Genomic DNA, 144,179 nt, shown 5'->3' with positions numbered 1-144,179 from the left:
AACGTATCTTGGTGCTATTCAAAATTTGCAACTGCAAATACTTTTCGTCAGAAAAATAATACGGGGTACAGTTTAGACACCTGAACTTATAATTTTGATAGGAAGTATAAGGTTAACAAACACACCACCATTTCCCTCCATTACCACCCTGAACAAAACGCATGGGGAGCACGTGCACAACGCAGCAGCCCCGTACACGTGCATGGGATGTGGTTCTTGATTTTGACTGTTTTCAAGAAGGTCGATAAATCACTGCAAACCATTACATATGACGATCATCTTACATCACACAGTTGTTAGTGTTTGTTTCTAGTCGGTTTTGTGTTTGAGTATAAAAATCCTATACGTGCAAATTACAAGTCAAACACCATCATCTGCCAAGAGCGATTACTGTGCAAACGTCTAAGATTGTAAGGAAATGCAAGTGGTGATGCACTCTTAAAACATTCATTGTCACGATATCAACATTCGTTGACTCATTTATATCTTCCCATTGTTTCAGTCGGAAGTTAAAAACGAAGTTTTCGTACTTTTTTAAAGAGTATTTACTGATAGTATGGCAAAATATAAAAACAGACACTTTAGATAATGACAATTCTATATGAAGAAAAGAATACGTACTACAAATACGTGGTGCACTGTAGACAAGTGACCTGAGTTTTTGTGTCCACCAAACATGATGTTTTCCTACATGGGACAGTGAGGTTGTCAAGTGTCTAGAGCGTTCGCCCGTCACGCCGAAGACCCGGGTTCGAATCCCCACATTGGTACAATGTGTGAAGCCCATTTATGGGATCTCCCGACGTGCTGAAAGCAGTATAAAACCAAACTCACTGACTTACACAAGTGGACGGCGTTATTGCGTCGTTAATGAGCCAATCAAGGCCAGTAGTCACACGGTCAAGAGTGGACAATTGATTAAATGTCACCCTTTGTGCAACGCCGTCCTTGTGTTTGTGTCACCCAAGTAGTGTACGTCAAATACCTCGTTATGTACCTGAAATATTTGTCCGCGAGATAAGCCCTATACCATTTTAATTAGCATTAATAAAAATCATTGTTTAATGTTAAATTATCGTTCATGAATCCAGTATTCATTTCTCGTGTAATTGATGTGCTATTCATGTAATAATTTCGGACATGAAGATCGCCATTTTGATTATCAACAAAGACGCCAGTGGAGATATTTTAATAATGAATGCAGGCGGTATTTTAAATCACTGGTCTTCGATAACCTTGACAGTTTATCTGTCTTAACAGTTCCCCAGATACTCTTTTACGCCGGTATGTATTTTAACTTGTTTCGTCCATAAAACAAGGAGTGGTTTCGTAGTCTAGTAATTAAAGCGCTCGCTCGTCACGGTGAAGACCCGGGTTCGATTCCCAACATGGGTACAGTGTGGGAAGCCTATTTCTGCTGTTCAACGCCGTGATATTGCTAAAAGTTGCGGGTAAACCTCACTGACTCACTCACTCACTCAGTGCATCTCCTGAATCTACGCCATTGTAGCTCTCAGACTGCGGTTCAGCGACGTATCGTACGTCAATTCTCTGTAAGGTGTTATGGCCCTTTACCGTACCAGGAGACAGTGGTTCAGGATATCTTCTCCCATCGCCATTTCCGTATTCATATGTACATATCATCGAACTGTGTCAGAATAGGATTTCAATCCGCATTAAGCAGATAAAATATTGTTAACAACGAGGAACCTTCACGCCACTCTCTTTCTTTGTTACTGACTCACTCAGATATCCGGATTCTGATAAACCGAAATGCGTCCAACTTATGAATAATCGTTTCTAAACACATTCACTTGATTTAAATCATTTGAATTCCTTTTCAATAACCTTTCGAAGTTTTGATGCGTATTTTCTAAACATTTATTTCAATGATAGCTAAACCTATTCACATGTTAACATCAGAGTATCGTTGTCATGGTAACCACAACAAATCGTGCCACAGGGCTTTAAACGTCCTAATGGGTATAGTATGTGTTGTTTTGAAACCGAATTTTAAAGTATAATTTCACCAAGCCTCCATGCATTATATGTATAGAAACTAATTACATTGCCTGTCAGATACGGCGTGCTCGGCGGCATGAAACGTGGCCATTGCATAGGATGACACTCCGTCGCCTCTCGGACAATGAGAGCTCAGCCTAAACAAACACCGCGCTTGAAAAAGCCATGAATAATGTAGCATACAAAGACAATTAACAGTAATAGAGAGTGCTGTATAATTAATAAGTATGTCTTAATTGATGCGGCCAAAATGGTGATAATTTCCCTTGGCACATGTAAAGAATCACGAACAGCACAGATAGATGAACCATGCATACGGAATTATATCGTTATTGCATTGTATTGGGATGGTCTAAGGTCTATTGTTGTTTTTGTTCAAATTACACCTAAGAAAAAAATAAATGGGATGTTTTATTGATTTTACATGAGAAAGGAAGGAGGCTGATGGTAATGTGCTATGGTCGAGCCTCATAAACGCCGCGTCATTTTACAAAGTTTATTTGGGCACTGAATTCTCAAAGGGCATAATGAAAATATCATTTTAAAACTGACTGATTTCAATAAAGTGTTTGTCGACTTTACAAACACACTGGTGCATGTTCTGATGTGATGAACATTTGACGTGATATCTACATAGTACTCTGACACCTGTCAATCATGTAATCATTAAGAACATCCTTAGAAATGATTTACATCGAAATAGGACCGTTTAATAAACGCCATCAGTTCATATTTAGCTTGATTAAATACTGCAACGTCTCACCTAATAGCTAGTGGAGGGGCATGTAGTGCTTGCTGGACATAATGAAAGAAAATATCTATGGATCCGAGTTTTTTATTAATTTTGGGGGATGCCATTAATTGCATCACGTGAGTCCTTTCTTCCTAATTAGAATTTAAAGGGAATACGTTCATACATTGAAAAATCGTTATTCTGGACCAGATTAAACCTTGTGAGAGATAATCATGTTCGCTGAATATTTTTGGTATTTTACAAAACATGTACGTGCCTTCAGTAGTAAATTGTCCTGTATCGGGGTGTCCTGACTGACGAGGTGAGGTGAATCGGGCTTTAACGTCTGGCTCAACATTAGTGCTTAACAGTCAACATTGGTATATTCCTAAGTCTGTTTCATTTAATTTCGTGCGTGTGTGCGTGCGTGCGTGCTCTGGTCTTTGTACTCGTCCGAAGTTATGCTGGTTTGTTTTGTTTTTAACATGTTTTATTCACGAGAAATTGATTAGGTACACGTTATACAACTTAGAACACCCTTTCCGTAGTATTTACATAATATTGCTTACGAGGGACAGAATAGAACAACTGTGGAAACAGTGGAACAATTGTAATATTCAAAAGAATCTTTTTGATTGACAAATATATGTTTCAACGCTTTTAGATGATTTATGCGAACAGATCTGTATTGCCATGTACATGACATTGCTTTCAATTAATTTTCAAGTTTTGCTTGTTTATTCCAGATAACCCGGCGTATTGCTGCCCGGCCGATTTCCGAATGAAACCGAAACGTCCGGATAAACGGGGCTCGACTGCAATATTAGCTCACACAGAACAGTTTATATATGACACTCAGATATGTAATGATAAAATGCTCACAAATATTTCCGCAAGAAGAGCTTGGGTTTGTCTGTCGTACAGACTCTGAAGTATAAATATCCCAGAAAGCTCACGCAAGTCTAGAAAACGTGGCGAGTCTAGATTTCCATAGCTTCAGAAAATTGAACAAAAATCTGGTTACCCTTTATATTTTGTGGTTTCTACGTGTTAGCTTTGGACAGGTTTATCACCTTCTCAAATCGAACAGTATGGTGGCACCGCGGTAACATATCACCAACGTTCAGCAATCTGAGGATCGTTCCATCCATTTGCTGTCTGTGTCCATATTATATGTAGAATAAAGTGAAACCACATTGTCTCGAACGTTTCAAAATTGACAGACTATTAAGTCGAAGTTCATAAGGTCTCACTAAGGTGGAACGCCTCTTATCTTAAACCTCCAGGAAGATGCTACATATAAAAAAACATATTCGTTCATTCTTACGCTCTTTGAAACGTGAGGGATTTAGTGGGTGTTGTTTCACGTGGTCTGTACCAATATACCAGCTGTATGTCAACTAGTGAGTACATGAGTGAGTATGGTTTTAGGTCGCTTTTGACAACATTCCAGCAATATCACAGCGGGCGACACCATGAATGGGCTTCACACATTGTACCCAAGTGGGGACTCGAATCCAGATATTGGTTGTGAAAAGCGGATGCCTTGACCAGTTGGCTAACCCACCGGCCTTCCACTAGCAGTGCACGAAATGCTACAAAAATGTATATCAGAATCGAACCGAGATATATGTAAGCAAACTTTTGCCACTGAGCTAGGTTTCATGGTGTATCTTATCTGACGTCAGCGAGTACAGTGCTAATCATCAGTTCATCTGGCTGTATGTGCCCTGTTGTATCCATGGATAAACATGATAATTTGCGAAAGCGCCCTTTATTCTTTTCTAGGGGACTTGCTTTGAGGTTTAATCTTGTGCAAGAATGGTTTAAGTATACTGTGAGAATTTGATTAACAAGCATTGTTCGCGTATTTTTAACCGCTATTGTGCCAAGAAGATTCACCAGCCTTATGTGACTTGTTCATCGACGGGTACATCCCATCCTTTAAACTACACCTCCACACCCTTCTACACCCATTCCCTGTACTACTCTCCATTACTTCAGAAACATCCCCACAACTATAAGCCACCTCCGACTACACCGCATCCCACAAACGCACCTCAGCTGCTTACACCCCACCTACGACGACACCCCATCCCTTAATCTACGCCCCAAAGATAACTACACCTCCATCTCCAACTACACCCCATCTCTCAAACTACAACCCGTCCCTTCATCTACACCCACAGCTAACTACAAGCCACCTCCACTTACACAACACCCCTTCAACAACACCCCGGCAACTTACTACACCCCATCTCTCAAACTACACCCTTTCCCTACAACTACACCCCATCCCTACAACTACACTCCACCCCTACAACTGCACCCCATCCCTACAACAGCATTCCATCCCTACAACTACACCCCATCCCTACAACAGCACCCCATCCCTACAACAGCACTCCATCCTATACAGACCTCATACATCATACATTTCATTCGGGACGGCGTGGCAGTTTAGTGGTTAAAGTGTTCGCTCGCCACGTCGAAAGCCGAGGTTCGATTCCCCACATGGGTACAATGTGTCAAGCCTATTTCTGGTGATACTACCGGGATATTGTTAAAAGCGGTCTAAAAGCAGCTTCCTATATCTCCACTATACACGCGCCTGCCCCACTCTCCTCGCCTTCTTACTAAAGGGAATGAGATCAAGTAACCCTACATTTCCACTTCATGTGATCCCAGTTTCACGCTGGTGTGTCTGCATGTCAAGCCTCCAAGGCATCAACTCAAGTTTGGGGGATTTAAGGCCAAATCCGCCTGCCCCCCTGTAATAACGTGTTATTTACAGCAATTACAAACTAATCCGCTCCACGAGTCTCGTGGGGTGTTAATCTATTCTCGTCAGTGACCATTGTCCTGCACGCGTGGTCAACAATGATTTTATCCACTTCCATTAAACTTGACCTTTCCACGACATCGTTGCATGCGAGCCATGCAGGGACACCCCATATGGTAGTCACCGAGGGCGGCAGGTGCACGCCCCTCTTTTATCCATGCACTGTCAAAACCCATCAGGGTATACCAGGGGGTGGGGAATTCCGGTGGGGGAGGGGCAGTTATGAGATGTCCAAGTTTGTTTCAGTAAAGCTAACACTGCATTTTAATCCACATCCATATGTTTCTCGAAATCATATTAATTGTAGATATCATACATAAAATCGGTGTTTCTAAAGGTTATTAAGATGTAAGTTATTATATGTCATTGGTATTTGTCTTCATAAACAATGTTCTTGTAAGGAAGGATAACAATATGGATGACAAACTTTTTTCCAGAGAGGGGGACTTTTCGGTGCATGTTGCTTGTCGTTCATCGATACATTGTATATTGTCATCTTTCCTTACTGCCCCCAATTCTGAATGCTTTTCTTTCTGCATTGCGGTGACATAACCATTGAGCTCTTCAATAAATAGTTTCGATTTTCATATTTCAGGAATATTTCATCAGTTTTTGTTGATCGTTTTTCAGCTCACAGAACATACAGTAAAATAGCTCTCCTGGTAAGATAATGGATGTCATTGGACTGGTGCAGAGAGAGCGGCACGCTACATCACGTACCATTGTCATGCCTAGAGCCCAACGGGAACAATTTCAATCTTCTTTGTGGCAGCCAGCTCATTCCAAGCCCCCTCCCTCGTCCTACCCAGCTCTGCCCCCGGGGCAAATGTTTCCGGGGCAGCAGCTTTTCACAATGTGGGGCTATTACATCAAGATACAGACACTAGCTAGCTGATTCGGATTGTTCAAACTATATCAGGTTTTGAAGACCCCTGCTGCTGCGGCAAACAATCGGAAGACACAGCATCTCTGAATTCAGGCTGCATGAAGCGCACACTGCGATGTCGATATACCCCGAAGCAAGTATTTTTCTGTGTCACCGCTTCGTTTATTTTTTTCGTTGGATGTTTATCCTGGTTTCCATGGGAACGAAAAAAAGCACCGCTATAAATATGCGTTAACGCCAGTGATTGTTTTGTGTCGTTTGGAAGTTTGTTTATCAAGAATATTTATTAATGCGTTTTTCGCTTGCCGATCTTTTCTAATCGCCAATATAAAACATGCATTATCGAAATTGAATGTAGTGTTAAGGAGCGTGTTTAAAGCCACACGGCATGAACTATCAATAAATAACGTCACTCTTACATTAAGACAAACAACATAAAGGTGGCCATTACGTTAAAAAAAGGATTTCCCACTTAAAACCATACAATCTTGGCGCTGTAATCAATGGTTAGCAAATATAGGTACGGTCCGGGGTAGAAGTCAGTGAGTAATGAACATTATTCACCCCACAGAGACACCGAGTACATATACTACAGCATCAATATGTAACAACATAGTGTTAACAAGAGCTCGGTACAAAGCTATTCTGTTGTTACAGCAACCAGGCACTTGGTACCAAACAGTCGTCATACCTAAATTTTGTCGATAAATTCGTACACAAATTCTGTACCTTACATATCTATTAGGACGTGGTGACAGGTGTTTCGCACTCAATATTATTTAATCTGTATGGGGACTAATATGCTTGTGTGTGCGTGTGCGTGTGCGCGTGCGTGCTTGCACATGTGTGTATGCATGCATGTATTATTTCAAACAAGGGGCTGAGGTAGCATAGTGGTTGAAACGTTACACCTATAACACCCGGGGACGATTCCCCACATGAATCAATGTGTGAGGTTCATTTCTGATGTCGCCCGCCATGATATTGCTAAAAGCGGCGTAAAACAGTATTCACTCAAAATTGTTCAAACAGCCGAGATACACTGGTGTATAGTTTTAACATGGGTACCAAACCCAGACTCAATCCACGAAGTCGGACCCCAGTCCACCTTAATGCTGGGTACCAGTGTACCAATCTTCCTTTCTCAGGACTGTACCCGTTGTAGGGTGTGATACGTACGATCGAGTGAGTGAGATAAGTTTACGCCGATTTTAGCAATATTCCAGCTATGTCACAGTAGGGGACACCAGAAATACGCTTCACACATTGTACCCAAACAGGGAATGGAATCCGGGTCTTCGGCGTGACGCTTTAACCACTAGGCTACCCCAACCCCTCGCTTGAACAACTGACTTTTGTCCGAAACACTGCAAGCAGATGCACGTATGCATGCGTTCACACATATACGCACAAGCACACGCACACGCACACGCACACGCACACGCACACGCACACGCACACGCACACGCACACACCAGCATACTCGGCATGACGATATAACGCCTTAACAACTAGGCTACCCCACAGACCCTACGTACGATCGAATTTACAAGCATGTAAAACACGTGCAATCAATATATTACATCTTTAACATGTTGCGTTTGTAGCTAGCACTAATGGTTGTCATTTTCACACCGTCAGATAACACATCCCGTGTGCGTCAACCGTGACGTCAGTCAATGCTTTCCTTCAGTCAAACATACCACGGGTGGTTGATTTAACGAAAACTAGTGTTTGATGATGCATAGTGTCTCAGGTTCTTGTTGCCAGATCACGAGATAATTTACATATTTGGATCTCATGTTTAATATTTTAGATTTACTCTTATGTTTTAAAAAAACATACCCATTACGTGATGAGATTAAATTTTTATAAGGTCCTTTGTCCAAAACAAAAGTAGCGTGAGTGAGTGAGTTTCGCAATGTTGATGCAGGTTCCTTGTATGTCTAGGGGGCGATAATCAACAAATCGAATCACTTTGCCAAGACGCCTTGGAAATATTCGTTGTATTCCCGTCCTGAAAGAAGAGTTTGTAACCATTAAAAACACGAACATATTAAAGCAAATATAACCCTACAGTATAGAAAGCAAAATAAATGAAGGAAATCGGAGTTGATAAGCCGGACTTTTGACGTGAAAAGGTGATGGAAATTAATTAATATCTTAAATCTAATGACCGACCAGTCCAAGTGCTAATCAGTTACTAATTGTATATAAGTCAGCCATTCGGCCCCCCTGCGGTGTCAGCAACGACAGCGCCTTCATCCATCATACGGGGACGACCCTCGGGAATACCGTGGGGAGACAGGCACGCGTATTGTCAGGGCATTTCTTCGGCGTTATTGCAAGTCAATCAGCTTATCAATCACCATGCCAATCATGTGTTGTTGATAACACATGCGAGGTAGTATTGTGAGAACGCAGCCCTCAAGGCGATATGTTTCAGCAGTGAGAGATAACGTCATTGCCAAACGCCTGTACTACCTAGGATTGTGTCGGATAATCTGGGGCGGGATGCTGGGATTTTCTGGGATAATCTGCTCCCTAAGACACTTGAAATCTTCGTTTGTCCCTTCATCTCACGAGTATCTAGCATCTAGAAGGATGTTTAGTCCTGTTGTGGTAATGTGTTGACAGTAATCGTATAGCTGGAACTTTGGATCAGTACGGCGTTAGCCTACATATGCGATTAGCAAGTAATATTATTTTTCTGCCATAATTATCCAAAGCTAAGGGTAGGTCAAGCTGAATGTCTCCTGGAATTTATAACGCTGACTGAAAGGTACGACATGCACTTCAACGGCCTTGTTGATGATAATTCAAAATGCCAACAAACACAACCACTTGCAGAATTGACAAACGTTGCTTTCAGTATTGAAATATAAATATGATTAATAAAATTGAGGACAAACTGATAATTATGAAATAGCTAAGTATGTTTATAATCTAAAACAAACGACATTTTACCAATATCATAGGCATAGGAACAGTTTATTAAACGTTTTGGGGGTGGGGGTAGGGGTGGGCAGTCATAGCGGAAGAACAATAATGCAGCCATTCTTAATTCATGCATGAATTTGGGTTTCAGATAAAACCAGCTCTCTTACAGTCTTTTTGATATTGTTTCACTTTTCTTTAAATAAATCAAACAGCACCTGTTATACTTAAACTAAACGTTACTGAATAGACTACACTGCAATGTCAATGTATGTTGTCAACTTACCGCTGATTCGAATCCATCGAGGCTATACTGACTGTAAATAACAGTGTCAGCCTGCAGCCTGACTGCCTCTATTTTCACTTTTGGGGCGACAAGAATTAAAAACATTGGATTCTATCATTATCGGAAAAAATGATCATGACGTTATTTTTTTCAACGTTACCAGAGGCTTGAATTTGTGTTTGTGCAATGACGTCAACAATATTCAGCCACGACGTCGAATTCGAATGACGTCCTTGGTATGATATCAGCTCTGTTATGTATAAGTGTTTAGGTAACAGAATTGTGTAAGTACTTCATGTCTGAAAGTAGCTTTGTTCATGCTGAAGAACGAATTGAGCTAGCTACAAGTTACTCTGGGTGCTGAATCCCTGGTGAGACAATGATTTTCCGGTTGATTTGATTTTCAGCAATCGATTCTTTGTCATAAAAGGCAACTACCGGGATCAGGTGGCCAGGCTCGCTGACGTGGCTGTAGATTAGATCGATGCTCATGATGTTAATCACTGGATTGTCTGAAAATCATTTACAAATGGCGATGATTTAGGTTGAATATTGAGTAAACAACCAATAAACAAAAGTAGTCCGCACGTTTCTGCAACAGATTTGTTTCTTCTTTTGAATGTGACAATATTGTTCCCCAATATACACCACATCAACAAACATGATGTTTACTGCTTTTTCGACACGTATGGCACCAGTGAGCGCGGGTTTGTCTGGGAAATCTATACATTGAAATTGTCCTGTTTACAGCCATACAGCAACATGAGCGATAATGTGTGATGTATTTAACTGTTATATGAAATAAGTAAACGCACTAAACTCCGTTACTACACACACTGAAACTCATGTACAAGAGTTTCCAATTTAGCATCAGCGTATTAGCTGTCAAACAAAAATCACATGAATCCTTAAACATTAACAAATCCTTCATTTAAGAGAAAAACAGAGTAAAGATATACACGCGCGCACACACACACACACACACACACACACAAATCAATATAAAAAAACAACAACACAAAACAAGCAAGAAAAAATACAAATAGAGCCCCCAAATGCAAAGGGAAACAACCGTAAAACAAACAAAGAAAACCGGACCACAAACCACCACTACACAAAGTTTGAGATGACAGTTATCTGTAATGTTGATATGTGTGTAGCCGCGGTGAATAAATGGGTTAAAAATATGTCTGCAGAATTCGAATTCAAGTTGTGGGGTTCATCTGACCTAAATTTAGTTGATCTAATGAACGAATGTCAGGCCTTGACGAAGAAGCCTGTTAACATACATTCGCGAGAGACAGTTAATCAGGTGTTCCGATTGCGATGCGTTATTCTATTTCCTAGATATTAAAGTTATTGATATAGATTTCGCGTAGAGAGACAGGCCCCGGCAACTTTAAATTGTACCTTTGTATTAACATCCCGCTCTGGATTGTAGATCTATTAATGTCCCGCTCTAGAAAGTAGCTAAACTCGATTCACTAGACCGCTGTGTAGAGCTGCCTCCCGTTGACATATCAGAAACCTATAATTGTGGGTTAGAAACCCGGTTCACCCCGATTATGTTCCTACGTTTATCAGATGCATTGCATGCTTCTGGGTTTCAGTTTGAAGTGATACATCAGATAACCATCTGATACATGACTTCGGGATTTGCTTCCACTTTAAACAGACACACTGTGATGTACACAAACGGTATTCTGCTCGAAGCGGCTTTATACACACTGAAGCGCATACTAAAACAATGTATTCAACAATGTTTTCAACTTTCTATGAAATGCATCACTTCGGGATTTACTCTCACTTTAAACAGAAACACAGTGATATATAATGTACATTCAGTATAAAGCTAGGTAGAACCCTAATCACTCACTTAAGAGCATGCTAAAACAACGTTTAACGTCATTTGGTGTCAACCTTCTATGAGGTGCATCACTTCGGGATTTACTCCCACTTTAAACAGACACACCGTGATATGCATAAAATGTCTTCCGTTCCAAGCGGCGTTGAACCCTAATGACTCACTCAAGTGCATACTAAAACACTGTATAACGTCAATTCTTTTTCAACCCTCTGTGAGTTTTTTGTCATTACAGGTCTAATTTGTCTTCAACCTCAGGTTGGTTGGTCATTGCTCTGATTTACAAAGCAGTGTTTCGCCTTCGGCGAGATATAACTTGTACTTGGGCGATGTTTAATGTCTGTGTCCGTGTAACAGTCAATCCCTGGACTTCTGAAGATACTTACAGTTGACATTAACGTTCATTTGTGGCTTCAGAGTGAAGTAATATAAAGATGCCATCGTCTTCGCATCATAAGGCATCGTCAAAGGGTCATAGTACCAGTCTCAAGTCGCATCGAGGTTGTTTCCAGAACGAGGCTGATGCTCCAAAAGAGCGTAGAACAGCGGCATTCTCGTCAGAAATCCATACCACTGTCTTCTGCACGTGAAATACGGAAAACGGGTGGGAACACAATTCGTGACAATCTCAGTAATCCAATAGAAAAGTGGGAATAAATTACAGCTAGTGCGACGCGGTGACGTTGAGTGTTGGCAAGCGGTAGATTTAGGGTTATTTCAAGATGGCGTTACTGAAAGCCCTAAGCTGACGAGCGTGGCAGTTTTTCCATGACGATGTCAGTTGCACAGCTGTCTGGGATGGTCGAAAAGGCCTCATCTCAATGGACAATAGCTCAATGGACAATTATACTGTCTATTATATCTCTTTTTGACAGGAGATGTACCCTCAAGATGATGGATAACACTGAAATAACACGTGTTATCAATCATACAACATTGGTATCATGTTGATGTCATAATTAATATCGGAATAAAATAACAATGTAGACCATCCACATCTCCCTTTGTGACACAAGCAAGCAAGTTTCAATATCCGAAGAAAAACTCATCCCGAAGACCCGGATTTGATTTGCCGCGTGACTACAATATATGAAGTCCAGTTCTGGTGTCCCCCGCTGTGAATATTGCTGGAATATTGCTAAAAGCAACGTAAAACCAAACTCACTCACTCACTTTATTACTGCAAGTCAATTCTATATCGTCACAATAGCAAATAAAGGAATCATTGAAACAGAATATTGACGGGCTGATACGGCCTAACGATGACGGTTATTTTGTCAAGGCGTATCGAAGGAGAATTACCTGCAGGTACTGACGCTGTGTACCGACGGAGAAGCCAAGTGGTCAGCTCCAAGGCCTGGGTTCGATTCCCTAGCTACATGACTGGAATGTGTCATAGCTCATCTCTGGTGATATTTTATGGATGTTGCACAAAGAAAAAGAACTCTCACTCACTCACTTTGAACTTCGTTTTGTCTCGGGGGTTTGTCCTTCAGCGCTAAGTACACTATATTTCCATTTTGAAGCAACAGAGATTTGTCCTATGTTTTATGACGCCATTACATTCCCTCTACATTTGATAACTGTGGCAATATTCGAGGTAGCGTGGAAAACATGTTGAAAGTCCTGTTAAAATATCAGTCGCTTGAGATTTATTTTAAACGCATTTCACCATGTAAATACACTAAGATATTACCGACTAAGTTTACAAAAAGAACAGTGACAAACAATTACTTATGAAATAATTAAACAAATTTGATATTATATTTCAAAAACGAGTTGAAGATCGTGTGATGTAAGGACGAAACAATCGACCCAGTGTACGAAAGCAATTGGAAAGATAAAGCTTTGTATTGAAAAAAAACCCACTCACGTTAATTCAATAATAATTTTGAAAGTAGTCCAAAATTACTTTTTTTCAAAATACTCGACATAAATTTTGCATAACTGAGAGCGTGATAATTTCCAAACTTTCTTTAATTCGTAAACAACGGTGAATTGTGCGAGATGAGGCGTCTTTCTCTATTACTACGTTTACACGTTCACAGACGATGGGAAGTGATTCTATTAGATTACAGGATCGGAAATGTCAGATCTAAAATCTCACAGTAAATTACGAACTTCAACAGCCAATGGTTGTAATTCGTGCTGTCGAGCTGATCTCAAGCTTGGGAGAGTGCAGTTTGAACGAAAAAGCACTTAGCCCTATATCAGAAAGACAGGGCTTTCAACACTATCACAATTCGAGCCACAAATATTAATATTTTTTTTAAATAAAACCCCCTGTTACAACATATACTGCTAATTACAAAATCGAAATTTCATACCTGAAATTTGTTTGGGGGTTTTCTGTCATGCTACATTTTAAAATCTTTGTTGTAGAGTGAAAATATTATCCAGTTTTTACGTGAAGAGAGACACTTTTCATTGATCGACAGTTTCCCTATTGCATCAGACACGATCTGAATACGTGAAAACTGACTTCTTCCAGTGACGTGTAGAAGCTGGTATGAAAAAGAGGAACACTTTTTATGGATAGACTCATAGCAACAGATGCGACGATTAGGCATAGATACCTTGCTTTGATAACGGTGTTAAGCATCTACACCAAAGGTCGCTTCTATTGCAATAAAGAAATTGTCCATCCATAAACATACTGCTCTTTCATCATACCAGCTTCTAAATGTCTCTTAAATCGTGTCTGTTTCGTTGGTACTGTCATGATGTAACGAACGTCGGTTTATCTATTCATGTTTGTTTGTTTGTTTGTTGCTCATGTTGCCGTGTTGCTTGGTTACGGTTTAGTCACAGGCTGCAAAAAGGGACTGTTTTAATGTATGGATTTCCCAGACAGTCCAGCGGGCATTGTTGCCATGCGTGTCGAAAAAACACTACATACGTCGTTTGTTGATGTGCTGTTTCCTGGGTGACACGTTAAAGGAACAAGCGTCACATTCCAAATAAAAATATAAACCGATGTAGTAGTTTCGGTGGAAGAGATGTTTGGTGATCCAACTCCAGGGATTCTCGGTCACGTAACTGCTGTGGAAAGCTCTTGAAGCCTTCAACAGTCTGGGAAATGCTGGTTTCGTTTTTCTGTTTTGTGTTTGGCGCCTCACTCAATAATATTCCTGCTATAGGATGGCGGTTTGTGTACAAGCGAGTGTGGATCAGGCTATCCAGATAATACCAGTGAAGATCCGGGCTAGAATTGATCTTCATTAACCCATTCTTGTCGTAAGAGGCGACTAAGGGGAACGGGTGGTCAGGCTCGCTGACGTGGTTGACACATGTCAACGTATCCCAGTTGCGTAGATCGATGCTCATGCTGTTGATCACTGGATACTATCTGGTCCAGACTTGATTATTTTACATGGAATATTGCTGAGCGCGGCGAAAACAGAAACAAATGTTTGTATTCACGAACCGAAACAGACACTTGCGTTATAAACGTAATAAATCCACGTAAACACCAGGAAATACTTCAGTATAAAAACTACATATTGCAAACGTATTTGTTTGTTTGTGAGAGCGGTAGGTGGGTTGTATAAGGCGCCAGGTTAGTAATACAGCGAGCTTAGAGGTGTCGGGATCGAACCGCCTGTGAAAAAAAACACTCTTTCAGTGTTGTCACAACTCCTAGTATGCAATACACAGCCCTATGCACTTAAAAGAACCCATGAATCCGTTTGTAGATGGTGGCCACATGAATACGCCCTAGTTGCGTGTACAGCAACATGTAAACATGGACAAAGCACTGTGACTATGTGTCTCAGTCCACCCAGATGTGAATGGGTACCTCGAAAGGATGGGAAAGCCACCTTAACTCAGTTAGTGGGCTGCAAGGGTTGTATAATCCCCAGGGAGCTGAGATAGAAAATACGATGTGCCACTGTGACGGACGTGCAATGACGGGGAAAAACAAGACGCCTTTGAACTGTTTAACTGTATATCGGCGAACTGGATATAGGCGGTATACAAATGTTTCGTATAATAATACATAATTTATTTTTATAATATATATTTTTGAATGCTGGAATCAAAACAAAGAAAGACAACGTCCCGGTTTGGAGCTGCATGTGTCAGTAGATATCTGTTTGCGGCGCTGTGTGGTGCAATATAGGATCGCAGCCCTACTGGTATCAGTCGGGATAAATTTGTTCATAATAGTAATATTCGTACGCTGCCTAAAACTACAATACCTGCGGGGTCAACTACCCTCATGATCCTATGCCTATGTTAAATACACACTGGAATTCTCTTTCTTACATTTTGAAATTTTCGATTTGTGTAATCAAAGAGAATTTCTTCAGATTCTGAAATAATATGTTAACTCTTAGAAATAAATTAAGCTATTGTTTCAGTACAACGGTACCTATAGCACAGCATGATGGTATAGTTTAGATATATCTGTATATGTATTTACAGATTTGTCAATAATATTCTTATATCTAACAACATGTTAATAATACCATGATGTACCACTGTTTTTCTATATGTTGGTAAGTAAACAATAGATGTGATCGCTTGCTCCAGTGATATTGTGAAACTACACTGACTTTGACACAATGACAGTTATTTAAGAGACGTACAGATATGATTCAATTTCTGCTATTATCGGGTGTGCCTTGAATATATAAAATTTATATCGAAATTTTATGTATCAACATTCTTTACAAATGAGCAAATGACTTCATAAATTCAGACATTTATGGTAATAAACCTGAATTACACGACATAGTATTATTACATATGTGCACCCACGTGAATTAATGGTATATATTTGCATATTTATGTAAATCACCTTTTCACGTTGAATCTTTACAATTCTCTTGTCATGAGGCAGACAAGGGAAGATATATTTGAAAATTTATAAAATTATTATCAATAAAACAATTTTGCCGTAATATATACGACGAGTGTTATTTTTTATATATTTTCATTTTATCTGACGGGAACTGTCACAATTTATGTGGATATATTCTTCTGTGTCGTACATTTGCATAATCATGTGTTTGTATGTGGGCTGCCATTTCTGTTACCACGCGTTTGGGTAATATATTTGTAACCGGGTGGAAACAGGTGCTATTAATCAATAGACTTGTATGCAACTGATGCTAGATTTAAAAAACCCGTATGCAAATCACCAATAACTATAAGATTCCATTGTGATATTGATACTCATACAACAATTAACATCAATTGTTCAAAAACATAGTGTAAATATCTGGAAGTAATAATGTAAGTGTATATGAAACGTATAAATGTATGGCAATTACCGCTTACGTTTACGCAAAACATGAGTAATATCAACAAGTGATGCCATTTTAAAAAAAAACGTCTGAAATGACTACTTACAACTATTAGCGTGTCATAATCGTAAGAAACATATGTTTAAATCAAAGTCAATTGCTTTCAAACAATGATGGTACAATCGTATCCTGTCCACCTACAGGTTCTGTCACAAACACATGTAAAGGCACGCCATCCACTCGCTTCAAAAGACAGGAGAAGTGCCTGGGTAACTGCACCACACTTTATCACTGATGCGATAACTTTGGAAAGTTCTCTGTATATCACAGTCTACTATAACACTTGTTGAAAGCAAAACTTTGCCTTGAAAGTGCTAACCCTGATCAAACAGTGTTTGAGCAGGAGTCAGGTGACTCTCTTTCAAACATTCGAAGAAAGGACATGTTGGATTATACTTATTATACTTGATAAGGTTTGATATGTAGATGAAAGGATGGAGATATCGGGGTGTCTCGCGATATAAAAGTAAAGCTGACAATTGAAAAGTTGAAGTCATCCAGGAGGTTAGCCTGGTGATAGCATTGACTCGTCACGGGATCGAGGGGTAGCCTAGTGGTTAAAGACCCGGGTTCCATTCCCTGTTTGGGTACAATGGGTGAAGCCCATTTCTGGTGTCCCCTGGTGCTGGAATATTGCTATACGCGGCGTAAAAACAAACTCAGTCAGTCAGTCAGCCTTCACACAAGGATGAAAGGTTGAATTAAATTGTTTGAAGCGCAATAAAATGTACCCTGCTTTGGTATGTTTTCATACACGGCGTGGAAAGATCCGTTGACCTTGTACGTCAACCCCCAAGCCACCTTTGGTTATAGCCGCTGTATTTTTGATATGCTGTAAATATATTCTATGTAAAATTATATATTTGAAGCAAGATAAAATGTGGATGTTAAATACTATGCAAATGCAAATAACACTAAAATAATTTCATATACGTGTAATTCAATCACAATGCACGTACCTGTGTAAGCATAATAATTTTATACCTGGTTAAGCATAAAAATAAATTATTATATATTCCTACACAAAGCTGGCCGTAAAACCCAAAGGCATCGTATACGCTTACGCTGTAAGCCTTAACGAGATACCAAAAACCCAGTCTCTGGAACCGCTGACCCCCATAAATGCACGACCCCATAAATTCAATATCTGCCTTTCCCAAAGAGCAAAGGTAAAGCAAATACTCCTACAATATTCGTGTCTATCCTTTAAAGCGGAAAATATTTGTCGGACTTCAGATATTGTCATTATTATATTATATTTGCTGTCCATTTTCTAACTCTTCTTTATTAATTTGTCTTAAAACATTACTACAGATAGAAAGGGGGCGGGTGAAGGGGGGAAGCGTGTCTAATTATGCAGGGGGTGGGTGTGTGACAACGTTGGGGTTAGGGTTACTCGCATTGTTGGTGGTCCACCGTCAGGACGGCCTTAGATTTGGTAGCTATAATCTGTGCTTAGTAGTGAGTCCTTCCCGTGTCATTCAGCACAAACAATAGAGACCCACTACACCACTGACGTTTAGAGACTGATGTATGTTTAAGGATTAAAACGGAATGTTCAACAATCTCACACAGATAATAAAAGGGTTATTCCGTATGACAAGAACATTTATATTGCTGTTGACAATGGTATAATAGCCTATAAATGGAAAGTATACAAAAAAGCAGTTCCCATTTTAAAATACTGATATTTACAGGATTAAACTGTTGGACAAAAGAAAGTTTACTCCAATGTTTGATGAACGCTAAATATGAAAGAAAAGATTTTATTGAAGGTTGTGTATTTGGCATTGGTATATTAGTCTCAACCGAGTTCGAGACAATAGGGTTCGACTGTACATGTACTTGTGTTTTGGTCCCTAGGTTTGATGGGTATTGGAGACGGTTTACCATGGTGGCGCTGGAATACGTTTTCGACCTTTGGGACAAATTTAACTTTTAAATGTACACTTTCTTTTGAAGACAGTGTGGTTTGAAAATATCAAATTAATATTAAGATTTTGAAATATGCGTTTCCAATTAAACGAAAATTATGTAGGTAACCTTTTAAGACAGTCATATCCGTCTTATGGTACCTGTGGATACCCTGACTGGGTGGCCTACAGCGATGACGTTTTTAATTTTTCCCATGTCTTTTTAGCACACACATGTAGTCAAGGTAATCTATGGACATAACACATAGAATTTATTGAATATATTTTATATTTCCAAAGGCTTATCCAATCATTCGACAAATGAATTTCATAAATCTGTGTTTGTACAACATTTTACAGATTTTTGCTGTTGATGAATATTTTGTTAAAGGGATAGATTTGCTAACTTGGAGCACAACAGTGTATATCGCTTTAGATTATGGTCTCATTTGGACTCAAATAGCATGTTTGCGCAATGGCTAATGTCTGAACTAAGGGTCATAAAAAAGAATACCGATGTAATTGAAAATTTATGAAATGTTAAGTGTAATACGTATATTAACCACCAGTCATTTCTCCAATACTGTGTAAAAAGTAATCCGTATCGCGGTAATTTTATTTGAAGGTATATTGCTTCAAAATAAAACTGACCTAAAAACAATGTGCATCCAGGTGATCACTGCAACGTTTGAAATAAAAAATTGGGCAGAAAGTAATGTTTTTCAAAGATGAGATGCTCATGAGTAGTTATGTGTACTGACAATGTTTTTAAATGTTTAAAGTTTTAAATTCAAATTATATCTAAAAAATAAAAACAGGCAGTGTTCTTTCACAAATGACGCAACACAAGTACACATTATTGTATTCTTAGATATTAACGCAAACTAAAGATATTCAGGATTGAAACTCGAACATATATATATAATCAGCTTAAAGGTATAGTTTCTTTCGCCCCGTAGTTACTAGTAATACTCAGTACATATATTTCAGTGATTTATTAAACCGTCATTGGTAAATTCACAGTGATAGCGCTTGATACTTTTACAGCGATGCATAAACAATATTCAAAACTGAACGCTAGTGCAAAGGAGCAGTCAGTCTTGACTGTTCTCAGAACTTTATTCCGTTCGGTGTAGAGAGAATAATATGTTTGGAAATTAAATCAATGGATCACCAAAAAATCAGTGATGACACCAGGTGTTCGCGAACACAATACACATGACCTCTGCTTATCAAAGACGTTTCTATGATTGTGGAGAGTTATTTTTGTTATATCATTTTTGACGCTGGTGTTGATATAGAAGTAAAATTCCTACTTCTGTCTCGTACAAAAAGTGTAACATAAGTGCAAATAAATACCCAGTCTTTACTATCCTCAGAAACATAATGTGTTCGATGTAAAATAAAAGAGAAATAGCTGTGAAATATATTTTTCAGCATAGTGCTTCTCTGTTGACAATTTTACCCGCATTATATAATACAATGCATTTATATTACACTTTTGTCGTATTTTGATAAATAGTCGTGGCAGTCTGATAAACATCTTTTCGCTGTGATCAATAGGTTTGAAACATACGGTGAATGCATGCAGCGCAATTTCAATTATGCATGATACGCTATTAGTTCTTTTGTAACCATGACTTATTTCAGTGCATTGCACGGTTCGTTTTATCTAATATTTTCTTTTCGGAGACCAGTGGTGTAGTCTATATACAACGGCTTGTGTGCAGTTGTAGTGGGTGCAGACAATGACGCAGTTTTGACGTGACGCTCGACTGATGATTATAAATAGCACACTTCAAGTTCATGGTCAGTTATTATCCGGACAATCGATCTTACATTGCAGCTGTGTTTCACAGATATCAGATAAGTCGTAAAAACAGTTATAAAATACCATTTTGCAGATATACAATCAATCTTACGTGTGAGCTTTATTCTACATTTACCGGAATACAGGCATATTTAATCACAAATTGTTGTTTCATAAATATCATTCAAAATTATATTTTGTAAGGCAAAGTCGTTTTACAATTACTTTATGAAGGACGTGTATACTAGTGCTAATGGCATTGCTAACAACAGACTAACAGCTAGTCTCTGAAATGAACATATTTTACTGAAAAAACGTTCATAGTAAAAACAAATAATATAACGAAATGAAGCCCTGAGACTTTCTTCATTTTCAGAAGCTATGGAAAAATCTACACTTGTCACATTTTCTAGACTTGCGTGGGTTTTCTTGGACATTTATACTTCAGGGTTTGCACGACAGACTATACTAGGATGTTACTATTTCCGAACATGCACACTTCCGTAGTTTGATAGACCTCGGATCAAACATATCAAATATTAAACTGTTTGTCAACCGTCAAATTCCAAAATGACAAACTTGGATATTTGTAGTCACTTCACGATTCGACTGTGATTTAAGATGCCGTCTACAAAAAAATATCGGTCTTATTTTAAACAGGCTGTAAGTATTCGTCTTATGTTCCGCCCCAAAAGAGATCAAATCAGATAAAAGGAAAAAAACCGGATGTTTTTTCCACGATATATATTTTATAACACACGTGAATTAATCAATCCGTCCTATGTCTTCTCCAACGATCGAGTGTAGAGAGTTACATAAATACATAATCTGTTCTTTATGGCGTCGGCGAATTGCTGTCTCGGTCAGTATGACGTTGTCGTGAGAGAAAAAAAGAATGGGTCTATATTTATCAAGAATATAAACACTCAATTCCAGCGAATGGAAACATTTAATGGGAAACTTTGTGTGAACGGGATCTGCTTCTTTGAGTTAACAAAGGTTGCTGAATAACAGATTCTACTTGCTGTGGTCTGGGGTCAAACGTTTTTTACAATGAACTAAATATGTCGAGTATATATATTTTGTAAAGATCAGTAATCGAAGAATGGATACTCAGAACAGAAGTATCGTATTTCGCGGAATGTATTTATATCACTGAACAAAATATTTTCGTGTATCTAAACAAAGTATGTTCAGAAATACCTAACAGAATATATCTGTTCCACCAACTTTATGCACTGACCAGAACATGATTTCAGTGGGAAGGTGTCTGGGAGGAAAGCGGAGGACCAGATCTTCCTTCTCCGGTCATGTCGTATTGAAGAACGTTTAACGATTGTACTTGTTGGTGCCTTGTCTGCTGCTTGGCATGAAGAGGACACACGCACGCGCACACACATATTCACCCTCCCTCTCTCATTTCATTACAATTGTGCCTTTTCATTCACTAAACACACACCTACTAAAAATAACATTGAATTGAATATTTAGTTCTAGCGAACACAACGCGATACGACTAATGCAACTAATAATAACAATAATGTAAATAATGAATAACATGTGCAGATTTGTAAGTATAGATAGCATCATCGGTTTGTTCGACTATATACGGTGAGTAACGGAGACTGGGTTTAACTAAGTTTAATTCCAACCACAGATATCAAATAGTCTACTCGTTCGAACAGGGAATAACATAGAATCATAACATATCATATGAGTTTGTCGCCAATTAATATATAATCAGCTAGTATACTAATTGTAAAGCTCTTACATATACCATTCAATATGACGACATGGTAACTCGACGATGCATTCAAATTACTCATTACTTCGATATCGGAAAGAGCATTATGCTAATAAGGAAAAGTAATTTATATTCTTTTGCAACGAGAAAATGTCAAACGAGATATAAGATTTCAAAATGAAGTTACAATCTGTGATGCTGCTTTCATCCCATGTTCATAAACTGGAGACTATAATCAATGACGTCTCGTATATCCTGATTGCAATATCCAGCGTTGTAAATCATTATACATTCGACTGGAATAGGCACTAACAGGAATACGGAGATGCATTCTGCACCCCTGTAGTTTTTCCTGTTCAAAGTGCTGTGGTTTAATGAAATATGTAAAATATGACAGCTTGGCATTGATTAGCTGATAGTTTTCGATTCACTTTACACAAAATTTATTTGGCAACAGTCATAAACGTTGAACCTGCAGTGATTTTATGATACGCACGTGCTATATGAATTTGCCCATAGCGAGTGTCATACCAGCTGATTTACAAAGTACCCGGATGCAAGGGCCCTCTAAATCACGATGATATATCATAAAGTTATTTCAACCGTCACAAGAACATCGCCTCTCAAAATTAAATGACGCAATTCCTGCAGAGGTGTAATGAATTTTACTGATTGCAACAGAATCACTGAAGCTACGAGAAAATAAACACATACAGAGCGAAGCAGAGATAATGTATAAAAGCCATTTTCAGCAATTTATAATTTGTAATAAATGTGCCAGGAAGCTGTGTGACGTCATCAAATTGATAAACAGCCCGTGTCAAGTTATCAGAGCAGGTGCCCGTATGTGGATGACCTTGACGCTACGAGGTCATGTTTGGGATTAATGGGGATAAACTCCCCTCAAGTTTGGCGCCTCACGTGTCATATTTTATCAATCATTCAGTAAGAGGTAATCAGTAGACAAACATTGAGGAATTAATTACACCGCTGAAAACTGACTTTAAATTACACAAGACGTCATTTTCCTGTCTAATATTAACGTAAACAAAAAAGAGTAATGCACCGGGTATGAATTATGTTATGGCTAATTTGTCATTCTAGCGTGGGAAATTGTTAACAAATGAAATGTCATGAATATCCCAAACGAAGAAAGATTTTTGTCAGTCGCTACTTCAAACTGGTTAGTTGTTTGAAATACATAGTGACGGTACTTAAAATTGGAAATACGGCTTCTTCTAACACGGTTCCTCGGGTGTTAAAATCAACAATTAAATCTACACATATTCTTCTGTAATTTGCACATCTAAAGATTTGATTCAAGGGCTGAACAGTCTGTCCCGAGATGCTTCATCCAACAGCACCCAACACATTGTTCATACACGCCAGCAATGTTTGCTCAAAGATCTGAAGTATTGCTTCTTTAAATATCCCAAGTTCAAGGCCGCCATATAAACACAACGTACATCCCTTCCTCACGTGAACTCAGTTCTCAGAATGAGCGACCTTGATGCTTGTAACAGGTAAATAAAAGCCGAGGGGTGCAAAATGCAAGCTGGATAATGCATTGCGGTGTTGCATACGCTGCAGTTGATACTCTGCATTCCGAGGGAGGCAGAGCGAACAGCGGAACAGCGAGGAATGTTGAAAGTGTCGAGTCCGTTCTGGTGAAGTAGTCAATTACAAGACTGTCAGTCATGTGGCCCCGCCCCCGAATGACGAAGTATGGAGGTCGATGGCGAATGTTTATTCTCGGTAACAGGATCACGTTTGCATTGATATGTAAAGAAGCTAGCACATGGCGGCAGATAGACAAGAGATAGAGTGGATCAAGATATTATTGTTGGTCCCAGGCCCCTGAGAGGGATCGCCTAACTCTACACCAATCCATTGATTTGGAGAGTGGTTTTCGCCAGATAAAATGGCGGCGCTCGCGGGTGTTTACGAAGAGGATATGGTGTTTCGCTGAACATATGAAACTAGCGACGACTGAAACTAGGTCAAGCGATGCAGGCCATTCTCACTAATGGCGCGGCGTCTATTCTTATGATAAATGGATTAGTGGATTTACTACGTGCATTCACAGGATTTTGAAGGTAATAAATGGTAAATGTTCAGCTACATTGCATCAAATTCCTTTGAGTTTTGTTGTTGGTTTCTTGTAAATTCTCGTGCATTTTGCACAAGTCGTGCATATTTAAGAAGGTCGGCAGCGAGAGAAAGAATGTCTGCGAATGTTTTTCATTATATCACCAGGATTAGTTGAACTTCCTTTGCCGAAACCCGACAGATGCAATCGTCGTGGTAACGGGCTTGGACCATTATGGCGCTCCTATTTACCAAACCTAACATGGCCATTGATCCACAGCAGCTATCGATCCCGTCTTCCCTGCAAGCTAGTGGGTTGACATTGAGAGTCTCGGGGTTAGAACGACATCGGAAACTTTGTGTTACAGGTCTAATATGGGTCACGACTCGGAGAAAATATTACTCCATGAAAAAATAGGACAAAGAAGAGGGATTTCGTGAAAGCTATATATTGATTTTACATTCTTTATATAGCCCAAAAATATTTAATTGTGGTTTATAAAGAAGAATATGTTTTTCACTAACTCTAGCACATTCTTTCCTTTGTTCGTTTCCTTGTTTTTAAGAACAAATATTTCGCAAGAAAGTTCAATTTTAGAATTTATAAAAAGTCTCTCGAAAATAATTCAGTACTGTCTATACAGTGTGTTAACACTATTGTTTGTGTGAACGCACTTTTGATTTGTAACGTTAATGCATAATCGTTTGTATGACATTAAATGGCACTCTTTTAAACAACAGAACGAACTGACATTCAACCAAATATTTATATACATTGCGGCATATTAACGAAGTCTACGTTTACCGTTTTGTGTCACTCAAACGTGACTGACTGTATTTCAAAAAATATTTTCCTTAGGATATTTTCTCTTTATAACACACAAATATATTTCAAGGAAGAATTTTGTAAAAAATATTTTCTCATTGAAGTACACAAATGTCAAGGTTGAAGGTGAAAATGCAAATATTTTTTTCTAGCCTTTTAGCCTATAGTACGAGTTAGTATGGAAAGGTAACCATTGCAGATCCAAACAAATTGTTTTTAACTGTTTTGTAACCGATTTAATTTTGACATGGTCGGACGTTTGTGTTTCGGTTAATATTTGGTATGAATGTTTTTTATTCTTCCTGTTGGTTTTAGAATGTGTTATTAACATCCAGAAATTCACTCTCACGCATATGTTGACAAATTAACTCCAACGATTTGAATGTTTGAATAATTCTATAATATGCTGTTTACTAAAAGGCATCTTACAGTACCAGTATCAGACAACGCTCGGAACAATCTAACTGTCGGAATTAAGGCTTTGTAGATTTTATTCTCTAATTAATTGTAGTATACAGAAAGTATTGCTTTAAGCGGTCATGACAAACTGGAATCTAATGTCTCATATCAGTAACCGATTGTCTTTGGCGTACTAATAATTTTGATGTCATTGTATATAGTGTTTTGATAGATGTCCATGGTGTCGACATGTTTATAGGGAAGCAGTTCAAATTCATGTTAAAACAGTAGGTTTGGTCTCTCTCAATAACGTCGGACCCTGCGACATCTAATATGTATCTGCGTCTGTTATATCTCAGTGTCTCACTATGTGTTAACAAGTTGTGTTCATTCGTCAGAAAAGTAACATTAATTGTGTCATTAACAATATGACACATCTGGTATATATTTTGTCAATTCCACCCCCCACCCCCCCACCACCACCACCCGTCATTAATACCAAGGCATATTACTATAATAGTTTCCTGTCTATAATTTACAAGTTTATTTCTATCTAAGTGAATTAAATATTTAAGAAATACTCTTTTCAGGATGATAATAATCTCATCTCAGCCCAGGAACAAATTTATTGCGTGTGTAATTTTATCGCCTCAATACTGGCCCATTTGAAACATACATTGTCATGGCAACGCATCATGAGCCCAGAGAGCAATTATTTCCCTCTAAATGCGTTTTGTCCTTATTTCTTACTGTCATAAAACTCACAACAAAGACGCTGGCAGTTTTTTTCATTCCTTCAATGAATGCCCCGGTGGTTCCTGGTAGATTTAGCTATTTTAGATTCAAACATATTTCATTCTTTCTTGTCGTGTTCTAAAATATCCCAGCTTCTGTTTTCAAGTATTTTCTAGCAAGTTAAAAGCGCAATTAAAGAGTGATATATCGCGCCGAGAGAAAACCGTAGAAGACAAACAAAGCTATAATTAGTCATCACCTGACCATGGTGCACAGGCTGGGGAAGCGTCTTGTCGCGGGCTAACGAGAACTTGGCGTGATCTTATGAGAGTACATTCAGTCATGTTTTCCCAAAAGGCGATATTCACGTTTCAGGGGAGACGTTTGCCCGTCGTGCTATTGGTGGTTGCATTACCTGGCTAGGTCGGGAGATGAAAGGGATACCTTTTGCCCTGAATAGACAGAACTGCTATGTGACAACCAAAGCAACAATGATGTTGCAGAAATGAAAACAAAACTATTTCCTAAATATGCACGACCAGTGCCACTCTTAATACCGTACATTCACCTAAGTTGATGTTAAAAATTACATTTTCAGACATTTCTGTGCCAGTTATGTGCGGTGACTCTTCAAAGCCAGGATTTGCGTGTCTTAAAACCTTTTCGACTGAAAATGTCGATGATTCATATTAATATATTTATATTTACTTAATAATTTATGATGTCGTATTTTGTATTTTTGACATTTCAATTCGATAGAATATAAAAAGCTTTTTCAAACGACTTCAGCTCCGACCAGGAAAATGTGTGTCATAAATCAAAGTGTTTGTAATCAATTCGCATAAGTCTTGTACAGAAGCATATATGCAACCACAAACAGCATTGTGTGCGAGAGATTGAGGAAGTATTCCCTGCTGAGTGCTTAGACTGTACTCATACTTTTGCAAGACATAGCGCTGTAAGAAACGTTCTCTTAAATGTAATATGTGAAAGTGTGCATCTAACAAACGTTATTTATGGTATTCGAACAGGAAATAATCATGTTGATTTTGTTGCTAGAATAAACAACAAAATAGTTCCTCACATGGATTTCAAAGCAATTCCTTTTCATTATGAACTGTCATCTCTGAATCTCTGACAAAGTGGGCAACATTCCTCGACTGCAGTTGACCGTCAGAGTTGGGTTGGACGTGATAACAGCAATCTATGTACAAGTATGTATATTGTAACTCTCCCTTCTCCCCTCTCCCCTTCAAATGTCTGCAAAACAGCTTTCCAGGGGTATTTAGTTATTTTCTCTAGCAAATTTATTATATGATACATCTCCCAGTGAATACAATGTTTGTGTTACAGCGAATAGATCCATATGTATCGTACCATTATCTGGTCCATGAGATTCAGTTTTTCCGAAACAACATTTTGTGAAATAGCCTCTTTGGGATGAATTTCTCTTAGTTCGTGAACCATGTCAACAAATGGTTTAAACGATCGGTAAAGGATTTTCCAATCTGGAAAAAATGTTTTTTGAAATGATCTTTACTCAAAGCAATGTGTCATCATCGATTCCTGAGAGGTAGGCTGTCCTACATGTATACGTTTGCAGTGTCCTTAAATGATGAGTTCTAACATGCACACACATATAAATATTCTTATTTTAATAATCCCAGTGTCGTCGTAAAATCTCAAAGGCAAGGTGGAAGATCTCAGCTTTTTAATACGGATGTCGAACTATGAATAAATCCTTTGGTGTCGCGCATTCTCTCCTGGCTCACCTCGTGAAGCGTCCCGGGTACAGTCTCGCATGTCATGTTGTAATACTTCGAAATGTAGCCCTGGAGAAACGTATTTTTTGCGTCAGACAACGAAACAGTTGTTTTTGGAAAACAATCGAAAGTAAACCGCGCATGTTAACACTATCGTGTTTAATTTGTCGTCAGTAGTGTAAAGATGTGCTGTGTGTATTAGAGATGTTGTAACTTTGTGCACACGAATCACAATTTCGATATTATTTGGGGTTTTCTGAAAACATGTCTGAATTCAGTATAAACTGAAATTGCGACAGAGTAGCGTTCATTTGAGCGAAAATATAACTGTACACAAATATGTGTTGAAAGATATGCCTTTGTTTTGTTGACGCGGGTTTGGGTTTGGGTTTAGAAATCATCTGGGGGCATTGCTTGTAGTAGACATTTTGTGTAGTGGGCCCTCATGGACTACTGTGGGGAGATATCCTTGAGACAAGCTAACTATACATGTCAATATGTTTTATTTATTTCATTATTGGAATCAGGCAATATTTAAATTTATTTAACATCCAAATATTTTATGAAATGCATATTTACAGCAAGCATTGTCCTGTCTCTTATTTTGCTTCGCTGAACACTCAGTGATAAAATAACTAAATTATCCCTCGACTTTTAAAATTAATTCATCAGAAGTTGGGACATGACGTGAATGAATGTATTGCGTCGATGTTAAGTTGTATTTTACACTGAGTTCGTTTTTATGAGACCAAAACAGAGCGCTTATGACATTTGCAAGTGTATGTAAATAGTGAAACATCTCATGTTCTTTTCTACAGCTGCGTTTTAGACACTTTTATATCACCCTTTTTAAGTTGATGTTAGTTTCTCTTTTTAGTTTATTTTTATGTCATTCATCGTCAAGGACGTGTTGGAATGTCAGATATAGTGAAAGTATGACAGCGGAAGTTTAGGTGGATAATAAATTGATTGTTGTCAGCTTGCTTACCGCAGAAACCGCATTATTTCTTGCATTCTTTACATTCCTCGAAATATAATGTAACAGTTACGGGTATCCACAGCATATAATTATTATCGTATGATAATGATAATGATAATGATAATATGTAACCAAGCGACAGCACCATCATCTTTACCAATCTCTTATAGTAGAGGAAATGTACACACCAAACTCAAGAGCTGTTGGTATATTGCTCGATCTGTAAGGAAAGTTTTAGTCGGCCTTCGTCATAGTTCACTGGAGATGGATGGTTGCAGGTGTGAAGTTGCATTTTTCCTGAAATTAAGTCACGTGACGTCTGTTAAAACGGGAAGCATCTTACAAAAAAACTTCCTATATTGCCAAAGCTTCAGATGAGAAAAAAAGGAAAGTTTCATCTGAATGTATAACAAAGCTGATACAACGCCATAAAATACCTACATCCCGCCATCACTTTTATTTTAGAACCGGACCAATTCCTGGATCATAAATGTTAATTACAGCTTTTTTGGAAAAGAGAATTTTTTTTCATGTATACCTGTCATATACTTCTGAACAAGTTATGGAACATCCGGTTCTTTCATATTGCTATTGGCATCACACACTGCATAAAGTATTAAATATATAGTGATATTAAAGAAACGATTGCCCTTAACATCTTTTGACTAGCATAAATTAATGGTGTTATGTTGTAAACATCAAACAGAAATGGTTTCGTGTGTACATGTCTCTACAGTGTTTTAAAATTTCGAAAAGTATCGACATATGAAATAATTTGATTTTTAAGAATTGTGATTCAGGCAAAGGTTGGAGACTTGGTTTCAACTGAAGTGCAAAGTTTGAATATGATGCTTTTAAAAAAAATGATTTTGCAGCCCGTGCTGCGTCAAGAGTGTCTGTTTCAGGAAAATATGTCATATATGTACATTCACAAAAGCACGAATAAGTCATAGTTTTATAACTAAATGATTTGATTTTGAATACTTGTTCAATTTGACATGGTCATGCTTCACCGTACGTAAGTTAAACGAAAAATATTTAATTACGATATTAAACGTAATCTGTTTTGCTTACCTGTTTCAGTATGTTGACACAAACGAAACATATTGTCTTTAACACACAGAGACATCCATGCACACATGCAGGCACACACACACCAGCTAATTAAAGTGAATTTGAACTTTCTTTCTGTCAACATAATGAAACTTGTTTGCCAAGTTAAAGTCAACAGCCCTGCAAACACCTTAGAGAGGGTTTATTGAAAAGAACATAACAGAAAAAAGTGTATTACTGCAAATAATTTTGAGAGAGATTACCCAAACCAAAACTGCACGATATCGTATTACGTTATGTACGCTTCAAATGCTTCAAATGCTTCAAAAAGTTATGTGTAAAATTGTTTGCGCGGAATGCAAACTTTGGGGCAAATAATTGTTATTACTGATACTTGAAAATTAACAATTTATTAGATGTTCGGTTGTGAAATTATCGATAATTTGTAAACACGAGCATGTAAGCGGCTCCGTCTCGTGTTTACGGACACACAATTAAGACTTTGTTATGATGAACGACGTACGAGGGACAGTGGCGCTTGGTCGTGATTTGAAACAGAGCCAAACAAGAACACGTCGGATTTCGTGATGCACGTAGATTAGAATTGTCACTACGAACATTATTTTGTCGGTAGAATTGTTTATATGATGTTAGGTTCTGTTTTACACACTAAAATGACATTATTGTGATAAGCGTTGCATGCATTTATCCATACGTCAATACATGAACCGTACTGTCAGCCATTCTTCACTACCTGACTCATCATGCTATAATTTGCCTGAGACTGTCTTTGATTCAGCTCATATTTCATATCACGTTCAATTTTATGGCTAACACTTATTCTATTCATTGTCATATGAGAAAAGAATCACATCCTATATAAAACAATCTTCTATTATATTTCTATTTCGAAAATTCAGAGTTTAATGTTTAAATAATCAAACACGGTTATGTATAATGCTGAATTGAATACAAATATAATAATATATATCTCCTGGATAGAAATCTACACTTACTTGGTACAAATTCTTTACTTTTCACACATTAACTTAGGTAAATGAAAAAATGTGAATTTTATGCTCTACACATAACTTTTATATAGTGAACATGATCGATTGTTCAAAGTTTAATCCAGTCAAATGTTGAGCTTAAGATACAAGTACTATGAGTTTTGTTTCGATTAATTCGAAACAAGGGCCCACGAGGGCATGTTTTGTTTTGGCAGTAGGGTTTGGTTTTTTTTCTATATATTTATTTTTTTATATTTATTTATTATTTTTTAGGGGGTGGGAGGGTGTTGTTCAGAAACAGAAATTGTAGAGATGAAAACGTGATATTGATAACATGGTCAAGGCTATTGGTAAACGTGTGCGTTGCGAACACGACAAGCGTGGGATATTTTCTGCAAATATCTTTCTCTTTACGTTTTGCGATTATTGTTGAGGAAAATGTTCTACAAAATAGTTCTGTACCTATTCGAAGGTATGTTTTGTGAAAGTACGTTCTGGTTGATGAAGTATGCCAAGTTTTGAGCAAATTGCCCATAGCATTCATTCGTTCCGAAAGCCATAAAAATACTCTCTTTTCTTTGGACCAAGTTCAAAAATGGAGAGCATTTACATGCACATCAAAACTGAATTGTGGCATCTTGAGATTATGACCGCTGTCTACAGTTGCCATGTACATCATACCACATACCGAAGTAACAAGCTTTTAAGGACAAAAGACACACACAAGCGTAGTTCTGAATGTTACATGTGAAAATCCACAGACGTGTATTACTGCTCTGGGTGGTATGGTTCTAAATTCAGACCATTCACCCGGAAAACATGGATATAATGTGTCCTTCCGCTCGAGAGACGGGTCACGGTCAGTCGAGTTTTGTCAATGATACTACGGACATGTTTGACCACGCTGACCTCTGCGTTTTGTTGACTGGCCAGGCCAAACAGAACCCTTTGTGTATATATATTATGGACAGGTAACTTAACAGAGCGGTAGGGAACAAGTCGCTTGGGATTTTGTAAAGCTATTCAAGAAGGCGCGATGAACCGTTGTTACTGTTATCAGTTGGAAACAATATTTATTGTTGTTATCTCAGGTTAATATAATTGTTTTTGAAGGTGTAGCTTTACCATGTACTTTAAGACTAGTTGAAATAATAGTGTATACATGGCATGACCTACAGGGCATGACCTGTTTGTGATTCATCATGGCATTACATATTATTGATAGAAAATGTACATACGCATTGTCTTTACTCCGAAAATGGCTAAGGGCAGTAATTTAGTATATGATTGTAATCATACGATATATGAAAAGGATAATGTTTCATATTTATGACTAGGACTAAATTTGAATAATAATTGGTTTATGATATTATACACGACGCGCCCTGTTATTATAACACAGACGATAATGATAATAAATTACATTTCAACTTTTACATATGTAACAGAGAAAAAAGGATGATTGAATTTTCCACGTGAGTGTTTTCATTTAGATGAAATTTTAATATTTTCAGACCTTAATGTTTGATGAATAATGGAAATATTTTAAGTGGTCCAGATGTTTGATAACGATATGGAGGCTAGTGCGTGTGAAGGGAGGTATTGCTTCAGATGGCTGTTACAGACAGGGCATGATGGCTGCAGGCTATATAAACACGGGGACAATGCATAGAACATAGAACGCAAACACAACCCATCAACACACCTCCGCAGACAACACCCGCTTCCTGGCCTGTTTGATCGTTCCAGTACACGTCATCAAATATCCAAACAGGTTGTGTGTATTCTGAAACTATCAGATGTAATAATATTATAAGAATGGGTATTTGTAAATCGTAACAATAAGATTCTGTTTGTTTTTTCTACCATGTATGTGGTATATACATATTTTTCATTTGTAGGTAGATCGTCTGTTTATCATAATAATAATAATAACGATGGTAATGGCGATTTTACACAAATAATGATAATAGTAATATCCGCTACTGTAATAATCATTGGAAACAAAAAGTAGTAATACTGCTACTAGTATTACTGCTACTGCTGCTGCTGCTGGTACTAAGACAGCTTTAACAATTACTACTACTAGTAGTACTACTACCACTACTACTTCTACTACTACTACTAGTAGTAGTAGTAGTAGTACTACCCATGCTAGGTTTGTTGCAGCGTTAAAAGTGAAAAGTAGACAATGCAGATGTAACTGGCTTATACTTGAGATGGGACCGTGTGCTAAAAGACAATCAACAGTGAATACTGTCAATGAAACTTTCGTCCTAATGTTTCACAGTTCTTATCTCAGCTGGCCTAAAAACAGTGGCACGTGCAATGGCACTTCAAGACACACTTGAAGGAGTTATTCTACAGCTTACCCAATCAACGGTGCTACTCCCATACAGCTGACAGACGGGCGTGCATTGTAGAATCATTTCACAACACACACTATATTTACAGAACTGTACAAAGGTCAAGGATTCAAGAGTGTTCATATTCGTAACGTAATGAACAGCAAATTAAGAAAGGGAAAAGATGATTTCTTAAACAAAGACCAACAATGCTCATGTCTCCGTCATTTTAAAAAGGGTAGTATTCCGGGTGGCACTTTGCCCGGGTATCTCACAGTGCATAGAGTACGTAGTATTTTACAGCACATCGGATACGTTGTAAATTACAGTACCTAGGGTACGTATTATATTACAATAAACATGATATCCATTATATTACAATACGTACGTAATATCTTTCAATACATGGGATACACACTAACGTGCACATATGTATATTTAACAGATATGGCGCCTAGTGCATTACAATGCACCAGATACGTAAGATACCTACATGAGACACGTACTATGCTCAGATGTATAGAATATGTAGTATATTGCAGTACAATAGATACAATACGAAGCATGCGTATTATATTAATATAGATATACGTAGTATATTGCAATACATATCATACATAGTATCAATCGTAACTACTCGCCTCTTTCCGTAACCTGCACGCCATCCGGCTTTCCGGAATGACCCGAGTAGTTACGAATGACATAGTATATTTTAATACACATGCGCAGTATATATCAATACATATGCGCAGTACATTACAATATATATAATACGTAGTATATTACTATACATATCATGCGTAGTGCATTACAATACAACATATATCAGTAGTTACAATGCGTGTACATAGTTATCATGCGTAGTATATTCAATACACAGCATGCGTAGTATGTTACAATACATACCACACGTAGTATATCAGACGTAGCATAATACAATATGCGCAGTATGGCATACTGCAATACTACATGATGCCACATGAGAAACGAATGAATGTATGATAAATCAGTATGATGCAGTGCGCTTCACTCGTAGTATAATTTCATTCATAGTATATTACAATATATATCAGCCGTAGTATATTGCAATACATATCAGCCGTAGTATATTACAATACATATCAGCCGTAGTATATTACAATATATATCAGCCGTAGTATATTACAATACATATCAGCCGTAGTATATTACAATATATATCAGCCGTAGTATATTGCAATACATATCAGCCGTAGTATATTACAATACATATCAGCCGTAGTATATTACAATACATATCAGCCGTAGTATATTGCAATACATATCAGCCGTAGTATATTGCAATACATATCAGCCGTAGTATATTACAATACATATCAGCCGTAGTATATTGCAATACATATCAGCTGTAGTATATTGCAATACATATCAGCCGTAGTATATTGCAATACATATCAGCCGTAGTATATTGCAATAATATCAGCCGTAGTATATTGCAATACATATCAGCCGTAGTATATTGCTATACATATCAGCCGTAGTATATTGCAATACATATCAGCCGTAGTATATTGCAATATATATCAGCCGTAGTATATTCCAATATATATCAGACGTAGTATATTACCATATATATCAGACGTAGTATATTACAATATATATCACACGTAGTTTATTACAATACATATCAGGCGTAGTATATTACAATACACATCAGCCGTAGTATATTACAATACATATCAGACGTAGTATATTACAATATATATCAGACGTAATATATTAGAATATATATCAGATGTAGTACAAACCAATACATACCAGACGCACTACATTGCAATATATATCAGACGTAGTGTATTACAATATATATCAGCCGTAGTATATTGCAATACATATCAGACGTAGTATATTACAATATATATAACACGTAGTATATTACAATATATATCAGACGTAGTATATTACAATACATATCAACCGTAGTATATTACAATATATATCAGACGTAATATATTAGAATATATATCAGATGTAGTACAAACCAATACATACCAGACGCACTACATTGCAATATATATCAGACGTAGTATATTATAATATATATCAGCCGTAGTATATTGCAATACATATCAGATGTAGTATATTGCAATATATATCAGCCGTAGTATATTGCAATACATATCAGACATAGTATATTACAATACATATCAGCCGTGGTATATTACAATATATATCAGCCGTAGTATATTACAATACATATCAGACGTAATATATTACAATACACATCAGACGTAGTATATTACAATATATATCAGACGTAATATATTAGAATATATATCAGATGTAGTACAAACCAATACATACCAGACGCACTACATTGCAATATATATCAGACGTAGTGTATTACAATATATATCAGCCGTAGTATATTGCAATACATATCAGACGTAGTATATTACAATATGTATAACACGTAGTATATTACAATATATATCAGACGTAGTATATTACAATACATATCAACCGTAGTATATTACAATATATATCAGACGTAATATATTAGAATATATATCAGATGTAGTACAAACCAATACATACCAGACGCACTACATTGCAATATATATCAGACGTAGTATATTACAATATATATCAGCCGTAGTATATTGCAATACATATCAGCCGTAGTATATTGCAATATATATCAGCCGTAGTATATTGCAATACATATCAGCCGTAGTATATTACAATATATATCAGCCGTAGTATATTGCAATACATATCAGCCGTAGTATAATGCAATATATATCAGCCGTAGTATATTCCAATATATATCAGACGTAGTATATTACAATATATATCAGACGTAATATATTAGAATATATATCAGATGTAGTACAAACCAATACATACCAGACGCACTACATTGCAATATATATCAGACGTAGTATATTACAATATATATCAGCCGTAGTATATTGCAATACATATCAGCCGTAGTATATTGCAATATATATCAGCCGTAGTATATTGCAATACATATCAGCCGTAGTATATTACAATATATATCAGCCGTAGTATATTGCAATACATATCAGCCGTAGTATAATGCAATATATATCAGCCGTAGTATATTACAATACATATCAGCCGTGGTATATTACAACATATATCAGCTGTAGTATATTACAATACATATCAGACGTAATATATTACAATACATATCAGACGTAGTATATTACAATATATATCAGACGTAATATATTAGAACATATATCAGATGTAGTACAAACCAATACATACCAGACGCACTACATTGCAATATATATCAGACGTAGTGTATTACAATATATATCAGCCGTAGTATATTGCAATACATATCAGACGCAGTATATTACAATATATATAACACGTAGTATATTACAATGCATATCAGACGTAGTATATTACAATATATATCAGCTGTAGTATATTACAATACATATCAGACGTAGTATATTGCAATATATATCACACGTAGTATATTACAATATATATCAGACGTAGTATATTACAATACATATCAGCCGTAGTATATTACAATATATATCAGACGTAATATATTAGAATATATATCAGATGTAGTACAAACCAATACATACCAGACGCACTACATTGCAATATATATCAGACGTAGTATATTACAATATATATCAGCCGTAGTATATTGCAATACATATCAGACGTAGTATATTACAATATATATAACACGTAGTATATTACAATGCATATCAGACGTAGTATATTACAATATATATCAGCTGTAGTATATTACAATACATATCAGACGTAATATATTATAATACATATCAGATGTAGTATATTACAATGCATATCAGCCGTAGTATATTAGAATATATATCAGATGTAGTACAAACCAATACATACTAGACGCACTACATTGCAATATATATCAGACGTAGTATATTACAATATATATCAGCCGTAGTATATTGCAATACATGTCAGACGTAGTATATTACAATATATACCACACGTAGTATATTACAATGCATATCAGACGTAGTATATTACAATATATATCAGCCGTAGTATATTGCAATACATATCAGCCGTAGTATATTGCAATATATATCACACGTAGTATATTACAATATATATCAGACGTAGTATATTACAATATATATCACACGTAGTATATTACAATATATATCAGACACAGTATATTAGAATATATATCACACGTAGTATATTACAATACATATCAAACGTAGTATATTATAATATATATCACACGTAATATAATAGAATATATATCACACGTAGTATATTGGAATACATATCAGATGTAGTATATTACAATATATATCAGACGTAGTATACTACAATACATATCAGACGTAGTATATTACAATATATATCACACGTAGTATATTACAATATATATCAGACGTAGTATATTACAATATATATCACACGTAGTATATTACAATATATATCAGACGCAGTATATTAGAATATATATCACACGTAGTATATTACAATACATATCAAACGTAGTATATTATAATATATATCACACGTAATATAATAGAATATATATCACACGTAGTATATTGGAATACATATCAGATGTAGTATATTACAATATATATCAGCCGTAGTATAGTACAATTCATATCAGACGTAGTATATTACAATACATATCATACGTAGTATTTTACAATATATATCAGTCGTAGTATATTACAGTACATATCATATGAAACATATTGCAATACATATCATTCGTTGCTTATCACTGTACACATCATGCGCAATACATTCAAATATATCATACCTAGTAAGTAAACGTAAGTGGTATCCTATAGACTTATATTAAGTACATTCCGTCATATTTAGTCATGTATCCACGACACCACCACTGGTCTGCAAAGGTGAGTCTCTTGATTAACGGGTACCTGATTAAAAAGTATATCTGTACATGATAACGTTTGTATTTGTTCAATCAGCATGTCTCCAATTTACGAAGCAATGAATAGCTACAACATAAGTCCATTATCTCTTATGTTGCCGGAACTTGTTCACATTGTCGTAACACACAAATTTAAAATAATGGTAATAATTCCCGGACAATGATACCCGGTATTCTGGAAGGTTTATGGTAAGATTCTTGGTAGAGGGGACACTTGTAAACTTGATCAACAAAACCAGTGTTAACACGGGGTGTTCAGGAATAGGCTGACGGATGTAGCCCTAATGATGCAAATATAAGCTTTGATAAAGCTGCAGCTGCAGCTGAAGATCATATACGTATACCTCGTTAGTTGAGACCCCGACAACCCAGAAACCTTACTCTCCGACCATTTACATTTGGGAACACCTATTTCCATACGAAAGGCAAAGGAGAGTGCACACCCTTTCACTGGGATTGATAGCGTCCGGATAATATACATTGCTCACTGGTCACAAGAGGACCATGGGTTGTGGTACCCTCGATGTTTGTTGACGTTCTCTGAGCCCGAAGGTCAAGGGGAACATAAACAAACATCGAGGGTACTTCAACCCATGGTCCCCGATGGGCCATTGAACAACGTATTTATCCTACCGAACACCTCAATGTTAATTTTGAACTGTTTGAAGCATGGGTATCAACCGACCTGTGTGAATCAAACTATTCTAATCTTGCTGTTTCTTCCCGAAGGTGTTGTCTTAGTAAGTCGTCGCGATGTAATTTCCCATCTTCACAGGGACTGCATTTGAACGTTTTGTCAAAATTTATTTATTGGATAGAGAGTCAAATGTTTTCGTATCCTTCGCTAGATTTTGCGGACGACACAAGAAAAACAGATTTAGAGTTATCTCCCTTCCATCGATTTCCATTCGCAAAACATCGATACTTTCCGTGCATCATGTGTCATTTAATGCTATTCGAGATAAAAGAAAGCAACTACCATGAAGTACCGAATGAGTTGCTATTGGCAGGGGGGTGTACTGCAATGCACCTTGCTTGTACACTAGGTATATTGAAAATAACAGATGAACGCTCAGCCAATCAGACAGCGACATTTACGTGTGAGGTAAGATAAACGAAGTTACACTTTACATAGTGACACTGAGTGCATTCTTGTCATTGCCAAGTGAGTTTCACCGAGATCATTTCTATTGGTAGCAAAATACAACCAACAAAATCCTTGACTTATCCACATCTCCGACATGAGCTTTGTCGATGCTACGATTTCGACCATATCACCAAAATCAGTATCAGATAGTGATGCTAGGTGTGAAAGATAAGGGTATATTCTTCCCTGGGGTGACAGTTGTCATTAACACATGCAGAGGCTAGTCGATTGTTCATGAAAACGAAACAAATAGTTAATATATACTCTTGAATAAAGTAGAGGATAATGAACTTTCAATTTGGATAGGAAGTGTAAACTTTAACAAACGTTTCAAGGACAGATATCTTATGAACGCACCACCATTTTCCTCTATTACCACCCCCAAACACAACACATGATATGCACGTGCACAACGCAGAAGCCCGATACACGTGCATGGAGTCCCATTCTTGATTTTGACGTTTTTTTCAAGAAGGTCGCGAAATCACTTAGAACATTAATTTTGACACTCATCGTGCATCACACGTGTGTTAGTGATTGTTTCTAGTCGTTTGTTTTAAAATCGTATATATACAAACTGCATGCCATACCCCAGTCATCTTTCAAAAGCGACTACATTCCAGACAACTATGGCTGCAAAGGGGTGCAAATGGTGGTGTACTCGCAAACCATTCAATCATAACAACAATGATAGACTCCTATAAACCTCCTAAATATGTTTAATCGTAAATAAAAAAAGAAGATTCCCTACTTAAACTAGTTTTGTCACTGTCTCATGTGGATTTACTTCAACGTTGAAAGCACACACAGAGTAAATTTGCTGGACAGAACTACACGACAATAGCAGGATGTCTGTTCCTGTTTGTTTTCATGTATATATTGTCATACCAAGAGTGAGTGAGTGAAAGATGCGACATGTCGAAGTCCGAAACGGTCATTCCGGTGGCTGACAGTTTGTGCACAGTCAGTAACTGGACACCCCCCATTTCTTTGGCCTTACAACAAGCATATACTAGTGTGGACTCAAACAGGTTAAAATGTCAAAGTGAAGAGTGAGTGAGTTTGGTTTTACACCGCTTTTAGCAAAATTCCAGCAATACCACGACAAGAGACATCAGAATTGGACTTCACACACTGTCGAATCTGGGTATCCGGCGTGACGAGTACCCATAACAATCAGACTAAACCACCGTGGCTAAGAGGAGAGAATTTGAAGAAGGTTACAGTCGCTACAGTAATGATAACCTACATAGTACACGGAGAAATATGTGATAAGTCTATACTGTACAAGGAAACCATATTTTGGTTTTGCAGTGTTTTTCATACACACATGGTATAAAGAATATGACAATCATACTAGAGTGTCACTCGAGAGTAATATCAGGAAGTAGTAAGATATGAAATCAATATAATACCTCAGAGAAAGGCATGATAAATCTGTGTCATTCAAGATATCACACAAAAGGTATAACATATCGATAGGATGGAAGATATCACAAAGAAATGTACGACAATTCACTATGGCGCAAGATATCATACCGAAAGGTAGTATAAGTCAGTATGATGCAACATGGGAAACAAATATGATAATGCGTGATAATACAGTATGATGCAAGATATCAAGTAAAAGGTATGATAAATCAGTATGATGCAAAACATCACATGAAAGATATGTTAAATCTGTATAATGCATGATATCACATAAGAGGTAAGGTAAATCAGCATGATGCAAGGCACTCCAAAAAGAATGGTATGATAAATCAGTATGTTGCGAGAAATCACAAAAGAATAGTATGATTATCAGTATCAAACGAGATATCACACAAATGCTATGATAAATCAGTATGGTGCAAGACATCACGAAAGGAACACATGATAAATCAGTGTGAACCAAGATCGTATAGTGCAAACATTTGAATAACAAGGCATGGTGACTCCACAAGATGCAAGGCTTCATGATGAAATGTGTGATGTTTCCATAGTTGACAGTGTATCGCGCAGAGAGGTATACGCTCATACGATGAAAGATATCACACATGAGTGTATGACAAATCAGTATCAACATATCACACAGAAAGGTTGGTAAACCAATATAATACAAAGCATTACCTAGGGAACAATGAGATAAATCAATATTATAAAATATATGACGCAGAAATATTTATAAATCTACAAGATATATAATACCTTACGGCAGAGGAAGGTATGATAAATCAGTATAACACAAACAGAAAGCTTATGAGAATACAAGATAGGACACTAAAGGGTACGATAAATCAACCCTTGACAAGATATCACACACAAAAGCTGATAAATCCAAGAGAGATACAATATATCAATATCATTCGCATCAATATACCATATATCACACACAAACGTTGATAAATCCACGCTACACGATAGCACACGAGAGAGGTAAAATATATCAATATCATTCACATAAACATGTCATATATCAATACGATGACAAACAAATTAAATGTTATGACATGCCGGCACTATACGACATGCCATAAAGAGAAATACGATAAATAAAACATGTATGCAATATATATGTAATGTATGTGACATTTAATAACAGGCATAAATGCATATGCATTATGCTTGATGCCATGTATAACCAAATGATAAATCAATAGCAAGTAGCGGTTATAAAGAGAAATGTAATATCAGAGATATTCGCTCCAGCACGCATCAATATTTGTTGTGAGTCTCTATATAGAAATATGAAGCATGCACGTGTAATAGGTCAATGATATGTAACAAAAAGTTCACACGACATGTATTAGGAGTCATTTCGCCAGAACCACGTGAATAAGTAGTTTGGGTATGAACTATAACCAACATTTCAAATTTAATTTCAATTCGCTTTGAGGTTGATGCTTTGACGCATTGTGCATATATTGAAAGCAAGCGATATTGGCATCCAAGGTGTCGTTACCGGCACTGTGAAGTAAATGTAGACATCACCTGAGAACGTAAACCACTGCATTAAGTACAGCGATACCCGCAACATTAGCTCTGGGTGTTAGCAACTGTTACTTAACTGCAACAATGACACTAACTGGCGTGAGAACTGTGTCAATGACAACGTATATACAAGTACTGTGTCAGTGGCAACATATATACAAGTACTGTGTCAGTGGCAACATATGATATGAGTATTGTGTCAGTGACAACATATATACAAGTACTGTGTCAGTGGCAACATATATACAAGTACTGTGTCAGTGGCAACATATATACAAGTACTGTGTCAGTGGCAACATATATACAAGTACTGTGTCAGTGGCAACATATATACAAGTACTGTGTCAGTGGCAACATATATACAAGTACTGTGTCAGTGGCAACATATATACAAGTACTGCGTCAGTGGCAACATATATACAAGTACTGCGTCAGTGGCAACATATATACAAGTACTGCGTCAGTGGCAACATATATACAAGTACTGCGTCAGTGGCAACATATATACAAGTACTGCGTCAGTGGCAACATATATACAAGTACTGCGTCAGTGGCAACATATATACAAGTACTGTGTCAGTGGCAACATATATACAAGTACTGTGTCAGTGGCAACATATATACAAGTACTGTGTCAGTGGCAACATATATACAAGTACTGTGTCAGTGGCAACATATGATATGAGTATTGTGTCAGTGACAACATATATACAAGTACTGTGTCAGTGGCAACATATATGCAAGTACTGTGTCAGTGACAAAATATGATATGAGTACTGTGTCAGTGACAACATATGGTATGAGTACTGTATCAAAGACATTATATATTATTAGCGCCGTGTCAGTAACAACATATAGTATTACTACTGTGTCAGTGACATTGTATATTATTAGTACTGTGTCAGTGCCAACAGACGGTATCAGTGCCGTGTCAGTGACAACGGCTGTTACTAGAACAGTGACACTGATAACATATGGTCGAATACTGCAATACTGACAGCAGGTGTTATGACCACTGTGACACTGGCAACAGCTGAAACTTATACTGCCATACCGACACCAGATGTTATTGTGGCTGTGGCTCTGACAAAAGATAATAATAACAATTATGTCCATTTGTATGTTGCTTTATCCACACACTAGTACGTTCATGGCCCCCGATGGTATGAGGACTGCAGTACTGTGAAACTGACAAGATTGTACGAGCACTATCGACACTGTCAAAGATGGTATAGGACACCATATGGTATGAAAACTGTGTCTAGGACACCAAATGGTATGAAAACTGCAATCCTGGAAACATTTGGTACTAATACTACAACACTGAACATTGCGTTAAAACACCACAAAATCGCCCATATCTAAACAAGGCGAGTTTGCCTGACATATATCACCACCACGCAGGTGGTGAGAAAGTAATACACACATGCTTGAATCATGTGCTTTAACCAGCTAAAGTAAAAGAAATATGTAAGATTAATTCCGTCACAACTACCTGGTACATAAATACGCGCACTGCTTGGTTTCGCAAGGTTGTAATCAAAACGATATTCTATATCATGATTGTAAAATATTCCGATGGGTTATTTATGGTAATTAGTGACGTCATGATTTGCACAATAAAGGCACTGAGTATATTAGAAGTACGAGCACTCAATACTCCCGCTGATAGTAATAGGCAGAACTGCACTTAATTATAATAGAAAATGTAGGCAGTGTTTACACCCGAGGGAGACACGTAGACCGGAGTTAATTATTCATACTTCACTGCACACGAACCATCAAACTGCTCGACATTTATGTACAATTATATTGAACTACCATTACCGCATTACATTAGGATCCCCTTTAAAATTCGAAACCAGTTCCCATATGCTTCATTCAGTTGCAATGACAATGGCTGTAATTTATACCTACCTTGCTGATATGCAAATTAAAAGATAGTATTCGTATAATTTGGCATTAAAATAGTTTTAATATTTACATAGAGTGTTCAAGTCGTATGTGTCGTTGGTGTGGATTTTTCGACGCCTCAGAAACTGATGTGGCTATGGGCGCCTAATTATAAATTCTTGGCAATTTTCTCAGGGGTTTTATCTTCTCAGATCACACACTGTTTTACACACCGCGCCATGTGTGACGTGATTAACTGAGTTGGGGCGCCCTGTTCCGCCTTGTGACGTCATTGTTACGTCACCTCTCCACGTGATATCGCGAAGTACCTTCTCATGTATATAACGCAAGATAGGTTTTATGAACGTGTCTCTAGGGTATACATAAACCATTAAAACAGCTTTCAACATGTGTAGCTTTGAAAGAAATATCCTGTATCACAGAAACAGTTAAACAGTGTTTGCTCTCTACTCTATCCATCAGTTTTTTTAAAAAATAACTTCATGAACCCCTTTAATTTACTGAAGACAAAACAGATGTAGTCGAACATAACGTTAGACATATAGGTTAAAGATATAGGTTCACAGCACCAACACAGACCTCGACAACCTTAAACTCAACTCAAAACCGTTACCTAAACACATTTCATTCAGCCAATTAAGACAATATATTGTCTTCATCGATATTCGATAATTGTTGAAAACAATTTAACAGGGACTATATCAGAATAGACAACAATAACAGACTGTATCACACATGAAACGTGAAACAAAAATATTACATGTGTTATGTCAATACTAGATAACAACAGAACATGGTGTACATCAATACACGAACAATATTACTTGAGTTACATCAATACTAGACTGTTTGAATCATGTCGTGGGTAAACGGGCTCTGTTCCCGCGAGATCACGCAGGCAGCCTTGAACAGGTGAAGGTCACCAGTGACGCCCCAGGCTGACTACGTACCCGGATATTGGACGGTGCGTAAACACATATGGCGATGAACGCAGAGAGGCACCCCGGGCTATTCCATTCAACGAGTAGGGTCTTCTGGGAAAGTGGTTCATTTATGCATCCGCTGGGAGCTTATTTGATGAGTTTTGTTTTTATATTAGCCTGATGTGACCCTCCCACCTCGACACCTGTGAACAACATAGTTCTGCAAGATTGAGTATATTTATGTTATTTTGAGCGAAGGCGATTGTATGTGACTTTCAAGAATGCTCCAGCAACATAACGACAGCAGACATCAGTAATGAAATTTACACCTTTGGAAATCGAACCCTGCCATTTGCATGGTGAACGAACACTTCAACCTCTGGCCCAACAGTATGGCGTATACAAATATAAGTATGTGTCTATTAAAATACTTAAGTGAAACACACGTTATATATACATTTAGGATTTTGCTTTTTCAGTAAAGTATAGATTCTGGCACCTGAGTTGGGTTCAGTCCCATCCGGGATTTGAGCCAACACTCTCGGAGTCAGGTACCTAATCGCCAGTACACAAAATAAGTACATGTAAACTGACTCACATACGTGTGTTACATCTGACCATTCTTCTATTTCTAGGTGGCATTGTGTATTCAAAGTACTTTGAGTTCTCAAAATAACAAACGAATGTTTGGGGTTTTTTTCATTGTGTAATACACCCAACACCAGCTACAAAATTCCCATGCCACAATGGTCATCCTTACGGATGAAATTCATGGCTGTGAGATAGGAACGCAGTTTTGAGAGGAGTTTAGCTTTAGTGTGACGTTCCCACCTCCTCGATCCAGAGGTCGGAGACTCTACCATATTCGTGAAACAAGAACGTGGATTTGGCGCAGGCAAAACAAGTAAAATGGTAACGGTGGTTCTGGTATTCTAACACAACACGCTGCATAGTATCAGAGTTTTGCAAGTGTATGCATTGGAATCTTTATTTTCCTTCATTGTGGTACGCTTATACAAAGTCATGTGTCGTGTTACATGAGGGCATTATGATGTATTGTCATGTGTTGTGTTACAAGAGTGCATTATGATGTATTGTCATGTGTTGTGTTACAAGAGTGCATTATGATGTATTGTCATGTGTTGTGTTACAAGAGTGCATTATGATGTATTGTCATGTGTTGTGTTACATGAGGGCATTATGATGTATTGTCATGTGTTGTGTTACATGAGGGCATTATGATGTATTGTCATGTGTTGTGTTACATGAGTGCATTATGGTGTATTGTCATGTTTTGTCTTATGAAGCGGATGAAACTGAAAAATCACAATTGGAGTAATTTAAAAATCGAAAAGTAAATGAAGATCTTTTTATTGTGACTTACATATCACATGTCGTGTGTGCAAGTTGTTTCGAAACGTTATCCAAAGTGTGTGGTTTCTATTGTAGATAAGTTCATATTCCGTATTGACGCTTAAGATCGATAATGCATACAATTAAATATGCATGTCATCAGATTTATCGTAATCAGATTACTTAATCTTAATATTAGAGAATAATTAGTCCCTATAATCGAACGAAAGAGATTCTATTTGACTGTGAAAAGTACATTAAGTCATCACTGACACTGAACACTAGCACCTTTAGCTGGAAGAGAGGTAAGCTTGTTTCGCTTTGCCGATAACACCCTCACTCACACAACGCAACGTGTATATAGACTTGTCAAATGTACATATTCCATTCCATTCTAACACACAAGTCAGTCAAAGGATCTCATCGACATCAAGTTGACACTGCTTTGCAGTTGTTGAGTAGGTGTCCCAGTTTTATTCTAAGGGTGCATTTAGCGACGTCATGTTTGACGTCATGAGCGCCGCAAGCAGCAAAGGGACAACAACAACTTAAAATATCACGAAACATCGTTACAATCAAATTCTTTCAGTTAAAGTCTGGCAATGCTGAAAACACACAATGAAGCAGAAGGATTCCTTTCAGACTGAACTGTGACTTTCAGAGCCAGTAACAAGACTATAGTATGTACACGTACAACTAGTTACCTAGTGACATACACTCCGACAAAGGCGGGACATTTATCTCATTAGTGTGTCTACAGGTGTTAGACTGTGTAAAGCTGTTTGATGCGCAAGGGACGTACGCTTTTGGGACCAGCTAACAATCACATTGTATCCGATAGTTACATTCTTCGGTCTAAGGTGAAATTAGTGTACCCAACGTCGTAAACTTTGCACAGCCAAGGTTTCAGAGATTGCTTCCGTGACGCCTTGTATATGTCGGTACGCCACAGACAACGGCGTCTACCTTTGTTGGCGGATAAACATGACATATTGTCTATTTTGGCATTGTCAGATAGTGAGTGAGTATGGTTTTTCGCCGCTTTTAGCAATATAACAGCAATATGCACCGCGGGGGACACTTTGTACCCATGTTAGGAATCGACCCCGGTTTTCAGCGTGAAGACGGACACATTATCCATTAGGCTTTGCCATTGCCCTTGTAAGTTATCATTAGCATCGTGTATAATTTTGTCAGAACGTACTACATACAACGTAGTAGCAGCGTTACGAGGCATGTAGACTATGGGAACTAGGTCAGTAGTTCATAAATACCTGTAGGTTCATAAATACGGTAAGACTTGGCACATGGGTTCGTATCCCGGGGTCGAATTTCTGGATTTATCGGCAGCTTAACCCTAGGACAGGACAAAGTACATGGATGAGTATGTTCTCTATTGCAGGTGCTGAAGAAACGAAGAATACCTCAACTAGTCGACTTTACTGATGTGATAATAGACCCTTTCATCAAGGATTCAAATGATATATTCATTGATAACGGTTCAGGGTTTGGTATCACAAAATTGCTAAATACGGTGTTCCTCCTACATGCATTTGATACACCATCATGTGACTGGAATACCTGTTGGTAAATCACACACGTTCTCGGATACGTCATGTGGAGCTTTCACAAAATGTATCAAGAAATTGTTATGCTTTGGCATCGATGGTATGCGACATTTCAGTTAATACCAAACGTGATTTTGAGCCAAATATCAAAGTCGTATAACTATAAAACCCCAGTCAAGCTGGTGTTTTTTCTGATGATTTCTGGACGCAAAAGTTGTCCTCGAATTGTAATAACGATATTATCCAAACTACAAGATATGTCCAATATATAACCCAACAACTTACAATATCAAATTGCAAACAACAAGCCTGAAGCTAACCAGACTATAGTTTCGATTCCAAGGATTTGTCCCAATCAAATGTCTACCTCTCAAGCACAACCCCTACAACCACATGTTAGTTCGTTCCGAATAATTTCCAAACCATCTCCCCGACAAACAGGTCTTGGTTCTGTCTAAAGTAGATAGATATAGGATATTTATATAGCGCACATATCCACGCACTAGTGCATGCTCAGGGCACTGGTAATTTTGCCTCGATCACTGGATGTCAATCTCAACAGCACATCGTACTTCAATCTCAACTCCCTGGGGAGTATACAACTCTTGCTGCCACTAAGCAGAGTTTATTGAGGCTCTCTCATCCTAACGAGGTACCCAATTGACAGCTGGGTGGACTGTGCACTTTGTACAATTTTACTGCACGTTGCTGTATCCGCAACTAGGTGTATGCACGTGTTCATGTGGCCACCATCTGGTAATATACCAACGGATTCGTGGGTTCTTGTAAGTGCACAGGGTTGTGTATTGTCCAAACCATCTCCCAAATAACAACAACTTCTTACTTCCTTCCAAAGCATTTTCCAATTCATTTCCCTTACAACCACGTGTTGGTTGTTTCGAAATATTATCCAGACTATCTCCCCTAACTCCTCTGTTAGTTGTTTCCAAAGTATTGTCTAAACCGTTTCCCTAACAACCACGTGTTGGTTCCTTCCACTCAACTCCGCAACAAACAATTTTTTTGCACTCTTGGTATTGTCTAAACTATCTCCCCTACAACCACGCGTTGGATCCTTCCAAAGTATTGTCCAAACCAGCTCACCTACAACCACGTGTTCGGCCTTTCCAAGTATTGTCCAAACTTTCTCCTGTACTATCCCTTCAAAGCATTGTCCAAACCATCTTGTTGGTTCTTTCCGATGCATTGTCCAAACCATCTCCCCTACAATCACGTGTTGGTTCCTTCCGATGCATTGTCCAAACCATCTCCCCCACAACCACGTGTTGGTTCCTGCCGATGCATTGTCCAAACCATCTCCCCCACAACCACGTGTTGGTTCCTGCCGATGCATTGTCCAAACCATCTCCCCTACAGCCACGTGTTGGTTCCTTCCGATGCATTGTCCAAACCATCTCCCCTACAACCACGTGTTGGTTCCTTCCGATGCATTGTCCAAACCATCTCCCCTACAATCACGTGTTGGTTCCTTCCGATGCATTGTCCAAACCATCTCCCCTACAGCCACGTGTTGGTTCCTTCCGATGCATTGTCCAAACCATCTCCCCTACAATCACGTGTTGGTTCCTTCCGATGCATTGTCCAAACCATCTCCCCCACAACCACGTGTTGGTTCCTGCCGATGCATTGTCCAAACCATCTCCCCCACAACCACGTGTTGGTTCCTGCCGATGCATTGTCCAAACCATCTCCCCTACAGCCACGTGTTGGTTCCTTCCGATGCATTGTCCAAACCATCTCCCCTACAATCACGTGTTGGTTCCTTCCGATGCATTGTCCAAACCATCTCCCCTACAATCACGTGTTGGTTCCTTCCGATGCATTGTCCAAACCATCTCCCCTACAGCCACGTGTTGGTTCCTTCCGATGCATTGTCCAAACCATCTCCCCTACAATCACGTGTTGGTTCCTTCCGATGCATTGTCCAAACCATCTCCCCTACAATCACGTGTTGGTTCCTTCCGATGCATTGTCCAAACCATCTCCCCTACAACCACGTGTTGGTTCCTTCCGATGCATTGTCCAAACCATCTCCCCTACAATCACGTGTTGGTTCCTTCCGATGCATTGTCCAAACCATCTCCCCTACAATCACGTGTTGGTTCCTTCCGATGCATTGTCCAAACCATCTCCCCTACAACCACGTGTTGGTTCCTTCCGATGCATTGTCCAAACCATCTCCCCCACAATCACGTGTTGGTTCCTTCCGATGCATTGTCCAAACCATCTCCCCTACAATCACGTGTTGGTTCCTTCCGATGCATTGTCCAAACCATCTCCCCCACAACCACGTGTTGGTTCCTTCCGATGCATTGTCCAAACCATCTCCCCTACAACCACGTGTTGGTTCCTTCCGATGCATTGTCCAAACCATCTCCCCTACAACCACGTGTTGGTTCCTTCCGATGCATTGTCCAAACCATCTCCCCTACAACCACGTGTTGGTTCCTTCCGATGCATTGTCCAAACCATCTCCCCCACAATCACGTGTTGGTTCCTTCCGATGCATTGTCCAAACCATCTCCCCTACAATCACGTGTTGGTTCCTTCCGATGCATTGTCCAAACCATCTCCCCTACAATCACGTGTTGGTTCCTTCCGATGCATTGTCCAAACCATCTCCCCTACAACCACGTGTTGGTTCCTTCCGATGCATTGTCCAAACCATCTCCCCTACAATCACGTGTTGGTTCCTTCCGATGCATTGTCCAAACCATCTCCCCCACAACCACGTGTTGGTTCCTTCCGATGCATTGTCCAAACCATCTCCCCTACAACCACGTGTTGGTTCCTTCCGATGCATTGTCCAAACCATCTCCCCTACAACCACGTGTTGGTTCCTGCCGATGCATTGTCCAAACCATCTCCCCTACAACCACGTGTTGGTTCCTTCCGATGCATTGTCCAAACCATCTCCCCTACAGCCCCGCATTAGTAAAGTATTATTCAAAGTATTCCTCAAAACGTCACTCATACTAATACTTGTTTTTCCAACCCTGGCGCTTTCATAGTACCGATACCAACATCTGTGACCACGAAGAATTACCACCACGAAAGGCAGCATGAAAGGAGACTTTAACCAAATATGATTGGTGCCGACAGTTCCTGGAAGTCTGTTCAATAATCCCTTAGTCGTTAATTATTCATAGATATATTACTTAACTGTGTTAGTGATGTTGGCGTGATACATCTGAGTACCAAACATGTTTTGCAAGGCGCTGACTAAATATTACAGCTGACATCTGGAGCTGGCTACTGGCAGCTCATGCAACACACGACCAATAACATGTTACATTAAACCGATTCAGAAATGTGATTAGAAGACCCGTGAAGATCTTGGGTAGGAAAGGTCTCCATCAACCCATGCTTGCTTGCGCAGATCGATACTCATGCTGTTGATCACTGGATTACTTGATCCAGACTCGATTATTTACAGGGCGCCGTCATATAGCTGGAGCATTGCTGAGTGTGGCGTAAAACTATACACGCTCACTCACTCACTGAAATGTAATGGCGTTACAACTTCTTACTAATTAAATTCTCAAAGCTATCAAACAATGTATGCTTGGAGCGTGGGCTGTGCTGTTGTGTGTTGGTGAAGGGTGCTGCGCACTGATTCTGTCTCTACAGTCCATATTATCAAAGAATGAGCGATATAAAGAGTGATTTGTCGTGCTCTCGGTGTGATGTTTGACGCTTGATACGTTTGATCGGTGCGTGATGCATGATGATCTGCGTGTGATGCTTGATGCATACGTTGTGCTCAGTATGTGACGCTTGATGTTTAGTGCGGGATGTGTGATATCTGATGCGTAATGCTCGGTGTGTGATCTTTGATGTTTGAATGCCTTGTGTTCGGTGTGTGATGTTTGATGTGTGAATGCCTTGTGTTCGGTGTGTGATGTTTGATGTGTGAATGCCTTGTGTTCGGTGTTTGATGTGTAAATGCCATGTGTTCGGTGTGTGATGTTTGATGTGTGAATGCCTTGTGTTCGGTGTTTGATGTTTGATGTGTGAATGCGTTGTGTTCGGTGTGTGATGTTTGATGTGTGAATGCCTTGTGTTCGGTGTTTGATGTGTAAATGCCATGTGTTCGGTGTGTGATGTTTGATGTGTGAATGCCTTGTGTTCGGTGTGTGATGTTTGATGTGTGAATGCCTTGTGTTCGGTGTGTGATGTTTGATGTGTGAATACCTTGTGTTCGGTGTGTGATGCTGGATGTGTCACGCGTGGTGCGTGCTGCTTGGTATGTGATGCTTGATGCGTTGTGCTCAGTGTGTGACGCATGATGTGTGGTGTGTGATGCGTGATACGTTGAACTCAGGGTTTGATGCGGGATACTCAGTATGTGATGCGTGATTCTTCAATAGTGATGTATAAGATATATAAACATCACTCCATGAGAAAAACCAACAAATAAAATCCAGGCTGATAATCTTTCCTTACCACAAGCCCTCAAAACGACGACGCATTTGGAGAGCAGCACATGTCCCAACAACTTGTAATGTAATAAGTTGTTAATCACATTCTGTTCCAGTCACCAATGTTCAAGTAATCATTACGCTCATGTGGAAGTCTTTATTACACGTGTGTACAAAACATCATAAAGGCGACTACGGCAAGACATCAGCCATAGCAATTCGTGTGGTCACAACATACAATCATATCATTAAGAAAAACATTCTAATTTCCCCAGATATCATGACGTTTTCTTATCACTCACGCCGGACTCACATTAAGTATGCTATAAACTCTCATATAATGAGATGTTTTCATGACTAGAGGATGTCTGCCAGAAATCCCCCCACCCACCTCTACACTGCCCAGAACTGTCTTATTTCCCCCTACACAGCCAGGTTCTGTCGATGCATGCCAAGAACGTACTAATTAAAAATATATAGCGGCACAGTGTGTTATGATTGACTTGCGTGCAGGCAATAATAAAATCATTGATACAAATTTGATAAAAGTCTGACATCCAGCAAGATTTACCACCATGCTTTGAGTCGATGCAGATTTCCACCTCAGTGATCATGTTATGTGATATGCTGGAAGACGTTATGGGGAATACATTCTATGTTCTCTGTGACGTCACACGAGCTGACCAATCGTAAAGTCAGTTGGAAAAATGAAGTCTATACACATGTTTATGCACCGGATATAAAAAAAGACATTTGTAAAATATGTGTTTGAATCACAAATTATGGTTTGTCAACTGTTGATGGTGGTTTCTTTTGTTAATCGAATAATTCTCAATGTTATACGTTAACTGTAACTTGAGACAGGGAATATGATCGTCATTATCTGTAACATTTCAATGACTGAATAATGAAAATAATTCAATATAGAGCAAAAGACATAATGTTATCAGAGGCGAAAATCTATGCATACATTGGTAATGTTTCCCTCTGCTAGAACCATTACTGTTAGTGATTCTATCTACTCTGACAGCGATGCGTCATGTGCAACTATCCAGATGAGTAGTCGGGACTAATATGGAGACAGACTACATTCCAGACAACTGGTGTCACTCGCTGACGCCTGCATCGGCAGCCCTTAGACGACTTAGCCGCCTAGCATTGCTTCCTTGGGGTCGTCTGTTTGAATCATAATGACCAATAGTGACTTGACCATAACGGATAATTACGTGCTGACCAGAGGTGTATTTGGCAGGTATTGGTCACCTGCATTCCGTGAAGATTAGATAGCATTTGATGCTATGTAGTCCTAAAGCAGATAAACATAACACAGAACCCCATCGTTGGCAATTGGCAATTGGCCAAATCACACATTGTAAATGTGTAACGTCAACGCAACACAAAAATCGGACTCGATTATTAGTGGAAACAGATTCCAATGTGCATAAAGGCAAACAAGCGGTGAAGAATTATGAATTGATTGCCGTTAACAAACCATCACCCCAGGTGTTCCCAACCCGGTCAGCCTGCCATGAACAACCTGTGGCACAAGCTGGCTGCCACAATTACCAAAACATGTACACCTTCGTTACCCGAATCAGTACAACGGTAAATCACGTGCTTAAAAACTTAGTCGCCTCTTGCGAAATGCATGCACTCTGGGAAACTCCTCAAACCGGAAATAGCCAGAACACAGTACAGTGCAAACAAAGAGACGCATTGTGGTTTCCTCTCCGTGTGTTTCTGTTCATCAACTAAATGTTTGTCATTGTGTTAATATTATGGTGTTACAGGTTCGATTTTGCGCAGGGTATGCTGTTTTAGTTAAATGTAAAGGGGGTGTCATTGTATCAAAAATCGATGACCATGATGACCATCACTGAATTGTCTGGTCTAAACACCATTCACACACCGCAGTCATCCAGTAGGATATATTGCTGAAGGTTGCGTTAAACAAATAAACAAACAAACAAACAAACAGAGCGGGGTGTAACTATCAATGCCGTAAATATAAAACGTCAATGCTAGAGATAAACCAGCCTCGACAGTTTCCAACTGATACAAAAGGAACAACTCTAATACCAGTGAATGATTCACTGAAGTTTGTAATGACACCTAAGCACCGTTGTGAGTGAGTTTAGTTCTACGCCGCTTTTAGCCTTTTAGCAATATCCCAGCAATATCACGGCGGAACACACCAGAAAATGGGCTTCAAACATTGTACCCATGTGGGGAATCGAACCCGGGTCTCCGGCGTCACGAGCGAACGCTTTAACCACAAGGCTACCCCACCACCCTCTATGCACCGAGCTAAAGTGACCGTACCTCCCATACTTTAACATAGACATAAGACCGTCTTAGCAACGGCTCCTATGTGTACCGTTAAAGGCCAACCACCATTCAACACAAACATCATCAGTGAAAATAGATTTATTGAGACATTGCATAACAGGATAAATTTACAAACAGTAAATATCCAATCTTCGTAGCACTTTCACAAATAGTACCTCTCGAGAAGAGTAGACTGTCTCCCCATCCCCTCCCATCTCGCCTCAGTGCCATCCTCATATTTGCACTTGACAGCTGAACACAGGCGTGTAGAAAGAGTTATGTACAAAGGACTCACGAGTTAATACTCGAAGCCAACCAGTAGAATACAAGGTTAGAAAGACACTGTGTAGTTTACACTATGATGATACAGTGAAATATACACGGAAACAAACATATCCATTAAGTACTATGTTACATCTTCCAGTACGGCACTACCAAACACGAACACGTTCTGCACGTGCTGTGATCACATGACAACAAAGGGAAGTAAGTCTTACCTACTTGCCACACGTTGTGAAAGACTGCCTCGTTTGTACGGAATCTATCATGATCTTAGTATAACAATCGATTAAAATATTGAATTATATTAAAACATAAACTTAAGAATTGAAAGACATTCAAACTAAACTAAATAAACGAGTTCGTAGCACTTCTAGCAAAGCAGGAAAACACGAGTACTAACATAAATAATTATTTTAACTAAAATAACACGACTGATAAACCATTTTGTTGAAGATTATGATTAAACAGAGAGGATCAAATTAAAACAAATCAACAGTTTTAAAAGCAAAGATGCCTATTGTTATTTCACTTAAAAGTTAGGCTCTCATAATTGATATGACATGCTTGCTTCTATTAGTACACGATATCATATAAATATAAACAGGTCTTATATTAATAGCTTCTAAATAAAATATGTATGAGCTCTCGGAAAACTACAAGCCAACAAGAAGCAAGCACGTACATAGTTGTTTTCTGTACGGTGAACTTAAGGCTTCTGTACAAAAGGATTACGTAAGGATAGTGAGCAATTGTTGGAACAGCCCCCCGTTAGGTGGCGTGTGGTAGCTATTTGTGTTGCACTACAGGCTGTTCCATCATCTCCAGATCACAACACGGTTACAAATGTATACACACCACATCTTGGAATCATTGCGTCATTGTCACGTGACTATTTATGCACCAATGGAAACTGCTGCCACACAGACACAGCATTTTGTCCTGCTTTTCGGATTTCTTTTTTTCACCGGGGTTGACATGGCACACTGTTAAGTCTCCATGGAATATTCATTTGGAGGAATCGGATTGCCACAAGCAAGAATTAAATGTTGCCAATGTGAAGACCTTCAAGGTCGTGATGAAGATATATGTCAAGGTCACAATAGAGATGAAGGTCAAGGTCACATTGGAGATGAAGGTCAAGGTCACACTGGAGATGAAGGTCAAGGTCACACTGGAGATAAAGGGTATCCGTAATACGTACATGCTACCATCGAGAACACGACGAGTTGAAACACTTGATGGAAACAAGCACTGTGGCACTGAACACTCATTACATGACATTTCCTTTAAAAGTATGAATGGCATATTGTTCCACAATATTGTCTCAGCAACTTACTATTATGCTCTCAATGTTTCAATCACTGTCACTGTCAAGTTCGAACGCGAATTTGTCTGTCATGTTCATGTGAAGGACATTAGCACCTTAGGTAATACAGGACTCGGTTATCCAATCAGAGATCACAATACATCAGCTTCGTATCTTACAAGGCCTATGGTTGGATCATAATAACCCGCCAGGTAGTACAGGTTAGTCACATCGTCCAATGATTGGCCTTTCTTCTGTGCGTCTGCGCGACGCCTCTTGAATTCCAAGAAGGACTGGACGTCACACTTGTGGGAGATGGTCTGTACGGCATTTTCATCTTCGTGGGGGGACTCGAACAACGCACCCTGGAGGAGAGGCATGACACGCATGACGAACACTTAATCAAGTATATGAGAGTGAGTGACTATGGTTTTACGCCGGTTTTAGTAATATTCAAGCAATATCACTGCGAGGGACACCAGAAATGGGAATCACACATTGAACCAACAGGCGCAATATAACTCAGTCAATCAATTCAAAGTTTTAACCATGAGGAATATGAACCAATATTGCCTGTATGCCAGTCAATAAATAATTGTATCAAGATGGCCTCTACATAATGTAGTGTGGGCCTCTCAAACAAGAAGTCAACAGCGCAATGACAGACATAACCACTATAACAGGGCGTTACCTAACATATACTCAGCACCAAAGAAACTATCCGTGGAAAGACAACGTTGCGAAAAAAGCATATGCAGAGTTTCTTTTACTGCCCAGTATAATATCTTAAATGCCTGAATTTTGGTGACTTCTAATACTTACCCTGGGATCAGCCAGTTTCTTTCCTCCTTTCGTCTCTTCCGGGTGGTAGAACCACTTGACCTTGACTGTCATCTGCCCTCCCCATGCTTCCCACATGCTCTGGATCCTGCCGATGAAGGGGAGGTTAGGCCTTCCGGTTGACTTGAACACGGCACAATCTCCCACCTGAGGATACATGGAGAATGCTTGTTATTGTTTTTTGAAGAAGAAAGCACAGTGTGTGTTGCTTGCTATTTAACCCCTACTCGGCCTTAAAATAATTCAGTCTGGACCAGACAAATAAGTGTTTGACATCATGAGCACCGATCTTTGCAAATGCGATAGATATAACTGCATACCTCAGCAATAATATTCCACAAAACAGACTAGGAACAGCTTAATGCTACAAGGTTTGTCCCAGAATAATATCAGTGTCTCTATACTTTTGGCATGTAGAAACATTAAATTTTGATATGACACAATTCTTCTGCACTATTTCTGCGTTCCGTATTTTCTCCCCATATGTATACATGAGCTCATCTGATCCTCATGGTCAGGTCATGGCTCTCACCTATATCGCCACTGAGTGAGTGAGGGAGTTCGGTTTTTCGCCTCTTTAACAACATTCCCACAATATCAGGCCAGATTAGGGTCTGGGATGGGGATAGTGGTGATGTTGGGGGTCAGGAGGTACCGACATAGGCATTGCACCCATGTGGGTACAGCTAGTATAACATGAAATATTGTAATTGTAATATTGTATTTCTGAAGATGGCCTAGGCCCAATACTAACATTGATGAATTCTTTGCCTCTGAGTATCGCCTTATAAAACTCCTTCTTCGCCTTGCCCTTCAGCCCGGGGCGCTTGGTGCTCTTCCCGGACCATCTCCACACCTGGCGGGCCGGCAGGAACGCTGGAGGCAAGAGGGGGCACATTACACACCATATTAACATTCGTCATCTACAGCTGGTCAGACACTTTCGTGTTATTTATTCATGATGAATATTAAAAAATCTCAAGCGAACATTCAATGATAATTAATTCCGTTTGATAGGTATCGAGTTATCGCGCTAACAATGTCCATGGGTTTCTAATATAAGTTTCTTGACCCATTTTCGGTTACCAGGCTTGCAATTTCCGCAAATATAATGGGGAATTGAAACTAAGTGCTCGCATCAAGCCCAAGTCCTGCGTCAAGATATGATACTTATGAATATAAATACAGACATTGAAAAATATCAACCAAGGCAGTTTTGTCTATATTATTTTGCCTATAAATTATTGTCTATATGTGTCCATGGGCCTTTGAGTGAGTGAATGAGTGTAGTTTTACGATGCATTCAGCAATATTCCAGGTATATTGCCGCGGTCTGTAAATAATCGAGTCTGGACCAGACTATCCACTCATCAACAGCATGAGCATCGATCTGCGCAGATGGGAACCGATGACATGTGTCCGCCAAGTTAGAGAGCCTAATCACCCGATCCCGTTAGTCGCCTCATATGACAAGCATAATCGCCTTGGGCCTATGAAATTCCCTATACATCATTTAAATTATGCCTATGTTTAATGCTGAGGGTAAGATTAAACACTATAGTTAAGGCAAAATGAACGCTAAATTCACTACGCAGGGTCCCTTAGACTGATTCCCTGAACACACCTGCAAGACCTTTACTCTCCGAGCTGACGGAAGTCGTCTTTTCGCTGCGCTTCTTCCTTTGGGTAATGTTTTTTGACGCGGCTTTCTTCCCCGTTTTCTTTGACCCTTCCCCAGCGACATTCGTGTCTTCATCCGGGCTGTCAGAGTCAGACTCCTGACCCTGAGAAGCCACAACGCTCTCTTCCTCGTCAGAAGAATCCATATCCTCGTCCGAGCTACTATCCTCCTCGTCCTGTCCCGACCCGCCGCCATATTGAAGACCAAGCTTTTTCATGTCAAAAGCGGAAGGACGCAATATTGAGGACGGCTTGGGTTCCTCTCGTCTTGGACTGAGGGTTGTCAGACTGAGACTGTCTTTGTTTTGAAAACTTTTCCCGAAAGTGGCCTTCCCGGGGGCTAGTCCGTCACGATTTAAGATGTTTGTTGCTTTCTGGCCACCATCGTGAAGGTTGCTTCTCGGACTGTGGTCACGTGATTGAGATTTCTTTCTGACGTCTGCTTCAAACACATCCGGGTCCTCTGAATCTTCCTCCAAGGCCCCATCAAACTGACCTGAGAAGCTATCCCGTTTGGATGGCCTCTTCTTGCTCTCCGATAAGCTGAAGTAACCTTCACTCGACTTCCGGAACTCTGAGTCATCCGATGTCGTCCGCCGCCGTCTCTTACTCAGGTTCAACAACGGGTTCGGATCATATGCTGAAACCACAAAAATCCCTAAGTCAAACTCTTTAGGTCATTTAAACTGAAATGAGAAATATTCTAACCATAATACTGAGGCCTGTGAATAATCGGCTTTTTACATTCTGAAGAACGTCCAAGCCCTTAGTATGTCTCACGGTCCCTGAACCATATTATTTTCCCTGCAACCTAGCCTTCCCTGCAACGTAGTCTGTCTCACTGTCCTCGAACCACATTATTCGCCTACTGCCTACCCTTCCTTGCAATGCGTAAGCCTATGAAACAAGTCCAGATTTCTCTTGGTGCAGACTGAATCTCTGGTCTCCCTGAGGCTCCTTTTCAATTTAAATGGGTTTATTTTTTACAGTCAACATTATATGTGTCTTCAGAGACTAGTCGTTAATCTACCAACTCTCAACTAGATAATGTGTCCGCACAACCCAAGTTAGACTGACATTATATCCCATAAATAGTTATCGGATTCAATAATATGTATCTACAAAAAGAACTCCAAAAAGAGCCTAGAGCAGTCTGTAATTTCAGACTGGTGCTGTAGCAATTCACTCTTGACAATCATTCTAGACTTCAGTAGGATCTCTATTCGATTTATTCTATAAGGTCTGGAACACAGACAAAACTGAAGTCGTCATTTACGACAAGCAACAGAGCGACGAGAACGTAATCTGATCTGAATCCCAACTGATGTACGTGTGTTTTGCTGTTTGGAATATGTAAACAAACCCTAATAACGTCAACAATGTTTCGTTACACCTCAAGAAACAACCCAACGTTAACATGTGAAGTTGTGAAAGTTCAATGACAGAGTTTACAAGTTTAATGTTTCAAGTGTCAAGATCCAGCTACAAACTGTATCAGAGGTGTTGTGAGTATGTTGCCTTCGGTTACGTAAACAATCCAGTGTAACAGGGTGTAACAGAAAGTTGTCACGTGACAGGACTCACAGACTAGAGGGAAGTCTTGAGGCAGTAGCCGTATGTGGTCGATGGGAATCCGGCCTGAGTCGCCGTCGTCGAACTCAACATTGACGGAGTACTTGTCGGCATGGGGGTTGGGACTCGCTGAAATAACGCAGAGAATTTAAATAACTCCCAACACTGTTATAAATACCATGGCGAGCCTTCGCGAATCTCCTTCATATCTCGAGCAGTAAAAATGGTTCAATTTAATTACGGCTGAAGTCGTTAGGCAGAAAGTTATCTTCTTGTCATCAAACAAATACGTGATGGCTGTTTATGGTTGTAACAACTGAGGGCGGGTTTAGTGCAAGCTGTGTGCTATATTGCTGTTTGCCAGTCTACATACAACATACGAGTACAACAAACGGCGGCTGGCTCTTCAGGAGACTGCATGATGAGTCCGCAAGGCCTGCTGCCATTCATTTCAAGTCATAATCGACGTGCATTAGCGAGATTAAGAAGTGAAATCTTACAATTACGCCTCATAAATTGTCAATGGAGGAATTTAAATTAGCCGTGACGTGTGAAGTGAATAAGCTGTATGCGAGTATTAGGTGCAGCTAGTACGAACGCGAGCTAATTCTAGCATTAAACCGTTCATGGATGTGCGCCTCAATATCGCCATATTACCACTGCGTGCGCACTCGCGGGAATGATAAAGTTCAAAGAATAATGTCACCATCACCTCCAGCTATGGCCATTAATAAACAAAGCTGGTTTGATGTTTTCGTAATTGTCAACTTGATGATGCTTTTGTAGCAGTATGACAACCATTAGACGACGAAGAGAAAATATCGTTAGAGGATTCGCAGCGCTGTGAGAGATATCTTACTTTTGGCCACAGTGCCAGGGTAGAGGCAGCTGAATTGTTGACTCCAGTAGGCACACACGCGGGTACCCTCGGGGAGGAAACGGGGGGACCCTGGCTTCACGTCCACAATCTGGGGAAGAGATTACATGTATGAGAAGAAGTATAGCTCAGTAGATCATGAAAACGTCACATACAGCCCTAAAAACCAGGACCGCAACATTTGTCAAACTTGGATCAGAAAGCCATGCACAGTGTTCCTTGCGAGCTTCTGAGGTTGATGTCTCGTTTGCTCAGCCATTATCTTTCAGGATCGCAGCAAGCCCATGTTTTCCGACAGGTTGCAAAGATATATACATGTATTTCGATATTATTGAGGTCTGGCTCAACCTTTTGAACAACAATCATTTTTATAAGTTCGGGCTGTTTTTGAGAAAATTGTCGCTACGCCTGTCTTTCTGTCAGTTTACTATAAACATCACTTCACTTGGTATGTAAAGGAAGAGAAAGGAAAGGTCCATTTCTGTACTAGTAATTTCAAATTAAAAATGCTTAGAAAATTGTTTCAAAGTGATACACAGAAAGGCAAGGATTATATAGACGTCCATTTCTCTATATTGAGGAACAGGCTGATTCGGAATATATTCTTTTCCCTTCCTATTTCGTTGTGAAATATATCAGACATGTTCAAACCTGTTTGTACTTCATTACTTAAATGATGTGACCCTTGACGATCCGGGGTAGAATAAACGGGGGCTATGCTTGTTGTAAGAGGAGACTAACGGGATCTGGTGGTCAGGCTCGCTGACTTGATTGACACATGTCATCGGTTCGCAGATCGATGCTCATGCTCTTGGTCACTGGAATGTCTGGTTCCGCCGCCATATAACTGGAATATTGCTGAGTGTGGCGCTAAACTAAACTCACTCACTCACTTAAATAATGCATATCTGTGTGCGGAATGGTATTGTCATAGCATGTACTTTCATTATCAATACAAGCCGTTGGTATACTCTGAACATGTTGTAAGGAACTAACTTTCGAAGTGGAATGCATAAATAACAGAAAACTGCATAGAATCTAGTGTTTCTTTTGAACTGGTTAATCTATTTGTACATATGTACACAGGACACCACAGTCTTCTGCAGAAGACCCTGTCTAGACGACAGGACTTCTATATGTATAGAAGGCATTGTTTTACGGCTGGCTGTTTGCTAATGACCTGCAGTTGTATGGAAATCAGTATCGGGTTTTCTTGCTTCATTCCAGGCCAGTGTAATTGGTTGTATGTGGGGCTTATCTTTCTGGGTACATATAATAGCCTTGACTGTCGTGTCAGAGAGTATATCGTGAGCAGTAGGCGGGCTATGTCGACTGCACCACTTTGATGGTTGTGGCGATGAAAGACGGGATTATATAGCCGACGGTTGTCGTGCGTGCACACACAGTCACACAATCGACTTCCAGGGGTATGTCGCCAACAATGTCGGCAAACCTGCACACAAAATCTTACGCTCGGCAGCAAATGTGCCATTCAAAGACATCAGCAATCATACGTCTTCCACTCCGACGATCAAAGACAGACAGAGCCATCACAACTTTCAATTAGCCGTACTTTCGTTTTCCCAGAAGCGTGAAATATTATTGGACATCTGTACTCCTGCATGCAATGTGTAAATTAGCGGCATTTACTGGAGCCGTATGCACCAATGTACCTTACACTTCTACAGAAGTCGCAGCTGACAACAGCCATTTAAACCTGAATCACAAACGTTTACATTCTCATTCAAAACGAATTGATCCGTTTCGCCCCGATTATGTCACATCGATCTTCAATGCCGGAGAGTTTCTGTTCGAAGGGGAGGAAAGAGGAAGCGAGGGATATTCGCGTGCTGGTTGCAGCTTTTGGATCGACGACAGACGATCTTGCCCAAAGAGAGGGAGAGATGGTTAGTTTGAGCGCCTCCTGGCGTCCGAAACACGCAATACAAGTAAATTAATCCTTCTTTCTTTCTGACTGAGTGGGCAAAGGAGCCTAGTGTTCTCCAAACTCACCGACCGAACACATCGACACGAAGGGCAATCTCGAGAGTCGTGATTTGAAACAAGACACCCATTTAATGCGCTATTTACTCATGTATCCTCATGTTCAAACGTTATTATGACTTTAGCAAGGATAAACAACTGTCCTCCCATCTGCAATATTTGTTCAACAATTTCCCAACCCTGTAATATATTGTGACACCGCGAACTAATAAAATATGCATAGATGTTCCGGTTTTCCTTCCGATGGTCATTTATGCGTGAATTTTGCAAGGAAATAAACCTAGGTTACACGTACCACGTTTTTAAGGATCTCTTCCTGTGGGTAAATATGAGGTCTGTTTCCCCGTTGGTTGTCCACCACAACTCCGTAGCTGAAGAAGAGGAAGAAGTCAGTCACATTATTGTCGCGGACATCACAGCAAGAATCTGTCTAAATATCATCAGAGTGCTTTACATACCAACCAGTGAAGACGCTTCACAAACCTCGACAAGTTACCTCAATGAAGAACGGCCTTAGGGATAAACTGATAAAAACTAGTCACAATGTCGAGAAAAAGTTATGAATTCTAAACATTTTTTACAAAGAGAGAAAACAACTTTCCTGTACTATTTTCCATGTGGAATAAATGAGTTTCTTCAGAGCAAATGGTTCTCTCACCGACCACAATTGCAAGTATTAAACTACCCGGTAAAAAACGGCATCCCCTTGAAACATTTGTTTGACAAAAAACATTACAAACGTCACAAAAACGTGTCCAGGCTCAAAACAGTCAAACATTCAAGGTCCAAAAAATATGAAACCCCAATCACCTAAATCGCCATAAGAACCAATTCCTTGTTCTTTATGTTTTAGCCAATTTAAAGGTCCAAAAATATTAAACACCAAGAACCTAATTGACCATAAAAACAATTCCCTGTTCTTTATGTTTTAGCCAACATCAAACATGACTGTATACTGTCTTTTTCCCCAGAGTTACTTTCGTTTTGAATTCGAGTGAAACCAGGAACCCAGATGATTGCCACCGGGGTCATCTTTACATATCAAAAGGCTTAGAATTGTTGTGGCAGGATGTGCTGGTCGAAAGAGGTTAAGGAATAGATGGACTGGTCTAGTTCAGAGATACTGGTTGACCGTGTCTGACCGCTCCCTGCCCATGAAGATCCGGGTTACAACTGATCTTCGGTAACCCATGCTTGTCGCAAAAGGCAGCGGAAGCGGATGGTCAGGCTCGCTGACTTGGTTGACACATGTCATCGAATCCCAGTTGCGTAGATCGATGCTCATGCTATTGACCACTGGAATGTCTGGTTCAGATACAGATCGTCGCCATATCACTGGGATATTGCTGAGTGCGACGTCAAAACAAAACTCACTCACTGATCGTACACAGGGGATGTGAAGCGTTGTTCATGATATCAATCACTATATTGTCATATAGTTTGAATATTACTGAGGGCAACATTGCGGAACAAACAAACACACAAAAATACACCTAAATGATTACCACTCATTCATGATTCGTTAACGTGGAACGGTGTTTGATAGGCTGGATGTCCTAAATACTCCGAGGCTGGTATACAGAAGTTAACCAACAAAGATACAAACTTACATGTCTGGAGGGTTGATGGCCTTGAGAGCTCCCTCGTAGAATAGCCCATCCTGGAACTCCAACACCCTCAGACCATCCTTCAAGTCATCCAGTCTCATTACGCACGACCTGGGCTCTATGGGATCAAGGTGAAATATTCAATTACACGTAAGCTTGTCTCGGGCAAAGTGGCAGACACAACACATCTGATTCAAGTCTCGCAGACCACAATACCAGTATCTACTTGCCTACATTTTTATGATCAGGGTTAATGATTACAGAAATTACTAAGACAGTGTCTTAGGTTGACCAGATATTAATCACAACATCTAGAACTGTGGGTTAGATGGTCTTCATGACATTTTATGATTAATAAGTTGATATATTCAGGATGTAGATTTAATGGGGCTATGTTAGCTATCCTTCTGGAAAATCTTATGCAAGAGCTGATTCTGTGAGTTCTGTGAGTTGTCTTCCCTACCTGGTGTATCAGGTCTCCGCCTGAGGGCGCTGAGGGGGATGTCATCTCCATCACTTCCGCTGTCTTGATCCGAAGCTGATTCCGCTAAATCACGGGTCTCCTTTGGCCTCGCCTTCATGCTGCCTCGCTGTGGGGTCAAGATAATGGTTGAAATAGGAAAGGAGGTGGGTATACATGTCAAAAAGACAAAATTGGCATTCGGAAATAACAATCTTGTTAAGGATAGTAGAATGGGTTTATCTCATACACCAAAAACTACACGACAACGGTGTTTGCGCCAACGCCGAAACGTCGCACTCATTTCAAAGAAGAAGTTGACTGACTATTCATAGAACTTGGTTCTATTCATAGAACTTAAGGGTCTACCAAGAATTCACATCATGAACAGACAGTGTATAACTGCCACTAAACACGTGAACGTTTGTCATCAAGACATTATTAGGTGCTGGACACACGTGCATACATAATGTTCCTTTCAGTAACTGTTTGCAGCAGGAAAAAGGATTCATTTGTTTAGGAAATGTTTCTGAGTGTTTCTGACCTTCTCACGGACCCTGGGGTCATCACTATGAAAATAATTATAAACTTATCGTAGCGGTTGGAATCGTACACTGTACACGGCTTCCTGTCGACATTTCTTAAGATGATGGAAATGGTTGTGTCGTTTTTATTTAAACCAGACGCCAACCCGTTTGAATTAACAGGGTCGACTGTAATATCAGTTAGTTGTATTGCACACCGGCATTAAACAAGATTTATGCCAAGAAAGGTAGGAAATGAACTAAGTCTTACATTAAATCTGTCCTCTGAAAAACTGGTCTTCTTGTTCATGTTTTTGGTGTACTTCCGCTTGACCTTCTGGGACAGTTCCTGGAGACTCTTGGCCTTCTGAACTTTGGCTCTGTCCCGGTCATTCTGTGTTTTGCAGGGCCGGGGAGTGAAGAAGGTCTTGTCCTGCTTTGCCCCTGGCTGCTGGTTGTTGGGTGAAGGCTGGGGACTCGGCTCACTGAGGAAAATCCGCTCGCTCCGTCTAAGACACCACTCCTCGTCCAGGTACAGAGGCTTCAGAGCGGTGCTGCCATCAAGCTGGAGGAGGGAGAAGAGGGATCATCATCATCATCAACAGCAGCAACAACAACAACAACAACAACAACAACAACAACAACAACAACAACAACAACAACACAGACGTTTACTTCATTTTAAGGTGATAGCCAGGACATATTCAACGTGAAAAACAAAAATATGTGGTGTGACACGCACAGTTTACGTGGTGTGTACTTGGTTGAATGAGTGATTGAGTGCTATTGGTTGGATGAGTGGTCGACTCACTGCTTGGTGGCTGAATGGCTGTTTAATGGGTTGATTGGTTGACTGACTGTTCGATTGGTTGGGTGGTTGATTCACTATTTATTGGCTGACTTATTGATGGTTGATTGATTGAATGAGTGCTTAATGGGTTGATTCGTTGACTGATTTCTCAGTTGGTTCACTGGTTATCTTGATCGATTGGTTGAATGAAGGATTCGCTATCCACGAGATCAATGTTCGGTAAGCCAAATTTGAAAATCGTGCGTTGATTATTATTCTAAGTATCGAGGATGGAATAATATTTATAAAAACTTACAAACCTAAAGACTTTCATGCTGGGACCACGTGTACAAGATGGAAGCAGATAATCCGAGAACTCGAAGACTTATATAATATATTATTGAAACATACTACAAAACCAAAATGATGCAGTGTTGCTCTCTGTTCACACCCGCTTTACCGAAAAGTTACACAACGTAAGTATACATAACTTAGCATTAGTCAAAGGGGAACAGTTTAAGTGAGGTGGCACGACCTCTTGCAGCATCAGGAATTTGCACGAATATTTCCGATCGTTATATTCCCAACTATAACTGACACGTAGGTGCAAATTGTAACGCAACAGTCATGGACGGATTAAAATTCACATCTCTTTCACATGCAGCTGATTTGTAGCGAAAGGGCGCTAACAAACACGTGTCATCACACAATTTTACCGAATGACACATTCATGTTGTTCGCGAATAGGCGACGAAACACATTAAGCACACAAAACAACATACACTGTATTTGTTGTCGGTGAAATTCCCGACACATTGTGGACGTTTCACCAAACACTCTGAATAGGCAGAACAAAATGAAATCAATGAATTCCCTACAATTATTGACGAGGAGACCATGATCTAAAACGTTTTATGTACAAAAAATTAACGATCAATCTTAAATTAAAATTCATAAAGAGTGACATGATTGAAAACAGCTGTTTAGGAAAGTTCCCTCCAACATGGATGATTACAATAATAGAAATGAAGAGATCCTCTCATCAATCATCAATATTTGGACTCCCACACACATCAAAGTTAATATGGTACAAAATTCACGAGAGACCCTAGTCAAGCATAATTCTACTTAATGGGCCCAAATTATTAAACGCGCATTAAAAGGGTTCTGTTTCACTTTAAAATTAATATTTAAACCTGAAATATGAAACTGGGAATGCACGGAATGCTAAGATCACGTGAGAGTCAAGCGAGATTTAAAGTGACACGAGATTTGAAGAGTACAATGTTCAGCTGGCCGCCACCTCCAAAATGGCGCTGCTGAAGTCTCAGTGATGCCGAGAATGATTATATTTGGGATGAAACATGACTTTCCTGTCTATGTGTATTATAATATAACATTAATCCATAATTATACTGTCAAATGATCTTATTCCCACCGCCATATAGCTGGAATATTGCTGAGTGCGGCGTAAAACTAACCTCACTCACTCACTCTTATTCCCAACGTTTACAAATGTTTCTGTCTCTACAACTGCTGAAAGACTGTGGGATAGCCTTGTGCGAACGACCCGGGTTCGATTCCACACATGGAACCAATGAGTGGAGTCCATTTCCAGTGTCCCCGGCGTGATATTGCTTGAATATTGCTAAAATCGGCGCTAAACATACTCACTCACTCAACCTTTTGGCAATATCGTTCATCACTTCCGGGTTTTATTCCCCATATGGAAAAGTATGTAAAGTTCATTCCGCGTATAAGACGCTTCGTGGTTGACGCAGCCTGTTTCGAATATATCTAATATCGCTTATCAGCTTACACGTATTCGAGAGCTTTGAAAGTTCGAACACCAGGGTCCACGGAAAGTATTCGCAAAACATTTAACAACAACTCCCGTCATAGTCCACGAAACTATTCTCCCCAAAAAGTAATTCAAGTTTGATATTTTAACCAATACACAATGTCAGTTATTGGGAAGGTATGACCAGGAACATATATGCATGGAATATACTGGAATTGCTTGATGAGAGATATACCTATACATAAACATATATACTAATATATAAAGAAATATACTTATTTATAAGTATCATTTATTCGGCAGGATCGGTGGTGCCAGTTCATGAAAGTCTGAATGTAACTACATCACCTGACTGTATAAAACTTTCGTTTCGAAAATGACCACTACTTCTACCCGACCTGAAGAAATGTATAATACTGACGTAGAATCTGTGCTACATGGAAACGAATACTAATTTTGCTCGTTCATGTTCGCTCGTCATCGATTCCGCTTAGGGTAAGGAACGATTAAAGTGTTCGCTCGTTAACACAAAAGGTCCGGTAAGATTACACACAGGGAGCAACAGCAAATAGTGAATTACAATGCTGGCACCTCAAGTGAGGTATTGCTGAGTCATGGTTGGAGCAGTTGCCTCAGAGTCCAGAGCATGTTGTGTGAGTATTTCTAAACCGCCACCTTAGCAATATTTAAGCAATATCGCAAGGGACACCAGAATAGAACTTTACAAATTGAATCCATATGTTGGACTGAACCCGACATTTCGATGTGACGATCGACTGCTTAACCTCTGGGCTACCCCTTCGCCGCCTCAGTTCTAACACTCACGTTTATCTGCCGTTGCTCCTGTTTGCTTGCAGGCTTCTTGTCCTTGTTTGTCTGACCGACCTCCCGCAACTGCAGCAAACCCAACGTCTTCGACTTCTTCGCCACAATAGTCTCTGCAACGGACAAAACGATGTTGTATAAACCCAAACGTGGAACGTATTTGTTATTACCCGTAACGCATTTATCAGAACGAATGTATACAGTATTTGGACAATGCATGACGTCACATACCTGTTCCTCCCCCTGAGGAAATGGGTGCGCATTTCTTGGGCCGACCCGGCTTCCGTTTCTTGTTGGTACATTGGGGGTCACTCGCTTCCGTGTCAGAAACTGAAACCATCAGGCATCTCGTTTAAAGATTGTTGCAATGTTAATACACATCAGCTACTCCATACTAACGGTATACGTATGAAAACACGAACGGGACAACATACAGTAGAGAATTTTAAGCACACACATACAGAGAAAAGAAATAAACATGAAAAGATGAAGTTTTCTTGTTGAGCAAGATAGTACAGAAATGTGGAATTCACAAGTAAGAAAACAAAGAATTCACTGGATAACAACTTTTTACTACATCTGAAGTACTTCGATGTAAATTGCAACACCGCAGTGAACCTTGAGAACTAACATCGAAACTTTGCTTATGCGAAACGCAGAAATTGTTAACAAAATGTTTTGTTATATTCATATGCCTGAAAGATTATTCAAGCTGAACTGTTTTACTAAATGTTACATTCATTTGCCCAAGAGCTTTTTCTCTCCCTTTAACGGCATAATAACAAAATCTGATATTCATCAGTCTGATTCAAATTATTCTTCTTAAATGTCAGGCTGATATGTCATGCGTCTGCATTGACTGTGGCACAGAGTTGGACTGAATTAACTAAGTTAGCCAAATATAGACCCTGAATTATAATATCATTAACGTCCCTACAGACATTCCTGATTCACATACTAAGTCTGATTCAAATTATTCTTCTTAAATGTCAGGCTGATATGTCATGCGTCTGCATTGACTGTGGCACAGAGTTGGACTGAATTAACTAAGTTAGCCAAATATAGACCCTGAATTATAATATCATTAACGTCCCTACAGACATTCCTGATTCACATACTTAAGAGTTGTTAAAACGCTTGCCACAATTTACAGGAGACGAAATATAGACGACAGGAAAGCAAGAACGCCAGAGAGCGTAGTCGGCAAACATGACCTTTTCCCAGCCCAACCGCCATGTTTGCGTTCTACGTCACACCACGTGACAATCATGCACCACCAGAAGAGTTTTGATTGGTCGTGTAAAGGTGTACCTCTCTTATTTAATGGACCCTGCCTAGAATCATCAGCTTCTTTTTCGACAAACACACCTTCTTCTAATTTCCGTTTTTTCTTCTTCATATTTGCTGCAGTGAGAGCGGAAGTGGCGAACTTGGCAAGGAGACCGAGACCAGACTCTAACATGGACGGAGAGACCGCGGCTGGGCTCGTGGACTCTAACAGAACAGCATTGACCATCAGACATATTTCGTATTTGGTATGAACATTACTAGAACCGCTAATCCTGCACAGGGTCGACTCTTCTTTAACGACATATGAAAAAATGCTGATGATGTGTTTAGTAATGATTACGATTGTTTTGCGGAGGTTTTAACTCAAAGCAAAGTTTCCGCTATCAATAAACTAAACAAACAGCCCCGATTATGGAATAATATTATCAATATCCCTCGTCAAGAATGGACGGACAGAGCTAACACTTGGTATTCTGGACAATGGTGTCCATACTGACCTATTTCGGCTGATTCTGACGAGTGTTGGCGTTCAATACCCTTAAGCATCGTCTTGGGGCGCTTTTTCTCCACCAGAGAGTTTTCAATGTTTGAAAACAGATTCCCAGCGTCTGAAACACAATCAGAAAACAGCTTGCTCAAACTGATGACGGAATATCAATGTTAATTGATCCGGGAAATGGGAAACTGTTCAAACACTGGTCACTGTTGCTGGGGCGAGCTTGCCAGTCGCGGGTCAGTAATCTCATGCCAGTGTTTTACGGGACGCAATTCAGTTTTTGGTCCACTCCCGGTTATTCTCAACGGAATATTGTTTATATGCGCATTCACAGGGAGGAAAACAGTTTACATGCAAAGTCATTTTTGTAATTACAGTCAAACGTTGGAGTAGCCCAGTGGTTAAAGCGGCTACCCCACTCACTCACTCAGTTACTCACTTACCAGAGGTGGTCTGGGTTGATTCTCTCTCGACTCCCATACTGATCGGTTCTTCCTTCCTCTTAGCAAACGGCTTGAATTTACCTAAAATACAACACCGGGTGTCATACGAATTACTTAAAGTACGACAATATAATTGATTTAAAGGGTCCTAAATATGCTGTTTCCCCGAGAAAACTTCGTCCATGGGCGGCCGAAATGATGTCTATAGGAGGTCACTCTCTTTCTCAATAGAATAAAATCATTAAATCAGATTTACGAATTGCAAATGTAAAATTTACCTTTAGCAATATTTGCACCCTTGGATCGGAAGAATTTCTTGTCGCCAAAGCTATCGGATTTACAAAGGAAACTTTCGTTCGAAGAACTGGTTGCGTCTGAAACAGAGACAAGACCCACTGATGTTCATACTTAAAAATGGTCATTGCACACAAAAAATATAAAGAACATGAAAAAACGGAACAAGGAATCTATGAGCTTAAAGAAAAATTGGGGTACAATTATGCGAATGTATCACCGAAAATCAGTTAAGACACCAGGTGTTGAGGAATCGCCTTCATAACACCATAAAACCTGATTACTTTTACACAACAAAGTGTGGCTTGGTGGACACTGCATACTCACACGGAGCCCACCAAGAGCAAGTGAACATAGTTTAACACCGTTTTAGGGACATCACGGCGAGGACACCGGAAATTTGCTTAACACATTGTACCCATGTAGGGAATCAAACCCAGAGGTTCGATGAGACGAGCAAACGCTTTACCCACTAGGCTACCCCGCCACTGACGTATTCGCAACCGTGTTATAGATATTCCAATCCAGCCCATGGAATTCCCAAGGCATGACGTTTTTATATCTTGCTAAGGTCTTGACATAACTGTTTCATAATAGAAGAAGCTGGGACCAATTCCTATGGATCAAATTACGCATATTCTCATCATGAGAATAAATATTTCATCGCACTGGAACAGACATAGGCCTCGTTCCAGGTCCATCAAATCTGATAACTCAATTATGTATGTGCTATTGAATGAGAATGTACATAGCCAGCGTATATCAGATACCCAGGCTGGGCGAGTCCCATCTGGTTAATACAGAAATGAAATTGAGTCATGCATCGCATAAATGGGTGTGGTCGAACTTCAAAGTCTACTAACGATCTTCATAAGCATAAAAACTCAACTGGTCACCGAAGTGGGTTGAACTGGAACAGCTAAGATCGAAGTCACAATATGCTATCACGAACAGAGTTCAAACAGCCTCCGGTGTACAGACAACCATATTAGATATCGGAACTTATCTTACTCATTTGAGTCTTTTATGGAGCATTCTGATGAAAAATCTAGATCGTTTTATAAGATTTTTATGCCTATTGAATTTCTAATGGAACAGACAAGGTAGTTTTTGTCCTCATCCTTTTTAATGACAATGGGGTCTTCGCCTAAAATATCGCAGTTTGAAATTCGATAAAGAAATCTGATCTCAAGTGTTTACGAGAAACCATAACATGACGCGACTTATTGGATTCGTTTCACGGCGAACACTGATGTAGTTCATTCGTTACCTCGGGAGGTGAGGGTAGCCTAGTGGTCAAAGCGTAATCTCGTCACGCCGAAGAGCCGGGTTCGATTCCCCACATGGGTACAATGCACGAAGCCCATTTCGTGTCTCCCCCGTGTGCTATTGCTGGACTGTTGCTACAACGGCGTAAATCCATACTCACTCATTGTTTACCTTAAATCAGGTGAGCTAAATCATTCGGAACTACCACCCTTTGATATCTGACTGTGTGCGTTTTGGAGTGAAAGCAAAGTATGTTTTGTGTCCTGCTAGAGGATAATCACCTTTGATAGATGCTAAAGATACCTCCCTATTAATCCGACCATTTTTCCCCGTCAACACTGAACCCTGCTTGTTTCATCAACCATAACCCATGCATAACGAGGGGGGAGGACGGAATGTCGACGGGAAGGTGAATGTTAAAGTCACAGCGTTATCTGACGTACAAACGCATAACACCGACGCATCTTTGATAGATGGTGTGACAGGGGTCACAAGGAAACAGCAGCGTTGAATACAGTCGTGGATTTGGTTGTTCCCCGTCACATCAACATCACCTCAAATATAAGTCAGTCACCTCCGTCGTGTTTTTAAAAAATAAAACAGTTTATGTTTAGTCCTAGTGATTTAAAACTACTTTATTGGCTACACAAACCACTAACAATGTCCTTGCGGAATACAAGACTACTTAAGGCCCAGAAGACGCTTAAATCAGAGTTTAATGATTCCAGCAAATGCACCAGACAGATATCTACTGTCTCCGACTGTAAAATAATCAATTTTACACCTTGAGCCGACAAAATCAGCCAGTAAAAACTCTAAGTTTGGAGCAGTAAAACTGAAGGTGTCTGATTCCGACATACTTAATAGCATTCCACAAGAGGGCTATAGGTCCCTGTTGCACTTGGAAACGAGAACCGCTGAACAGCTCAACATAAACCTTCACATAAATACTCAAAATGCCAGGGTTAGGCAAAAACGAAAAAGGCTTACGATGAAAGCTTCTGGCATGAGGCTTAACTTTTCATATGAAACTAACAAAGCTCAAACCAAATAATTATGCTTGTAATCGTACAAGGTGCTTATTTTCAATATCAGCTGCGCCGAACGTTCGGGGAAGCATTATGAATGCAAGCACTCATAAATGAGGGTATATATGCAAGCCCTCATAAGTGAGGGCATTAAACATATCCATTCCGCTTAGATAGTGGTCAGTATTGTGTAATGCCTTTACGAAAGCAAATGGGGTTTTGTACCCAGCGGCAGTATATTTCGACGATTCGGAGATAGGATGATGCGCGCTCCATGCATACAGGCGGAGACGAGATCGATAGGAGGGTGTATGACATGAATTCGCTTTTCCGCATACGTGATAAATCTAAGTCGGCCTCTCGCGTCCCGGGACAGAGCGGGAACCCCTGGAGTAGAGAGTCAGAGCAAACCAGCAGTTTACTATCTCAAATATGCAGATCTGCAAAGTAACTCCCAATGTAATTTTCAATTTGAGTGAGCAAGTTGTGAGAAGATACGGAGGTCGATCTATCACAGAAACAAGGGGATGTATCTTGTGCCGCGCTGACTGGGGGGAGACACGGATCGACTCTAACCCCTCCACTTTCAATACATGGCAGTTATTGATGAAGACTCTAATCAACTTTGAAATCCTATCCGTTGTGTCACACACATAAAGGCCCAGCTATGAATAATTTATCATAAGCAAATACGCTGTGAATGCCTGGTTTGGAAGCATGATAAGAGATCGGACCGGCAGCCGTTACATGTAACGCCAACAAAAACACTCCAATGTTCTTGGTGTAATTTCATTTTGAAAGGTTAATCCAAAAACTATGTGAACACGTGGCTCAGCTAGATCCCTGGTTCCGGAAGCGGTGATTACCTCGTCACGTCGTATGTCTCAACGTTTGAAGATCGGAAGGACGCCGCAACGCCGAGGTCGGCGGGACACGTTGAGTTAGATTACCACTGTTTCATGGACAGCTAACTACAACCGAATCTCGGAGTTCAAAGTTACAAAAGAGGTAAAACAGCATGGTCGTTTTCGAATTCCTCTAAACAAGACATTGAAAAGGATAGATTTGGCTCGTGTAGATAAAGAAAGACTTTCTAGGCTGCTGTTTCCATGTAATGTTGTCGTCTAGCTCAATTAAAGTTTAAACTTAGAATCAAAGACTGATCATTATGTGGATAAAGCTAGAAGAAATTCCCACTAAGAGAACAAAGCAGTAGGAATACGCATTCAGTAATTGGAACTACAAGACCAACCGTAGGTTATGGTAAACAAAGAATCCTGCAAAGGTCTTACAATCGCAGACATGTTTGATTATCCAACTACTGATACGCCTTAAATGAAGATGCACATGATTCTGGCAACAGAAGGTGTCCAATTGAAAATTCTCTCTAAACTCACGATTGTGTGAAGTAGAACCATGATCTCATGTCAGGTATGTCACCTTTTGTGAGATTCACCAATGCCATACATTCAACATGTCTGTGATACCCGAGTATTGTTCCGCTTTTAGCTACTATTTTCTTTTGCCCCATACTGTATTTTTCCCCAATCATATATCTGCCGAACTGACAAAAACACAGGCTTGAACACACTGTAGTAGGTGAACACCTCCGGCAGCAAATGATGAAACTTTCAACACAGTGACTGATGGTAATGGATTGTATGATATATCTTGCATGTCTTCCTTTGTGTGTAAGATTGCTTGGCTGGTTGTTGTTAAACGCCGCACTCAGCAATATTCAAGCTACACGGCGGTGGTCTGTAAATAATCGAGCCTGAGCCAGACAATCCAATGATCAACAGCATGAGCATCGCTATATTGTGATACGATCACGTGTCAACCAAGTCAGCGAGAACAAACTTACTCCCCCCACCAAACTCCCATCTAGTTCACAACAAATATAGGCTGTTTGTCCTATAAATCATTGTGTGTTACTCCGTGGTGATAGCCACCAGTGGCAGCTCCATGTAAAAGCAAGCTGTCAACCATATACACCGCCGCTTCCACTACCCTGTGAACTTTAAAATGACCCATACACCGGGAAATATTATAGGAGCTAGAGTTCTTAGTTTCAACTGTTCTTGTAGTCGCGATAATTTGTTATCTTGTTCTGCTTTATCCAGTAAATCTTTAACATTACACATTCAAAACACATCGTCCCACATGAAAAACAACTTTAAGAGATCCTATACGGTTCCCGGCCCCAACACAAAGTCAGTATAATGGTGGTGTAGGCTTGAGAGATCGCTTTGAGTCCCCGACCCCAAAAACAAAGTGAAATATCAGTGTGGTGCAGGCATGAGAGATTCTTCAAGATGCCGGGACAAACACAAAGCCTTTATCAGTGTGGTGTAGGCATGAGAGATCCTTCAAGATGCCGGGACAAACACAAAACCAATATCACTGTGATGCAGGCATGAGAGATTATTCAAGGTCCCTACTCAAAACAAAGTCAGTATCAGGGTAGTGTAGACATAAGAGATCCTTTAAGGTCCACGGTCCCAACACAAAGCCTAAATCAGGGATCGCTTTGCGTAAACATAACAAGGGATCCTACTGATGTCAAAGTCCCCCCACCCGCAGATGAACTACATCTGGGATTATGATGATCCACCGTACCTGTCGTGGACCGTCCGCTGGAGTTACTACTCCTCCTCTTCAGAAACAAGCCAGATTTCGTCCTCATCGACTTCAGTTTGTCACTTTTCACTGGAGGAAGCTGCGAGAGAACACAATAACACAATGACCAATACATGGACGTGCAGAATTTAATTTCGTGGCTGAATTCTAATAACCCGGATAAAGCCACCATTCATTTGAAAGCAACAGGACCTTCTTTCAACTGGCTTCCAAAAACCCACGAATTGTAAAGCTATTCTGTGTATTCATGAACCTTATTGAGGGCCTCCCCGGGAACCGAATTGGTGTTAATGACCTACCTTCCTGAAGACTCTATCCACCAGTTCTTCGGGGAGGCGTTTCTTTTTCGTGTGGGACTCTTTGCATGCAGTCTTGGAGGGTCTGAAAGAGACGAACAACTTCATCAGACCGGCTCATGAGCTCAACCAGACAGTAATATGATGTCCAGACAAACAGATCGCATTAATGCTCTTCAGATATTTAGATGAGGTACTATTGTATTACTTACGAGTCCTCGTCTTTCTTTTTAGTAAAGAATTTCCTTTTCCTTGGGCGGCCTGGCTTTCTTTTAGCTGAGCTTTTGTCGTCACTGAAAAATGATACACATCTGGTTGATGTCATTCGTTTACAAAATCTGGCTAGAGGTTATGCCATCCTGTCCCACTCTGAGTGACTGAGTTTAGTTTTACACCGAACTCCCTAATAGTCCCATTAAATCTGTAAATAATCGAGTCTCTACCCCGACAATCCAGTGATCAACAACATGAGCATCTACCAAGTGTCAAAGAAGTCAGCAAGCCGGACCATCCGATCCTGTTAATCGCCCCTTACGACAAGGATGGGCTACTGAAGATCAATTCTCACCCGGATCTTCACGGGTCTGCCCCACACTGAAGCACACGTTACACGCGGTGCCTCCTGAGATAACCGACCTTGTAGCTTTTACCCAGCACTGGATGGGTACCCGATGAGATATCGTAGTGACTGTTAACCTCTTAGTGCCCTATTAGACAACTTGGGACTGCATGCTGATCAAATAGCCAGCGTAATAAGGACCGCTTTGAGATGATGTGAACAGGGCTCAAAAAAATATCAAAATTAGCATTAAAAATTATTATGCATGGCGAGCTTGTCCATGCGTTTTTGATAGTTTATTGAATTTGTAAAATGTCGCTGTTGAAAATCTAGGATAAATTGGTGTTCTATTGTGGTTTAAAAAAACGATAAAACATTATGTTCTGCCATCCCTGGGTAATACATTGAATCTGAAACTCGAAAAACCCGTCTAATTCACAAGCTGCACACAATACTGTGTGTTTTTCAGTAGTAGTACCTCGTATTAGCGCCATCCTGTACAAACTCTTTGCTGTCTCTGCTTTCCCGGCGTTCTTTGCTTCCGTCCTTGACCTTGGGTTGCAGTTTGGCAAGCTCCCGCTGCTTCTCCTTGTATCGACGCTGCAACTCAGCCAAGCGCATGCGCATTTCCACCTCCATGGCGTCCATGCTGTCTAACCCTGTGTCAAGAAAAGATTGAAGATCTGCTTCCCTGAGTCTAAGAGTGGCCGATAGGGCAAACAAAACAGTGCAAGAGTAAACAAAACGATAAGGTCATTTAGAAGTAAGTTTGTAACGAGAATCAGGAAAGTGAGATAGAAGATAGTCCGCTACAACTACAGTAAGGTGGAAACGGTATCTTTAAGTTGCTGTTATGTGAACTACAGTACCTTCTGTGATTTTCGTTTAGAGAGAGCGAAAATGTTTTCATGGATAGAGAATTACTATAAAAAGTGCATTATTATATAAAAGCTACCTCAAACGTAATTCTAAACGTTTAATACATTTAAGATAGCTACCTGTTGGGATCTTTATTCCACCGATGGTGAGTACAGATGGGTTCGTGTCTTTCTTTGGGAAAGTCCATTTCGGTGACGTGATACCCCTCTTGACGTCACGCTTGGGGGTGACGTCAGCGTCTACTGATGACGTCTCCTCCGCTGTGAAGTTGTCGGATTTAAAAGAGTCGCTGGGTGAGGGAAGGATGTTATGAATGTTGCTAGGCGACGTGATTCCGCTAGGGAGGCTGGTGGGCGAGGAGAGGACGCTAGTAGTGGAGGTGGATGTGGATGTGGATGTGGATGTGAGGACGGGGGTGGAGGTGGTCGATGGGGTGACACCGGGTGTTTGACTTGGAGAGCTACACTTGGCTCTCCTCTCTGCTAACGCACTAAGCAATTCCAACCCATCTGCTGCCTTCAGTATAAGGGGGTCTGTGAAAGGGTTGTAATCTGTTGTTGCCTTTGTAAGGCTGGAACTAGAACTGGGTAGGTCAGTCTTTGGTGTTTCCGCTGGACTAGGTGCACGATTCTCAGGCTCACTTTGTGAAGCACAGTCTGAAAGTTTACTCAGTTTTTCAGCAGCTTTCAGTAATGTTTCGGTTTTGGATAAGTCAAGCTCATGACATGTTTGGCTGCATTGTTCTCTCAGCGTCCTGCTCGGTACCAAGGGACCAAAGTCACAAGTTTGTACAGAAGCACAGCATTTGGTCACTGGTTTAGGGAAGTCCGCATAAACTGCAGCCTCTTTGAAAGTTGGTTCCACTTTTGTTGTCTCGTCGGAGGGAGGGGGCGTGAGAACCATCGGGGAGGTACCACGTGACTGGACTGAGGGGGGTTCTGTCTTGACTGTGAGGGGCTCGGACAGGTTGACAGGCATCCCCTGGACGGGTATGAGGCCAGGGTTGAACATATACGGCAGATGTCCCGTGGGGTATGGATAGGTATATTGCGGTGGCGCCACGGCCATATCTGTTGATGAAAATACAACTCATGACATTTCTCCATCGAAAGAAACTTCCCAGTATATTGCCCTGTCCGAAAAAATAAAACTCCGCTAACAAAACAGGAAAAATAGTACTGATGAATAGTAGGGATAGAAGTCCACGGGAAGGTGATAATTTCCCCTTAAACCTAATAGTCCCGAAAGATATTGTCTGGAAGGTCACACTAGGGCGTGATCCAGTGCTCACATTATCAATCACTGGTTTATCCTAAAACTCGACTTATTTACAAGCTACCGTCATATATAATGGAATATTGCAGAGAGCGGCGTTACACAACAAGCAAACATATCTATATCTACTTAATTGTATCCACACTACATAAAACAGTCAACTTTTATATTTAGGGCGACTTTGAACAAGACATATTTTGTTGCATCATAAAGGTTTCTATCAATTCGTCCTAAGTGGTTTCCATCAACTCGTCCTAAATGGTTTCCATCAGCTCGTCCTAAAGGTTTCCAACAACTAGTACTAAAGGTTTCGTCCTAAGGGTTCCTTACCAGGAATGTATTGGTTGGACAGGTTGATGGGCTTCTCTCTGTCCTGGGGACTCCCGGGGGTACCAGGTGGACTTTGAGGGGTAGGGGTCTTCTCCTTCCCTGATCCTGAGGTGGGCCGGGACCCAGGGGTGGAAGAACGACTGCCACACTGACCCTGGGATCCATGGTCGCTATCCTCCCGCTGCTCCCCTGTGTCAGGGCTCTGTCTACTACCCTGGGGACACGGAAAAACATATGACCAATGTGTCCTTTTCCTAGTTGTATTATAATATTTAGACTGCCATAGCCTTTTAGATAAATAAACATCAAAACTGTTCAACAAAAGGTCTTGTCAGCTCCGAAGTTCGAAGAATAACGTTATCGTATTTTTAAAAATATATCAACACAATAAGACATAAAATCCGATTGAAGCCCTGGGGCAATTTAGACGTGCAAAATCACTCTTTAATTTCTTCATATATTTTAGTAGGCCGGCGAGGTACCGCCTAACCCGCTGTTTTACGACAGTGTCAACGTCAACTGCTGAACTCCAGCATGTCCCTGACTTCAGTGGAGAATTGTGCCAATAGTCTGTCGTACAGACCTTGAAGTATATATATCCATGACAACACACGCAAGTCTAGATTTCCATAGCTTCACTCAGGGCTCCATTTCATTATATTATTTTTTTCACTATGAACTAGTTGTTAGTCTATTGTGCCAATTAAGCTGACAAATACCTGTGATGTGAGTTTGAATCTCGGTTCGTCAGGGTCATAATCTAGTGACCTCATCACAAAACCCATGTTCGTGAAACAGATCGATAAACACAAAATGTACTAGCTAGTCAGTTACTAGCGGATATTTTTTCACGATAACTGACATGCGTAGTCGTGTCGACGAGACACGCTTTTATAGAAAAGGACTAGTTTTCACTACGTCACTCATGAAAATCAAATAATGCTCAGTGGCTTTTTCAAATTTAAACCGACAATTTACAGGCGTATGGTCGCCTGTTTCCGTCAACTTACGTGTGTATGATCGGTTGCTTCCGTCAACTTACGTGTGTATGATCGGTTGCTTCCGTCAACTTACGGGTGTATGATCGGTTGTTTCCATCAACTTATAGGTGTGTGATCGGGTGTTTACGTCAACTTACGTATATATAATCGAGTGTTTCTGTCAACTTACGGGTGTATGATCGGGTGTCTCCGTGTCCTGATCTTCGTGAAGTTGGGGACTCCCGAGGGTTGGCATCTGGGCTAGGTGGGGGACAGGGGAAGTCTGGAGGAGGTGTTGGAAGTGTGTGGGGGGAGGCTGGGGTCCGTGGGTGGCAGGGAAAGGCCATAATCCACCGCCCTGCTCAACATAATCTGAAAACAATCAGCAGTAACGGTAAAATACAGTCAACAGTGAACATACGTAAACGCCAGTCAGAATAAGTTAAATAAAATACCCGATTGTTTCATATTACGATAATTATACTACTAGTTAAACACCCAGTTCTTTCATATAACTACAGCTAAAGCTGACAGTGAGTGAGTAGTATGATTTTACACTGCTTTTAGCAATATTCCAGCAATATCAGGACGAGTGACACCAGAAATGGACTTCACACATTATACCCATGTTGGGGGGAATCGGGACCGAACGCTTTACCCATAAGGCTACCCCACTGCCCCTAAAGCTGACAGATTGTGTATATCAATATTAAAGAATCGGTGTACTTTAGCTTCCTTTGAATAGCATAATCCTGGTTTATTTGAATCTAAACATCTGACCTGTTCAGAGTTGGCTTATGTGTACTGAATATTTCAAAGACGTGACTTCTCACATTTAAAATTGATGATCTTACAGAATAATAAGCAGATCCTCTGACACTGACTGAGTGGCAACAACAGACAGATTTATGAGTCGCTTTGTTTACTTATTTTCCATTTAGTGCGATTTCTTGTTCAAACAGCGATGATTCCCATAGACGTATATATAGCACAATATGTATGTTATCAACCTACATAAACAACAAAGGTCTTTTCCTGGTAAACAAGCATAACGTGTTCTGTTATCGCATGTATGCAATATGTAGATATTCGATCACATATGCGACACGTTTGAAATAAGCAACTGCCAACCCGGCTTAAATAACGCCCTATTCAAGCGATCAATCACAAACTGGGGTACGCGTCTTTTGAAGGAAATCACCTCAAACTATAGAATTACGTTCCATAAACTATACGTACATTATTTATGATTGTGTCTATTTTTCAAAGTCCAATACAATCAATCTGCTTATCCTTGAATATGAAACAACAGAGCTGTATATTTACGACTCGTATTTCAATGACGGCGATACGTTCATTTAGAACATGAACTCTCGTCACAATGGGTAATGAACATGGAATGCGCATGCGCACTAATCAGCATCATAAATCTAATAGCCTTATACAATATACATTACAAGATAAAGTAGGACTGTTTTATAAATTACATGGTTGTGTCGGATTCAAGTGGCTTAATATTAACATGATGCCCTGAACGAGCATTACCTGCCGGGATTAGGAACAGGTTTCCCGTGAAGGAATCCTGAGCTATCTTAAAGCCACTTGGCGCGGTTATAGGGAAGGGGTTGGGATCCAACGTTGAGGTTGAGGTTGTTGTAATGGCTGGGTGGAGAGCGAAGGGGTTTTGGGACAGCCAGGGGTTGGGGTTCACGCTGTGCCCTGCAGCAACCCACTGACTCGCGAGAGGCCGCACACGTAGCTCGTCTTGAAGACCGGTGTCATTTCCGGCAACGCTTCCTGAAACAATCATCATTGATACCATCTGTTTTCGTAATGGCTACCAACTGCGTAGATAGATGCTCATGATGTTGATCACTGGATCGTCTAGTCCAGAACTGATCATTTACAGACCATATAGCTGCAACATTGCTGAGTGCGGTGTTAAACAACAAACCGAACAAAAATAACAAAATTGTTTAATCGTAATGGCTGCACAAGATCCCCACTCGAGTGACTTGTTTCACAAATCTGCTTGTCAATATTTCTACTTACTAAACTTTCATCTTCACATAACGGTATAGATCGATATTATATTTATAATATGGCCAGGTCAACTGCAATATCATTTTGTGCGCTGATAGTTGACATATGCAGTGTACTGCATGGAATATGGATTGGAGCAGTTCTTTTGTTTCTTTTCGGCCCTTACCACAAAATTCAAAAGCGATTACCCAACTACACCACTTTGCATTCCATTAAGTCCGGGAAGTTCCGATATTCCTTATACTAGTATCGCTTCCGCTGCGAGCTAGGACACGTTATCACGGGTCCTTCCGCCATATTGTTTGTGTAGCTGTCTCTTGTTTCACGTGACTTACTTCATTAGAAATACCTCATTCCAAATGGTTCATTTCAAATACTTCATCAAAACGACTTCCGAGATACAGTTAGCTATTCATGACTACAGTTGGTGTGGGAACGCATAAATCGTTACTATGGCAACGGGAAAGCGAGATGAAACTTAATTCCGGGGTTCTGCAAGTGAAGTCGTGTTTTCTGGTTGTTGACGTTTTCGGGATTTTTTCAAACGTAACGTGAGACACACTCATAAAACAAAAATGGCATGATTGGCTTGTCTGTTTTACACACGAAATACATTATAACACATTCGCAAACCTTCGACCATGCTCAGTTAATTCAAATGTTAACACCAGACAAACTAAGAGAAAATGTTTTAGAACGTTGTATTCACATGTATAAATCTGTGCGCGTCATAGTCCCATGAAATTAAACTTTTCCTATACATAGGTCCGTGGAAATATACACAACATTCCTAGGATGCTTTCGCCAAGCGTATGTTTCGCTACTCAAACGTAATGAATATATACTGAAATCAATATGCTTTGCGTAAGTGTTTAATCAAATGAAAATTTTCTCTTGCTCTGTAAATGGTATTATTTTCGCACCGAACGGCCTGTAAGTTTGATAAATAGATACTGATATATATATTCAGAACGCATCTAAATTATTGCATCCCCTTCATTGTCCACCATCAATAAAAGAGTCATTACACTAAGGGTCTCCACAAGTGGCACATATAGCAGATCGGCTTCCACGTGTTCAATCTCTTCATCCAAAGTCTAAAGCCGGCTCCAGGCCGAGAGCTGAGCTTACAAGCATAGATTCTTGTATCAGTGGAGAATAATTTATAACCAAGTGCACTGCACGAAATATTCGTATAAACAGCAATTTGTCATTCAGCATTTCAAGCACCAGCGAGTACTTAAAGCACAATTTGATATTTAAGATGAGCTAAAATTCATTTATGCGCCACTACATGGCTGTTCGTAATTCGACTACCATAGAAAGCGCATAAAATGATAACACAGCATATATATCATTTTCATATTTCCATAATCCTGATGCAAATAATGTTGTTTTATGACGGGTAGTAGCGACAAAGGATTTTTTATCTGAAATAGATGGTTTGATCTTTATATCTTCTCGCTTGAATACATAAAAGTCCACACGCACAATGATTTGCGTTACTCATTATGCATGCTTCATTATAATAATCTCACTTTTGTTCGGTTTTATGGCGGTCCATATTTAATGGTATTAAATATAGATTTCAGCGTTATGCAGCATGAAGACCCGGGATAGGGAAGCAACTTCAAACGACCACAAAAACACATCACAGCAACCCCAGCTTGGAGCCTCGGGAGCCCTGTGACCTGTGTCGTATATTTTACTGGAGCCAGGAGCCATAAATAAAACGCTTTTAACAATAGGTATTGTAAGGTCATTCGTCTTGAATCTGACTGAAAAATGGTTTTAATGTGCATAAACGTATTTCCGGCATTGCCAATATCGTGACCGTTTTGCGAATCGAACCGCTAACGAGGAAACCAAATAACCACGAGTCTACCCTACTTGCTTCTTAAACTACTTACCTGTGACGACCAGATTGGGCGGAAGTCCAGTGTTGACCGTGACCTTGGCTTGGCCAGACAAAATGGCCTTCTGCTGCCTAGTAATAACATTGGATAAAACACATGTAAAAAGGGTTTTTTTCAGGTACAAGAGCACTGTGTTCAAGTTTTCAAAGGATTTAAGATACCAATGCACATCTGGCGAGACTGTAAACTTTGAATTTAAGTGGCAAGTAATGAACTGACGGTGGATAAAAAAAACATACAAAATTTATTCACAACCTCAAAGTTAAATTATAACCCAATAAATGATCTGACGATTTAATACAATTTTCATCGCGGAAAGATATGCCAGTGCCTGTCGTTGATTTGAAGCATCAGATTAAGATATTCCTTTGCATTAATTGTGTTGGACCACCCTGTAGTCTTTGAAGTACATCTCGTATTATACCTGAGGAACTCCTCCCTATCTTGGGAGTACTGTCTCCCGGCCGAATCCTCTTCCCCCAACCCCCGGGCTGAGGCATCAGGAGGCGGGGCTTGAGCCCTAGCGCCATGGGGATCTGAAACATGACGTCACACATGAATAACAGTGTATGCGGTGTGCTGAAAGGGCTTAAAGAGAATGAGGAGGGATTAAGGCCCTGACCTACAGGTGTCGCCCGCTTTTACTGCACTAATCGTTATTGACTGGCTCCCCGCAACGATATTAACCACCATCAGACCAGCCTCAAACACCGTGCGGGGACTGAGGTTTTTATGGCGAAGATATTTTAATGATGTTTATGAGTAGGAAACACGTAGGAAACAGCTGATTCCGGTAAACGTCTATTTCGTTGCAAAACTAGCCTGGTTTGTATTGTTGCGAATCCTGTGGATGTTGGTGTGCATGGTGAATACATGGTTCAAACTTCACGGAAACACACATTAAACCGTCGTATTGCGTTTCCGAGGTTTTCCGAGTGGGCCGGAAAAGCGAGAAGAGCTGTATGTGCGAACAAGTCTCCGGCACTAGACGGACAATTGGTTCTGCAAATGGACAGTCACCATTACGCGTAAGCGAGGACGATAACCTCTGGTCACAGCAAATTGTGACGAAACCTAGGCGCATGAATGAAACATCTTACCTTGACTTCTCGGCTGCTCAGCACGCTGGCGGGCAACAGCGATACCAACAGGGATGTTTCCACCTACAATGGAACGAAGACGTGTTCATCGTTACACGATACAACCAGAGCATGTTAATGTGGACAGTTGAGAGGAAGTCGTTGAGTGAATGTATTTTGACGCTGCAAGATTTCAGGCGGCCTGTTAGTAACGGAATCAGAGACAAATGGTCATTGACTGAATCCATCAACCACCGACGTCATCAGGACAAGTTACGTTTCAGTCAGCCATGTCATATGAACCTGTCCGTCCAGAGAAGCCCCACTATGGGGATGAGGTCGAAATCAACATTTAACTGAAATACGCGCTGAAGCACATATCATTGAATCAGTTATTATTGAATCTGCTTATACATCATATATATATGTGTGTGTGTGTATACATATAGACAGATAGATGGATACACACACACACACACACACACACACACACACACATTCCACTTATATTTCAACGACATCAGTAAGTTTAGTTTTACACCGCTTTTAGCAACACTCCACCAACATCACAGATACCAGAAAAAGTCTTTATCCATGTGGGTAATCGAACTCAGGTCTTCGGCGTGACGAGCCAACGATTAAACCACTAGGCTACCACACCGCCCCGGCAACGTCATCAAGATAGCTTGACATTTTGTACAGTTGGAATCGAACTCAGGTCTTCGGTGCGACAGACCATTTCAACCACCACTCTACCAACTGTCAACCAGCTAGGACGTTGTGTTTGCCTACCTGTATGTTCCAGGTTTTCTTCCACCTTCTCTGTGTGTCCGTCCGTCTGTTCCGTACCGGGGTCAATCTCCACCTCCTCCTGACTCGATGAGATAATTGTCTGGGGAGGCGCAGACCCGCATCTTTTCCCCCTCTCCACAGGAACCTCTGTCTTTCTCCCGTCTAACTGTTTCTCTTTGTTCTTTTGGGAGGTATCGGATGCTTTGCTACTCTTTTTGGCCTTGGTCAAATTTAACGCAGCGTTCGTTTCTGCACTGTCTTTATTAACTGCTTTTTCTTGTTTTGTTGGAACCGTCTGGTTTTCCGAGAGGTCTTGGGGAGTGGTTGAATCTGGCTTGGTGTCGGGACTGGACGAACTTACGTGTACAGGCGGAAACTCATGAGATTTCACGAGACCTGTTGGTTGTACATGCGCAGATATCTTCTGATCTGACCTATTGGTTGCGTTCGTGGGGCACATTGATTTAGAAGCTGAGGACTTAACCTGATGTCGTGCACACACTCGAGCTGTCTGCGTTACAGTAGACGTCGTGTAGTCCAGCGCTTCCGGTTCACACGCATGCTCCGTCTTACCGGAAGTGGCCCTACCACTACTTCTCTCGTCATAGCTACTGACACCAGTTGCATCGGATCCTGTTCGCACAACACATGATTCACCTGTGCTCGACACTGGAGAAGGATTTTGTCTGTCATCACACGACCGCGAGTTTGTGTCACTGCTTGTCCGACATTTCGAAGCTCTGGTGGAATGTTTGGAGGGCGGGTCGGGGTTTCTGTCCGTGTGCTGGTCAGAGGACGGAGGACAAGTCACAGTGCTATGTTTCTCACGACAACAAGACGTCCGAACTATTTCTGACTTAACACGAGTTTCACACAACTTGGGTAACGACTTGTCAAGTGGGCCGTTAACAGTCCCCACTTCAGGCACAAACGTTGTAGCATACACTTTCCTCGGCCCCTGGACAGGGGGACTGTTCCCGTGGGGGTGAGAGTACATATTGTGATAATATGGCAGAGCAGAAGCCGTTTTACCTTGGGCCTTCACACTGTTTATAGAAGACATTTGAGAACCTGAAAAATTAAGAAACAAAACTTAAATAAATACAATATTTGAATGAAAAATATCACTTACATATATAAGTAAACGTACTTTCAAAAATAGAGTAAGATATAAATAAAAATAAATCAAATATATGAGACTGCATATGTCCAGTTGGTTTATTAGGATTACCAACCTTGAGTTGTGGCGACAGTGACCGGCTGGACGCATGTGAAAACACTCTGAGTACTTCCGGTACAGGCGGAAGTGGAGTGCGAGGCTGTTGTCCCGCTGGCAGTGACAGTGACAGTGGGGAGAGTGGTAATACTTTGTGTCTTCACATTGCCAGAGATGGGGGTGGGACCGATACAGTGTTTACTGCTCGTCTTGTCAGACACCTTTTCCTCAACCCCCACATCCTTCTGTCGTTCGTGTTCATGCGCGTCGTGTCCCTTCGTCTTCTTGCACATGGCGTCCGTAGATTCACTTTTTCTACTGCGACCTTTTTCTGACTTATGACTGTCTTTAGTTTCCGACTTAGTTTCGCCCTCCCCTCTCTCCTTTCTCTCGCTGTCTCTCCCATGTTTGCATTCGGTCTTGCCTCCTTCATGTTTGGTGCTGTGCGATCGTTTCTCGTGTTTACTAGGCCTCTCTGTTGTCACTATAGGCTCATACTTACTCTCCTGCTTAAATGTGACTATTCCTGGCTGGGGCTGGGGCGATGAGGGGCGACTGGGGAGGGACACGGGGTTCCCAGGGAGGCTGAAGTAGCCACCGGCTTGAGACACAGCAGATCCCGTGTTAGCTAGGTAGGGATCTGGAAGAAAATAAAATATTTAATAAAAATCGCTTTCTCGTGACATCCAGTGGGATAGGAAGTGTGAAACGTGTTGGTTTTCAAGCCCGGTTCAATTCCCAAAACTGCTACAATGCGTGAAATCAATTTACAATGCGTGGCATGTTGTCTGTCTCACAGTCTCTGACCCACACTATTTTCCTTACTGCCAAGTCTACCCTGTATTGCTTTATCTCTAAATGAACCAAGTCTAGATTTCCTATGAATCTTGCAACTCAATGGGGTTCCTTTTCAATTTGATTACTTTCAAAATTGTTACTTTCAAAATAACGTATCATGGACTAAGATTTAGTCTGGCTTCAAGACTGCTGATGACCCCATCCCTCCTGTCTTTGTATGTTTTATTTCCTGATATGTCTGGAGAACATGATTCTAGATTTAAATCTCTTGGACTGAAAATCACCCAAGGATTCGAGAAAAGGTTGCCTCCGGTGTACACAATGCAAAATAACATGTTGATCAACGAACTTATAACATTACAACTTTACAAAAAATAATAAACGTTTCGGGATTAAAACTTGTAATATATGATCAATAAAATGCCAAATACCAGTTTTAATATATCACATCTTTGTTAATAATGCTTTCATTGGTATTTATGAAGAGTCAGTCTTTTGTTAATCAGATCAAGATAATTAAAATCCGCATTCCAGTTCGGCTAAATTTAGGATCACAAACCGCTCTATATTAAACCGGTTAGTGCATATTGTCTTCGAGTGGGAACTAAGGCCAATGACGGATTAGATGTGACCTTGAATGACCTCGACTAAGCTACCGCTACACCTGAATCTGAAGGTTTAATTACTTTCTTCAGGGTCGCTTTTTTAATATCTCCGTCTCCAAATTGCCAGTTAAGGATTTTCGTGTCAAGATAGTGTTGTTAATCTGAGATCAGATTGAGTGTTTGAAGCAAGCAGTGTGTGTCTAGCTAGACATGCCGTCTCGGACGTAGTTCTCAATTTAAGTCAGAGACATTTTGAAAGAAAGCATCAATAGCAAGGCAAAACGACGTATTCCACCTTAGGGCAACATGTTCACGTTATTTGATAGCTGAACAGCTGAACCCTAAAACGATACTCGATCGTTTTATATGCAACGAAATATTGCATAAAGAGAATTCTTTCATGGTACTGCATCACTTCCATAGTAAGATCTAAACTTGCAAATGTATTCCAACATGCTTTCGTTTAACCCGTGCACGTGACTACAGGTGGGAATTTTGGGATTTATTGTCCTTATTTTATTCTTTATATTCAAATAAAAAATCATTAACCTTCATTAGTTTCGCTTGTGATGCAATAGTTTTACAATGAGCCTGTCTGGGAAACAGGTAGTTTATTCTAGGAGTGAGTCACGGGTTCTAAAAATACAGTCATTTCATCATTGAAATTATACAAATATTTTGTGGTTTGAATCATAACAGCATCTGCGACATACGGAGGATTATAGAAATCTTTTATCCAGAGTCGCTCGTAAAAATATAATATATCATTTGATGAACACTCTTAAAATGAAATATGGATTTAATAATCTCCACATCCCCGTGAACAACAGACCGGTGGTGATTATATTGTGAAATGAAATATCAATCACCAATTACTGACATGCATGTATATGAAACATACAGCGCACGTGTTGCCGATTGCTGCAGATTGGATAACTGGCTATATACACCAATGTGAAATTAACAAAGCAATGTATCCAACAAAGATACATGTCACAGACACAGACATCTACGTCTCCAGCACGACTTGTGGTTTTAATAAAATTCCTCTTTGATGATATTTTTATGCATTTCAAATGACTGTTGATTTTTTTATAAAAAACATATTCATCAAGTTATTGTAACCCTTGACAGATATATAAACGTTTCAATGTTAAACTTTAGCTTGTGGTAAGGCATGAAATATCTACTGGTATCTGTAAGGTAAGACTTACGACAATCGCGCACCAACTATTTCTCACATTTTTATTTCCGCTACGTGCTTAACTTTAAGAATTAAAAGCTGATAGCATAATCACATTAATAACCACCCTAGTATGTATTAAAAAACAGAGAAAACCTACAAAGAAAAAGTCACGATTTGAAGATTCTGTATTTCATAAATACTTAGAGGGGCGAAAGAAATAGGTCGGTGTCCATTTCAAGTGACGCTGAGAAAGAAATACGAAATAAACCAATATTCAGAATTAAAGAAATATAGTTTCTAAAAAATCTCGACCATTTCCAGTTATTATCTGAAGTGACGGCACAAAAAACAGCCTTGAATGTTTCAAAACAAATCAACAGTCGGTAATTAAAATGACAAACGATATGCAAGCGTCATTTCAAGTCTAATCTATATTTAATGACACACGGTCTAAGATTTCTCTTTATCAAGAGATTTGGTGTATTTATGAAACAAAATAAATGACGTTATTAGCATTACAGAGATATCGAATAAACACAGCTATCCAATCAGAGTCCGGTTAACAAAGAGCGGTGGGTGCAGAGAGGAAGGTCATGAACTAAACTTGATGAAATGATTGTGACAGCTGTCACCACCCATATACATCTTAATGAATTCTCATTTTAGGCACACAATATGACATATTATTATTCTGTCATGATTAGAATAATACATATATGCATATTGCAGTTTATCAATATCGTAGGGAAGTATGTAAGTAATGAAAATTCCAACAATACTGTGCAAGCATGACGCTGGTTATTATCTACATTCATTAATAAAATGCGTATAGCCTGATCGGTATATATCCTGAACATTCATACAATATTAAAATGTTCAGTGTTGAAAAATATGCCCTGTATAACATGGCAATTGACGACTCAATCATTGAATAAATTCGGGTTATTTTTTGTTTGTGTGTTTGGTTTTGTTGGGGTTTTTTGGTTGTTTTTTTTTGTTTTTTTGTTTTGTTTTTTGTTGTTTTTGTTTGTTTTGTACAAAATGTTTAAACTATTCACGCAAATTTGTGAATAATATGTGAATATAAACGTATGAAAGAATAAGCTCCGTTAATTTTTATGTCTCCTTAGTCTCTGTTGGTTATACGTAACTTAACATTCGCCTCAATTTGATAATGATATCACCAGTACAAGCACTGATATACGAAATGACGAATGTCCTTCCTGAGGGTCTGAAGCACTTGGTAACATCGCATGAAACAAATACAGTTTGGAAGCAATTGAAAGGGTAATCAAATAACAATTGTCTTTAAACAATATGTTGCGAGAAAATCGATTTTGTTTTCTGTTGTTTTTTATTATCTATATATCAGTGTAGTAATGTGGATCAGACTCAAATCCGTCTAGATTAAAAATTAATATAATATACAGCTCTAAAACAAAGGTCATTTCATATGGAAATGTGTAGCAGCGTTGCTGAACTTTTTTCGGTTGTTGATATGGATTAGTTGTGTCAGTACATTAACTGATTAAATCCGTTTGCCCTGAGTGATTCAAAATGTGTGGGGGTTTTTTTTGTTTTGTTTTTTTTGTTGTTGTTGTTTTGGTTTTGTTTCGTTTTTTGTTTTGGGTTTTTTCTTGTTTTTTTTCTTGTTATTTTTTGTTTGTTTGGGTTTTTTTACTAATGACGAGACAGCGTCATATTTAGACATTGTTGCGTTGGCATACATACATTTAAAAGGTCTGTCTCACACGAGTCTGGAGTGGTCGATCCAGACAGCACTTTAAGTAACAAGCACGTCGACTATAATATTATCTATATTACCCAACTAATAGATTAATAGATCATGTTTTAAGCATAATGACCACAGCTATATATACACAAATGGTCATGACACTGATCAGCATCCAGTTATTAAAAATAACACAACAAAACCAACAATGTCAATAATAGAACTCTGATACTTTCGGATTTGTCAGTAATTGAGTATACACCCATATGAACCAGTATAGATCAACATGGACAGTATATATTCTTCATAAATTATTAATAATAACACATAAATAGTAAAAACAAAAGTGATGATAATAGAAAACTCAGATCTTATCGTCATTGCCAATAAATGACTATAAACCTATTTGAACCAGAATAAACCAACCTTTATGCAGTTCATATATTCTGTGGGTGAAAGACGACTGCTGGGCGGGAGCGGACGTACCCCCAACGCCGCTGGGGAGGAGGGGGAGGGACTCCGCCCCTATCTGGAAGGGGTAGGGGGGGTACATATTGTTGTTGATCACGTAACGATGGTAACCTGCAAAAGAAATAAAAAAAACCATGAAATTATCATCTTGTAGCCGAATACCTTTCACGATCTGTCAGAATGTTAAAATCGTCGAAGTTGTTTGTTCATTCTGAAAGACGTTCATTGATGTTTGTTTTTGAAAAGGGAATGACAAGTTTTAGACGTCTCGTATTACTAAAATTCAAATTTAAGCAGACAAACTAATTGTGTTAAGGTGTGTAATTTTCTTAACGATCTATATACAGATATATACTTATACATTCACAGATCAACCTCGTATAAGTTTGTACAAGAAGTTGTACTGCGTAAGGTAACGCTTCCTCATGTGGTTTTTCAAAGTGTATTTTATTCCATTTCAACGTTTCTGTAAAGAAATGACGTCAAATAACTTTATTCCTTTTTAAGACATTTCATTGTCCGAAACCGAACAGTAAGGTTATAGGGATTAACCTTGACATGAAATATTGCACAACAAGGAAATCGTGGAAACTGCATAATTATGTAAATTTATGAAACTGAAAAATGATATTATTCTGTTCTTTCACAATGGCATATCGCAGCCCTTCTTATGCATTATGGGGACGAATAAAGTTATAATAAATATCCTTCTGTGCTCCAATGAACGAATTGTAGTAGTCGAAGACACAAAGTGCAACAGAACAATGGGTGAACTCAAAAACCCGGACGCAACCCAAGAACGGAAAGCTATCCCGCAGTATTATGTCTCATAACAAAACCTCCGTTGAATGTCCAAATATACTCCTCGTATAATAAGCATTGATCATTTACATTTTCCTTGTGCTGGGCTATTAATGCTGTCAGCCTTTATCTTCATTGGTTACAAATGAAGGTAATAAAGTTGGAGGGGAAATGTTCAGCCAATTAATTATGCTAAATAAAGCGTTGTGTGCGGACATGTTCTTGGTCAGAGCCGCGTGCTATTTAGCATGGCGTGATAAAGGCGGGCTGCAAGAAAAGTCTATATAACTTCGTAAATGTTAATGGTATAAAAGTTCACTTTCAAACTAGCTTCCATTCATAGTTTTCAAAAGCGTTATAAATATTTTAAAGAAGTAATAAACTTTTCTCTATATAGATTTGGCATTATACATATTGGTGTTTTGTTTTGTCAGAAAACGCACATATGAAACTTTCGTATTCATACACAGGGATTATGTTTGAGAGAGTTATTGGATATATTGGTGAAAGTAATTTCCAACTTGCCCTTAAAATCAGAAACATCTTTTACACGCATATGTAACGCGGTGCTATAGTAATGTTTTCACTAGTTCAACGTTTTGGAAACTCTGGAGAGCATGTATATTCAGGGTTTTGTGAAACATTGAAGTCTGTCAGGAAAGAGGATGAGTCAAGGTATATTTTAAGCTAGAACAAACTTACGCAAGAGAATGCACAGGTCACGTGGCCTACTCAAATGCCCCGCCTCGACACACTGTGGTACACTTCCTCGTGCAGGTCGTGCGTGCCTCCCTTGTACATTTCACTACAGGAAGCACGTGCTTCACGTCGGGGAAATACCCCACGATAATGCTGCAGGTATATTCAATTCAATGAGTCGTGTCAATATATTTACAAGGAAAATATCGCATAATGAGACAAAACCCTCCAAAGCGACGAGAATGCCTTATGTTACAAAAGCAATAATGAAATTATGGAGTGGACACTAAATTATTATTGAATGTTTATTTTCATAGTCTTTCAATGGTACACTGACTGAAGTTTTGTTTGGGAGTTGTAGAACCTTAAAAAGTAAATATGTTATTTTGTGATATTCGACAAATTGATCTGTTTCCGCTAGAAGCAAGACTCTTGCGACCTGATTTCTACAAATTATAACTCGCCTTTCATAGATTTTAAGATAGAATTTTCATATCCATATCGCAAATATTACACATGTATGTATGTATGTGTGTATGTGTGTGTGTGTGTGTGTGTGTGTGTGTGTGTGTGTGTGTGTGTGTGTGTGTGTGTGTGTGTGTGTGTGTGTGTGTGTGTGTGTGTGTGTGTGTGTGTGTGTGTGTGTGTGTGTGTGTGTGTGTGTGTGTCCATGTATTAGGAATGATGCTAGAGTCGATGGGGGTCGAAATCAAATCGCAAACATTTGAGTTTACACCCCTTTGGGTCAGCACAAATATTTAAAGGTGAGAGGAGAAATGTCTTGACAGGCATTTCACATTCTGCGTAAGTGTGGTGAGATCTGAGTTAGGCGAATGATGAATGCTCTCTTGATTCAATTCCGAGACATTGTAAAACCCTTCACTCCACACCATACAGAACACTGAATGTTACATTGTTCAGGAGAGAGAATACCGTGGCGAGATAGGTCGGTGGTCGATCCCCTTCATGCGTTTAAGATTCTTTACATCTCGTCATTCTCTTTTACTGTTGAGATCCAACCCATTATAGTCTCATTGAATTAAAAAGCAATTTCAGTCAAACCTCATGGCCCCATAATAGGAATTCCCGTTCCCCCTTGCCTGTCCTCTCGGGCGTGACAGTTCCCTCCTTGTTCTGTCGACCGTGATACCCCACCCACTTTCTGAAGGCCATGATACCTCTACCTTTATTTCGGTTGTGACACCCGCAATCCTCTTTCGGTCAGACGTGACACTCACCCTACTTTCTTACTTTCTGCATTCTGTGACATCGCTATCCAAAAACTTTCGCCAATTGGCTGTGAGTCCCGGTTCTGCTTTCTGTTATTTGTGACACTCCCATCCACACTTTTCGGTCGGACGTGACACCAACCACCCAAAGTTTTCTGTCGGACGTGACACCTTTCTTGCAGTGACCCGCAGGCTAAAGCTTCCCGACCCTCTTGATGTCATAACCCACCGCAATCTAATTAAAATATGATTTCTTTTCCAAACCACGTCAGCTATCCAGGTAATTTCTTATTATAGTTTAATGGAAGAGACCATCACCAACATAATTTCAAAACCCAGCAGGGTGCGTTATTCAATGATGTGACGACACCATCCCAGTCCCTGTGCACAACAAATGACCGTTTTATGGACTGTCGTAAAGACAGCAAGTTAGTTATAACTCGCTCCGTGAGTCAGGGTCTAGAATTCCTATTGAAACATCAAATTAGCATTATGCAACAGACTCTCTAATTGGCTGAAATAGGTAATCAATGATTATTCTTGTAACGGCCTGGAACAATCTGCACTTTTACGATAACTCATTCAGTTATTCACTGTGACTCGGCACAGTCACATCGACGGAACGCCTCTTGTTCAATACTTTCCGGCACAGAGCTGATATCCCGTGTGCTAGTCGTGTTACGAGGTAATCATCTAGTCCTAATATCTAAACCAATATCTACGGATGAATTCATACAAAAAATACGTATAGAGAACGAAAACACGGATATGAGTTTTCAATACGGGTAATGTTTCGTAATCGATGTGGGCTCATGTATATCTCTCGTGTCTGTGTATATATTGTATAAATATGTATATCTTGCACGAATTTGATATAAACTGTTTCGTTACCAATCCGTGAATTGAATAAAACATACTTTCAAATTTTCAGCAAAAACCTGATAATTGTGTTTGTAAATAAATCTATGGCTGGAATACACTGTTTAAATTCTTGTAACATTTAAACCCCGCAGATCAAGCAAAAATTTAAATGTCAATATGGGAGGAACTACTTTCAACTCAGCGGAGGCGTGCGCACGTATGGAGGGTAAACAGTCCCTCTCCTGAATACACGTACTCCATTTCCCAAATGACGCTAAAGAAATATGAAGAGTTTGTCTCTGAAGGGGACCACACAGAGTGCTATGAGTGTCGTTAATGTGACAGAATTAAACAGAGATTTCCCAAACTACCTCGAGCACAGTGGCGCTACTCTCATTCCAGTGTTACTGGTGGATGTAAAACGCTCATAGACTCTGGTTATTAATATTCTTCACATAATATCTCTTCGTGTTAAGCATTGGGCCGAATACTACTCTTAAGCTAAATAATTTTAAATGCAAATGGAGTGTCAAGTTTAAATGGTCATTTCCCCCTCTTGCCATAGACACCATTGTGGAAAAGAGAAGGGTGGGCGGCCTGAACGCCAAGTTGTCACAATGAAATCAGTCCAATCTAGGCAACGTTCTCACCAAAGCGCTTCCCCTGCCTTGCGAAAACCCTTCAGCCGACCGACTAATAAATCCGGGTGATCCCTCACGATTGTCGAGGGGGAGAAAAGTGGAGTCTTTAATGCAAATTTAATCAGTCACAAAATATTAAATATGCACTTTTATTAGAAGACTCGCTTGGCCGTTAGCGCTGACAACCAGCGGGGACTGATGGTGTCTGAATGTTATGTAACAGAGATTTAGATGCTTTGGAATCGCATCTCCAAGCGCTGCATCATTACCGACGTCGATTCCTGGTTTCCCAGACACGACTCTGCAATGTTATCATTGTGTTATCCACGAATCAGCTCATTTACCGCCATGATGACACTCTGGTAAATGAAACAGTAACGCCAGGTTCTTCACGAAGGAATCAGCGCAAGGTATATCTGTTTCATGCAAACGAGTTCCATAAACCAAGGACCAAGAAAAAAAGGAATCTAAAATCGGTGAAAGATTCTACTTGGGATATGATTTATATACGTTTGGGCAACATGTCCTCATCTTCCTCCTGGGAACTATCTCAGAAAACATGATGGCGCTGTTGTTACCATGGCAAAGCAGATACAACGTCTTCGTGGCCATCATGTGGGGTGTCATCTTCAGGTTTCGGCATACTCACGAGCGTGTGTTTGCTCGTGAACGTGAGATCTATTTACCTTGGGGTAGTATGGCTTACAGGGAAGCCCTACCCTGCCATTTGGATTTATTTCCTCCCACGTGGCAATTTTATGGAAACAATCTTGCAACCAGCTGGTGATTGCATAGCGATCTTGACACTATGAAGCACAGGCGTAGCTGTTGTGAACATGGCGGAAACCTCAAGGAATACTTTATCTCAGCAACAGCACACCGTCTTATATGAAAACAGCTCTATCGCGATTGTCTGTCATATATATTCTGGTATAGAGGATTATCTGGAGGCGTGGCGCTGAATGGTCGTATCCTTGGGAGGTCACCTTCATGGAAACCTGTTAATGAATACAGTAATATCTGTATTGTATCTTGTATCTGTCAACACAATCAAGGTGGGCTCCATTAGTGTATAGTCCTTTTCCGGACGGGTATCAGAACTGGGTACATCTGTGGAGAATGGATCTACAAATACCTAAGTAGGCTTCATTTGGTATAGAGTTTATTACTAACAGAGCTCAATACTTGGAGCTGTCCAGAATCAATAATGGATTTACAAATGTTGTGTGTACAGGCTTCATTTGTCGTGTCGTTCTTCACGAAGAGATATCAGACATGTCATATTGTCATTTCCATGTTTCAAGAATGGACATACAAATGATTCAGAAAGCATAACCTCTGATATTAGCCTGCCGCGACGGGATATCGGGCTTGCGGTACAGTCATATCCACCTTTCAACAATGGAGCTACAAATACTATTTAAATCATGTTGATGGGTTAACATTTTCATATTAATACATTTTTTCACCAACCGAAAATCGGGACTTGGGTGGATACCATCATACCACTCGGCTGCACCATCCCTATATTTAAAACAGATCCACCATGAATGCTATCCCGCCTGATAGAAATGACGACAAAGGTTTATCTTCCGCAGGAATGGACACCAAACCCAGTAGTTAACATGAGGTTGATGAACAACATTCAGACATGGTGCTGGCTAGAGTATGCGATGGCGCTCCACGAACGTCCACACTATTGGGTTACCCTGGGTTACCAGAACCCTCCCCGCAACAACCTGACCGACTTCTAACTGCATCTGTATGTTGCAACTTCTCTGAACAAATTTGTTGAAGGCAAACATTAGTGTATTTCCCAGAGAATCCGGCATGACCAGTTGATCGATTCAAACAAGGTTATCGCGACGCGAATTAGCAATGTGGGACGGAGCTCTCAAACACAGCCCAAACACTCCACCATGTGCTGCTAGCAATATTCAACAACCGGGACCTGTCACTCAAGGCGGAAACCTACAACTGACACATAGTGACCACGCCCACTTTGGAAAGATAAACAAGCGCTCGAACCCGGGAACACATGTACTTTTTAGGTGAACTGTTGAGCAACGCCCCGAAGCTTGGGCCGACATAATCACTGACCCAGTTTTCGTGAACATCGTTAGATAGATGGTCGCTAATTGATGTCACAGCCAGTCCTGTGTGCAGATTGGTCGCAGGACGGTTCGGAGAGGCTGGGGTCATTACGGAACGGGCAAGACAGTTATGGTGGATAGCTGAACAGTAGTATTGAAACGCTAGGCCCAAAGTGGGTAAGGAAATCCTTACGAGGGGGTAGGTACATGGGAGAGGGGGTATGAGGAATGGGTATATAATAAGGGTACAGCGCTGAATCAATGTACATAAGTGTTATGGTAGAATTGAAAGACATTTTCTGAAATCCGAGCACATTAAAAACCTTCGTTTTGACGAAGGAACCCCATTTGAGTTCACTGAAGATAACATTCATAAACGGTCCAAAACAATAAGGTGGACATATTTTCCTAAAAACGTTACGGGCATCCTGTTTTCACTCCTATAGATTAGCTATAGCAATATGCAAGAATGGCAAGATTCCTTAATTAGAACAAGATGAAAATTCCGGTAATCCATAGCATTTTTTGAGTGGTATACATACGATAACAACAATAGAAATCAAAATAGTAAACATCAGACTGAGTGGCATGCATTACGTCTGAAGTACGCAAGTAAACAGCACACGCTTGGAATATGACCCTTGCAGGCCAATTGCAGGATGGTTATGTCATACAAAAGAATTAGACATTAGCGGAAATAATTGTTCTCACTATCAAAATGAAATTAAACCGAAAAAAATCCGAAAGAGCTGTAAATAAAGGGTGTGACCACATTGTGGGCATCGACCTTCTCGTAATCACCAATTTTAACGTGTCTCTAACTCAGTATGTTCCGATAGCCTAATGAAAATAATAGCTGACGGTTGTTCATTAAACCCTTGGCAATTCCTGCCTTGCAATAACATCATATTAATAGCCTCCTACAATGGGAACATTTCGGAGGCGCTAACATTACCGCTTAAAATCAATTAACGCTAGATGGGCATTTGTCAGCAATGTAAATAGTCGTGGATATGAGTGAATGCACTCGTCATACGGCCAGGCAAGGGCGTGTCTCCAGCCCGACACCAATTGCTGAACACAGAAACTGAATCGTGCACCCTCTCTCATTTTAGACTGGTGATATTTGAAGATGTGTATAACAGGCCGGGGGCTATATATTCTACAAATGTCGCCTCTATTGGGGCCCCAGCAAACAGCCCTTGGGAGTTACGGAACTTGAATACTCTCTACTGTTGAAAACTGAAAAATTCCCTATTTGAAGGAAACTTCGCTCATTGGTGTGTGTTATGTCAGAAAATATTAATATTCAGCTTCATCTCATGCTTCTGAAAAGCATCAATCATTTATGCATGAAGAGCAAGCAGCCACACACTCAAAGAATAAATTACATCCTTTTTAACCCAGCTTGTAGAGCGATAGAAGCTCTTCGAGTACTACTGTTTCGTTCGACTAATGAGTAGCCTGCGGCAGGCGAAAAGGAACGCCTAGCCAGCCTGTCTCAAGTACACGGCAGACTGGTAGAGATGCCTTCGGGTAGAAACCTCCTCCTCTCTACCTGTAGGCCTGTGTAAGGGATGGCTTGACATGACATATCCCTCACCGTTAGAAATTCAACTTGAACACATGCTCAACTTGCGGACACACACACATGCTGGACATTCAAATACATTTGTTGGCTATACTAACGAATCCAATGAATGGAATTACTACATACGTGGAATGAGCATGTCATTAACACCTTGGGCCAATGATCATTTGAATAATTTGATTCTATTCAGCTTTCAGTTCCGTGACAAATTCGCAGAGTTGCTACACTTGACGCCGACGTTAGCAGATGAGCAATGTTTTGGGGTTTTTTTGTTAGCTGTTCGACAATATTGAAGCTACATGGCGGCGGTCGATAAATAACTGAGTTTGACAATCCAGTGATCAGCAACACGAACATCTGTTTACGTAGTTGGGATACGATGACGTGTCAACCAACTCCATTCCTTTAGTTGCCTCTTACTTCAAGAATGGGTTGCTGAAGATCAATTCAAATTCGGATCTTCACGTGTAGATCAACCGTGTAACATTGCTGATGTCGACCCTTAAGACTGAACATTGGTCATCCCTCTAGAACCACTGAACAGGGACCTAAATACCCTTCGGCATTTTGGCAATAAGCATGGATAAACCAGTGCACAGAGTTTCATCCACAGATGGGTCGGGGAGGTGTGGTAGCCTTGTTGTTAAAGCGTTCGCTAGTCCCGACGAAGACCCGGGTTTTATTCCCTGTAAACGGGTTCAGTTATGTGGAGCCCATTTGTGGTGTCTCCCGCCGTGACATTGCTGGAATATTGCAAAACGGGGTGAAACTAAACTCACTCACCGGAAGAGCATGACGGGTACACAGTGGTCGGGGAGAGCATGGACAGAATGCCCGAAGCGGGTTGATGCAGGTGACTCCGGAAGTAGGGTCTCTTGGAGGATGGGATCTAATTTGAGCTCACTCATTGATGAAACCTTTCACTCGTGCCACAATAAGAAGCGAATTCTGATTTGGTCTTGAAAAAATGCGAACGCATATTACTGCCGCGCGCTGAGAAATACACAACGTAATGCAATAGCCTAAATGAAGATAGAATGGGACACATCGAAGAATTCACTTGGTTCCCAGTCTACAGATCTCTCTACTGTTGATTTGACTGCATTAACAGGGCCTTCAGCTATTCAGCTAAACATCATATTCCCCATCGGCAGTTATTTCAGATCGAGCTTTTTAGTAATGTAAATCAAATTTACCAGGAATCACAAATTTAAAAAATCGGATGATCATTTGTGAAATGTCATGACCTATGAGAAGGTTGTCACTCCCTTGCTCCGAGATTACATGCCCTACATTCCTCACATGTTAACGCCCCTTCACGATAAGCGCATATAAAATATTGATTTGAAGATGTCAACCAAAAATATTCGCCTTTGACGAAAGAATAGCGAGTCGGCAATCGACCTTTGCAATCAATTAGGCCCGTGGAACCCCGGAAGTGTGGCCCGCTCGAAAACCCGTGTACATGTGGCCTTCTATCGTCCAGATAATACTCTCTTTTCCCGTAAGTATCCGCAATATCTAAAAGCACCCTTCAATGAATTTCGTTACTTCGAATCCAAAATCGTACTTTAGCACAACTTTTCGCCGCGTGGGGTATATGTTTTCACATCACCTCACCTCATTGTTAGTCAGCTTATTTATTTAGATGCGTGTGGATCTGTGGGGCTTTTTTTCATTTTTCGTAAAAAACATATACATTATAAATGCATATCGTTTATTTCGCTTAAATGAAGGCGTGGTTTTTCACACCACATTCGAAATAGATCGGTGTTTTCAATCATTCTAAATTTTGCTTAACTACAACTTAAGAATAATCGACTTAAAAGATCTTTGACTGACCAAGTTTAGTTTCGAAGTCGGGTTTGGGAATTTTTCCGACACAACTACGTGATATGTTCGGATTCATCAAACGGGGGCGACAGTGACAGCTCTTCCCCCATCGCCGGAACTGAAACGCGATCTGTTGGGAAGACCACAACACAAAACACGGGTAATGGGACACCCCCAAATGTTTCTTGGCTATAATTACTTTAATCCTGTTTCTTACATGGGTGCCCTTCTGGAAGAGTTTAGCCCGAGGGTGAAGGTCGAAATGAAAGAGCAGTTAAAATTACAGGCTTCCTAAGACTGTGGACATATTGTAGTTTGTGCCCAAGGGGCCGTGCACGGGCTCTTCTCCTCATTCCTCCCTGCGCAGATTTTAAACTATGTGAGATAGAGTCAGTCTTTACCCTACCCCGAGGGTGCTTGAGTTCCCCATAAGAGGAATATAATCGACGGGGGATGGGTAGAATGTCGCCAGACTCTGATACACCACTGGACTGCTATTGAATGTGTCTCACGGATAGACAATACACAGAGGTGTTCATTTAAATTCTTCTACGAACATCATTCCCCAATTACCAATGTTTAATGAAATAAATAATAATCGCCATAGAGTCTCCATTCCTTTTCATAAATGTTTGGTTTCAAAAACCAGCATTAAAACTGGGAGGTCTTATTGCTCAAAATTATTAAACTTATTATATTAACTGAAAATCCTATAGATTTAACCGCAAACGTTCATGGTCTATGATTTTTATTCATCTCGGGTTTCAATTGTTTGATTTTGAATCCGGGATTGTTTCTCAATTTCTGACAGCTTTACGACAACGATATGCCACATGCTATGATTTCTTTTATATTTCAGTTATTCCATTATATTTCAAATAGTCGTATATCCGACTGCTACATCGATATTAAAGGTTAATGGTAAACCGTTGTGGACGCCTCGACTCAGTTGCTGGTCCTACAGCGAGTTAGCTCCCCTGCGCTGCGAGGCGGTATCGAGGTACCACGTGTATCTCCTACCCAGGAAACAGTAGAAACGATAAGTCCAGACCTGTGTGACGACTGTCAAACCAGCCTGTCACATCCACTAATATATTATGATTGCAGGCCCTCATTCTAGCGATTCGCATCGTAGAGACTGTATCACGTGTTTGATTTATGATGAAAAGCTTGAGGTCGGGGAGAACAGGCGACTGCTAAATTGATAACACAGTACTCTTATACAAGCCCTTCGCGATCACGGGTCTCTGATAAAATGGCCATTTTAAGGCTTGACACCTAGATAATGAGGCTGCAATAATAAAACTAAATAAATACTTTCAGGTCAGATATTATATATTAATCCGCGTTAAGAAGGGGTTATTGTGGAGGCGTCCAAACAGGACAGCAACGGTTCTGCTAAATCCATCTACAGGTTACTACAGCAACGACGGTTTTCAAATCAAGGAATAAATGACTAAATCTCCTGGGCCGCGTGGCTGGCATGGTCGACTGAACGCCACATAAACCACGGTGACCGTGACGGCGAGGTATGTGATCACCTTGGAAGAGATATCGACGGTCGGGTGAAAGGGCAAAAACCCCATTCTTACAGTAAACCCGACACTATGGACAGGGTACCCCTGGGGTTGACGCGAGATCACATCCAAACGATTTCTTAAATTGATGGGATTCGTCTTGTGTCTTGTGTTTGTGTCTTCCTTGTGTTGTCCCCTCTTCCCATAAAATGTCACGTAAACTAAAGCGAAGCCTCGTGTAAGGCAAAAGAAGAATATGAAAAATGTTTCTCATCATCGTATTGGTCATTTTTTTTCTTGCAGATCAATGATTTCTTTTCAAAGTTGAAAACTGTCCCCATTTTAGAGTTTAGTATTCAGGAAGAGTTATCTTCCCTTCACTGAGCGCCGTCATGCGACTTACTCTCTTTAAAATTCAGAATTCTGGGGCCCGTTTCACGAAACTCTCGTAAGCCTAAGATCTCGTAACTTTTCTCGTAGCATCCATAGCTCCTGTGTTACAGTATAGGAGGTACAATGGCTACGAGAAAACTTACGAGATCTTAGGCTACGAGCGTTTTGTGAAACGGGCCCCAGTCTTGTAGTAGCGTGTCTATTGTTCTGTCATACGCTGTTTGAAAACTTGACCATGTACACAAAAATGCGGTTTAAAAGGGAAAATATTATTCCTGGTGACGTTGCCATAGAAATCTGTAATGTTTGTGTGGTTAATGCGGACCCCCTCTAATCCGAACACGCTTTCCAGGACAATTACTACTCGAAATAGAGAATGTATACACAGAGCATTAATCTGAAACAGAATTACTGCTGTTTCCTCTGTTTATGGTTCGTTATTCCTAAAATCTTTAAATTCCGTTATCATTTGCGACATGGAGTTTGGATAAGTGGGGTTTGGGTACAGCTGACAACAAGTGTTGCGGTATTCACTATCAAAAGAAGTCACACCCATTTACAATCAACGTAAACAATGCCATTTACTTTAAATGTCGTGTAATACCTGGCTTAGTCATGGACCACTTATGTCATTTCGATGTTGAACGAGTGCCTTAATATTATGTTGTCGGGGAATTGGTAGTTTAGAGAAGGGAATTTCCTATGTTAGATCTCTGATTAGAATTTGCAATAAATAGTGCTCACTGGACCGTACTATCCAACTTTTAGCCTTCCAACATCATTCGAGTTCATCGGTTAACATGTAAAGAACACTTTCATAATGCTATTGAAATACTGTCTTTGAAATTTAGAATCTGTTTATTTTGTTGAAAATGAGAATGCTTGGAATGGGAGGATGCTTGTGTTCAATATCGGGCAATATAATTGGTGTTTCGTATGTATTATACACATAATTATAAACAAACATCGGGAGAGAAATAAACAATGTATACAGGCGAAAGTTGTTTCAGATAAACATAAGAAACTACTTTTGAATCTTTGGTCAGATTGTGTCATTGGTAAAACAGCCCTTCTTTCATGATAGTTCGTGGAAGGGGATATCAAAGGAAGAGAATTTTAGTTAAATAAACAAAAAAGCATAATGTGTAGATTTGGAAAAACGATGACGCCACGTGATATTATTAGAATACATGTACATGCCGCCATAACGTATATATCCTCAGCACATTGTATACAACATTCCTATTGGTCGTAACCGGCAGATGGTGTCTTCTCCCTGGTCCGCGCGATAGGAAGTCGGGACATCGCTCTCAGAGATTATAACTCACCAAACACAAATACACAATCACAAATAGTGCATATTTCCAAACGGCTATCGGACTGAGTGATCGGAAATGAATAGTAGATGAGACTTGCTGGTGAATCAGCCAACAATCTGCGAGAGGATCAACCAGATCGGAACGAACGAAGTCTCCCCCTTCAACCCCCCTCCCCCTTATTTCTCTTCCCGAGCAGCACTCACCACGGGAGGATCTGCGCGTGCGACAGGTGCACGTGACGGGCACGTTCTACACACATGACATTTTAAAAACATACATTTCGTTGATTTAGTGCATAATAACTGAAACGCGATTATTAACCAGATCATATGTTTTCTATCGATCCCAAATTACAAAATAGACATTTGTGATCACAGAGAAAAAATACATTAATTTAACTTAATCAATATGCCATACAGGATGGTCTGTCATTGAGTATTCTTTTTAACTTTAAACCATTTTTTTCATTAGTGATCGTACTCTTGGGGGAAGGGATCTAATCTCTGTAGATAGAAACACATGTCCCTCCATCTGATGTCGAGTCAGTATCGTTGTTAACAGTCAGTGGGTATCACGTACACACAGAACAAATGAACGAAATGGATAGAAAATTCAATAATAGGAGAAACTAGATACTATAGGGTTTAATTTCAAAGCGAAGGTATAGGCTACCATTAGTTAGAATCACAATATGGAAGGGAGTGGCTCTCTCATAGGGAGAGCCTGATTTCAGTAACGCTATTCCACTGTACGGGTAATATGTAGGACAGAAAAAAAATCATTAATAATGATTTCTACTTCAAAATGAACCACAGGAACTAGTTGAAGAAGTTATGCAAGTTTTTTGTCTTACCGTCGGTGTGGGTGGGTCCCCAAAATTGCGGCATTTCAGGCATCAGTGACTTGAGGCCCTCGGGGGCGTGGCCCGTACCGCTCAGGTAACCGCCCATCAACGCAAAACTTGCTCCTAAAATGAAAAAGAAATATGTGGAAGCTAGCTAGCGAGTTGGGGCCACGTGCTTAGAGAGGTCCCACGTGTCTGTTTACATCCACCAATACTCCGGTCTCACCTTTGACCCCGATTGTTATGTCGCGTACGTTTCTTTCACTCAAAAGAGTTGCAAAAAGTGTTGGCATTTTGCCCTTTATAAGATTATAACTTACAATCGAGTTGTTGAGAAGCGAGTTGCGAGCCTTAGCTCGCAGAGACGCCGGGCCGGTCGTGTACAACACTAGCTAACAGATAGGGCTCAGGAAATAAAATTGCTGTGTTAATTGTTGCGGATAAAAACGGCATGACACAAGCAAATTAATAGGATATCCGTAGCCCAGATTTATAACCCAGCATATCGACTTTTGGGAGACCGACCCATCGCACAACGAAGCTAGCAGCGTAAAAACTGGCTACAAACTAACTGTTGGAACCAGTGCATAACAGCAAGCAGGGCAATGTGTGAATCACGGGATATTAACGAAGCCGACATTTGAAATCTCCAAGAATTATTGCTTAATGTTATTTGGCTTTGAATAATGTTGCAGCATCTCGGAGATTTACTGCAATATTGGACGAAGGGTTGCAATATAGTATGAGTTGTTGCTGTACATATGGGTGGACAATCGTTTCATTTTGTACAACGACTTGGCTTTCAAGACAGGGTACACAGGACAGTACCCACCCGATGTGCGCTCCGATGTAGATATAGCCAGCCCGCATATAACTACAGCTACGGGGGAAGGACGGCGATGGCCGTCCAGATAACACGCTGTACGAACCATTATGCACAAGTGTGCATTAGGAATATAATAAAAGGCCAATCACTCATTTTTTATTATCATGGAAAGAGACAATTTACACGTTTTGCAAATTTCTGACAAAGTTTTCTTCCATAAAGCTTCAGACACTTTACACTTGCTCGCTGCAGTGAGAGAGAAATACATTTATATGGGATACTGTCAATGATGATGTTTATATCTGACATTCAATTTCAACGACCGTCAAAGTGGAGAGATTTATGGATTTTGTTTAACTATTAGACATACATGTAAGTTTTTCTGCTCAAATAAATATATCAAGGACAATCATTTCAACCAGAACAATGGTTTTATTAAAACATTTTTAAAAATCAAAATACAACAATTTCACAAAAAGATATTAATTGGAATTTTCCAATATGATTGTTGTGAGAAAGCTTGATTATTTTTAGATTTTGATTTTAATTTAAGGAAAATCGAATAATTCTTCTGAGAATTTTGGAAGCTCTTAAAAATAGATAACGGCTATGGCGAATATGGGAACTCAGCTGTGCTACAAGCTGTCAAGAATGATCAATCAAATAATTGATGATTGCTTAATTCAAAATGGCTTATACTAACGAGTTAAAGGGAAAGTATTTTCGTTAAACCAAACATCCAAAGTATATTTAAGATAAATTTATAAACATTAAATAATATTTTTATGATTTAATAAATAACAGTTTTAAGTCTACATTACATCACATCAGAACATTAATCCAATGTTTGAAACAGAACTTTTGTACATGTATATACTGTGAGTTAAGAATGAAGTTGTACAACAGGTAATGATCATTTTCTGCGTTAACAGGTCGGCAATTACCTTTTTTCTTTCATTTAATTTTTAAACCTGTAAAACTGCTAGCTCTAATTTGACATAAACACTGCAACCAGATATCTTCGGTGTTTATATTGAAAACAGAACTCCTGAAAAATATTGATGTCATGCCATCTGTTGGCCACATCGGGTAGAAATGCATTATAGTAGAATCGACCTTGAATTGTTGTACTGTCTTCGAGTTCGTGGCATGATAACCTATGTCATGATTACGTAATCTATCGTCATATTTTTGTGAACGACTCTCTATTATTGCTTTTGTAAAACACGCACTGCCGCAACAAACTAAGATTATTTTGTTTATTTGATAAACTTTAGAATTATGTAATAATACGTATTTAATAAATCAATTAAAACATAGTAAACCGGTAATACTTTTTTACTTTTCGAATTAATTTCAAAATATCATATTTTACTTTTTGAAATAAACTGTACCATGCAGCATATCAAACCACTGTAACGTGACATTCGTACTGACGTATTAACTCATGTTCTGTATTTAATACTGACACTCTGACGCGGGATAATTCACACTTCTACATTCACGTAGGTAATATTGACACTCTGATGACATTCAGCATGTATATGAAATACATCAATGTCATTTGATTCCAATTACTGTCAACTCGCGCGTGGTAAAATATTTTCCAAAATATAAAAAAGGGAAAATTGAATTTCAAATGAACGCTTTTCTAAGAAGAAACTGTGGGGAAACATAGGTTATAACCATACAACACAACAACTCGCGATGCATGTTTACTCTGTCGCTCCACTCTTAAGTGATTCTATTCTATCTCTCCCATCTACTTTGAGTTAAATCGGAGATGCTTTGAACAGGTACATAGAGCACATCAGCTAGACTCCTGACTACACATCCCTGTAAGCTGGTCGGAAACAGAAAATTCTCCCAAGTCTTTCAATGTCCCCTCTATAGCATTGCCCGGGGCAGGAAAAGGCCGACAACAGAAGAGTCCTTGCAGAATCGCAATGAATGGACTCACCTCCACAGACTCGTGGCAATGTCAATGTCCAACTACGACCGTCAAATTTACATAGTCTAATAACCCTAGGTAACGAAATAGCAAATTGTATATTTGGAAGCAAGCCGGCGTTGACCACGTTGTGAATACATGAACACGTTGTGAACAACACTCCGCCGTCAAGATTCTTCACGCTCATGTTTGTGCTGTTATTGGTGTGACAGAACTAGATAAAGTCGTTCCGTTCGCCGCTGTAAGGTCAAAATAAGATGATATTCGGGGGAAAATATCCAATTTGGAATTAAGACACTTTTAGACACACGCATGAAATGAGATCAAAAGCCAAATATGTGATGTGATATATTACGGTAATCCAACGATATAGATATAATTATTAAATTTCAAACTGTCAGTGATAACGAAACATAATAAATAACATGAGATAACCTTTGACAGTACTTAGGAAACTGGAATATTTCTGTGGGCGTCTATCTCGGGAGATGTTGTGAAAATTTCATTGTTTTGAAACCATTTGGAAGTTTCGTGTCAAGTCTGTTAATGCGTACGGTATATTAAGTAACACATTCAAGTATGGTATATGAAGATGAACTAAATATTGCCAATAAGATGACAGCATACAGAGTTCTCACATTTACTGGTTTTGAGAAACACAGCGAACAACATAGCCGAAAAATATATTTTACTCAATGCTTTTTACAACAATCACTGACTTTGACTCACTCAAGTAAAGGTGGATATCATAGGGTTAGTTGTGTCACACTGGGCGGGATCACATGATTCGGGCATAAAATATGGGCCAGGATTCAGCTAGACGCCATCATCAGAAGACGTAGCTAGCAAATACTATTTTGTAATGCGGGACAGTGAATTGTATTAACATGCAGTTATCCGTCACATATCAGCAATTTCTCGTTTTAAGTATTTGAGAGGCTGCCAAATAAAAGTAGCTTGAGAGTGGAAAATAAAATAATTCTGACCACTTGCCAACTGATTGGTCATTGCTGGAAGGAGCGAGTCGTATATGACGTTAGTTGCAGAAAACTGATATGACAGAACACAACATGCGGAGCACATTTTCTCCACAGCAGGGAAATGTGTAACCTGGACTGTTTGTACAACAGACAAACCTCACCTACAAAACGCCAATAATAGAAGGGAATTTTAACAGCACGGCGTTAGTTCGTTCTTCGGTCGAGTTTGAAAGAATTTTTTTCAAAACGCAATTAATTATTTTCGTGTTTGTAGCACTTGACTCCGAGATCAATATGTCTTTCTCAATTAGTTCCATGTTTTAGCAGCAGACAAGTGAAAACCAGGAAAGATGTCGTCTGCTCATCTTTTCCAGGCACAATTGGCGGGAAAGCACGGCCGCTGCAAGCACGTTCCACTGTTTACCTTTACTGAGAATGTATGAAAGGCATATTCGGTTGTAGTTTACCGTTAGGCGCTGTGTCACGGCAACGGTGCCTTTCCTCCCCAGTCGGCGAAAGGGGGTTGGTCATTTGTGGCCATTTGTACTCCGCCATTGAAGAGAGCAACACGGAATTGACCATATGATGCTGCAAGACTCTCGTGAAAAGCAACTCTCGTGATGTCAGTCCAAACGCGAACGTGTGGTTTACGGCAGTTTGGATGAAATACTGTTTAACTAATGATATGCCTGACACGCACTAACTTCTCTTGCTTCGATCGTAATCGAATTGAAACTGTTTTTCTAATCTCACAGCGTTTTGACCAAATGTAAATTTAACCGTGTTGAAAAAAATGATTGATGCATTTTGCCCCCACTTCGGCAACTCCTGAGAAGTTTCGACCGGCCGGCAATGAAAAATGATCCCTATCTATTTCCGATTCTGTAAATATTAGCAGGAAATCGCAAACGTGGATTTTATCCAAAAGTTTCCAGTTCAGTAAATGAGGAAAGAATTTCGATTCAAAAGCATTTTTCCTCCAGCTACCCCCGGCAATAGAAACCTCGGGTAATTCAATCCCACCCCTGTGTCGCCATGTTTCTCTCTCCAAACGTTATAGTCATTCATGCGAAGCGAATTAAAAACCACACCTAGCTGGAACAGTCTGCGCATGTCCATGGTAATTACCCGGATAATCATCATTGTTTGAATGGCAAACAATTGTGACGATCTACGAAGATATATTGTGATGATATACAAGGATATAGTGGTTTTCATTCTGTTAAACAGATCCATTCATTTTCCCGACAACATTGCTACTTCTCTAGCTGAAATCAATATCTACGCGGAGCGTCTTAAGAAAATAATGGTCACAAAATGATTCCAGTAATGATTTAATCATGTGATCGTTGCACGACATCATTCTAGTATTCAAATTCCGAATAACTGTTTACATAAATTAATGATTCCATTAATGGTTTTCGCATGATTTTACAACTGACATAATTATTTATTGGACTCTGGATTAGCCCCAGAATGAATTCTCGAAGACGACAATGAACGAAACACTCTTCTATTCTACAAGTGAAATACGTATCTTCAGGTGATTGACAGTTGAGAAATGACGCTCTCTGACACACCCTGGTCTTGCTCAATGGTCAATACCGACAACACTTAACTGTCCACATAAATATCTGGTTTTCACAAACATGGGATTGGCCAATTTTCCTCTTAATCCAGGTAATGGGCTCTACCGTATATGTCAGCATAAATATCCTGTTATCGGTTTCCTTTTACACTGTTTACATAACAAATAAATACTCAGTGATTGATCGCTGACCCCGTTATTACTTCGCGGAATACGGGTAACACACAGGAAATGTCACTGTCTTCATCCAATGGACACGTTGCTAGGAAACCGACACTTCGTGTGTCTATACATAATAAATCGTGATCGCAACAAAGTAGTTTTGTTCAAAATACATTTTGAATGTAATTAATATATCTATCAGAGATAACAAGTCTTCAAATGGACTGACTTTACGGGCTGTTCTTCACATGCCTCGGGAAAGATACAGTTGAGTGACGTTGAGTAATTGTTTATCAGGGTGATATTAACTTGTAATCAGAATGAGTCAGAGACGGCAGCCCCTCACGAGATCACTCACAGACTTTGCTCCAAGCAGCGGGATCCTATAGTTCACAAACTCCTATATATTCTTGCAACAATATTAATAGAAATTGGTAAATTGATACTTTTATTAATGCTTCAATGTTTGACTGGCGAACACATCAAGGCAGTCAATACCAACCGATGAATGCAAGCCCTTAGACGTGGGCGAGGGGGTTTAAAGTTTCTCTTCCACGTTCTGCTTATATTTATCGATTTGTCTGAAACAGTAAAGTACCAGTTTCGGACAATTAATCGATTGTAAACAATTGTAAACAAACTGTCCAAACAGTTTCGATTTATGATTGTTAAACTTAACTCTTGAAATCACCTCAGATGTGACACAACATTGTAATCAAACACTCAGTTTCAGAACAAGTTTCATCTATGAAACATATGGTAGGTCGTTTAAATGATATATGATTCTAATATGTTAGTATAATGAGAACGTGCCAGACGTTCAAATTGATAAACAACACAACGTAAAAATGTGCATTATTTCATTTAGTTCCTTGTTTAATGGACACTAACTGTCCCCCGTCTTGGACTTGATGGCGTCTTCCTTGAGTGGAGACAACGATGATGGGCACGTCGCTATGACGTAGTCGAGGACTTAGCGCGACTCCCATCGGCGGATCCGCGTCCACAGTAAGTGGAAGGTGGCAGTCATGACCGCTGACCATTAGAACAGAGCGGACAAATTGTCCAGTATATGATGACCACTCCATCGACTCGGATAACTTAGTCATGTCTCCCAACCCGTTAGGTTTGCGCTGATGACGGACTAAGCTCTGCAATATCCATTTACCATTGTCATAATGAGTTAAGCCCCATCACTCCAACACGCTTGCATACTGAGCAAGAATGAAATGCTGGCCTTGGATGATAAAGTTACCTGCGATAGTAAAACCCTATTGATGTCTTCCAGCGTTAATCTGGCGCCAATGTCTCCGACACCTGGTGTCTGACATTCAAGTCAGCATTACAATAGCAACATCCCCGACAACGACCTACACTTAAACATAGATTCCGTTAGTCATTTGGCACATTTTGCCAATCTCATTTGAAATCTAGTGATATTGCAGAAATAATCCTAAAAGCGGCGTAAAACCGCAATCACGCTCACACACACTCCAACATCATTGTGTAGCCTTCCCATCGAGACACCAACGCGTTTATGACACAACAGGTGATCAGATAACAACGGACACCATCACAAGACATCAGCCATGATTCAGTGGCAGAATATAGTAGCGAAAATAGAGTCTTAGCGAATCATCGTCGCGATCACTGTACAAGAGACTCAAGCATTTTCCGACAATACAGGTTCTTAAGATGAAAATGGGAGGTTGAGAATATACGGTGGACACTCATTCTAAAACGTAGAAAAGAACTGTTATACGGTTAAAACTTGTTATAAAGATTTTTATATGTCTCCTAATTCTGTTTTCAAGGTTCAGTGCATTTCTTATAAATTAATTGTATGTTTGAATTTATGAGTATTTTTTTTTGGGCATTTCTTATAAATGAATTGTATGTATTGTATGTATGTGTATTTAATTTTTGTCTCAACACCCCTTGTTTTCCCTCTCCAAAAATCTCTGATGCCAATTTCGTCAAAGGACTATTATACCCCGTTAGCAATATCCACCACATGTTAAACGGACACTGGTATGTATCACGTGGACGAAACTGTCCTCGAGGTATTAAATTTTCACTTGGAATATAAGACGTTTGCAATTCAATTTCTAACTTACAAGATGTAACAGCTGTTGAAAATACTGATAGCTACTTTTGGTAAGGGGAACTGACTGTAGAATGTATATGTCAGTTCGGGTTTTAGAAGAAAATGAACAATTTTGAATTTATTTGTCTCGTAACATGAGCTCGCTTCAAACAAAAACCAGTTAGAATTGATATACATAGTCATTAAGATATCCCTGGGGAGAGGCTGGCATGAGGGAGGGTTGCACACAGGCGCGCCACCGGTCGTTGTAGCGTGCGTATGGAGGGAGGGTTGGGGGAAGCGGCGCTGGGGGGAGGTGAGAGTCAAACCCGGAATTTCAACGTCTTGTATACACAACCGACACTGGCAAAATTGGTTTCGTCCAAGTCCCTTTCGACTCAAAAGGCGACCAGCGAAGCCTACAGCCAGCCAGGCTGGGGATGGAAATCAAAATTGCACTTGTGTATATGTGAGTGGTATTTTAGTGGAATCGAAGTCGTGACCTGTAAATTTAATTATGTTTCTAAATTGAAGCAAGCTACAGTGTATTCAGCCTGTAAGCCTAGCAAAGGATGGGCCTGGCATTTCTTCCTCAGTGAGAAGACTTTATGAGCAAGCTAAAGGATAGTAGTCAACAGTCTCTCCGCGAACATAGCGTGGCGACAACACAGCAGTGATAACCACACTATTTATGTGGCATACTGTTAGGGTATTATTACTTGTTTCACAATACTAGTTTCCTAACAGTATTCAATCTATTTTGACTGTTGTTTCAAAGTTAAAAATACACGTGTTAATTTTTATGCGTTAAGTTGGTATTTATGGATTAATCCCTTCATCGGTTCGGCAAACAATGAATGTGGTATTTACTGCGACAACTTAGCAACCAGCGATGAAATTGACACATACAAGTAGGCAATCATTAACAATTCAATAATGTTTTTTGTTTGCTTTTGTCTCAATTTTCTGAATAATATTTACTTTAAAGCATGACGTCATTCGGGCATGTTTTGTATCAAAGTAAGTGCCACAAATAATTATTTAACTTGAAATTGACAGAGACATTACTCGAATCAATATGTTAGCCTTATCGATCAAACCGTGTATGTACATGTCTATTTTGTTTCTGCAAACTTGAAACGAGTTTACATAAGGATATGCACCGTTTATCAGGAAAATCTTTAGAGGATAGACATCTGTAACATATACAGTAAGATGTACGTTGAGACGGTCCCCACTTGAAGATCACCTCAATCATCTGAGAGTGTATGAGCACAATAGGGAAAGAAGAGGAGCTGCCAATCTCGGCCAGGTGGCTCAGACGGGGATCGTCACAGCACCAGTGTAGCTGTTTAATTTGCCACATTTATTGAAATGCTGCTTCATTAAATATAGTCGAAATTTGTTCACCTCAGGTGCAAATCCAGCGTCAAATAATTAATTTCATACAATAAAATCCCACTGATTCCCCTAACTACAAAAACATAATCCCACATGTCATTATGAAACAGTAAATACCTCAAGCAGAAAATTAATTTGTTACTTTGGATATTTTATTGTTTCTTTGAAAACGTAAAACAAGCAATGTCGACATTTTTTGGATAAACTGAATATGATTGTCAGTGTTTTAACTTTGTCTTCTTCGCAACGAGGAGGACGCCTGCTTGTCAATAACTATAGCATGAACCTGACCATTTGCCAAGTTAGCTATAAAGATTAACTGCTAAACATTGAAATGTTTATCTTGAGATAATTAACGCAATTACTCATAGCCAAAACTACATAATCGTACATGCCTTGATAACGCAAATAGCTTGTAGAATTGGAGTGTAACGTGCAATAATAGCAGAGATTTCAAACTCTTAAGCTAAAAATTATCATGATAAATGTCACAGCCCCTGAGCTAAAAGCTGAAAAAATAGGCGCTTGTCAAATATAGAAATGATAGATATCCAACGATCGCAAAATTATCACGTTTGGTAATGATTCAAGCTAAACGAAAATATGTCTTAGAAAAACGACTTGACTATTATTTTTGGGTCAATGCGCTCTGATATAGGAGATTCGTGTTGTTGTGTTGCTGTGTCCATGAACAATGCTCTATGAATGCCAACCGTCATACAAAAATAACGGTAAACAATAAGAGCGTTTGTGTTAAAAGTCTTAGGTTGTTTTAGAACCTGCATGTATTGTTTTGTTAATTAGTTCTCATGGTTAGAACCATGCCATTAGCGACAGCAATCACAGAGTTCTAGGTAAAAGATACCGGACGAAATTCTTAAGCAATTATAACCAAACAACCTCTGTGTGAATCCGCCATGTGGTAAACAGGCGTGCGGATGGATATCATGGGAAACTCAATTTTTCCTAAATGGTGGAGCACACTGTACGATAAATCTATAGATAATGCACCTGTATTCATACAGCCGCATCGATCACGTGGTCGTGCTGCCACTGATTCTAAGAACAAACGAAAGTCCACCTAATGGTCAACGAAATGACTGCACCCTCTTGGGTATTCTTGTATTCATGTATAACAACGGTTGACAGTTTCAGGGTGTAATTGCTGTGATTTCCTTGATTTATTATGTATGTCTGTATTTATTTAAGCAATACACACACAAACGTTTTATATTAAAACCTCTGGGAATAAAACACATGATTTGAAGCAGGCCAGTTTTCACTTTGTAGTTGTAAAGTCAGTGATCAATACGCCCCAGCTTCAAATTACTGGAGTAATGGATTTTTTAAAATAGATGACTCCTACTGAATTTGAAAAGTCCTTATTTACTTGTGCAAACAATTTACAACAATGGGAAATCATCAATTTAATGACATCACTAATCTATTTCACACACGTACACCGGCTGAAAGAACATTTCGAAAATTCATTTAGCTGTCACTTTGCTCAGTTGTATAAACACGAAACCAGAGATGCAGATTCTTGCAATTTGTTAATTTTAATGCAAACATTTAACTCAGCTACTACAGGCAACATCCTTCCACCGTCACAATTTTTCAATTACTGTGTAATAAACACTTAAAACACCTTCTTGACATGACTGCAAGATCAAGGCAATTTTAATTATCTGTTGAAACAGTTATCTTGATTTATGTAAGAATATTGACAGGATGCGTAGGTCTCGTTTTAGTACCACAATAAACATAAATAATTGTACTTTGTAACGACATGATTTTCAAAATAAAAATAATCTCACATGTTTTTCTCAATGTAGCGAAAAATATTAATAAGTTGGGATAATTTGAAAGATGGCATTTTACTGTTATCTTCCTTACAGTGGAAAGTCCAATTTGGTTTTCACAAATGATAATTTTTTGCCAATTATTTTTATGCCTAAAAACAGAGGAAATATATTTCCTCACCAACGACTTACATTATTGTCTCCATTTGCGATCGATGTTGGGTTTTAGGCCATTTTTATTTAATTAATTATTCAAAATGTGGAGCAATCGTCTCTCAATGGTCAGTTTGTATTATGACAGATAGTCCATTGCTCGCTGCAGCCATAACGGTACAGGGTAATTCTAAGGCCGTCATTCCCCACAAATCATACGATAAATGTACTGTAGCGGTATGTGGTTGAACGAAGTGGAAAATATATAATATAACAACGTTCGAATGTTCTGTTATCGTTCGAGCTGTTTACCGTTAGAATATTTTATCGTATACAGAGCTGTTGTACAGAGGTCTGCTGTTCACAGGGCTGTTATACACAGGCGGTGTGTGGACAATGAGAGAACCAAACATTCAATTCGAAATATCAACTATGATTTTTCAAGAAAATGTCATAATTACATCACATTACTGGTCCCGAAGGCTTGGTCAGTCGTAGTATTAGATTACACCTGTAACGACGTCGGTGATGGCATGCGACCTTCACGCGAACCTGTGCCTCCTCCTTCCTTCCCCTAGCAATACAGCTGGGGGCGGGGGGGGGGGATACAATGGCGATAGAATGGAGACTAATGACAAAGACTCGCAGACTGATTCCAAATCAGGATTTAACACGTACTGTCCATCGTTAATCCTGGAGCCCCAGGCAATGCTAGCAGGCGGCAGAGGGTGGGGGTGTCTTGACCAGACACGGCTGGGGGTTGAGGGGAGGCCTGACCAGGGTGGGTAAGTGGATGCACAACCATGCACGACCCTGAACCTCTGTCTAGACGAATATGTCTACACAAGTGGGTCAATATCCATTTTCCCGTTTTCTTACTGGAAAAAGAACCTGATGTACTGCCTGGTTGCGATACTAGAAGCCATTTTTTTTGTCTCTGTTCAATAAGACATGATACAAACATACACATATCAGACTGTAGATCTGAACCACGGATATCCAACCATATCCATGGATATACAACTAATGCCTATATCAAACATATGGTGAAGAAGTAAATTACTATAGTTAACAGAAACGACTTGATGTTTTTCTTCATTAAAATTTCACTAATATTCAGTAATACTCGTCCAGTCTGACAATGGTTTTAACCTGGAACTGGATTTTGTGAAACCCGATTTCAGAAACTATAAACTAAAAGTCGAGATTAGAGGAGAAGAATGAGAAAATATTCTTGTGTGTCACATACTATATATAAAACATACGTAGATATCATAAAAAAACACCAGAGCACTTCTTCACTGTGAACCTACACTAGTTACACCACTACAACAAATATTGCCTCTGATATTTGCATCACTTCACAATATGAGTAATAACTAGGACAATTTTTCTCATACATCTGATGATATGTGATTTCGATAATAAGTAAATTATATCAAGCAGCGAAACTTCGAAAGTGGGATTATTATCTCACACGGTTTTAGGTAAAGGGTTTATTAAACCTTACGAGTACTTTGATCCAAACAAGCCGTCGGGTCCATGTTTGTAACGCACCTAGTTATACAGTGTGACAAAATGAAAGAGGATATAGCAAGCCGAGATATAACATTATTCTACGGGTCAAGCTAATGTATTTGTTAGTTGATTTTTTATTTTTTAAACACCGTGCCGCGATCTGCAAATCAGCTATGGAGTTCAAAACCCACGTATAAGAGATACAAAATCATTATCAGAATTAATTTACAACAAATTAAATTCTTTGAAATAACTGTCCGGGACGTTTCTAATCAGCTCCTGCGAGCTGTGCTCTCGGGCCAGATGACCAATGTCATAGCCTGACCCCTGCCGAGCCCCCTCCGGACCCCCTGTCCGCTTCATATGGGGGTAAAGCCCCCGGTAATCACGTGACCACTGGCTGCACGCTCCAAGACACGAGTAATCTTTAGACTCGGGGTAAGAGTAAAATCAGCTAAAATGTTAATCCCCCCGTTCGAACGTGTGAACTCTAGCTTCAAAGTACATGTGTAAGACGAGCTCGGCCACCGAATGGTCGCGACTTGGGTTATGCACAGCAGGGCTTTCAACTGCCGCTTGCCAAATATAATTGTTGGGAAAAACGCTTAAACCACAGCAATTAAATTTCTCAAGTTCATACCTTCTAAGGATAAAAATCATTAGATTTGTATGAGCAAAGGTTACCAAGAATTATGCTCTTTGTCCCCAAAGCTTTTGTGCGCAATCCCGCTTGTTTGAGTAACTCCTTGCGCACGGAATTGCCATGTTATTTTCTCCTCTGATCGGCACCACAAAGCAAGAGTGTGTTTATTACCAGTCAAAGCTGGTCTCGGACAGAACCAATTAGAATACTTCCACGGACATTATATGGTCATTTATCTTCACGTAAACACCTACATTGCAGGATACAGCTTCTACAACACCGTTCCATCCACGATAACAAACAAACTTTATCAAACGTTACAATTCACGCGGGTTTCGTTCTGACGAAAAAATATAAAAAATTGCAAGCGTCTTTCAGAATAGTATAATTAACTACTAGAATCGACAGTAATATGTCTGTGTATGGGCTTATAGGGCTCCATCACGTGCTATGGGGGTATTAAATGGTACCATGAATCACAGAACAGGGGTGAGAGCTGGGGTAGGGCCGAACTGGGAGACGCGCCCCTATATCAGTCCGACTGCAAGTCATCTACTTGGATTGCTTGTTAATCCCACGCAACGTCTACCTAGCATGTGACTTCAAGGCTCTGGTGAGCCCTACCAAAGGGAAGTTTAAACATGCATTGATCATAGTTAATTAGCTAAAGTGAAACCTTTGTAATACGGATTAATCCGGAAGTCCAATTTTCCAGGAGATATAACTGAAAACATCTATATATACCACTCACAATATTTTTTAAATCTGAGATATGTTTTCCCAAAACAGCTATGACAGCTACAGTCATATTTTAGAACGGAGTCTTCTTTAACATATTTTCACAGCATATTCCAGTTTTGGACCTTTACATCCAAAGATGCACTGGATGCATGATTTATTTATACGGATATATTTTAATCAGGGTGGTTTCATTTGGAACTGCACTGTCCGGAATAAACAGATGTGGAAGACCGTCACTCTTCAACAGTGGATAGGCAGAAGTGTCCACAAAATAGGGGTTGGGATTCAACGCTGAGGTTGAGATGCGTTGTATTTCATTGTATTTTCACCTTTCTCTCGTGTTACGAAATATTTCAGGAAGTTTTTCATTACAGTTTCATTGGGTTTTTAAATCCCTTTCACACCGCGTTATGCCTGTCGATGTCGTGTTATACTACTCTCCATGATGCATTAAGGAACTGCGTTAGAGCTTTACAGTCTTAAGTGAATGAAGGGAAATCTATTTGTGACAGGTTTAATACATGTATACCTTATCACATAAAGCAAAATGAAGTATTCCTGTACACATCAAAGGAGATATAACGCCCAAATCGTAATTTGTCATTATACACCCCCTCATGCCTCGGCAGCGTCATGAGATCGCCCCTCTCCGTCCTGTAGTATGGAGCTGACTGCCAATGAGCGGCCTTCGCTGTTCCGATGTACTTGTGAGATCGATAGCTACAAATAACTAATCGATATCACACACCAAACAAAGTAACGTCGTTTTTTCCCCGGACTTTTTTTCGTCGCCACTACAAAAAACCATGTCTCGTCAAGCTCTAATCTTAAATGCCTGTGTTTCCATTCCACTCGGAGCCTTCTCCTACGAACAAGCGAATCTCGGATGTGGTTGGGAAATTCGACGCTTTCACACTAAACTAATACGTAACTGTCCAGCCAGTCCGATGGGCCAGCCAAAATGGAGGTTGTGTGTGGGAACCTTGGCAACCGGCCAAAAGTGGACAAGGTCATCCGGCTGACCGGCTCACTAAACTAATAAGAAAGGGGGAATAACAATGATAATTTAGGTGATCATTCACAGCTTGAGTCAGGGTAAGAAAAGAGACGGGTTCGCGCCGGGTCGAGATTGACTGCTCCCTTCAAGCGAAGGCCAGGATGGGCTGAGATATTTTCACTGTTACCGGAGACTTGGAGGAAAATATGCTTCTCTCATTTTCTCTCCACTAGCAGGAAATTCTAGCCTTCCATACGTGATAACGAAAATTTATAACAGGTCCGTGCAAATACACCTTGGTAGACTGTATGACTCGGGGAAAATAGCGAGTCCTGGCTCCCAGTGTGAACGGGGAACGGATGGCCTGGCTGGTGATAGCTTCAGTATGTTAAAAACGGCACTGTGGTGTATAGTCTTAATTTGTGTCATATGTATATAGACATTTTCACAGAAAAATTATCACAGCAATTTAGAAATCAAGTTTATCAGGAACACATTTATTTTTAGACACAGCGGTTTCCTCTTTAATGTGCACTCATAGAAACCTCCGCCAGCGCATGAGACTCTGGGACTCAGCGCTGTGTATTGTAGCTTACATCATCTGCACACTTAACAAGCAACCCACACACCGACTGAACCATTATAGAACTGATATAGCAAACTTTAAATATTTTAAACATCCTTGATAAACATACATTTGTATTAAAAAGATATAAATATTAGCAATGTCCTGGACAGTGGTCTGAATTCGTAAAGATGTTGACGATCACTAACACATTTATGGTATAAATATGATATTTTTAAGATTTCTGTGACATTATTGATTACGATATCAATTATGATTTACATTGTCTGAGCAGTGCGTGTATAAAAATACGCTGATTTAAACATACAGTCTTATATCTCTGCTTATTGTAAATAACACCTTCAGACAGACTAAACTTACTCTTTATTGATTTTTTAACGAAATATGACTCAACTCACTTCTTATCTGCACAATCGATGAAGTTATTACATGCATACTTTAAGTACCCTGACTATTAGTCTGCATCAAGGAACCTTGGCTATAGGCTGTCCTATAACCCTTAGAAACGGCTTGACACTGTTTTTCATGCGATATTCTTATCAAAATTTATTTTTTGCAGCCACAGCAAACACAATCTATCAATCATGCACTAAAATTATGTTTGTTTAAACATTATGAACAAAACATGTCTGTTATTAATAAGTTCCCTGTGATAGTGTATGAAAACGAACCCGGTAAAATAAATCACAACTATGAGATTAAAAATCAACATGCCTAACTAACAGGCTACGGCAGAACGAGTAATGTAGACACTACATGTAACCCGTAGTCTGATGCTAAAACATCGCGAATAAACCCGTCTACTACCGGCTCGGGCATGCTATACATAAGGATCTAGTACGTTACTATTTAGAGGAAAATGGATTCAGGTTTGTCCAAAATATAAATAAGAGCTTACCTTGGGAATGAACAGACATTGAAGGAGGCATGTAACGGTTGGTGTAGTGTCCGAGAGCTGACAATGTCGACGGAGTCCCCGTCCTGGTAATATCCGAGACAGTTGGTCTCCCAAGGGTAGAGTTATCCGCATAGGCGGCACCCAGGGGTCCAAGTGTGCCCGAGGGTAGGGCGGGGGCAAGGAGTCGGCCCCTCTCCAGAGGGAAATCCACTCGACCCTCCATCTACCCTGACACACCTAAATTCCGAGGGTGGGGATTGGGCGACATTTACCCTGGTCCAGCGAACGGGCACTGCTGCAAGAGAAACAAACAATCTGATGAATACTGTAGGTTCGGTCAGCGAAACGACCCGGTATTAATTACGTAAACCGGGGACAAATGGGAAATGGACGTGCGTTGAAAATACCTCCACACCATGAAGGCCTGGTTTTGAAAGGAATGCAGTTGGCTCACAGATATAACCTTTCCTTGTCTATGGCCTGGCGCCGGGCTCATGACTTTCTCAATATGGACACGTTTGTATAGCTTCGAACCGAACGCCCCTCATAGGCCTTTCACATATCAGCTCAATATTTTCACATTTTTGCAATGATAATTTCTTTTCGATTTCAGACAAATGAGTGTTCATTAATTCAGCGAAGTTTTATGTTGGAATCAACAGGCTATTTTGAAAGAGTTGGTATTCTGCTTACAATGACCGCACAGCTTTTATTCGGAGGCTTGGCGGCACTTTCTTGGAGTTGGCTGATGAGAGATGTATTGAATCATGGGCATAAACCAAATTACGTCTTCTTAACTTTATATTGAGATAGCACTTAACGACTAGTCGAGTAGAAATTGCGTATAAAATATGAAAGTAATGATAATCGCGAAATCCTTATAAACGATAGCATTAGAATACATCGCCCAATACAGGTTCCTTCTTGCCTGTAGCACCCCGTCCCTGGTTTCAAGGAAGACAATCACAGACCTTGAATGTTGAGAACAGAAATAGAACCGGTTTTTTTTAATTAAACAGTTGGCAATATAAGAAAATGGCGGAACATTAGGTCATATGTTTATGACAAAAAATGTAATTCTATTTGTCATTTGACTCTAATCAATAACAGAACATTGATATTTTTTCAAAAAATTGCATTATTTCATATTTTGTCTATTTTTTAATCTCGGTAGAAGCAACTTGTTTGATTTATCTAAAGTTCAATTTGATTTTCTCTATGTTTATTAGTAAGTGGGTGTTTGATATAGTTCTCACTATATCTATAAGGATAAGTAAGACTGGTGTGTCGGCATGGCAGGCAAAGCACGAAGTGATAACTGTTGTACAACGGTAACAGTTGTGTAGTGGAGAGTGATTATTTCTGTCGCTCAAATGCAGTGAGTTCCATATCACGTCCGCCCACACCCTTGTCAGTGCTCGCTTTTCATCGCAGGATACAGCTCTCACTGTACAGTCAGAATAACGTGTCTGTCGAACATTCGAAATAAACCGAAGCAAACTCTGGTTACAACGAACTTAGGACAGCTTATTTCAGTTCGTCATAACCAAAATGCTTTATAATACACACAAATGATCGTGACCAACGTGAAGTTCGTTCTATCAGTCAGTTCGATATAGGCGTGACTGTATAAACCTTTTCCCAACATTAGTTTTCAGTATATGAAATTAGCAAGTGAAATCCAAGACTGTGATAGTGAAATAATCTATAGTCATCGATTCTGTGGATCTTTCAAATCAAATTGGATCTACCATGTGATTTCCGTGTGTAGTGAAGCACGTGTAGTTGAAGCATCACGTTGTATGTGGTCTCTCTCTAGTCAAGACCCGTGCTAACGCAGGGCGGGATGTGGGGAGACGGGTTTGAGGTAGGGGTGGTAGATACATACAGAGGGTTATGTTGTCATGTCAGGGAGATATGTCATGATGCACCAATGCGCATGTCACATGTACGTAATGACACCAAGCATGACATTTCTTAAACAGAACACACAAGAAAAGGTTCCGACTGACAAGTTTTCACTTCAGCCCTCTAAGATTCGCTTTAAACGCAGATAAACCAAACTCACAAATAAATCCATGTTATTGTGTTCATTCTGTTTTGTAAGCTCGGAAATGAAAGACATGACGTCACGACTGAAATTACACGCAAAGACAAGAATCAGTTCACTGAAGTTAAATGTTCCAAGTTGACGTGAAGACATTTACATGTATTGCCAACTGTTTATCTGATTCTTAAATGCAAATTAAATCGAACTACTTTTGAGATGAAATTGCTTTCGATTACGAGAACCTTGCAGCTACTCTGTGAAGTAAAACAGCCTATTTGTTCACCGTGATGGCTTCTGCTAAATCCTGCTTTTAACACCGAGATGATCATTGCTTTCTGCCATTTCCCAGTCAGGATTAGACGCCAAAATAATTTCTGTTTGACACACATTGCAGGGGTTAAGTGGTGACAGGTATTTTTTCAGATGTCCTGTTTTCACATTGTTCGCTATAAATGCTCATAGTTGAATTTCTATATTAGCATTCAATATGTAAACCGAATTAAAAAAGTAACGATGTGATATTAGGCTATATGATAACTCCAACACTAAAACACTAACGTGATGAAAACATAAATATCTGCATATCCTACTCTTTGAGCACAGTCAATTTTAGACTCTCTCGAACCGAATAAGCAGGAGTCGAGAACAATGAGGCTAATTAGTGATTTCCTCGAAATGAAATTGCCGCCGATATAGTTGAAATGGTACTTGACAAGTAACAAGCCAGGCAAATTGCAACGGTTCGGATACAGCGAACAACCCATCGAAGTTATGCCAGATATACTGGTACAAATTAACGAGGAGGGCGATAGGTTGTGTAGTGTGGTTTCATTAACCCATACCACAATATCATGACGTCACCTGATAAACTGCCCACTATACAATACAGAGGATATCAGAGGATTCAAAACTAGATTTGAGTGCAGTGTTTCAAATGCTACAACGGTCCTGGCGCCAGTCGTTAGTCAAGCCTCTAACGCCCATCCTTGGTGACCGCTGAAATACAGATACTACCTAACTTTCTGCATCACAAATGTGTCTAGACCGGTTTCTATATACCATCTTAAATATATGTTTCTATAAGTATATTATCACCACAAACAAAACGTGTACATTTGATGTCAGATTTTGAAAAGGCATTCTTGGGTTGAGTACAGAAATACCGGTAATCGGTTTTTTTTAAAAACAAAACAAAAAAAACAAAAACAAAACAAAAACACCTACACGTCAAATACATGTACACAAACTACGCAAAAATCATGTATATCACATATTTTCTATCAAACAGAACTATCGTTCAAATTAATACAAAACTGCAATCACAATCGTGAAGGGGTGGCCCTGGCTTGAAATGGCGATGGACGTCAGCGTGTAGAGAGGGTTTGTGTGTTTCGTAGTCGTCACGGCAAGCTTGAAACTATAGTGATTTCCGTTTCGATATGAACGGATACAGAGACACGTTTAAACAGTTCTGATACATGTGGAAAAGTGTTGTTTTTGTTGTAAATATGAAAATATTGTAAAAGACCGACACGCGATCCAAGGCAATGAGATCACACGAGGCAGTTCAAACGTGTTGCGTGTCGCTACAAATCATTATGTGTGAGTGTGTTTCTTTGATTGAAACAGGGATATTGGCAGAGGAAATAACACATATCATTTAAAGGAATTGCACTTTGAGATTTTTTTTAAGTTTGGAAGATATTTATTTCGAAACGTGACACTACATGTACGTTTTCTTTAAATTTCGTACAAACAGGATGTTATTTTTAACTGATGTTTTAAATTCATGCACATCCTGTTGTCAATTCAAAGTTTGAAAATTCGGGTTTTGAAACAGTTCAGTTTGACCAATTGTTCACGTATCCATAGTGTGTAATATCTAGTTCATTATGACAGTATGACGGTATGGCACCATCCGAATAGATCGCAAATGTCAGGATAAATTAATGCAATTTCATATTTTAAATAGCATATATTTTCAGACAGAACAGTAAACATACTATGTGTGCGTTAAACACTTCTACATACTGATTTCGCAGTTATGCTATTTTAAGAAATGCATTTTGTATGTTTACTGCGCAGTAAGTTCTTGTTTACATAAAAACGTAAGAAATGATAAATGTATTAAATGTAAATATGCATTGGTTAATATGATGTTAATGACAATGGATGGTGATAGAAGATGTGGTTACGGGCTAAATATCTGAAATGATTCTCTACTCACGAGTGGAGCGAAGCCGGTCCTTAGACTCCCGGCCGCCCAGCTGATCGGCGACAGATTTTAGCCCAGAAATAAAACAAAATATATCCAAATCGGCTCGACAGATTGAAACGTAAACAATTTTCCATGTAACTTTAATCCAAGATCACAAAGGTTTGGTGGTTGTCGTTTTAGGGAAAATTCGTACGTCGCTGTAGGAATAATGAGAGGGTGGAAAACTATCCTCGTTTAAACCGAACTGCGTAGTTTAAATGCTTGATAGACGATAAGGCTCTGAAACACGTTCCACCGAGGGCTTCACCCTCGTGACAACACAATCCCGGGGGTAGAAGGGTATGCCCCACCCAGGAAGGTATTCCTACCTCGGTAAAATTACAAAATCGGCAACGGTTGCGGTTGTAACAGCACACGTCTGGTGTGTACGAGGTTACTGCAGTACTGGAGATCAGGCCTGCCTCGGTTTGCCGAACTGAGCAAGACATCGGTTATTGTTAGAACAGGCTTGTCTATCAAGCACCTTGCAAACAGCCTTCTGATTGGTTCAGCTCTACCCCCTGGGGACATACCTATGCAATGTGGTATGAAACGGTTTCTAGGTCCCCACTATAAACAAAATATTGCTGCGGCCGGTAGAAACTATTTTGGATTCCAGGGAGACGCCTTGATCCGGTTTCTGAGTCTTTTAATGAAGTAGAGGGTTTAATTTACGCAAGCAGGTTCAATTCAACCAACTTTCTCCTCTTTAAAGCGCTCAGTGTTTACTTATTCACATGTTACGGTGGGTGGTATGAGCTAGGCCCGCCTCTTTCTAGGCTAATTAGGCTCTGGCTCATGGTTGGGGTGCCTCGAAACCGCTGCTGTTTAGATTTCTATCACGTGCTATCAATAGGTTTCTCAATTTCACAATTCAAAGCCATGCTCAGGAGTGTGTCCAAGTACAGGCGTATTTTTATGGAAGCAAGAGCCCCGTACTCACATAAACGCCGAATATATTGACGATCCAAATGACTGCAGTCGGTATGGTAATAACGCTCCGCCGAAGCTTTGACAGAGGGAACTCTAGACAGTTCACTTCGCTCCAACGAGCCATTGCAAATGGCGATCGCGCTATCATGGAGTGGAAGCCATGTTGTTTTTCATGTCGTCTGCCCGTAACGGCAAATGTGACACATGGATTTCTCAAAGCACACTGGAGATGGATTTTGCCTGTGGCATTTGGAATTCACAATGAGGATATTTATTTTGTGATGAGCTCTACACTAGGGAGTTTAGTGAGCTAGAGGAGAGTCATGTAAATATGGAGGCTATAGCTTCGCTTTGTTTTCAGCAGGAGCGCGTTTCAAGGTCAGTATCACGAGATCGCGTTATAACGGGGAATGTGATCTGAGATATAAATAGTCGACTCATGCTATTAATGGTGCAATAGTGAATTGTTGTTTTTTTTCTTAAAGGCACCTATATTAATTCCCACCAATTTCATTTACAGTTTTGTTGTTACTATTTACAAATAACTTAGATTTTTTTCAAATGCGCGATTTTTAAAGATTAATATCAGTTTTACGTGAATGCGGCATAGGACATTTAATCTCTACTATAATCAAGTTTCTGTTACTAGGCCTGTTTAGGAAGGCCTCAACGAAAAGACGCTAAAAACCCAGACGGAACTACAGTTGACAAAATGTGGTAAAATTATGCCAATTGTATCAGAGTATTAACTTCAATGAAGAGAAATAAATATAGGATTACATTTGAAAATATTGTCACAGTGACATGTGTTAGTTTTATGACTTTTTTTTTTGAAAAAAAGACGCATCCGTAGTTTTGAAATGAGAGTATAATAACACGTCTAAATTCTTTGCATTGATTTTGAAGTTTTATGTGCAACTAATAAAGAATTCAATTTCTTAGGCTATTTGTTTCAGTATATATCATTCACATCATCAATAATGAGTGTTTAGTATGATTTTTTTTAAATCAACAGAACGTTAACATTGAAGAGAGGAAACACTGTGCCTTTCATATGAATACAGGGTTATTACATTAAACCTTTGTATTCTTTTACCTGGGGATATAATATTTATATATATTACAATACGCATTCGGAAATTTACATTTATCAAACTGGCAATACACAAATGTCAGTTGGTGACAGTGTGACCGAAAAGAGCGAGTTTTACATAGTTGTCTTTATTAATGTAGTATCAATAGCTCATTTACATATTAATTTGTCGGAACAAAGAGAATAAAAACGCGTAAATGCTAATCTGGTTATTTCTGCTCAACATGAATATATATTTCATTACGAGCTTCAAACAAATTTTACTGACTCTTAATGGCGCCGGCGAGGTACTTGTGTCCCGCAAGGTGGATGTTCAAAAGCAGGGCCAGATTTTTGTCTCCACTTGCTTTGCAAATTTACCGTAATTGTGTAAGCAATTTGAATGCAACACGCGTCGCTCAATAGCTAGTTACTTACGAACTATGTCTAACGCATGGCCAAGCTGTAAATTTGACTGAAAAATAATATACTCTTTATTCAAATTACATGAGGGCCTGGGAATTGTTTAGTAATATTCATAATTTCCCGTGTATTATTCTTGAGATTTTTCACAAGTTTAATTGATCACATTTTCAAATTGCAGAGAATTTACATCTGAATTGAAATTTTGATTTCACGGTGTATTCCTCTCTTCATAATGATATATGGGCTGTTTGTTTGGCTTTGATAAAGACCATAAATATACAGAGAATATATATGGAGCAGTGGATTTTGTTTAGCATTGCTATTAAAAATCTCTTTTGATTTTTAGAGCTGTCGGCAATTATTTATGCTTTAAATGACATGCTTTTGAATGGCAGTAAAAATCCGATTTTATATGTGAGGGAAGTAATTGGGGTTCTTTTTCATTTAATTATGTATATGTTGTTAGACTGACAGCCGTGTTAAAATTGTTATGTCGTGGACGTATTTATATTCAGTGTTTACATGAGGATACATGCAGACTTCTTCCGAAATCGCTCATTTCTACCATACCATATCAGAAGTGGATGTTTCTGACTGAAAAAATCGAATATGTGTTTGTATGAACGAAACATTACCTTTAAAATATTCATACTGTTAAGGCGCCTTTTTAATTTATTCATATCATTTTCATCAGTAATCTGCTCACTACACTGAGTGGAATCTGTTTTAGCTGTTAATCAACACTGAATATTTCTACCGATGACTTTATATGTTTACCTGACTTAAATATTACATATAAAATAATTCTGACAAATTGTCAAGAATATTATTTTGCTACTGTCTTATGTTTATCTTATTTTTTAAATAAATAAAAAATATCAGATGCGTTTAAAATATGTTTGTTCTTTGTTAGCCTCAACTTTGTACTGCCCAGAGAAAGGTAACGAGCAACTGATACGCGGGTATAGCCCCCGGTTTTCTCCAACATGGGAAGTTTGACGTTATTATGATTTATTTACAGTGTTTTTTTTATGGCCGTGCAGTTAATGATCGTTGGATGTAAATGTTAAATTTTAACAGCCAATGTCTCTGAAGTGCTGCGCCGATAAGATTGAGACATGATATCATACGCGGGAATATTCTCGGAACGGGTAGATTACCATCATGGTGACATTCTGCTTCAGACAGTTTCATGTTCATGAAAGTACTCAACAGCGTTTCGAATTTTTTTAGCTTCATATCGATGATAAAATTATGTATGAGGTTAAAAATGTATTTGTCATTGTTGTGATTTTCACTATGTAACCTAACAGGACAAGACTTTTTTGCCTTTTCCGAAGCCAGCCTTCCCAATGCTAACTTTCTGCATTTTTGGATGTTTCTTTTTTGTACAATTAGAGTTATCTTTCCTTGTTGGAAGAAAACAGTCAAGTTAATTTCAGTTTCCCTTGCCTCTTTTCATTCGCAGTTTCAAAACGTGGCCATGTTCGTGAAAGGGTGTCTTGGAAATGATGAAGGAAACCTTTATAACCTGTCCTCTTTCAATATGAAATTGATGAGAAACGTGTAATTATGTGCAGGGGACATGTCTGCACATTTTGTGTGAAATATTTTTTTCTATGTTTATATGGCACCTGACATTAGGGACTACTTGAGGTGTGAATTCGAATTTGTTATAACTTATAATTCATGTTTTTTACTGAAATTAATACCATGATGAATTTTCGGAATTTCAAAAATTAGTATAAAATGTAAAATGATACTTAGCACAATGAATAATGAAGAACAAAACCACTGACAGGTGAAAGGATGAATGAATCTGACATTATGTCTTCGGCGTGAAGAAATAGGCACATGCATGTCACAATGACGTGTCTTTAACTGTAGTAGCAACTGCAAGGTGATATCAAACTCCGTGAATTATTGACAACGGTAGGACATGCTATGTACAGTTTTGAAAATTTCAATTACAGTAAAAGTAATTGCATATTTAACGTGTAGATCATATGGTATGTAACTTGTATTTGGAATCTGCAATATTTATCAATAATTTAAATACGAAGCGAAAGCTAGCATAATTGATAATATGATATGAAAAACGTATATTTAATCATGGTGATGGTAGCCATGATATAAACTGTACAGAATTAACATAAGGATGTATGCAGTAACATAAAGTATAAATATGCATTGTATATGACTTTCTAAAGTATTTAAAGATAATCTATGAAATGAAATATAGGAAGAGCTAGCTGAGTAAGAAATGTAGAACTGTATCCGGACTTGCAGTGTAAGCACCAATGTTGTTTTGCCCTGAACGATGTTAAGTGTAATTAACTTCGGGAATAGAATAAAGTATTCCAAATTTAGGAATGTTGAACTGATTTTTAAGCTCTTATTCCCTTTGCACCTACTTCAATGTATTTCTGATGATAGTCAAAACTGAGTATTGTTTGCACTGGCGTTTTATATTAAAATGACCGTAACTGCTATAAACTTTATTTCATATTAAAATGCCACCAGAACATTGATATGTTTCGAAGTAGGCGAATAAAACTAGAGTTGCTTATCATGATCTAACATAGCATCAAGTGATTTCTGCAGGATATGTTAAACTGTATAATGTATTACTGTAATTACAGCAAATTGTTTCTGTACTCTGCCTGTATAGATATGATAAGATATTTATTGCATAGAGTTTATTCCATGAAGGAACTTGGTACTATTCTGTCAACCGCACCTATAAACACAGTAGGTACTAAGATATAGAAATACCGATACATTTCACGTATTAATGATGTACAAAATAACAATTTCACTAAACAATGTAGTATGGTATGGAAACAATATTAGGAGACTATGGCATTACACAGAATTCATTTAAAAATTGTAAATATGATGACAGTTTATTGATTCTTGACATGTTTTTGAAAACTGTGAGGAACCGTTCATTTTTGCAGTGTAACAAAATTCCTGATCATGATTAAGGATTGTTTGTAGAGGTCATTCTCTTTTTTTGCTATACGTTGTAGGTACAGTTTTTGGTTTTTGGTATGTGTACAGTAAAATCTACCTCTATCATAACTAACTGCCAACATGCGTTTTAACATGTTTTACGTTGTAATGTGCCCGGCAAATGGAATTATACATTCATGTGAGCTGATGGTTTGACCAAGAATTGGTAATATGTTATTAGATCCGAGTGTCATGGATGTTTGGGGAGATTTTGTTTTACAAATCTGACGAGTCTGAACGACGTTTTTGGTAAGGTAAATATTCCGGCACTATATTTCGTTATAGTAATGCATATCCTCTTGAGTTTTTCGAAACAGGATGACCAGATACCGTTTTAAAACATTCAGTGAGATGGGTTTATATCGTTCGATTGTCAGTCAGTTTGCTGTGAATCACATTACAGTGTCCCTGACCCTAATACTTCCCCGTATCATTTGTCAAAATCCATTAATTTTAATATCCGAAAATGAAACCAGTAAGGTTATTGTCACGTTCCACCGAAACACAATATACTAAAATAAGGGCGGGAGAAGGAAATTAATTTTCGGAAAAAAAGTTTTGAAAAATATTGGTTACCTTGTATAATAGTATTCTATGATAAACATAGTTCTCTTTTCGCCTTGATCTTAATTTACATTGAAACTCCGCCAGTGCGCTATAATGATGACATTTAGACAGAACTATTACTTGACCAAAAATACGAGGACGTATTTCACGGAAAAAAAATTCTTCACCAACCGTGACTCTCAATAATCAGAAACGAATTCGGCATAAAAGTCCTATGTTTTGTTATAAATATATTTCATATATTTAAAATGTCTATACGCTGTGAAATGGGATAGTTAAATGTGAATTTGTTTTCATAAGCGATGACGACTTGTTAAACATTCTATTGTGTACCAACCATTTTCCTCCGGCGGAGTGACTCATTTGAAAGTTAAATGCAAGAAATAATGGTATTTGTTGCGTATGACCATTATGAACAGATTTTGACTAATGTTACAATAATAACCTTTATACGAAAGAAACTGAACTTGTTTTTGTGATTATTACTGCCACTGCATTTGTATGCTATGTCGTGTATTGAAAAACACCTTCCTTTCCTACTGATTTCATTTCTGTTGTGTGGGCACCCATCTCTGATTCCGAATTGATACTAACATACGACCAGGGTATGTACAATACTGTCAGCTAAGATTTACCATCGACCACTGCCAAAATCAAGGTCAGTGAAAATCTTCAAAGTGTTCAAACATAGATACACGTTTATACCAACCTCTTTTTCAAGGCAGGAAATGTATAACATTTAATGTGTAGGTAAGCGAACGCTTGTTGTTTCTACTTTGACAGTCCCTATTTGTTTTTTTGGGGTTTTTTTGTGTTTGTTAGTTTGTTGAATTCATGACGATGTCTTAGTGAACTGAACATTTGAAATAAATAACAGCTCACAATAAATGTACTCAGTTACATTTGAAATGTATTGACAGTTAACGCTTAATGAGATTAGCGGTGAGGATAAAATGAGCTCAAAGTGAATTACATGCAAGCACGGAATTAGTCGATAAAACCCAAACTCCTACTTTAACAGTACATTCCTTTAACAGTAGACAGGTGAAGGGCAGTACGTAGACGAGATTCCGTCTCTATGAAGAAACCAAGAGCATGCATGTCCATTAACAAAGACCAGTTAGTGAACCAAGATATGCAAAATGTAACAATTTGTCCACAGTCTCTGATCTTGAAAGATCCCCACACATTTAGAAAATGCTTTGATGTTACTCTGCTAATTTACATGCGGAATTGTTTTCCACTTACAAAAAAGCTCGACTCTTTCTTGACCATTATTCTAAATTTTCTTCCGAGATTCCAGTTATGTATGACGGAGGGATTGCCAAGGATTTCTGTGAATGATGAAGAGAACCATAGTTTAAAAAGTAGTAACTTGCGTGTAGGTTATATTGGGGTCTCTTTGGCAAAATTTCAAAACTGAGACTATGTTTTTATATTCATGTCTAAATTGATATATATTTCCCTCTAAAGAGCGTCGTATTTCTTCGAGAAAACACAATAGACGAGCAAATGAAGTATTGGCGAGAGAGATACAATGCACGGACAAAGCGCATATATCATGGGATTCGTTCTTCCAAGAGACGATACGTACAGACGAGTTTGAGAAAAAGAGGAAAATCAAATCCATTTTCTTTAAAATTGTCTTGGAAGTAAATCGATTTGGGTTTTTTTGCAAATGTCCATAAACTAAACAGCAACGACGATCTTTAGCGAGTGAAACCTGTGACGTCAGAGGTGAAGATAATTTCAGGCTCATCTTTACAGTCGTTACTCCGGGCTGGCTTATGCTAACACACTCATAGTCAATGGCAGGAGTTTCGCAGCTTCAAATTCTCCTTTCCCTTGAAAAAGAGACGAGTCTGCGTCTGGATTCACAAGCACTTCACTAACGAAACAGATGAAGACGGTCAGAAATGCTGCCCACTTACAGCAGGACATGACGCAGGACAGCGTAAGGACAAGATAAATCTTTGCAATTTTCTTTAATTCTTCCAGTATATAATAACTGTTGTTTATGTTGATCTCTAATAATACAGCATTGCGAGTCTGATGGCTGTATATTACGCACTAGGTAATTATACTGACAAATAATGTCTATGTTCAACTAAAGCAGGTAATTAGTAATTGATGTATTATCAAAGAAAACTGGTATTTGTTTTTTAGATTCTACACAAAATAGATAAAACAACTTAATATATAAAAAACAGAGGCTCACTTCTGTCACATACTGCCTGAAGCACCCAGTATATACACAACGTCGAATCTAATTAAGTATAACATAATATTCGAACAGAAAATATACATATGAATAATGGATGTTTTCCCCTGTGGTTAAAGCTGAAAAGTGCTAAATCCCAAAGTTTCCCATAGTCGCTCTGATCACAGTGTATGCTCTGCGTCTAGGTGGTACAGGACTCCCAATACACAGATGCTGCTTCAGGGTAAGAAGTACACGAAACGTGTATTCATTACACACCCATTGTCAACGAATCCATTCTCTTCGTGAGCATAGTTTTAGGCCATCGTAACGATTCCACCACTATCACAGCTGAGCACATCAGATATGGGCTTCACTTCTTGGGGAATCGAACCTAGTCCCAGGACAGACAAGCAAACCTTACTCAGTCATAACACCAGGCTGTTGAATTCATGTTATACTTGTATATAAGTGTGTGCATTGAGCTGAATGTGTTGTGCATGCGTGTCTACTGAGCTGAATGTATTTATGCAGTTAATCTGTGCATGCATTACATCCCCTCTTCAGCTGTATACAACATACACACACATGCTTAAAAACATCAACATACAGTCAATTACGCCTAGACATATTAAATCATATGTGAGAGTGTTTATTTAGTGAAAAACGAAATCGGTCGTTTCCTGTAAATATTTTCGAGAATATAAAACTTCTGGCTGGAATGATGGAAACAGCGTAATGCGAAGAAATAGCAAGACGATGGCAGTGCTCATGTAAGTGGACGTAATAAAGAGAGGATATCTGCATTAGTTCGTGACACTGTATAGCTACAGTCTTCCCAGAGCCGTGACACACCACATATCAATGTACATAACACACCTCACACACATGACCGCTCAGTCAGTGATACGCTGCACTGGACGAAGAATAGATGTTGAAGCATTTGAACATCTGTAGCACGAGATAAACCATCAATTATACATTTCTATAAAATAACAATACACATCCCACTGGACAGATTCATCAAACAAAATAATAAGTAATATCAATACTTGAAGATTGAACACGGTGAATCATTAAAACTCGTTGTCCACGTGATCCCATTGACGAGAACCCAGTGACAAAGGCATGTCGTCAAAGGAAAATTTAAAACTTAAAAAAAATGAACATTTACATTAGAATGGGTTCATTTACTTAAAGAATAACGTCCCAGAAAGAAGAAAAACATAAAAAAAACATTGTCAGGAACGCGAAGCGTTATCCATGGTCAGTACAAATGTTTCGTTTTGCTGGGAAGGGTATGTGTGAAAAATAACGCTTTTGGCGGACAGAATAAGACGATATTTTGTGAAGACGATTTCCAAACAGCGTTATCCTTTGCTATGTTACTATCAGAGAAAATGTCGGATATCAGCTTTTCCCGATGTCGGAAACAGAACTGACTTTAAGGCCAGTCTTGTACATTTCGATATCCGATGTACTTTTCATTAAATCAACGATGCCCTGTCGAGCCATGCGTATGTGTATTTTATCCGCAACGTTATGAAACCACACTACCACAAGATAGCATGGCATTACTGAATCGATAGTTTGTGTCTATAGTAACCAGTCCATTCACAGCTGCGAAAACCCCCACCAAAACGAATTCATTTAACATTCATCTAACGTATAAAACCCTTAGAAACTGAAAGAAAATGTTGATTCAATTAATTTGGTTTTGAAAACCATGAATGTGAATCAAATGTCATAAAGGTTATATGTATATATGTTGTCAAAGGTAAATATTTGCATATGGCATCTAAGTGGTTTTATTCATAGTGAAATTTACTTTCTTTTGTATGAAGTTTGTAAGCAAATATGTATGTATAGGTGTAACGAAAGGAAACTTCGAGACTAGAGGTAAAGTTAGTCGTTTATAACACCGTCGCTGCTATCAACACACTAACACAAAACTTGGGTAAGATGTACATGTAATTAACTGTTGAAAAAAAATTTTAACCGTATATCCAACATGTATATACGTGTACAAATGTTTTCTGATAAAAAATTATTTTTTCTAGTCACTATTAACCACATTACTCTGACGAAAGGTAGATTGCTATACACCTGGATAACGAGAGAAAATACACTTATTAATACACACTAGGATACTCGCATGTGTGTCCTATAGCTGGCTATGAAAACTCACTGTATTAAAGAAAAAAAACACGGTGTCAACACGCGAAAATGACGTCATTTACAAAATAGTACAGACAAACATATATAGTATTTACCTATTTAACACGACTTACCAGTGAATACAGGAGAATTATACAGTTATTGTCAAATCATGAAACTGACATAGTTTATCAATGAATATAGAAGAATTATGCACAGTTAAGAAACCATGATAGTGTCATTATTTCCAAGGTATGTAGAAGAGCTATGCACAGTTGTGATAAAACCATGAAACTGACATTGTATATCAAAGAAATTAGGTGAATTATGTGGTTATTATTAAACCACGAAACTGATATTGTATACCAAAGAATAATGACGAATTATAGACAGTTATTATTAAACCGAATGAAGAAAAACTTCACACACGTTAGAACAACGAAACTGGTCACCAGAATACATAGAATATAGAAGAATTATGCCACTTATATTTCCGCGACAATGACATTGTTTACCTTTGAATTCAGAAACAATTTATCCACAAAACTAAAACTGTTTAGCAAAGTATAAAGAAGAAGCATATATAAGCAGGAAACTGGCAAGGTGTATATTTCCAATCTCTTCACTATTTGCTAGTGATTCACAAACACATGAATGTCGAAATCGACTCTGATTTTCGAAGAGATTTTCTTATTTATGTGGAAATAGCTTAGTCCTTTCATTCCACTAATTAAAGAGAGTTTACACAGTTTTAATGTAGCATGGTTTATAGAAGCAGTATGCATACTTTTAACCTAAGAAACTGACGTGATACGAGACTACTTTTAAATTAAAATAGTTTTAAACAACGATTATTTGCAATGGTATTTTACAGCATTTTAATATATAGTATATAGTATTAAGCGACCAGAATCACATGATTATAGTACTATTATTATATATGACGACCTTTAATCAGTATCAATCCAACCCCTTGATATCCTACTCCAACACAGAGGATAATTACGGTTTGCAACAAAACGGGCGTTGTGGTAGCCTCCTTGGTTAAAGCTTTCACCCGAAGACCCGGGTTGGACTCTCCACATGGATATAATGTGTAAAGACCATTTCTCGTGTCCCCAGCCGTGATATTGCTGGAATATTGCTGAAAACGGTTTAATGTCATACTCTCTAACACTAACAATCTGGTATGTCGGGGAAGTCCATAGTACCTTCACATAATACTGACGGTGAAAACATTCCATTCAAGGAATTCAGTTCACATCTACAAGCGATATGCAAAAGGAAACACTAGGCCGTGTCATTACCCTGTTATTACGTCTTTTGTGTATGCGATGACAAATATTATTCAGTATGAACGCACGATGCAGACAACGACAATGGCACCACTGGAAAACTACACATTGCCATTTTTTCATCCTGACACTGAATACTGACACAGGAAGATTGAATGCAGTATTAATACTCTGACACACAACAAGTATTAATTTGTCTAACACAAAATCGGGATTTTTGCTTTAACTCTCCGGTTCGTATCAACTCAAAACGCGATATTTGATCAACCCGTTTTCACATTTCTTATTTATTGATCTATTATATGATTGAATGATAAAACTGACAATTCACTAATACAGGTGATAACTTCGGTCACGAAGGATTATTTGAATATCTAAATAATGGCTGCCTGGGGCAACAATTACCTCATCCTACAACCTCGACGGTACGACGAGAGCGACGCCCACGAAGACGGTATTGAGAGGTCTGCTGTCCACAAAATGAAATACTTCATTACTTGGCACGATCTTACGATGGTGTTTATGCTCGCATGATTGGTCTTTCTTCTGTTTTTTCTTATCCTTAAAACTCAATATCGTGCCTCTGTCAAACCAGTGTGCATTTAATATCTCACTCTCATATCTGTAACTATTTCGTCACACTGACATACCTGTGTAACTCTGTATGTGTCACTGTCATACCTTTTGTAACTGTGCAGGTGTCACTGTCTTATCTTGTGTAACTCTGTACGTGTCACTGTCATACCTTGTGTAACTCTGTAGGTGTCACTGTCATACATTGTGTGACTGCCATAACTTGTGTAACTCTGTAAGTGTCACTGTCATACATTGTGTGACTGCCATAACTTGTGTGACTCTGTAAGTGTCACTGTCATACATTGTGTGACTGCCATAACTTGTGTGACTCTGTAAGTGTCACTGTCATACGTTTTCTAAATCTGTATGTGTCGCTGTCATACCTTGTGTAACTCTGCAGGTGTCACTGTCATACTTCGTGTAACTCTGTATGTGTCGCTGTCATACCTTATATCACTGTCATAACTTGTGTAACTCTGTGTCTCTGTCATACGTTTTCTAAATCTGTAGGTGTCGGTGTCATATCTTGTGTAACGCTGCGTGAGTCACTCTCATACCTTGTGTAATTCTGCAGGTGTCACTGTCATACCTTGTGTAACTATGTATGTGTCAATGTCATACCTTGTGTCACTGTTATACCTTGTCTAACTCTGTATGTGTCACTGTCATACTTGTGTCACTGGCATACCTTGTGTAACTCTGTGTCACTGTCATGTGTTTTCTAAATCTGTAGGTGTCACTGTAATACATTGTGTAACGCTCCATGTGTCACTGTCATACCTTGTGTAACTCTGCAGATGTCACTGTCATACCTTGTGTGACTCTGTATGTGTCACTGCCATACCTTGTGTCACTCTCATACCTTGTGTAACGCTCCATGTGTCACTGTCATACCTTGTGTAACACTGCAGGTAGCACTGTCATACCTTGTGTGACTCTGTAGGTGTCGTTGTCATACCTTGTGTCACTCTCATACTTTGTGTAACTCTGCGTCACTGTCATACGTTTTCTAAATCTGTACGTGTCACTGTTATACCTTGTGTAACGCTCCATGTGTCACTGTCATACCTTGTGTAACTCTGCAGGTGTCACTGTCATAGCTTGTGTAACTCTGCAGGTGTCACTGTCATACCTTGTGAGACTCTGTAAGTGTAACTGTCATACGTTTTCTAAATCTGTAGGTGTCACTGTCATACCTTGTATAACGCTCCATGTGTCACTCTCACACCTTTTTGAACTCTGTATGTGTCATACCTTGTGTAACTCTGTAGGTGTCACTGTCATACCTTGTGAGACTCTGTAAGTGTCACTGTCATACGTTTTCTAAATCTGTAGGTGTCACTGTCATACGTGTTTTAACGTCTGTGCAAGTCGTCGGGGCATACCAGTGCCAAATGTGACGTTACTACATCTGTACTATCCACACCAGTGAATCCCTACATTCTGTAACATTTACAACAGTGTATCTGGACATTGTGTAACATTCGGTGTAACTCGACATTTTACAACATTCACACCTGTGTTAACCTACTTCTGTACCATCCACACCAGTGTAACTAGACATTCCGTAACATTCACATCAAAGTGTGTCGACACACTGTAAACGTAGTATACACGCAAATTTAAATCTACATTCACACCAGTGCATGTCGACACTCTGGATATTCTTGAACATCCATAATAGCGTACCCCGACATTCTGCAACATTCTCACCAGTGTAGCTCTATATTTGGTAAAATTCACACCAGTTGATCCCGACATCCTGTAACATCCATACCAGTGTAACGCGAGATTCTGTAACATTCACACCAGGGTAACTCGACCCATACCAGTGTAACGCGAGATTCTGTAACATTCACACCAGCGTAACTCGACAATTGGTAACATCCACACCAATGTAGCTCTATATTTGGTAATATTCCCAACAGAGTAACTCGACATTCAGTAACATTCATACAAGTGTAACTCTTTATTTGGTAACAATCACACCAGTGTAACATTCTCTAGCATTCACACCAATGTAGCTCTGTATTTGGTAATATTCACATCAGGGTCACGTATCATTCTGTAACATTCACCAACCCAATGTTCACACCAGTGTATGTTGACATTCGGTAACATCCACACCAGAGTCGCACCATGTTTAGTAAAATTCACATCAGTGTAACTCGACTCAGCATTCTGTAACATTCACACCAGAGCATGTCGACATTCGGTAACATCCTCACCATTGTAGCTCAGCATTTTGTGACATTCATGCCAGTGTATCTCGACATTCTGTAACATCGACACCAGTGTTGCCAGACATACTGTAAAACGTCGCCCCGTCTGTTCTTCACTAAATGATACTTTTATTGTTAGACAGGCAATGCATCACACCTCTCAGCTCACCGTCTCTGAATGATGACAAAGTCTGATGCCTTCTATTGTTACTCAAATGAATCTGTGTCACTCTAACAGATCTCTAAAGATGGAGATTGTGTATTGACTACATATCTCCATATCGAGTTCCAATACTGATGTCTGAATATCTCTATCCGATTCTATGTGCTCAAAATGATTAATAGCGTTTATATCTGAAATTTTTGCATTCAAAGAAAATGATTGACGTGCGTACATTGACAACCACAACAACACCACGTGGGGAATGAAATGATTCACAACCATATGTCACAAATATTAGCATGAAAATTATGTAGACGCTTTTGAGAACTGCATTTCAAAGTCAACACCTAAACCATATACACAAAATATTATGCATAATTTTACAACAACTGCGGGCATGAATCAAAATTTGCTTGGAAAAAAATAGATTTCATTGAAATGTACCGAGTTTGACCAGGACACTCCAACGCCTCAGTAATACGATATGGTTCAGTTGGACCGCTCCTTATGACGGATTAATCCACCTTATATGCAACTATCGCCAGTCAGATGGTGATTAAACAGCATATTTGGCACAATGTCACATGACAGAAAACTGGACTTTGACACAAGCGTTATATATTGTTGAACACAATTCCCAACGTAGCAACATCAGAATAAGTTCGACTTCGGAACGTAATTAACGTTCAAAACGATAAATTCAAACGGTTAAGCCTAGAATTCCATGGAAAAAACAGATAAGAAAACATAACTGGCACTAAAATTTGTTACTCCAAAGAAGTTTAAGAACATGAGATTCTTTCATATGGTTAATCTGTCTAGACATGAGAAAATATTAAAGCTAATCTGCCATTGCACGACAGATCATGAGTATCGACTGTTATTTAACTCTTCATGAGTCGTATGTTTGAAGGTCTATGTTTATGGATATGTTTTTGTCCAAAAGAATAATGTTCTCTCGATATCGTTTGTGGTTTCATTTTGCTGAGGGAATACATTTAAACGTTATCAGCCCGTGACATAAGCTCGTGACATTGCACGTGACATTAGCTCGTGAACGACATTGTTCGGAACGTTAGCGCGTGACATTAACGTAAAAAAGGTAATCTGGGATGTTCGCCAAGGTGATTTTCTCCAGGTTGAACATCTCTGTGTGTACCACGAACCTTCTGGCGTATAATTGCTCAAAGAGTATCAGATGATTCAATACGAAAGTCCGTTTCCGAAAATAAGAACACTGAATATGAGCACCAGGATGATGTGCTGGAAGGTAGGTGATAGAGAAGAGGTCTTACACAAGAACCTGTACTACTTACTCATCGAACATCTGCATCCGGCAATTGTCCAGAAAATCCGCATCCACTCGGAACTTCCCGTTGATGATCGGGGAAGATTAAGCCCCGAATCGGTCCCAAGGGACAAGCCAGATTAATCGTACACATAATAGATGTCTTAATGCAGACTTGTGTTATTTCTTGATTGTTTGTATTAAATATGTCGTTGTAATAAAACATTGTTTGTTGAAATATGATCAATTTGTTGTTAAAAGATTGGAAAGAAGCTAAACCGATTACACGGATTGGGAAACGTATTCACATCGAAAACTGTCGCTGAAACATTGCAATTCGAAGAGCGAGTGAGCATGCTTTTACGCCGCTTTTAGCAATATTCCAGCGAGTGAAACCAGAAATGGGCTTCACACATTGTACCCATGTGGGGAATCGAACCCGGGCCTTCGGTATGACGGACGAACGCTTTAACCACT

The 144,179-nt window shown here is 39.4% G+C and overlaps 1 protein-coding gene across 4 annotated transcripts; it reads right to left on the bottom strand.

The window, feature by feature from the left end:
* Positions 1-55,226: 55,226 nt before the first annotated feature.
* LOC137284789 (trinucleotide repeat-containing gene 18 protein-like) lies at positions 55,227-128,242 on the bottom strand. Of its 4 annotated transcripts, none has more exons than XM_067816769.1 (33): positions 128,118-128,242; positions 123,482-123,776; positions 107,159-107,272; positions 93,284-93,439; positions 88,556-89,176; positions 87,321-88,391; positions 86,550-86,612; positions 85,874-85,985; positions 85,444-85,520; positions 83,036-83,287; positions 81,681-81,862; positions 80,511-80,724; positions 79,025-79,975; positions 78,505-78,709; positions 77,680-77,778; positions 77,471-77,552; positions 77,151-77,250; positions 72,219-72,314; positions 71,941-72,021; positions 71,499-71,609; positions 71,023-71,205; positions 69,943-70,041; positions 69,712-69,824; positions 66,567-66,860; positions 65,775-65,901; positions 65,315-65,429; positions 64,000-64,075; positions 61,683-61,791; positions 60,836-60,952; positions 59,211-59,891; positions 58,326-58,447; positions 57,554-57,718; positions 55,227-57,096 (listed from the first exon to the last, which is right to left on the bottom strand). In XM_067816769.1, the coding sequence occupies exons 2-33, from the start codon at positions 123,702-123,704 to the stop codon at positions 56,884-56,886; spliced, it is 7,224 nt and encodes a 2,407-aa protein (XP_067672870.1). In that variant the 5' UTR covers positions 123,705-123,776; positions 128,118-128,242; the 3' UTR covers positions 55,227-56,883. The 4 variants fall into 4 exon arrangements, with proteins under 4 accessions (XP_067672870.1, XP_067672871.1, XP_067672873.1 ...); XM_067816770.1 differs by having other exon boundaries at positions 59,196-59,891; positions 77,680-77,760; XM_067816772.1 differs by having other exon boundaries at positions 59,196-59,891; positions 71,080-71,205; positions 77,680-77,760.
* Positions 128,243-144,179: the final 15,937 nt, after the last annotated feature.

The sequence above is a fragment of the Haliotis asinina genome, chromosome 5 (genome assembly GCF_037392515.1).
Source record: "Haliotis asinina isolate JCU_RB_2024 chromosome 5, JCU_Hal_asi_v2, whole genome shotgun sequence".
Taxonomy (NCBI): domain Eukaryota; kingdom Metazoa; phylum Mollusca; class Gastropoda; order Lepetellida; family Haliotidae; genus Haliotis; species Haliotis asinina.
The sequence above is the reverse complement of the archived record's forward strand: the minus strand, read 5'-3'. Positions and strand labels throughout refer to the sequence as shown.

Excerpts from the sequence above, each read along its gene's own strand:
- LOC137284789 (XM_067816769.1), bottom strand. The coding sequence starts at position 123,704 with ATGGAGGGTCGAGTGGATTTCCCTCTGGAGAGGGGCCGACTCCTTGCC. Across the intron at positions 77,779-78,504 it reads CAGGATGGCGCTAATACGAG|ATGTGTATCATTTTTCAGTG; the intron begins GTACTACTACTG and ends GACATCAACCAG. Across the intron at positions 65,902-66,566 it reads TTTCAGAGGACAGATTTAAT|CGAGGCAGCATGAAGGCGAG; the intron begins GTAAGACTTAGT and ends TTGACCCCACAG.